We start from the raw sequence: 136,797 nt of genomic DNA, 5'->3' as shown, positions 1-136,797 counted from the left end.
GGGAGAAATTGCTCACTTTTGTATATTCTCTTGACACGGTACTCTTCACAAAGTTGATTTTCTCCAACTTGATTGGGCTTTCTTGTTTATCATTTCTTTGTCTTGACATCTTCTGATATAGTCATCCATGCTTTCCACCTCTCTAACATCAAAAAGTTCCTAATTAGAGAATGTTGGATACAATGGAAGAAAAATCTCATTACCCTTGATGATTTTTTCACTCTTCTTCTTGTTCTTGACTGATCTTCTTTTTGAGGACATATCACTTGTGGACCTTTCACTGATCTTCTTGCCTTTAGATCCTCCACAAAGACCAAATGATATATGTTCTCTTCTCATTTACTCATGGTGTTTATTCATCTTGGAGTAATCTTAGGTAACAAAGGGATCTTGTCCTTTGAACTTTGTTTACTCCTTTTCATTTCTTTTAAACTCCCACAGCTTGAACATTTATCACTTGAATCACTCAAATCATCTTTATTTAAAACATCATTATTTTGATCTTCCAATGAAACTTGTATACCAACAGATCTTTCACCAAATTTCTTTTCTTTCAACAGCCTTCATCACAAACTCACCTTCTTCATCAACCTCAACCATTTTATAATTTTCTACAAACTCCTTTTTATCTTCAAACACATTTTTGAATTGATCAAGATAAGGACTTCTTTTTTCTTTGTCCACATTTAATGAATAATTATCATTAAAGGGTGGATGAACAACTTTGTAATTATCTTCCTCTTTGATTTTCTTCAACTTTCCACAGATGTTACCAGTGGACACTAGATTCTTTAGAAAATCAACTTCAACTTGAAGTTGAGTGTTCTTCAATTTCTCATAAAGATACATTTTCTTTAATCCTTCAATCTCAGTAGTGTATCTTAACTGAATGTTATAATTGTCCATACGGTCTTGTTACAAACTCTTGATTTGGTTTTCATATGTTAGCTCACTCATCTCATAGACATTTCTCATGCTTTGTTTCTTAAAACACTCAGTTTGCAATTTACCAACTTCTTTTCTTAAGATATTATTCATTTCAAGTAATTCAAAAGTTGTGGGATTTGAATTTACCTCAGATGAAGAAGATTTAGCTTCATTTTCAATATTTTTCATGAATGCTACATTAGCTTTCTCAATGTCTTCAGCATGGTTACTCCAGTCAAACACATCATCTTGTGGTTGTTGTGCCAAAGCAACATTCCCTTGGTTTCTTGGCTGACTGGCATTGTTCCTGTTTTGATTGGTAGAAGCTTGTGGAGGGATTTGTTGGTTTCCTTGAAATGGTTGTTGTTGTGGGACTATTTGTTGATGGTTTTGTAGCTAAAAGATATTGTTGTTGAACAGTCTTTGTTGGCCTTGATTTTGATTTGGGTATTGGAATTGGTTTGGCTGCTAACAATGAAGAACATGGCTGCTGACATCACTAACCAATGGAACAGTGCTCAGCTGACTTCATCATTCTTCTTCTTCTTCAAAATCAGTAAATATTCAGTAATACTTCACAATTAGCAACAACAAATCTTCACAAGTGCAGAGACAAGGCTCTGATACCACTTGTCAGGACAGATCTATCAACCACAACAATCAGTCTCGTAACCAACAACAACGTGTTGATAAGACGGTCACGGGGTCTGCTCCTGTGAAAATCCAATGAACATCAAAGGCGAAATCAAAGATATTCAAAGTGTTTCTAGACGAACAATAATGAAACAAACACAAAAAGTCACTCAAAAGATTTCGATTAATATTATCAAGAATACATTGAAGATCTATTAGGATTTTTAGGTGGAATGTTTCTTTGAGGCAACCGTCCGTACAAAATATTTCTTTCACGAGAAGGTGCCAGCCGTCAAATCATAATATTCGCTATCTGTGTTCATTTTCATAAATGTGCCCTAAAGTTTTCTTAAATAGGCACACATGAAACCTTCTAGAAACCCTAATGATTGAAACATAAAATATTCAAACGTATTCAAAAATATTACAAGTGTAAACAGGTCTTCGAGTAAGCTTGTAAGTTTTTATCCTGGTCGAGCAACCTTTGTAACCATAAGTATGCTTGGAAAAATTCTCCGAGTAAGCTTTACTTAGAATATTTTCCTAAGAAAATATTCTTCAAGCATACTTCAATCTTCATGATAATATCAAACTTTGCTTGATAAAATCCTACGAGCAAACTTGTTCTTCATTGATCCCTTCAACCTTTTGTCTTTAACTTATTTGAACAAGTTAAGTGTATTTGTGACACTGTAGCTTTATTGAGGTTGAACCTTTCTCGTTGGAAGTCCTTAGAGTAATTTCTTCAATAACTTCCTTCAAGTGTGCCTGGATCATTGTTTATTATCAAACCTTCCTCGATCCACCAAAATACTTGGTTTCAGCTTGGTTAAGTCAAGGGTTTGCTCTGAAACAAACCTTGCTTGATGAAGTGTAGTTTGCTCAAACTAACACTAAGAAGAATTCTTGAAGATAACTTTGCTTGAAAGTAAAATACCTTGCTTCAATAAGTTCTAGGCTTGCTCGAAGGGCCAAGTTTTCTCGTATTCCGTACTTAGCCATTTCTTTGAGGAGGTTGAGAAGATTCCAGTCTTTCCTTGTTGAATCTTGATCCCACAGGTCCGGTCCAAACTTTTCTCGCAAACTGGTTTCTTGTATCAAATGATAAAAGCTATTTCAGTATAGGAACCAGTTTGGATCCTAAATCAATTTCGATGTGCACCAGATAAATGTGGTCACTCTTCTGTACAAACTAAATTTTAGTGTTCTGTCAACTTTGAGCATGCCTAGCTTTATTCATAGCTATTGAATATTCAAGATTGGATAAATAATACAAACTTTAAAGCAGTAGTAATTGTCAAATAGTTTAACATTTAAACAATATTATTTTACATACCATAGAATATTCATTTAGAAAAAATCCATAACAACAAAGCAAGCAAACCTTAAAAAATGAGTTTAAGGTTGATGAAACAATACAATCATATTTTCCACAAAATATAGATTAGAGGAAAAAACACAAGTGAGAGACAAAAAGCCAGAGAATACATCAGCAACGAAGGCATTAAGACGCACTCCTATCTCCTTGTTGATCTGTTTCTGGTACAGCCTCAAGGACACCTAAGTATCTGTTCAATATTAATTAATGCATCACAAAATATTAATGTCGATTCATTTCAAAAGCGATTGATTGTACTTGTTTAGAATCACCAGTATAGTATTTTATACCCAAATCGACCCGTATAGGATCACTAGTTATGGCCTAAATCCGATTCAACTTATTACCCAGCAATTTACTTGTACTAGTAGCCCAAAAGAACAAGCTGACTTGGAATCACTTCTAAGTCAACTGCAAGTTCCGCAGCCATGGCTCACCAATAAGGGGTGTTTGGGGCCCACATATTATAATCATAACCATATTGGACAATTGGACCAGATGTTACACTCCTACCTAAAGTTCCCAACTCAACCCGTATAGGATCACCATACGCTATGCTAGTATACTACTATATAGAGCCTAGAGGTTGAGATTTTCGTAATTACATTTCTTATGAATGTGTCGATTTGGGCTATGTTTTAACAGGAATGGGTCAAATCAACTATATTAGATAGATTGAGAAAGGGTTAAACGGGCCAAGTGTGATGAAATTCACCCAAAGTTTATTTTCAATACATACGCCCCGCGTCATTTGATAAAAGTTTATGTAATCATATTTAGTGTTTATAAGATAAAAGGGACAAAAACTGTTTGTTGGTTAACCCAACCTATTTCTACCCAAATTAAAAATTTGCGCGGTTTGACCCCTATTACCCAAGAAATCCATTCATTGATAACTGAATAGGAAAACATATATGAACTCCTACTAGTTTCTTTTGTGTGTGTGTGTATAAATGAGATAGATAACGCAAATCTATTCAACTAAAATTTTATATATTGAGCAAAATACAGGTAGTACCACAATGACTGTAAAATTGGTTCTGTGTGGCTGTTCTTTACAGATCCTAACTCACATTTATGCATCAAACAGATTTCATGTTATTATCGAAAAATTTAAGGATCTTGCAAATCCCTAAACATCAATCACATTATGAAGTCGACCCCCCCCCCCCCCCACCACCACCACAATAATTTATTTGAACTCCACAGGATCCGTGTAGGTTCCCGGACGGATCGTACACGGGATGTCGCTAACAACGCAGGTGCGGAATCCCTGCGTTGGTAGATACGAGTGCAGAATATGTATAAACCAAAACACACGAGCAATGAACGAACACGTTATATTGATAACCGAACACGTGACTCGAGGTCACTATTACAGACACTGACACGTAACACACGAAGTGAACAGCTGAAACGAAACCCTAAAAACCAACTACCGAAACTGTTTCAGCGAACAGTTTATAAACACGACAACTTCGCCATAGGCGAAGTTGTCAATAACTTCGCTGGTTCAACAAGTTCGCCTGAGCGAACTTGTTGACAACTTCGCACGTACAAAAACATAAAGATAATCATAAACATAATTACATTACAGACTCGATTACAAATGCTAGACTATGAACTACTGACACACATGTACCAACAGACTCCCCCTTGGCAGTAGCTTCATATCTTGATCTTCAAATCTTGAGTCTTGTAATCTTGCATCTCTACGCGTGCGCTCCTTCTCTAACACATACCGACACCACCCGTTGATATTTCCTAGCTTGATCCTTCCAAGCAGGAATGTAGAAGATCTTCTTCTCGTTGAGCACTTTCAGATCAGCCTGCGATAGATTAACAAGATGCATCGGGTCGTAAACCCTAAGCACTTCTTGTTCATCCTCATCTTCCATTACCGCCTCCGCTGTCTCACAATCCACGAACCACCATTTTAGGTCTTTGAGCACGTCCTTGGGCATGAGCTTCATCGGTACTTCTTTAAGGCACCGGATCGGTTTGTATTTCATAACCATCCAAGGTTTACCATCAACTCTCAGACCTCTATCCTTGTCTTCGACAAGTTTCCCTTTTTGTGGTTTTAGTAGCTCAAACTTTTTCTCTCTAACGCACTCCTTCCACACGATCTTCCCAATGATTCTAGCCATGTTGTCTTCACTTCGGTTTATTAATCCCAATCTGGCTAAATCTTTTACCTCACATTCAGGCAGTGTGTTTAAAGATCTCAACGTTCTCCTGAAGTACTGAATTCCATCATATCTCTTGATCACGAAGAGCCGCAGCTGCTCGTCATATAACCAGCAGATAATACCTTTCTTGGCTTCAGCGTATCCCTTAATATTGTAACTTTTTCTGAACATCTTAGGGATCGCCGGCTTCTTCGTCTTTATGAACCAGTGAGCACAACCCTCTTTCCAATTCGGTTGTTCCTCCCATTCAGCATCTTCCTCAACAGTCTTATCACCCATCTCTGGCATCTCAACCTCCGGAATCTCGTGTTCCACGGAGTCATCTACAATCTCCCCTTCCTCTAACACGTTTTTAACAGTAATCTGCTCTCCGATCCTCTCGATCTCATCAACTGGCAGCACATCATCTTCATTCATAAACTCATCATCATCCTCATCCAACTCTTTCAACGCATCTATAACATCTTCAACATCAGCATCATCATCAACATTTACAACGTCGTCACCGGCTGCGCTTGTAGACTCCCCCTCAGCTGTGGAAGCCCCAAGAGCCTGAGAGGTTCTTGGCAGCTCACAACCTGCACCTTCCGGTGCATTGGGATCATCGTCATGATCTTCTCTCCGTTTCGTCCTCAACTCATCTCCCCTACAAGTCTTCTCCCCCTGAGATGCCAAGAATACCTTGAGGGCATCTATAACTCTTCCGTGTTCAACCAGGAGGGCTGCTTGTAGTCGATTGGATTCCACTAACCTTTGAATGGTCTTTGACTGTTCAGCAACAATCCGCTCTAGCGATGCAATCCTTTCGGAGTCAGAAGTAGGCGTTGGAGTTGGCGGGACATCAGCAGCAGAAGTGACCGCAGGTGGTACACTTGGTAACTCTGCAGTAGTAGTGACGGTCGACTCAACAAATCGTGCAACTACCACCGGTGAAGTAAGCGATTGGGGTGGTAGAGACACAACTGCTGGGGCCGACGTCTCGACAGCAGTAACCTGTGCTGTAGAAGGAATAAGAGACATACCAGACAAGGCAGGTGGAGCAAAGCGTACCAGCCTCGAAGATTCTCCAGCTCCCGAACCCATACCTGTCCGTTCTCTTCGTGAACGTCTGAGCACAATCTGAACTGCTTCGTCTTCATCAACTTCCTCCTCATCCTCGTCAACAGTTCTCGGCCTCTTTCCCGTAGTTCTCTCCCGAGACACCATCAGTCGTCTCGCTTCAGCAAACGTTTCGTCAAGATCGGAGTCAGCTACCGAAGTAACTGCTCTAGTAACATTCATGACCTGAGAAACTGAGACATCCATATCAAACAATCCATGTCCACCAAAGACAGCATCAAGATCGACATCTTCAGCAGTAGACACAGCAGGAGATGCAGCAGCTGGCACAGCAGCAGAGGCAACAGTAGATACAACAGGCGCAGCTGGTACAGCATGGGGTGCTGCCGCCTGATGTGGCTGTGGGTCTCTGAACTCGTCCCCTCCTGCAGGAACATACTCCGGGTTGATGAGATACCCGAATAATGGAGTATGCCTGGGACGCAGCTCAGGCTTGCTACGAGTGCTCGAAGTGCGGCACTGAGCAAAGATACGTTTCGTCACGCATTCGACGTACCTAATAGGGCGTCTCTGCGGTAGCGACGGAGCGACATGATTCAGAATCTTTTGTAAGAACCGAGGATACATGATAAATCGCTCGCGCGCTACAGCCCTCCTCTGACGATCGATCTCGTAAAAGATCAGTTGACTGAATGAATATCGTCGGTTGTAAGTCAGCGCAGCCATGGCAGACTGCATCGTCGCGCCCATCCCATCCGTTCCTGCCTTCCTCCCAGACATGCATACAACTAATACATGCATCAGGAAGCGCCACTGATCCAGCAAAAACCCTTTCCTCCTCTGCGAGTCCCCCAGCGGACCCGAATAACCCATCCTCAAATACGCTCCATCACGAAAAGGAGCTACGAACTCCGTTGGGTCATCTCTTGTTTCTTCACCAAACTGCAGAGCCAACCGTATATCTTCCGAGGAAAACTGCACATCATGACCATTGACGGTTGCTCGCATTACCGGGGGCTCAGGCCTGCAATCATAGTATACTGTTTCCCAAAAGTCTTCTATGTTAGGCAGTGAAATGGGCAGTGTATTTGTGATCGCATGAAAGATTCTTGATCTCTGGAGAAACGTGATAATCTCCCTGTAGTCTTCTACGCCTCTTGCGTCTGGATCTAAAATGATATACTGGTTATGGGCCGGAAAGAATTGTCGTTGATCATCACTGTCGTCACCACCAGCACCGCCAACAGCAGCCTTATCTACGCAAAACGAAACAAGTTAGACAACGTTTAAGCAACTCACAAGTTCGCTTTGTACCACGAGCGAAGTTGTGATTAAACCTGTACAGGCGAACTTAAAGGTGAGGCGAAGTTGGGAACAACTTCGCTTTGTCTGTAAGTTCGTCTAAAAACTGTGAAGTAAAATGGTATAGGCGAAGTTGATGATAACTTCGTCTTATCACAACATCGCCTCAGGTGAAATTGAGTTCAAGGCGAAGTTAAAAATAACTTCGCCTCAGGCGAAATTAAGCTTCAGGCGAAGTTGTGGATAACTTCGCCTTAGGCGAAATTAAGCCACAGGCGAAGTTGCGGATAACTTCGCCTTAACCATAACTTCGCCTGAATCTGAAACGGCGACTGTTCAGATTCAAAGGCCTAGATCCGATGTTTTCGCAACGATTTGACAATCAAGGAGAGACAAACAACACATAATAATGGTGTTAAGACGTAAAGGTCGTCCATGAACACGTAACATAAGGTTGAAAATCTAGGTTTTGAAGGTTCGACGACCCGAGGTCTCGAACCGGGTAAGAACAATAAAGAACGAGTAAGTTTGGGAATGATATTGACAACACATACCGTCAATGAACACTAGAAACTGGAAACAAAGATCGAAATCGAAAAGCAAACACGATCGCTGGATAAACTGTTTTTTTTTTTTTGATTATAAGTTCGCCGGAAATTTGAAAATAATGGAACTGTTCCAGTTTTAAAAGTCCTTATATAGGGCAGAGTTTGTTCAGGCGAAGTTACGCTTAACTTCGCCTAGGCGAAGTTAAGCACAACTTCGCCGAATTCAACAACTTCGCCCGTAATTTCAAAATCAACCCTTTAAGTTTGAAGAATCTTGCACTTAACATTAGAAGCTTCCAAAAAGAGTTAAACAAAAATGATCATGTCCAAGTAACCAGTTATACAATAATACAACTACAAAAATAGAAAAACTTATAAAAATTTAACGAAATAAGGGATCAAATTTCAGTCTAGTCAGGGACCACTACGTTTTTAGAAAAGATCCTAACAGGAATCATACTAACTACGTGACTGTCACTTGGATCCGTGTTTAGCTGTATTATGACTTAGAGAAAACAGGTTGTAGGCATGTAAATAACTTAAATGGTTTTCATCGTTTCTGTGATACGGATTAAGGTTCAGTTAAGCTCAAAATTTTAAGTAGGCAACAACTCAGAGATAATGATGCCTTCTATCTATTCTCAAAGCGTATTTGGCTATACCCAAGTCATCCCGAATTGACTTCGACCCATAGTGTCTGATTAACTTGTAGATACTCGTTGTCTGCTTCCCGTTCTTTTCTTACTCCAGAATTGAGAAGTCTTGATTGTTACAATGACTCATAAGTACTGAAAAATATACATATATTTTTTTTTTTTTTGAACGATACATACTTATAGACTTTGGAGTACTAAACCACTGCAAGTCCCGAATCTGGATCACTGCAGTGTCTTGAAATGCTTTCATTACGGGAATCAGAACACTCACGGGCTCGTGTATGACTGGGTAGTCGCTTTTCTGCCTATAATTCGGAAAGATATGTATGAAGACATTCAAAACTCTTAAGGAGTTTCCACGTAAAATCGAGTAATTTAAGTTAATATCACATACACTTTTACGCACCATAAAAATTACCATGACATACAATGACTGTTCTAAAGCCTTTTAAGCTTAATAACTTCACTAGTTAAGCACACACAATCAGTATATATATCATTTTCCAAGGTTGGATCAATTTTCTGTTAAACAAGCAAAGAACTTCTTACGAAGTATTAGACTTGAAGAGTAATTTCATTTCCCAATAAAATTTTTGATTTCAATCGCCCCGATCACGTCAAAGTCTTCAGGTAAACGGCAATCCTGAAGATCCAATGGATCAACTGGACCGACCACATACAAGTATGTGTCCTTCTTACTAAGAATGACCGACTAATTTTCAACAACTGAAAGAACACACGTCATAACTGCCCCGGTCACTTTCAGTCTTCCGGTTAATGGCGATCCTCATTCTCTAAGTCGAAACGAGGACCAAAACATATCCGAGGATATGTCCATCAAACTGAGGTAACCGACTAATTTTAAGCAATAATGACACATTTTTTTTTTATTATTATTTTTTTTATTTTAAATAAACAGAAAGACATGGTTACTCGGGATTGATCATCCCGTTCAGCTCAATTAGGTTTTGAAATCTGGCTTTATCAAACGCTTTTGTAAACAAATCAGCAAAGTTTTCCAGTGTATCAACTTTTTCGATCTTGATCAGTTTCTTCTCAGCATAATCCCGTATGAAGTGATGACGAATGTCAATATGCTTAGTTTTACTATGCTTCACGGGATTGTTAATTACTGAGATGGCGGCAGTGTTATCAATTAAAATAGGAGTGAGTAACAAATTCAGACCATAGTCGCGTAATTGTTGCTGAATCCACAAAACCTGAGAGCAGCAGTTGGATGCTGCCATGTATTCAGCTTCGCATGTTGAAATTGCAACTGATGTCTGTTTCTTGCACTGCCAGGAAACTAATCTTCCTCCAAGAAACTGACAGCCTCCTGTTGTTGACTTCCGACTCTGATTGCATCCCCCATAATCAGAATCTGTATATGCCACCAGTTCAACGTCTCCTCCCTTTGGGTACCACAACCCTAGCTTCGGCTTGCCCTTGAGATACCGTAGTATCCTCTTTGCACCTTTCAAATGAGATTCTTTCGGATTTGCCTGAAAACGTGCACAAAGACAAACAGCAAACATTCTATCAGGCCTAGAAGCAGTTAAATACATTAATGAACCTATTATCGCCCGATACAGAGTTGGGTCCACATCTGCGTCACCATCTGATTCAGCACCCAATTTGTGATTGACGCAGATTGGAGTGTCATATGGAGAGCTGTCCTCCATCTTGAATCTCTTTAGCACATCATGAACGTACTTCGTTTGATGAATGAACATCCCGTCCTTCTTCTGATCAACCTGCAATCCTAGAAAGAAAGTTAGTTCACCCATAGCACTCATCTCGAATCGTTTCTTCATGACAGCCTCAAAATCCTGACACATGGATACTCTTGATGCAGCAAAAATGATATCATCCACGTAGACTTGAACCAGCAGGAAGTCACATCCTTCTCTCTTCACAAACAACGTACTGTCGATCAATCCCCTTTCAAAACCGTTTTCCAGCAAGTAGTCTGATAACGTTGAATACCAGGCACGAGGTGCCTGATGTAACCCATACAACGCCTTGCTCAACCTGTATACGTGATCAGGAAAGTCTGGGTCAGGAAAACCCGGAGGTTGCTCAACATACACAACCTCATCAACTTTCCCGTTTAGAAACGCGCTCTTCACATCCAACTGAAATACCTTCATCTTTTTAAATGCAGCAAACGCCAAAAACAATCGAATCGCTTCTAACCGGGGACAGAGCGAACACCTCATTGTAATCAATACCCTCTTGCTGATTAAAACCTTTAACAACCAGCCTCGCCTTATTTCTTACGATAATTCCCTTATCATCTCTCTTACACTTGAATACCCATTTTGTGCCTATAGCATGCACATTCCTTGGTTTTTCAACCAAAGTCCAAACTTCCATTTTCTCGAACTGAGCCAACTCTTCTTGCATGGCTTCGACCCACGAGCTGTCCTTTAAAGCCATTTGATAATTCTTTGGTTCAATTTGGCTTATAAAGCAGGAGTACAAACATTCGTTCAGTATACCCGTTTCCTTAATGCTTGTATAAACACAGGTGTGCTCATTCAAGCTACCTCTGGTTTGTACACTGGAGGACACATCACCTATAATATTCTCCAATGGGTGATCTTTGTGAATTCTCGTGGTCGGAACAGCACCGACATGCAAATTATCTTCCAAATTTGAAGAGATCTCATATATGGTTGTTTCTGGCTGAGAGTGAAAAGGATTAATAAATTCATCTTCAGATGAGGCAGTAGGGGTACCAATAGTGTTTGATGTGGAAGGTTGAGATTTCTCAATCAACTGTCGTTGCAATAAATTCTCTTCCTCATCAAATATCATCTTCGTCACAGCTCTTTCGTCTTCTTCAGAAATTTCCAAATCAGGTACGTTAAACGACTTAAAAAGCTTAACATAGTCGAAAAGCTCAGCAGGTCCATTGCTTGGTTTTGGCGATTAGTAACTAGTAATGTCAGTGTTACAAACCACCTCCACCTTGCAAGTCGACGTGTTGAAGACCCGTCTGTTGGGAGTCCCAACAACATAACCGACTAGGATTCCCTCATCGGCTACTTCACCAAATTTCGAATTAGTCTTCAAAATCGAACAAGGAGACCCAAATGGTTCAAGACCGCACAAGTTGGGCTTCCTTCCATGCATAAGCTCGTAACAAGTTTTTCCAAGTCTCTTAACGGTTAACACCCTATTCAGAACATAGCAGGCTGTAGCAACTGCTTCAGCCCAGAACATCACAGGAAGCTTCGAGTCTGCCAGCATAGTTCTGGCTCCTTCAATTAACGTTCGGTTCTTCCTTTCAGCCACTCCATTCTGTTGCGGAGTATACGGAGCGCTGTATTGATGTTCAATTCCTTTCTGAAGACAGAAGATTTCCATTTCAAAGTTCTTGAACTCTGTCCCATTGTCACTTCTGATGTATTTAACTGATTTACTCATGACGTTCTCAATTTTTGTAATTAGATTCTTCACCAACTGAGCCGTCTCATCTTTCGTTTTCAGAAAATAAACCCACGAATATCGCGAGTAGTCATCAGTTATCACCAAGCAGTAAGAAGTACCACCTAGACTTTTTACATTCACGGGACCGAAGAGATCCATATGAAGTAGTTCTAGAGTACCGGTAATTGAATTGATCTTCTTGGTGAGATGGGATTTCTTGTGTTGTTTTCCCTTCTTGCAGGCTATGCATTTGTCTTCAAAGTTAAAACTTTTTAAGGGAACGCCCATCACAAGCCCATTCTTGACAATGAAGTTCATCTTCCGAATATGAATATGTCCCATTCTCCTGTGCCACAATTCTGATTCTGATTCGCTTGCTTTTGTCAGTAAACAAGATTCTCCGGTGGCCATTTCAGTAGACCTCATGTCCATCACATATGTATTCGTTTCACGTGGAGCTTTCATAACTATCCATTCGTCTGGTATCTGAAAACCAGGCTTCAATACTATCGCTTCATTCTTCGTGAAATGGACAGTGTAATCTTTATCACAAATCTGCGACACACTCAGCAGATTGTGCTTTAACTCCTCCACAAAGTTTACATTCTCAAGTGTCATTCTCCCATTCGACACTGTTCCTCTACCAGTAATCCTTCCACCGCTTTCACCAGCAAAACTAACTCTTGCTCCCTGAACAGGTTTTAAATCTTGCAACAAGTGTTTGTTGCCCGTCATGTGCCGGGAACAGCCGCTATCTACAATCCAGAGATTGTTGGCAGCCCTGTTCAACTGTTCCTGCACAATAAAACAAAAAGTTAGAATCTTGGGACCCAAGAATAATTGGTCTTGGATCTATACGTCCCGTACCCTGGCTTTCTCAAGTTAGCATCAGGATAATTTCTGTAAGTCCTGTTAGGAAATCTCCTTGCAGATTGAGTGTAATGCCTCCCAAACCTATGTGAATTGAAAGTGTTATATCTTGTGGTTTGGTTGAAAAACTGAGGTTTGTTTTTATGAAAACTTGAATTAGTTACATTTTGGCATTTTGTAGAGTTTTCATTTTTAGCAGTAACAAAATGACGCTTATCCTCAGTATTATTTGACTTCACACCTCTGAATCTCGGCTCCAGAGGGCAATCTGCAACTAGATGTCCTAATTTGTTACATCTAAAGCAACATCGACTCTCCTTTTTCTTGTCAAATGTTGGTTTGGATGTAGAGGCAGTGTTACCAGCCGTTCGTCTCACATAAGGTGGGACGTACGGATTGAGTGGAGAACTCTTTTTAGAAATTTTATTTTTATCTCCACCGGTGGGTAACCCTACCTTCTCTTTTGTCTGACCAGATTCGGACAACTTATCCGAATCCGATGAGACTGGACTCGAAACAGAAATATTCACACTAGAAACAGGCGAACTCGTTTCGCCACAGCTAACTCTTGGTTCTACACTTGTAATCTTGATTGGAGTTGTCTGAGGAACTTCGAAATCAACAGATTTCTGAACACTCGGATTATAAGTATAGTTGTGGTTAAAGGGTGGTGGAACCTCGTGATAACCGATTCCTCCCCTCTTTGCAGAGGTACCTTGATCACTCACGAGATGATCAAGGATTGTCGAGGAATTCCTGAACTGCTCAAGTTTGCGGTTCAATTCCACCACCTTCACCTGGTGGTCAGCAATCTGTTTATCCCGATCAGCAATCAATTTAGTTTTTTCTTCTAAAACTTCATAACTAAGATCAATTATTTCAATTTTCTCAGCAAGTTTAGTTTTTAAGCTTTGAATGTCTTTTTCACATGCTTTTATTTTAATTTTATAACTGTTTTCCCTTGCTTTAGTAAAATGGTGATCTTCTTTAATAGTTTTAAAATCAGCATCTAAACGGACGTACTGATCAGTTATCGTTGTAAGTTGCTCAGACAAATTCTCACAACTAGTACAAATATTCTTAGTACTTACCTTGGAGCGATTATTCTTGTCACCTGCCATGAAAGCGGTCTCTTCTTCAGTAGCTTTCTCATTTCCAACAACCTTCTCACATTCTTCAACTTCAGCCTCAGCCATGTTCGCTTGCTCACCAGATTCATTTGAATGCAGGTTCCAGTTGTACTCACCTGCTTCTCTGGTCAACATGGCATTAATCTCTCTGTTAACTCCAGTGTGTTGTGTAGGCCGACCTTGTCCTCGTTCAACCCTCTCATTTCTACATTCTTTGGCAAAGTGCCCGTATTGCTGACAATTATAGCACCTTACCTTAGATTTGTCGAATCCAGGCCTACCACCAACAAACTTTCTCCCAGTTTTCTTCATGAACCGTTTAACTCGCCTCACAATCATTGCCATTTGCCATTGCAAATCCATCTCCTCCATATCATCAGCATCGATCTGGTCGTAATCCTCATCCAGAACAGCAGGGTCCACAATCTTCCCCTGGATGTAGTTTTCATAGGAAGCAATAAATGATGCATAGACTGCAAACTGCTCTTCAGCATATTTTACACTCATAGGCATCTTGGAATAATTATTGCTTGAGGCATTTGCAGAGAAACCACTTGTGGATGCTTGAGGCTTTGAAGTACTTTATCCTCCAGCAACGAAACAGACATCACCGTTCGAGTTTACAGAAACGTTTCCTTCATGAGAAGAGTCAGAACCTGACTCCCCTTTTGAGTAATAAGCAGCAGATTCAGGCCTCGAACTTGAGCCTGAGTTAACCTTTGCACCATACATACCAGGGTCTTGTATCTGATCTGTTGGTGTTTCTTTTCGAACCATATTAAGCTCATAAGTTCTGAGCTTGTTTACTGCCGTTTCCAAATCATAATTAGGAAAGTCTCTGTCTTCCCTCATAAGAACGGTGTACATTTCCCACTTCGGTGGGAGAGCATCGAGAAGCTTTTCAACGATCTCTTCTTCTCGGTAAGCAATCGAATAATTGCTAAGCTCTGTCATTAGGTGATAGTATCTGGTGATAATATCATCCAGTGATTCGTTCTTCAAAAATTTGAAGACGGAGAACTGAGTCTTCAAAAGTTTAATCTTTGATGCACGGATACCCACGTTCCCCTCGAATCTATTTTCAAGAGCATCCCAAAGCTCTCTCGCAGAAGTGTACTTTCGGAACGTATGGAGAACCTCTTGAGTAAGTGCCATTGTTATAGCAGCGTGGGCCTTGCTCTCGGCCTCATACATTTTCTTTTCTTCGTCCTCCATTTTGCTATACTTCTTAACCACATCACGACCTTCATATTGCATAGTTGGGGGAATATATCCATCCTGGATGCACACCCACATTTTTGCATCCTGGTATTTAATGTATTGGATGAATCTGTCCTTCCATGCCACGAAGTCAGTTCCTTTCATCAACCTCGGGGCCTTAGTGGCAGACCCCGCTTCTACTTCCATCTTGACTAAATCGGAGATGTTAATTGACGACATCTTTGCGAAAACCTGAAAACCTGAAAAGAAAAAAAAAATTTTAAAACAGCACAGTAGGCGAAGTTAATAATAACTTCGCTTGAAAGTTAACTTCGCTGGAAAGTGAACTTCGCTGGGTCTTAAATTCGCTTGACTGGGCGAAGTTAAAAATAACTTCGCTTAGAATGAGCGAACTTAGGAGGTAAGCGAACTTGGGAGGTAAGCGAAGTTGAGGATAACTTCGCTTAAGCGAACTTATGAGGTAGGCGAAGTTGTGATTAACTTCGCTTAATCCTTATATCTTCGCCGAAACCCTACTTCCAGTGACGGCAACTTCGCCTGAAGAACTGTAACTTCGCCCGATGAACAAGGAAACTGTTCAGATCTGATTTCGTCAATCTAGCAGTTTTCGATCGATGTAATGGCTTGAAAATGACTGTCAAACACGAGTAAAACACAATCCCAACAAAAACACGTCCCGCGAATAGGTCAAACGAGACGTTTTCTACACCCGCGTGAAATCCCGAACCTCACAATCGAGCCGATGGCTCTGATACCAATTGTAGGTTCCCGGACGGATCGTACACGGGATGTCACTAACAACGCAGGTGCGGAATCCCTGCGTTGGTAGATACGAGTGCAGAATATGTATAAACCAAAACACACGAGCAATGAACGAACACGTTATATTGATAACCGAACACGTGACTCGAGGTCACTATTACAGACACTGACACGTAACACACGAAGTGAACAGCTGAAACGAAACCCTAAAAACCAACCACCGAAACTGTTTCAGCGAACAGTTTATAAACACGACAACTTCGCCATAGGCGAAGTTGTCAATAACTTCGCTGGTTCAACAAGTTCGCCTGAGCGAACTTGTTGACAACTTTGCACGTACAAAAACATAAACATAATCATAAACATAATTACATTACAGACTCGATTACAAATGCTAGACTATGAACTACTGACACACATGTACCAACAATCTGGGCCGATAGAACATATTTTGAGACAATATAAATCATAAAGTAGACCTCACATGTTTTTTTCCTATTGTCAACCATATTATACATCAGTCTCATGTCTATTGTCAGTTATTTATATGTGTGTGTATATAATGTGAACTTACATCTCATCCTGGTTTGTCATTGCAGTTATGACAAGACAAGAATGCAGCATCCAAATTATGATCTTCTTTTGCAGATGTCTCAAACTAAGGTATATTCCCTTTTGCAGCACACCATTCTTTTGCCTTCTTCTCAGAAACCTAAATTCAGATTACTTTAGTAAATTGCAAAAAATTAAAAGTTTAAACGTGATTAATATAGTGAGACTTACAACTCGGCTATTTCCCCTGTTGATATCGGTCTTGTTACCAAGTAATATGAAAGGAACTTTATCGGGGTCTGCTGGGTTTACCTGAAAATAATCAGTATCGAGTGAATGTTAAAAGTACATGCTAAGTATTTCAAATCTCTTTTATTAAGTTTAATTAGTTAAAGAAATAGAATAAATTCTTCCACAAAGTATATACGGTTTGTTTATCTTGAGCATAACACCATAACACGAGAGGTTTCGAAAAAAACAGAATGTTAAGAACAAAGTTTGATTAGCTTTAATGAACCAAACTGCAAAGTACATATGCATATGGCATATATGCTTTTTCCTGCATTTAAAGTGCTTATGAAAATACGTATAAACCAACATTATGGTTTCATGATACAAGCATTATTCACCGTAAAGAGCAATCTAGCATTCTACCAAAAACGAAAAACACCATACCATCTAAAGAACTTACTTCTATGTACATGTTAAGAGTGTATATCTATAAATATGAAAGAACAAAACATGTAAACAAAATAAGCACAGTAATACATGGAAGCATTAGCAATAAGAAAATCTCAAGTCCCGTATCGATAATCAATCATGAACTAAACCGAATAACTCTCGTTTATATTAATAAGAAAATCAAACTCTAAAAACTGATTGCAATCTCTCAAACCCTAACTCAATTTGAATCTTGATGAACCCTAACTCGGTTGCATCTAGATAACCCTAACTCGGTTACATCTCTCGTGTGTCTCTAGATGAACCCTAACTCGGTTACACATCACACATCACAATCTCTAATGTCTAACATAACTTGGTTTATATAGACCAACCTAACTTGTTATCCAAGACATTACCTATTCTATTTACAATACAATTAGGAAACATAACGTAATTAGGAAACACAACCAACTATGACCTACTTGTCAATATTGGTCCCTTAAGTTCACCGACTTGTGACTAGTAGTTTGAAATTACTTCTAACAAAATCAAGTTTACAGGTGTACAATCAGCATGGAAACTATGAATGTGTATCTTAATTGTGGCACTCGTCAATTTCAGGTTAACTCCGTTAATCCTAACTCCGTTAATTCAAACGCAAGATCACACAAACTATGCCTTTCTAGTTAACGCATATCTCATTACATTTAATTAGGGTTTAAATGAAGCATGAAAATCATTACACTAGTCTTTCGGAGTTTCACCGAAACACACACGAGTCGACTCATACCGTTGGTGAACAAATAATAAATATAATAAACAAGTATTTGATAATTATGTGTTACGTTTATGTGTTACTTGGTGCTTACATGTATAACCTCATATCATGAAGAAAATAAACAAGTTATGCTAAAATTTCACAAGATAAAAGTTGAGGGTGCTAGTTGTAACTTGTAATTATTTAATCATTATATAAACAAATTAAAATAATAAACCCTAACCCTTCCCTCCTTCCCTCTCTTAGTCGACGGCAGCCCACCCCATATCCCCTCTCTTGATCGATCGAACCCACACACACATACATACAAGGTGTTTACAAGTTGTTTTGAAGATCCAAGAGGCTAACTAGGTAAATTAAACACTATATCTAATCTATTCTACCAATTAATTGCAAGATTGAACATGATGATAATAAACCCTAATTGTTAAACATGTTTATTATTGATATGCTAGGGTTGTATGCATGATTGTTAGTTCATAGGTTAATAGTTTGTTGAGTTTTTGATGAAAACTGATGCTGGACAGATTCATAATTGCATGTTAAACGACTGTAAGTTGATGTTAATGATGTGTTTTGAAGTGATTATTGATTCTATGATTTAGTAGGTCGAGTCTAGTTTTTAAAGAGTCTTATTTTGTAATTTTTGGACGTAAAAGTTAGTTTTTATTAATTTACAAATCTGATGTGCAAGTCTGTTTCGGGAAGCCTGCTTGGAGGCTGTTTTGTAATTAGTATATCTCACAAACGACAAGACCGATTGAGTTGATTCCACTTCTAGAAGTTAATAATTTGAGTGAGGAATCTAACCCAATTGTCCTTTTATTAATTGAATTAAGAATGTAACAGGAATAGTAAATAAGGTTTGGTTGCGCATGATAATGGCTGCTGTGTATTTACTGTATTGTTTTGATCATTGTGAGAAAACCGTATGTAGTAAAAATATAATAAAAATACTTTTAGAAACATAACTCACGTGTGCTTCTGTGATGATTTTTGGTGATTTTATTTACAAGTTATGATTTATGAAATAGAGGAATCTTGACGTGTTAAAATCTGTCTCGGTAACTTAGCTGTTGTATTCCTTGAGTTAACATGAAAAGTGATTAATTGATCGATGTTTGCTATGTGTTTGACATATTTTCCCTTGTGGGAGATAATTTATTGGTAATGTACCATGGTAACATTTAATACTATACTTTTTCACACATGTAATTAATTTACCAACGTGTTTGTCGAGCCGCACTTATTCCACAAAGTAACACGAACACATCTCATGCATAACTTATGTGTGTCGAGTCTAGAGACTCACTCGTAGTTTAAACACTTAGAAATATCATTTTTTTAGAGAACTAGTGAGGATTTCTGAGACGCACGCTTTTCTCGGATCTTTTTGTTAACTTCTTAAACAGTGAGTTTCACGGCCCCTTTTACTCTTTTATCGCTTTTATTAGGGGGAGATAACATACTCCAACGATTTAGATTTTGTTACTCATTGTATATCACTTGTAAGGCTAAGTGGCAATAAACCAACTAAGTCCTTCTGAACATCGAACCGGTTAATATTTGATAATAGCGAGTCACCTTTGATTAGTACTACTGGGTTTGACAAACCCCACCCAACTCTAAACTTGATTGTAGGTTGAGTGGGTGTAATTTTGGCTAACACATTTACCATGGTCGTGGTTGACATGGTGGTAAGGCAATAGTATAAACAGTCAGCTTCGGTGTCGAACACTTAGTAATACATTCTTGATAGGTTAGCTACCAATTGATATATAATTGACTTAACACTATCTGGTAATGCTAAAACGCAACGCTCAAATTGACTTAAACCTGTGAACTCACCAACCCTGTGTTGACACTTTTAGTATGTTTATCTCAGGTAGCCGAGGCGGGAGAGCGGTATAGGACATGCATACTCTGAACTCTGTTGCTTTAACTTTTCATTTAATTTTATCATGATAACTGTGTTTCTCTAAGTATTCATGTGTGGTGCAACTATTTGCTTTACAATTTACGCTTCCGCATTTTTACTTAAGACTTGTATATCTTGGTTGTTTTTGAAAACTTTAATTTTCTTGTTTGATATAACTAATGATTCAGATCTTGTTAGTTCACACCCTCTGACGGTAAAACTCCATTAGTGGATTTTGAGGTTGTGACAGATTGGTATTAGAGCCATTGGTTATAGCGAACTAGAATTGCATTCATACTAGACTATAACCGCAACGACCCATTAGTTATGATCTTACGCACTGCATATAAGTATATATATATATATATATATATATATATATATATATATATATTTGACTGCTCACTTTCTTTACTTCTTTTTCCTCATTCACTCATATGCGCGTAACCTATGCACGACTTATCCTGTAGGGATGTCAACGCCATCATCATCATCCGACCCGGTGTCCCATGCCCCAGGAAAGGAACCACAGCTTCCTAACCCATCACCACCTCGAGTAGTCCCAACACTAGCAGCCCATGCATGGAAGAGGCACGGCCCATCTGGAGACGTTTACGAGTGCAACGGTAACTGGGATTGGTACTCAAGTTTGATCGAACGGATTGTTTACCGTGAGCAATTTCCCCCACTACCTCTCCCGGGATGTCCTACGTCCTTCAACACGCTACCACCTCTAACCCAACCAATGGAGCGCGCCTTCGCAGCTCTCGCCTCCTGTTTGGAGTGTGAAGTTGACATTAGGCACTTGACGAGAGCGAAGGTTACTGAATTGAAAGGGGATGGAGCTGATACTTGGAGGAGAATTTCCTACCTGACCAAAGCAATGAAGGAAGTTCAGGATGCTCATGTTCAGGAAATGAAGATAGTGACCAAAATGCAATCAGAGATGATAGACTTGCATGAAGAAGTTTGGAATGTAAGAGGCCTTGCAGAGGCAGCTCTAGCTCGTTGCGACACACTAGAGGCGCATATCGCTCCGAACGCAGCAGAACCGGAGGAGGATTCTGAAGAAGATCCTGAGGAGGAACCTGAAGAAGAACCGGAGGAAGAGCCGGATGAGGAGGAGGCACACTCTGACGAGTCCTTAGATGACGACATCTAAGAATGATAACACCTAGATGGAGGGGTTGTCTCCATTCAAACTTATATTTTTCTATAATTTTATGGATTGATTTCAAACACTTTGTAGCGGATAAAATGGTTTTAATCATGAATTATTATATGCTTGTGATGCGATGTTTCTATTTCTTTTTCTTTCCTTTCTTTTCTACCTTTTATTACATGTATGGTGTGTTGCATATGAAACCGAGAGTTCATGTCTAACATTTTATGCTGTGATTCTAGGAGATGTCTGAAAGAAATGCTGGACGTGGTCGCAGTAACATCAACATGACCGCAGCAGAACACCAAGCCCTTCTGAACGACCATGCGGCGGCAACTCTGGCTGCACATGTTCAGAATCAAGTCGGAGCTTGTACCTTCAAGAATTACCTGGACTATAAACCCAATTCGTTTAAGGTCACTGAGGGAGCCATAGGTTTCCTGCATTGGGCCAAGAAGGCAGAGTCAGCCTTTGAGATGTGCGACTATCCACCAGCCAGCAGGGTCAAGTTTGCTGCTGGAACACTGCAAGATGCAGCCCTCACTTGGTGGAATTCAAATGTGCAAATACTCGAATTAGAGTTGGTGAATTCTATGAATTGGGAAGAATTCAAGAATATGATGCGAGAGGAGTATTGTCCTAGAGAGGAGATCTCCAAACTGGAGTCAGGATTTTGGGCTTTGAAGATGGTGGGCTCTGAAATTGAAGCCTACACCACTCGTTCTCACGAACTGGCAGTGATGTGCCCGCGGATGGTAGACCTGCCAAGTAAGAGGATTGAGATGTATATTGATGGTTTGGTACCCCAGATTCAGGGTATGGTGACGTCTTCCAAACCGAGCACTATTCAGCAAGCGATCTGAATAGCCCACAAGCTGAAGGATCAAGAAGTGGCCCAAGGTGCGTTACCACCTAAAGGTTCCACCTCTAAAACCCTTGACAACTCGATCAAATACAACAACAACTCCGGGAATGGAAAGAGGAAATTTGACAACACAAGGTCCTCATCATCGAACCCCCCGTAGCAACAACACCATCGTAAACCCAAACTCGCTCGGAACTTCAATAATCAGAGTTCCAACAACAACAACGGTGGCGGACAGGGTTCGAGCAAATATGCTGGAAAGTACCCAAAGTGTAACAAGTGCAACTATCACCATGTTGGCCTATGCGACCGTATCAAGTGTATGCGATGCGGTAAATTGGGTCATCAGGCTAAGGACTCTAGAGGAGAACTCGCGGGAAAGGGTGATCCTAAACAGCCTGCAACAATGAAAGGGTGCTTTGAGTGTGGTCAGGAGGGTCATTTCAGGAAAGACTATCCTAAGCTGAAACAAAATGAGGGTAACGGAGGCAAAAACAACAACGGAGGCGGTACTAAGGGTAGAGCCTTTGTCATTGGATCGGGCCAGGCCCGCAGAGATCCGAACGTGGTTACCGGTAATTTTCCTGTAAACGACAGTTTTGCTTCTATATTGTTTGACACTGGAGCTGATAGGACTTTTATGTCGAAAGCCTTTAGTGAACTCTTAGACTTAACTCCAACCCCGTTAGATGCTAAGTTTCCTGTTGAATTAGCTGACGGTAAGTCTATCGAAACAACTCATGTACTAGCGGGATGTAAGTTGAAACTGTCGGGTCATACCTTCGATATCGACCTCATACCCTTCACACTTGGTAGTTTCGACGTTGTTGTCGGCATGGACTGGCTATCCGAGAATAGAGCTGAGATTATATGCCATGATAAGATAGTTCATATCACTACTCCTTCTGGCGAAATCATCTCGGTACAGGGCGAGAAGAGCGGCATGACCACTAGCATCATCACCCTCATGAAGGCGCAGAAATATTTACGAAAGAGTCATCTGGCGATTTTAGCTCATGTTATCGAGAAAACCGAGGAGGAGAAGCAGATCGAAGGCATACTGATTGTGCGAGAGTTTCCCGAAGTCTTCCCGGAAGACTTGCCAGGACTCCCACCCATTCGTCAAGTCGAGTTCCAAATCGACTTAGCCCCTTGTGCGGAACCCATAGCACGAGCCCCGTATCGGCTCGCACCGGCGGAGCTTCAGGAATTGTCCACTCAGTTGCAGGACTTGTTGGATAAGGGTTTCATCCGACCAAACTCATCACCATGGGGATCCCCTGTCCTATTTGTCCGAAAGAAAGACGGGACTTTCCGCATGTGCATCGACTACCGTGAGTTGTATAAGGTGACGATCAAGGACCGTTATTCCCTACCCCAAATTGATGATATTTTCGACCAGCTTCAAGGATCGAGTTACTACTCGAAGATCGATCTGGGATCTGGTTACCATCAATTAAGAGTGCGCGAAGAAGACATTTCAAAGACGGCGTTCAGAACTCGGTACGGTCACTATGAGTTTTCGGTTATGCCTTTTGGCTTAACAAATGCACCAGCCGTATTTATGGACCACATGAACAGAGTATGCAAGGCGTACCTTGACAAGTTTGTTATTGTTTTCATGGACGATATCCTCGTCTTCTCCAAGGACAAGACCGATCATGAAGAACATTTGGTTAATCCTGGAATTGCTAAATAAGGAACAACTGTACGCTAAGCTCTCGAAATGCGAATGAGAGTGGTATCCATGTCGATCCAGGCAAGGTAGAGACCATCAAAAACTGGGAAGCACCTAAGACTCCGACTGAGGTGCGACAATTCCTAGGACTGGCTGGCTACTACCGACGTTTCATTGACGGATTTTCAAAGATTGCTCAACCCCTCACCGCACTGACTCACAAGGGTACTAAGTACAATTGGGGTGACGTGCAGGAGTCTTCCTTCCAACTATTGAAAACAAAACTCTGTAGCGCGCCTATCCTAGCCCACCCCGAGGGAACAGAAAATTTTGAAGTACATTGCGATGCATCGATACAGGGTGTCGGTTGCGTGTTAATGCAACTTGAGAAGATTATAGCCTATGCCTCTCGACAAATACAGGTACACGAGAAGAACTATACGACCCATGACTTAGAACTCGGAGCTGTGGTGTTTTCCCTTAAGATATGGAGAGATTACTTGTACGGTACCAAATTCATCGTTTACACCGACCACAAGAGTCTTCAACATATCTACAATCAAAAGGAGTTGAACATGCGACAGCGTCGTTGGGTCTAGCTACTTAAGGATTATGATTGTGCCATCAAGTACCACCCTGGCAAGGTCAATGTAGTGGCAGATGCTCTTTGTAGAAAGGAAACCGTTAAGCCTAGACGGGTGCAAGCATTACAACTTACAATTCATGCCAACTTGCCTGATCAGATTCGTGATGATCAACTCAAAGCTTTGAAAGACGATAACCTCCCATCAGAAATCATGCGAGGTATGGATAAGCAACTTGAAACCAAATCGGACGGGTTCCGATATTTTGAAAACTGGATTTGGGTCCCTCGATACGGAGACTTGAGAAATCTGGTGATAGAAGAGGCACACAAGTCCCAATATTCCATTCACCCTGGCTCAGAAAAAATGTACCATGACCTGAAGGTACTTTACTGGTGGCCAAACATGAAAGCCGACATTGCCACCTACATGAGCAAATGTTTAACTTGTGCAAGGGTCAAGGTGGAATATCCGAAACAATCTGGTCTGTTACAGCAACCGGAAATTCCAACGTGGAAATGGGAACACATTTCCATGGACTTCATCACAGGCTTACCCAAAACACCGACGGGATGCGATATCATCTGGGCGATCGTTGATCGGTTGACTAAGTCTGCGCATTTCCTAACGATCAAGGAATCAGACAGAATGGAAAGACTGACTCGCGTCTACATGAAAGAAGTAGTGTCTAGACATGGAGTGCCTGTCTCAATCATATCTGATCGAGATTCCCATTTCACTTCAAACTTTTGGAAGTCACAACAGAACGCCCTAGGCACCCGCCTGGACATGAGCACAGAATACCATTCTCAAACGGATGGGCAAAGTGAACGCACCATTCAAACTTTGGAAGACATGTTGTGTGCATGCGTATTGGATTTTGTAAAGGGTTGGGAACCCCACTTGCCCCTGGTAGAGTTTTCGTATAATAACAGCTACCACGCAAGTATTAAAGCAGCGCCGTTTGAAGCGTTGTACGAACGAAAGTGTTGATCGCCTCTTTGTTGGGCAGAAGTGGGTGACAGCCAAATCACTGGTCCGGAATTAGTACTTGAAACCTCAGAAAAGATTGTCCAAATCCGGAATCGCATGGCGGCAGCACGGGATCGCCAAAAGAGTTACGCCGACAAGCGCCGAAAACCTCTGGAATTCCAAGTGGATGACAAGGTTTTAGTGAAAGTCTCACCTTGGAAAGGTGTAGTTCATTTTGGGAAACAAAACAAACTAAATCCACGATACGTTGGCCGATTTCGGATAACTGAACGTATCGGCCCAGTAGCATACCGATTGGATTTACCAGCAGAACTCAGTGGTGTACACAATGTTTTACATGTATCCAACTTGAAGAAATGCCTTTCTGACGAAACACTAGCAGTCCCTTTGGACGAGTAGCAAGTTGATGAACAGTTACGCTTCATCGAGGAACCAGTCGAAGTTTTGGATTAGGAAACCAAAAAACTCAAACACAGCAAGATTCCTACTGTTAAAGTTCGTTGGAACTCAAGACGTAGACAGGAGTTCACATGGGAACGCGAGGATCAAATGATGAAAAAGTATTCTCACCTTTTCGAAGGGTTGACCAAGCACCGAAAACCGCGAAAGCCAACTAACCGTCAGACAACACCATAGGTATGAATTAAATTTCGGGAAGAAATTTCTTTCTACAAGGGGATGATGTGAAAAACTGAAAATTTTTGCCTTTTCAGACAGCCATCGCGACGTGACACACATTTTCGGGACAAAAAGTCTTTCAACATAGTAATGATGTGACACTCGTCAATTTCAGGTTAACTCCATTAATCCGAACTCCGTTAATTCAAACGCGAGATCACACGAACTATGTCATTCTAGTTAACGCATATCTCATTACATTTAGTTAGGGTTTAAATGATGCATGAAAATCATTACACAAGTAGTCTTTCGGAGTTTCACCGAAACACACACGAGTCGACTCAAAGCGTTGGTGAACAAAAAATAAATATAATAAACAAGTATTTGATAATTATGTGTTACATTTATGTGTTACTTGGTGCTTACATGTATAACCTCATATTATGAAGAAAATAAACAAGTTATGCTAAAATTTCACAACATAAGAGTTGAGGGTGCTAGTTGTAACTTGTAATTATTTAATCATTATATAAACAACTAAAAATAATAAACCCTAACCTTTCCCTCCCTCCCTCTCTTGGTCGATGGCAGCTCCCCCCCCCCCCCCCACCACACACACACATCCCCTCTCTTGATTGATCGAACCCACACACACATACATACAAGGTGTATACAAGTTGTTTTGTAGATCCAAGAGGCTAACTAGGTAAATTAAACACTATATCTAATCTATTCTACCAATTAATTGCATGATTGAACATGATGATCATAAACCCTAATTGTTAAACATGTTGATTATTGATATGCTAGGGTTGTATGCATGATTGTTAGTTCATAGGTTAATAGTTTGTTGAGTCTTTGATGAAAACTGATGCTGGACAGATTCATAATTGCATGTTAAAACGACTGTAACTTGATGTTAACGACGTGTTTTTAAGAGATTATTGATTCTATGATATAGTAGGTCGAGTCTAGTTTCTAAAGAGTTTGAGTTAGTAATTTTTGGACATATAAAAGTTAGTTTTTATTAATTTACAAATCTGATGTGCAAGTCTGTTTCGGGAAGCCTGCTTGTAGGCTGTTTCGTAATTAGTATAGCTCACAAACGACAAGACCGATTGAGTTGATTCCACTTCAGGAAGTTAATAATTTGAGTGAGAAATCTAACCCAATTAGCCTTGAATTAATTGGATTAGCCATATAACGGGAATAGAAAATAAAGTTTGGTTGCGTATGATAATGACTGCTGTGTGTTTACTGTATTGTTTTGATCATTGTGAGAAAACCGTATGTAGTAAAAATATAATAAAAATATTTTTAGAAACATAACTCACGTGTTCTTCTGTGATGATTTTTGGTGATTTTATTTACATGTTATGATTTATGAAATAGAGGAATCTTGACGTGTTAAAATCTGTATCGGTAACTTAGCTGCTGTATTCCTTCAGTTAACATGAAAAATGATTAATTGATCGACGTTTGCTATGTGTTTGACATATTTGCCCTTGTGGGAGATAATTTATTGGTAATGTACCATGGTAACATTTAATACTATACTTGTTCACACATGTAACTAATTCACCAACGTGTTTGTCAAGTCGCACTTATTCCACAAAGTAACACGAACACATCTCATGCATAACTTATGTGTGTCGAGTCTAGAGGCTCATTCGTAGTTTAAACACTTAGAAATCTCATTTTTGTTTTTAGAGCACTAGTGTGGATTTTTGAGACGCACACTTTTCTCGGATCTTTTTGTTAACTTCGCAAACAGTGAGTTTCAGGCCCTTTTTACTCTTTTATTGCTTTTATTAGGGGGAGATAACATACTCCAACGATTTAGATTCTGTTACTCATTGTATGTCACTTGTAAGGCTAAGTGGCAAAAAACCAACTAAGTCCTTCTGAACATCGAACAGGTTAATATTGGATAATAGCGAGTCACCTTCGAGTAGTACTACTGGGTTTGACAAACCCCACCCAACTCTAAGCTCGACTGTAGGTCGAGTGGGTGTAATTTTGGCTAACACATTTACCATGGTCGTGGTTGACATGGTGGCAAGGCAATAGTATAAATAGTCAGCTTCGGTGTCGAACTCTTAGTAATACATGCTTGATAGGTTAGCTACCTATTGATATATAATTGACTTAACACTATCTGGTAACGCTAAAACGCAACGCTTAAATTGACTTAAACCTGTGAACTCACCAACCCTGTGTTGACACTTTTAGTATGTTTATCTCAGGTAGCCGGGGCGGGAGAGCAGTATAGGACATGCATACCCTGAACTCTGTTGCTTTAACTTTTTATTAAATTTTATCATGATAACTGTGTTTCTCTAAGTCGTCCTGTGTGGCACAACTATTTACAATTTATGCTTCCGCATTTTTACTTAAGACTTGTATGTCTTGGTTGTTTTTGAAAACTTTAATTTTCGTGTTTAATATAACTAATGATTCCGATCCTGTTAGTTCACACCATCTGACGGTAAAACTCCTTTAATGGATTTTGTGGGTGTGACATTAATAATATACTCTAACCGAGACAAAACTAAACAAAGATGTAGTTTCAATGACTACATATATCTTAGAAAAGTAAAAGTAAATTAAGCATTCCAATTTGTCATGTGTTCTCTAGTAATTACAAACTTAATATTTCACAAATCAAAATTTCCAAACACAATGTCTTGACATACAGAGCTAAAACACGAAGGATGTTGAATACGATATACAAACTTATACAACAAAAATCGTACCATGTAAATCCTACAAATAAAAAAAGCAATTGGTAGGGTCTGTGGAAGGGGGATGTAGGCAAATTATACCTTTATATATTCATGAGGATAGAAAGACTGCTCCAGAGAGACCCCTAATCCAAAAGAAATAACATACAAACGTACATGTACCAATACCAAAGCAAGTGATGGCAGAGTGACATAGTAAACTACAAACACACATATATAATTTCCTAGAACACATATAGACATAAATATACGAAGGCAATCACATGAAAAATCCACCTAAGATGAACTATAAGACTATAATCTAAGCCCCTAAGACGTACAAAGCTAAGACCCAAGAATTTCATCCCCTAAAAATCTTTAACCTTAATCCTACGTCTCCACGAACTCTTATCATGGGCCATGTCGGTGCACCTCTAGCAAATCATGCCTAATTTGCGTAAATAGTTCCACACAAATAGTTATAACCGTAGAAAAGTTCGTGAAGAAATAAAAATGAGACCGGTATATATTAAATATGTACCTCTCTGAGAAATTCCTCATGCCAATTGTTAAGTGCGTGAAAAGATCGCATGACATGCACATTATACACAAGAACACAACAATCTGCTCTTGGATAAAATGCAGCACCAACACTCTGAAACCTCTCCTGCCCCGCAATATCCCATATCTTGCAATTACAATTTTACAACCAGTCAACAAAATATAATAATTCTAAAAACGATCAACAAACATCACAAAACAAGTAGAAAAACTCACTTGTAAAGTGACAAGCCTGTAACATCTAAGAATTTTTTTTTAATAAACGCTAGTTTTTTTTACTCAATTAATGAAGTTCTCGTATTCATTTAATTGTCTAAATTTATTAGTGTTGAATTATATGTTAGTTATTGAATAACATTAAATTTGTATACATAACTATATGATCCTATGTTCATTTTATCATAATCATGCTTAATCGTTAATATGACACGTTGAACCGGAATGCCTAGATTAATATTTTATAACATGTAACAAAATATTTTGTTATAATTAATTTTATCCTAAGTATTTAAATTTATCATGTGGTTAAAATATGGTACATTCTAAAACCTTCTACCTGTTTCACAAGTAAGTTTATCTAGTTAATTTAATTTGAAAAAAAAATAAAAATAAAAAAAGGTTTGAAAAAAATTGTTGTACACTTAACCAAAACCATGGTATTATATTTGTTTTATGATTATCATAATAATAATAATAATAATTGTATTTATTTTATAATTATTATCATTATCATCATCTCTAAGGTGGTCTTTTGATATTTAAACAACATTTATCTCTATCTCAATTGTATGCAAACCTCCTTGCCTTCACTATCAATATAGAGGCTCTCATTCTCATTATTTTCCAAACAAAATCTCATTCTCTCTTTCTCTCTAAGCATAAACAAGTAAGTCTTTATAATTATTTTTCTTTTCATTGATGTTTTTATACATTTTGCTTTCTATTATGAATTTCTTCTTGTTTGTTTTTATGTTCTTGAGTTTCCCTTTGAATCTTCATAGTTGTTCATATACTCTCACCATAATCATCATAAATTGTTAATAAAACCCTTACTTTTTGCTTTAAAGATTATGATGATCATGTTATTCCAAGAAATTACAATTATTTTCTAAAGATCTTGGATCAAAAGTATAATTTTTCCATGAACAACTATGAATATTTTTATGATCTTCAAAAACTCAAAAAATTATCATAAATATCATAAATTATAATATTTACACTTTAAACCCTATACTTTCATAAATGTCAATAAATATCATAAATTATAGTATTTACACTTTAAACCATATGCTTTCATAAATGTCAATAAACATCCTAAACTATAATATTTACACTTTGAACCCTATACTTTCCTAAATGGCAATAAATACACAAAACTATATGATATTACACTTTTAACCACGTACTTTCTTATTTATCACAACCATTCTAAAACATTTTGAGCTAGTATACAAATAGAGTATAAATCGGGTATGCATGTATCTGACGAGCAAACGGTTCTGCCTAAGGCAAGAGTGGCGTAAATAATCCCGTTGGACCCGTGACTCTTACCTGGGAATCAACTTACTGGAGGTCATGCTCTTGGTTTAGAACGTTCTAGTATGAGACTCTAACTAATTTAAAATTTAAACTTAATCCAGGGCATCCCGTGACCGGTTCAACTAACTCTTGCTTGTGTTCATCTATCAAGCAATGTGAATTCATAGCCCCTTTTACATGTTTTTAAGATTTTTATACTTTGGGGTGGAAACATGCAACTTATTTATTCTACGTTTTATAAATGCTATTTGATTTAAGCTTTATTCATAATATTCATTGTGTGTGATCATTACGGGTATATACTTAATCGCATGTACAACCATTAACTTGTTAAGCCCGTGGTAGTATGATGATAGATCTATTGGCCCGACCTGCCCACTCAGGCCTCGGGTAGAGGCCTGTGTGTTCAGAATTCGACGATCGTTAAACATTAAATATAATAGTCTAATCGTGGATTAGACGACTCGCTAATCGTGTCAGAGGTTTGATTGTAATCACTAAATATATAAAGTAACTTAACACATATGGTATATTTTCAACATAAAACATATTACTCCATAATTTTAAATTTAAAACCAATGTTCTTACCAACTATTTTTAGTTAACACTCCTTTTCAGGTATTGAAAATTAAGGAAGATTCTTGAAGTATCACTTAGGGGATGTGTCAGAGTTAGAAGTTTAATTGCTATGTCATGTTTTCTATTTTGGATTATGTTTGGTTTGAACAACGTGTTGGTTTATTTTAATAAGAGTTTTTACATTTAAAACCATGTGCATGATTTCAATCTACGCACGCCCCGGCGTTTCCGCCTTCGGCCGGGGGGTGTGACAAATTGGTATCAGAGCCGTGGTCATAGAGAGTTAGTAACCGACCTACGTCTAAGATGTCCCTTATGTTGAAATTATATTCTATTAGATGTACTAACTTCCTTTTTGTAGCATGTCTTTTGAATCCGAAAACTCCCACATCCCCTTACCACCGTTGGACGAAGACTACATTGCGCTAGAAGACTTGGACGTGTCTTTGAACCCTCCATCACCAAGTATCTCCACCCACAGCCCAATTAGTTGGGCCCGTTTAATGAGAACTCCTTCCCCCACCCATAAAGAACTAATAGGCCCAATCGAATAATTCTAAGACCCGTTAGTCAATTACTCCGTAGGAAGTAATATACTTCTTGACGATGAGATCGAAGATGATGCCACTAGCAAATGGGGCTGGCCCATTACAACTATCTTGAAGTCTAGCGGACTTATTAGACTTGGAGTATTGATCTGCCTTTTTATTTCCCTAATCTATCTATGTGTAATCTTGATCCGCCTTTAAATATTTTGATTTGGAATCCCTCGTTAATTTGAAACCGGCTAATCTAGACGTCCCTTGCACCGTCAGCCTAGCCAATGGTAAATCTGTCCATGCCAATACTATTATACGCTATTGCACCTTGACTTTTGATGATCATTCTCTTAATATCGATCTAATTCCATTTAAGCTTGGTAGCTTTAACCTAGTTATGGGAATGGATTGGTTATCTCGTAATCAAGCCGAAGTTGTATGTGCCGAGAAGCTCATTCGGTATCCCATTACCATCCGGTGAAACGCTAATCATTCAAGGAGAAAAAACCCGATCGTAACCTATAAATCATCTCTTGTATGAAGGCCCATAAACTTTTGAGGAAAAAATGTTATGCCTATTTAGCCCATGTGATTGACAAGAAATCCGAAGGGAAAAAGATTCAAGACATTCCCGTTGTCAAAGGCTATCCCGAAGTTTTTCCCGACGACTTGCCAGGAATTCCTCCGTCTCGACAAGTCGAATTTTGAATCGACCTTATACCCGGTTCAACTCCCATAGCCAAATCTCCATACCGCTTATCCCTGTCCGAAATGCAAGAACTCTCTAGCCAACTTCAAGAAATTCTCGACAAAGGATTTATTCGATCCAGTTTCTCACCTTGGGGAGCTCCTGTCCTTTTCGTCAAAAAGAAGGACGGATCTTTCCGAATGTGCATCGACTACCGAGAACTAAATAAACTTACCATCAAGAATCGGTACCCACTACCGAGGATTGATGATCTCTTCAATTAGCTTCAAGGAGCCACTTGTTTTTAAAAATTGATCTCCGCTCGGGTTATCACCAACTGCGAATTCTCGTGCCCAAAATCGCCTTTCGTACCCGCTATGGACACTACGAGTTCATGGTCATGCCCTTTAGCTTGACTGATGCACCCGAAGTGCTTATGGACCTCATGAACCGCATCTGCAAACCGTAACTTGACAAATTCATCATTGTTTTTATTGATGATATTTTAATATTTTCAAGAACCAAGACCTAGCATGAGCAAGACCTTCGTCTCACTTCGGATGTATAATTTGGGATCTATACATCCCAAACTTCGTCTCACATTAGAACTGTTCAGAGAGGGATTGAACACCAATACAGCGCTCCGTATACACCGCAACAGAATGGAGTGGCTGAAAGGAAGAACAGAACGTTAATTGAAGGAGCCATAACTATGCTCGCTGATTCGAAGCTTCCTGTGGTGTTTTGGGCTGAAGCTGTTGCTACAGCTTGTTATGTTCTGAATAGGGTCTTAACTGTTAAAAGACTTGGTAAAACGTGTTATGAGCTTATGCATGGGAGAAAGCCCAACTTGAGTGGTCTTGAACCATTCGGGTCCCCTTGTTCGATTTTGAAGACAAATTCTAAATTTGGTGAAGTAGCCGATGAAGGAATCTTAGTCGGTTATGTTGTTGGGACTCCCAACAGACGTGTCTTCAATACATCGACCAGCAAGGTTGAGGTGGTGTGTAACACCGATATCACAAGTTACCAACCGCCAAAACCAAGCAACGGACCTGCGGAGTTTTTCGACTATGTTAAACTTTTTAAGTCTTTTAACATACCGTATTTGGATATTTCTGAAGAAGAAGAGAGAATTGCTACGAAGATGATCCTTGATGAGGAAGAGAATCTATTGCAAAGACAGCTGATCGATAAATGTCAACCTTCCTCATCAAATGCTGTCAATACCCCTGCTGCCTCGACTGAAGAAGAATTTTTCAATCCATTTCACTCTCAGCATGAAACAACCATTGACGAGCTCTCTTCTAACTTGGAAGACAATTTGCATGTCGGTTCTGTTCCGACCACGAGAATTCATAAAGATCACCCTTTGGAGAATGTAATTGGTGATGTGTCCTCAGGTGTACAAACAAGACATAGCTTGCATGAGCACACCTGTGTTTACACAAGCATTGAGGAGACAGGAATAATCAACGAATGCTTGTACACTTGCTTTATCAGCCAGGTTGAGCCGAAGAATTATCAAATGGCTCTAAAGGACAGCTCGTGGGTCGAAGCCATGCAAGAAGAGTTGGCTCAGTTCAAGAAAATGGAAGTTTGGGATTTGGTTGAAAAACCAAAGCATGTGCATGCGATAGGCACAAAATGGGTGTTTAAGTGCAAGAGAGACGAGAAAGGGATTATCATAAGAAACAAGGCGAGACTAGTTGTGAAAGGATTTAATCAACAAGAGGGTATTGATTATAATGAAGTGTTCGCTCATGTGGCAAGGTTGGAAGCCATTAGATTGTTTTTGGCGTTTGCTGCATATAAAAAGATGAAGGTATTTCAGTTGGATGTGAAGAGTGCGTTTCTGAATGGGAAAGTTGATGAGGTTGTGTATGTTGAGCAGCCTCCGGGTTTTCCTGACCCAGACTTTCCTGATCACGTGTACAAGTTGAGCAAGGCATTGTATGGACTACATCAGGCACCTCATGCCTGGTATTCAACTTTATCAGACTACTTGCTTGAAAATGGGTTTGAAAGAGGGAAAATTGATAGCACGTTGTTCGTTAAGAGAGAAGGAAGCGACTTCCTGCTGGTGCAAGTCTACGTGGATGACATTATCTTTGCTGCATCTAAAGTCTCCATGTGTCAGGAGTTTGAGGACGTCATGAAGAAAAGGTTTGAAATGAGTGCTATGGGTGAACTAACTTTCTTTTTAGGATTGCAGGTTGATCAGAAGAAGGATGGGATGTTCATTCATCAGACCAAGTATGTCCATGATGTGCTCAAACGCTTCAAGATGGAGGACAGCACTCCATTCGAAACTCCAATCTGCGTCAATCACAAATTGGGTGCTGAGTCAGACGGTGATGCAGATGTGGACCCAACTCAGTATCGGGCTATTATAGGTTCTTTAATGTACTTAACTGCTTCTAGGCCTGATATAATGTTTGCTGTTTGTCTTTGTGCTCGTTTTCAGGCAAACCCAAAGGAATCTCACATGAAAGGTGTGAAGAGGATCTTGCGGTATCTCAAGGGCAAACCGAAGCTGGGGTTGTGGTACCCGAGAGGAGGAGACTTGGAGCTAGTCGCCAACACAGACTCTGATTATGGTGGGTGCAATCAGAGTCGGAAGTCAACAACAGGAGGATGTCAGTTTCTTGGTGGCAGATTGGTGTCGTGGCAATGCAAGAAACAGACTTCGGTCGCAATTTCAACCTGTGAAGCAGAATACATGGCAGCATCCAACTGCTGCTCCCAGGTTCTTTGGATTCAACAACAGTTGCGCGACTATGGTTTGAATTTCTTACTTACTCCTATTTGCATTGATAACACAGCTGCTATCTCAGTAACTAACAATCCCGTGAAACATAGTAAAACTAAACATATTGACATACGTCATCATTTCATACGGCATTGTGCTGAGAAGAAACTGATAGTGCTTGAAAAGGTGGATACGCTTGATAATTTCGCTGATCTTTATACTAAAGCGTTTGATAAAACAAGATTTCAAAACCTTATCGAGCTAAATGGGATGATCAATCCCGAGTAACCATGCTTTTCTTGTAATATTTAAAAAAAAAAAAAAAAAGGTCACTATCGCTTAAAAATATGTCGGTTACATCAGTTTGAAGGACTTGTCTTCGGATATGTTTTGGTCCTCATTTTCTACTTGTAGATTTTGAGGATAGCCATTAACCAGATTACTGATTGTGACCGGGGCGGTTTATGATGAGTTTTCATTCTTTCGCTTAAAATTAGTCGATCATACTTAGTTATAAGGACACATACTAGTATGTGGTCGGTCCAGCTGATCCATTGGATCTTCGGGATAGCCGTTTACCTGATGACTTTGTTTTGGTCGGGGCAATTAATGTTAAAATTTTTTTAAAAAAAAAGGGGAAATGAAATTATTTTTCAAGTCTACTACTTCGTAAGAAGTACGTTTGCTATGTTAAACGGAAAATTGATCCAACCTTGGAAAATGATAGATATATTAACTTTGTGTGCTTAACTGGTGAGGTTATAGGCTTAAAAGGCTTTAGGACAGTCATTGTATGTCAAGGTAACTTTTTATGGTGCGTAAAAGTAGACGTGATACAAACTAAATTTACTTGATTTTACGTGGAAACTCCTTAAGAGTTTTGCTTGTCTTCATTTTTATCTTTCCAAGTGATAGGCAGAAAAGCAATTACCCAGTCATACACGAGCCCATGGGTGGTCTGATTCCCGTGAAGATAGCGTTTCAAGAAACTGCAGTGATCCAGATTCGGGACTTGCAGTTATTTACTACTCTGAAGTCTATGTAAATTTGTAAGTTAAAAAAAATAAAATAAAATAAAATAAAAAAAAATAAAATAAAATAAAAATTTGTGAGTATTGAAACATTCTAGAGATGAAAGTGTCAAGACTTCTCAATCTTAGAGTAAGAAGAAGAACGGGAACCAGATGAAGAGTACTTACAACTTAATCAGACACTATGGGTCGAGGTCAATTCGGGGTGACTTGGGGAAAGCCAAATACGCTTTGAGGAGAGATAGGAGGCATCAATATTTCTGAGTTGTTGCCCACTTAAATTTTGAGGCATAACTTAACCTAACTCGTATCACAGACACGATGAAAACCATCTTAAGTTATTTACATGCTTACAACCTGTCTCTTTATGTCATAATACAGCTAAACACGGATCTATGTGACAGTCACATACTTAGTATGATTCCTGTTCGGATCTTTTCTAAAATGTAGCAGTCCCTATCCAGACTGAAATTTGATCCCTTATACTTAAATTGTTTAAAGTTTTCTTTTTCTGTAATTGTATTTGTTTATAACAGGTTACTTGGACTTGAACGTGTCATTTAGTTCTTAAAGGAAAGTTTTATAACTTAATTGGAAAACTGTTAAACTTATAAGGTTAAATTTTGTAAATATATAGGCGATGTTGTTGAACAGGCGAAGTTGTGGATAACTTCGCCTAGGCGAAGTTATCCGTAACTTCGCCTGTATTACTTCGCCCCTATATAAGGATTTTCAAGAGTCATAAAGTTCATTATTTCTCTGATCAGCGAACTTACCCTCGAACTTATATTCTCCGTTTACACAGCGAACTTATATACTGATCCTACTTGTTTTCTTTCTTCGATCTCAAACCGATTTAAAGGTGTGTTTGGGTTATATATCTTTTACTCGATGTTCGATGTTGTTAATCCTAGGTTGTTTTGACACCCGGTTAACGACCTCGGATGTTCGAAAACTATACCCGATTTCAAAACTTGTTTTACGTGTTCATATACAACCTGGTTGTTTAGTTATCATTAATATCATGTGTTTGAGCCTCCTCAATCGTCAAAGTTAATCGAAACACCGGTTTTCCGGATTCCGATTAACCTTACTGTCGCCGTTTCAGATTCAGGCGAAGTTAAGGTTTAGGCGAAGTTATCCGTAACTTCGCCTGGAGCTTAAATTCGCCTGAGGCGAAGTTATCCGTAACTTCGCCTGATGCTCAACTTCGCCTGAAACTTAAATTCGCCTGAGGCGATGTTGTGGTGAGGCGAACTTAAAGATGAAGCGAAGTTGTTCCCAACTTCGCCCCAACTTTAACTTTGCCTGGAACCTTTTTAACTTAATAATTTTTAGTCGAACTTAAAGCTGAAGCGAAGTTGTTTCCAACTTCGCCCAAACTTTAACTTCGCCTATACAGTCTTTATCACAACTTCGCTCATGGTAATAAGCGAACTTGTGTTATGCTTTAATGTTTATCTTACTTGGTTCGTTTGTTACAGATATGGCTGCAGTAGCTGGTGATGGAGGTGCTGGAGGCGATGACGGAGATAACCAGAGACAATTTTTCCCGGGTCACAATATGTACATTACCTTAGACCCGGAAGCGAGCGGCGTAGAGGACTACCGTGAGATCATTTCTTTCCTCATTCGCTCGAGGATATTTCACGCAATCACGACGACTCTGCCGATATCCTTACCCAATATCGAGGATTTCTGGCAGACGGTGGAGTATGATTGTCGTGTTGAGCCCCCGGTCATGAGAGCAACAGCCAACAACCAAGAAGTTCAGTTCTCGTCTGAACAGATACGGGTGGCGTTACGCTTTGGAGAGGAGACTCGGGACGACCCGACTGACTTTGTGGCTCCGTTTCGTGATGGAGCGTTTCTACGAATGGGCTATTCTGGTCCATTGGGCGATACCCAGAGACGGAAGGGGTTCATGCTTGATCAGTGGCGCTTCCTCATGCACGTCATGATTATGTGTATGTCTGGGAGGAAGGCGGGCACTGATGGTATGGGTGCGACCATGCAGTCAGCAATGACTGCTCTGACTTATAACAAACGTTATAGTTTTAGTCAGATGGTCTTTTACGAGATCGACAGACAGAGGAGGGCGATAGCTCGGGAGCGGTTCATTATGTATCCAAGATTCATCCAGATGATCTTGAACCATGTGGCTCCGAATTTGCCTCAACGACGCCCGATAAGATACGTGGAGAGTGTGAGCAAGCGTATCTTTGCTCAATGTCGCACTTCCAGTGCGAGGAGCAAGCCTGAACTGCGTCCAAGGCATACTCCACTCTTTGGGTTCTTAATAAACCCGGGGTATGTTCCTGCTGCTGGGGACGAGTTCAGAGATCCTCAACCACGACAGGCGGGAGCACCTCGAGCTGTACCTGCTGCGCCTGTTGTACCGGCTGAAGAGGATGTAGACCTTGATGCTGCATTTGGCGGCCAAGGATTCTTCGACATGGATCGTTTTGATCCACAAGAATATGTGCAGGTCTCTGCTGCACAGGTTAGGGAAGTGAGTGTAACTAGAGCAGCTACGACTGTGGCTGACTCAGATCTTGACGATGTGATGGATGAAGCGAGGAGGATGTTAGTGACACGTGAGAGGACGTTGGGGAAGAGGAAGAGGACAGTTGATGATACTGAGTCTGAAGAAGAAGAAGAGGATATACACAAGTTGATCAGACGTTCGAGACGTGAAAGGACAGGTGTGGTATGGGAGCTGGAGAGACTTCACGTGTTATACGTTTCGCTCCATCCGCACTGTCAGGTATGTCAATCGTTTCTACTTCTGTACAGGTTACAAGCGCCGCAGATGTTCCTGGGGTGGCTACATCAGCTGTCGGCATCCCATCCACTACACTACAGACGACGACTCCGGAGATTGTGTCGTTACCACCTCCAACGCTTACTCCTTCAGAGGTGGTGGCACAATTTGTAGAGTCGACGGTCGTCGCAACTGCAGGGTTGTCGGTCACGATACCACCTGCGGTTACGTCCACAACTGCTTCTGAAGTCCCAGTTGCATTCGAAATCCCTGCTGAGTATACTCCAGATACATCTAATATGAGATTTGATTTCGATGCAACCATCTCAGACTCGGAGAGAATAGCTGCACTTGAGCGGGTCGTGGCAGAGCAATCAAGGATCAACTTTATCCAGACCCAGGCTATTCAACGCCTTGTAGCAGAAAATCAACTACAGTCGTCCCTCCTGGTTGAGCATGGGAGGATTATAGATGCTATGAAGGCGTTCTTGGCATCTCAGGGGGAGACAGGCTGTAGAGGCGACGAGTTAAGGACTAAGAAGAGAAACGACAGAGACGATGATCCCAATGCACCGAAAGGTGCAGGTGGTGAGTTGCCAAGAACTACTCAAGCTCTTGGGACTTCCACAGCTCAGGGGGAGTCTGCAGGTGCAGTTGGTGGTGATGAGGTGGTGATGGTTGATGATGAAGATGATGTGATTTATGCGTTGAGAGAGTTAGATGATGATATGCTAGATGATGATGTGTTTGATGATGATGTGCTGCCGTGTGAGGAGATTGAGAAGATTGGCGCACAGATTGTGATTGAAGATGGGATAGAAGAGGGGGAGATAGTAGAAGAAGACGTTGAACACGAGATCCCAGATGTTGAGAAAGCCGACATGGGTACTGAGATGGATGAGACTGAGTGGGAGGAGCAGCCTAGGTGGAAGGAAGGCTGTGCTCATTGGTTTATTAAGACCAAGAAGCCTGCTGTTCCAGCCATGTTCAAGAAGAGTTATAACATCAAAGGCTATGCTGAGTCGAAGAAGGGAATTATCTGTTGGATATATGATGAACAGATAAAGTTGTTTGTGGTGAAGCGTTATGATGGTATTCAATACTTCAAAAGAACCCTGAGATCTCTCAATACGTTGCCGGAATGTGAGGTGAAGGATTTGGCCAGGTTGGGACTGATAAATAGAAGTGACGACAACATGGCAAGAGTGATTGGGAAGATCGTGTGGAAAGAAAGCATAAAAGAGAAGAAGTTTGAATTATTAAAGCCACAGAAGGGAAAGCTCGTGGAGGATACAGAAAGGGGAATGAGAGCAGATGGCAAGCCATGGATGGTGATGAAGTACAAACCGATCCGATGCATTAAGGAGGTTCCAATGAAGACTATGCCTCAAGATGTGTTGAAGAATCTTAAATGGTGGTATGTTGATTGCCAGACTGCTGAAGCCGTGATGGAAGACGAAGACGAACAAGAAGTGCTGAGGGTGTATGATCCGATGCATCTTGTTAACTTATCGAAAGCTGATCTGCAAGTGTTGAATGAAAAGAAGATATTCTATATTCCTGCTTGGAAGGATGAAGCAAGGCAATATCAGCGAGTAGTCACGGTATGTGTTAGAGAAGGAGTGCATGCGTGAAGATACAGGACTACAAGACAAGAGCTTAAAGATCAAGATATGAAGCTACTGCCAAGGGGGAGTCTGTTGGTGCATGAGTGTCAGTAGTTCATAGTCTAGTGTCTGTAATCGAGTCTGTATTGTTATTTATTTTTTTGTTTAAAGCGAAGTTGTCAACAAGTTCGCCTAGGCGAACTTGTTGAACAACTTCGCTTTAAACAAAAACATAAATAACAATACAGACTCGATTACAGACACTAGACTATGAACTACTGACACTCATGCACCAACACCTTTCGTACCCGCTATGGACACTACGAGTTCATGGTCATGCCCTTTAGCTTGACTGATGCACCCGAAGTGCTTATGGACCTCATGAACCGCATCTGCAAACCGTAACTTGACAAATTCATCATTGTTTTTATTGATGATATTTTAATATTTTCAAGAACCAAGACCTAGCATGAGCAAGACCTTCGTCTCACATTAGAACTGTTGAAGAAAGAACAACTTTATGCTAAATTTTCGAAATGTGAATTCTGGCTGCGCGAAGTTCAGCTTTTGGGTCATGTTATTGACGATAAAGGCATACGCGTGGATCCCACAAAAATTACAGCCATCAAGAATTGGGAAGCTCCAAAAACCCCATTAGAAATCCGTTCCTTCCTTGGTTTAGTTGGTTATTATCATCAATTCATCTCGGATTTCTCAAAAATAGCATTACCTCTCACCACCTTAACTCAAAAAGGCAAGCCGTTCATTTGGGAACAAAAGCAAGAAAACGCATTCCAAACCCTAAAACAAAAACTTTGTAACACACCCATCTTAACCCTTCCCGATGGAAACGATGATTTAATTGTCTATTGTGATGCTTCAAATCAAGGTCTCGGTTGTGTACTCATGCAACGAGGCAAGTCATATCTATGCCTCTCGTCAACTCAAGATCCATGAAAAGAACTACACCACTCACGATCTTGAGTTAAATGCGGTGATGTGCGCTCTTAAAATTTGGATACACTACCTTTATGGAACTAAATGTGTCATCTATACCGATCATAAAAGCTTGCAACAAATCCTCAACCAAAAAGAACTCAACATGAGGCAACGGCGTTGGGTCGAGTTACTCAATGACTATGATTTTGAAATTTGCTACCACCCCGGGAAAGCGAATGTCGTGGCCAACTCCCTAAGCCTAAAGGATAGAGTTAAACCCTCTCGTATTCAGGCCATGGAAATTATTATTCACACTAGCCTTAAGGCCCGAATTCTTCAAGCTCAAGCCCAAGTGGTAGCCCAAAACAATCTCAAGGCCGAATTGGATTGTGGAGCCGAAAAACAATTTGAAACTAAGTCCGATGGAGTTATTTACTTCATGGGACGCATATGGATTCCAAATTCTGAAGACCTTCGAAATCTTATCCTTGATGAAGCACACAAAACTCGATACTCAAGCCATCCGGGAGCCGATAAAATGTACCACGATCTTAGGGAATTCTATTAGTGGCCTGGTATGAAGAAGGATATAGTATTGTATGTTGGGAAGTGTCTCACTTGCTCAAAATTCAAAGCCGAACATCGAAAGCCCTCGGGTTTGCTTCAACAACCCGAGATTCCTCTATGGAAGTGGGGATCAAATTTCCATGGATTTCATCACTAAACTACCAAAAACCACTCGTAAGCATGATCTGTTTGGGTGATAGTCGATCGTCTCCCCAAATCAGCTCATTTCATCACTGTTAATGAAGCGTACAAGATGGAGAGGTTGTCTCAAATTTACATCAACGAAATCGTGACACGTCATGGTGTTCCCTTATCCATAATCTCTAACCGTGACAGCCGATTTACCTCCAACTTTTGGCAATCCCTTCAAAAAGCTTTGGGGACTCGTGTGGATCTTAGCACAGCCTGTCATTCCCAAACAGATGGTCAAATTGAAAGAAGCATCCAAACCTTGGAATACATGCTTCATTTTTGCATAATCGAGTTTGGGGGGAATTGGGATGATCACCTAACTCTCATTGAATTTTCCTATAATAACAGCTACCATCCTAGTATCAAAGAAACCTCCATGTGTTGGACTGAGATTGGTGACTCACAAGTTATTGGTCCCGAAATCGTCCAAGAAACCTCCGACAGGATTGCTATCATTCGATAAAGACTTAAGGCCGCTCGTGATCGACAAAAGAGTTATGCTGACAATCGAAGGAAACCACTTGAGTTTCAAGTTGGCGACCAAGTCTTACTCAAATTTTCCCCTGGAAAGGCATTGTCCAATTTGGGAAAAAGGGAAAGCTCGCTCCTAGGTATGTTGGACGTTTTGAGATTCTTGATAGGATTGGCCCAGTTGTGTAACATCCTAAAATTTCAAATAATAATATTTAATATATTTATTAGTTATGACGGAAGAGTTTACTTGAGTTAGTAGATTAGTAATAAAATAATAAAGAGGGAAAGATAAATAGGCTAATTAGAGGGTTTAATAATGGACCAAAAACGAAAGATGGGTTTTAAGTCTATGGGCTTAAGGGAGTATAAATACCCCTTAAACCCTAATCCTTTCCATTTCCATCCATTTTACACTTTTTCCTACACCATAAAACACACACTTAATCTGGGCCGCCGGCCACCATCCGAACCCAAAACCAATCCGAATACCGATAGATATTGATTGCTCAAGCTAGATACAAGATAAAGGTTGATAAACAAGTCAAACCGTGGCCTAGAAACGTCAAAAGGTATGTTCTTTATCTTTAAAGGTTATGTGTTTATGAATGGTTTGTTATGAAACTTAAACCTAGAGTAGATCGGGTGTAGACGAGCCATAAAGTAGCAAACCTGAGGTTAAAGATGAACTCAATCAACTCATTAGTTATAAACCTAGCTAAAACGGGTTTTAAAAGTAATAAAGGTTCAAGCTTTATGCTAAAAACGGGTTAGGTCTTGATGATGGGTTGATAACAAACGTAAAGGTGGTTAAAATTCATTCTATGGACCGTTAACAGTTAAGTAGGTTGGGATTGAGATGAAAAGATAGAAAAAAAATGAACTGAAAACACCTGACCTGAGGGTTCTCGGTCACACCTGATGGTTTTCGGTCAACATAGGATTTCGGTCAACGCGAGAACCCGGTCAAATGAGTTCTCGGTCAACGAGAGTTTTCGGTGACCAAGAGTTCTCGGCCACCTTATGGGTTTTCGGCCAAAACAAGGTTCTCATTCAAAACAGAGTTTTCGGCCAACCTGAGTTCACTGTCCAAGAGTTCTCGGCTGGCCAGTTTATGTTTGGTTTGGGCCTAAACCCAGTTGGGCCCAGATGCCATACTGAACAGCGGATTGACCCAGCCAAGCTGCTAAGCCCATATCCTATTTTAAAACAAAATAGTTCATCTCAAGCTAAACAAACAAGCCCAACCTAGAAAAATACGTTGGTTGACTAAAACACCAACTTAATTAATTATACAGTTAACTGACATATATATTTAACAGTTAGTCGGGCTCAGTTAAAGAGGGGAATAACGATAAACGGCGAGCGTAACAGGATCCAGGTGAGTTTCTAGCCCCATTTTCTTGTTATGTTTTCTGGGATGTGTGCATACTCGATGTGATTAGTTAATACACTTACCTTAAGTAATAAGTGTATGCTATAAATGATATATGTGATAGATATGAATGATTGCTTGTCGATACGTGAATGATCTCCGGATATTGAACGTATCGTCAGGGAAGGTAAGTGTTAGAAGATTAATGTGAAAGATACCCAGTGTGTCTGTATGTTATAATGTAGGTTGCTACATTATAAATATTTATTGTACGTGTGGTATGTGAAAGCAGTTTGTATGTACGATATGCGGACTCTTCTTCCAACATAGTAAGTTAGATGATAGATGTAAACGTAGATAAGGACGGTGGGCCTTATACGTGTTATAGATGATAGACGTCAACGTAGATAAGGACTGCGGACCTTATACGTATTGTAGAGAGGCGTCAGCATAGGAAAGGAATGTGGACCTTATACGTGATGTAATAGTATTGTAGTAGCATAGGGGAGGACTGCAGACTTCGTACGTGCTATGAATTAGGTTGCAACATAGGGAAGAAGTGTGAACCTTGTACGTGTTGTTAATATAGGATGGTATAGGGAAGGACTGCGAACCTTGCACGTACCATAATTGGTGAACATAGGTAAGGACTGCGGACCTTTTACGTGTTCACGGCCTTGAGTATAGGTATAAACGATGGACTATGAACGTACTCTCGGTAGGCTGAGGTAGGTAATAATATGTATGCATAATTGTATGTTGGAAAGGTAACTGGTTAGGTATAGATATGTATCTTCGGATATGTATGTATGATATGTGTATGTATTGTATATCACCTGATTTACTAGAACTCACTCAGCGTAGCTGACTTTTAGTATGCACGCAGGTGAGTAGATCGGGACAGCTAACTTGAGCGAGCACATGGTGGGCGAATAAGATATTGGCATCTGAAGACTCAAGATGTTTTAATATTAAACAACGTTTATTTTGAAAGACAAGAATGTTTAATTAAGACAAATTATGAATTATTATGTAATGTTTTATGAAAGGTTTATATTCCGCGAAAGTTGTAATTAACTCTGATTTGTAAGAACTGTGTTTATGAGTAAATCTGACGTTAAAGTGAGGCATCGGGAACGGGGCCTTACAAGTTGCATACAAACTCAAACTACCTCAGGAATTGTGCAGTATTCATGACACTCTCCATGTTTCTAACCTCATGAAATGCTTAGCCAATGAAACTCAGCCTATTTCCCTTGAAGATATCCGCATTGATCATAAACTTCACTTTCCATGTTGAGAAATTTATCGAGATCGTGGATCGTGATATCAAAAAACTCAAGCGAAGTCGAATCCGTCTAGAGAAGTCAAGTGAAACTATAAGCAAGGACCCGAGTTTACTTGGGAACTTGAAGATCAAATGAAACAGAAGTACCCTCATCTTTTTCAATCTGAACCAGTCTCCACTGTTTAATTTCGGGACGAAAACATCTAAGGATTTTTCTTTTTAATAAACGCTAGTTTTTTGTACTCATATAATAAAGTTCTCGTATTCATTTCATCGTCTACATGTATTAGTGTTGAATTATATGTTATTTATTGAATAACATTAAATTTGTATGCATAATTATATGATCCTATGTTCATTTTATCATAATCATGCTTAATCGTTAATATGACACATTGAACCCGAATGCCTAGATTAATGTTTTATAACATGTAACTAAATATTTTGTTATAATTAATTTTATGCTAAGTATTTAAATTTATCATGTGGTTAAAAGATGGAACATTCTAAAACCTTCTACATTAACCTTGTTTCACAAGTATGTTTATCTAGTTAATTTAATTTGAAAAAAATAAAAAAAAGGGTTTGAAAAAAATTGCCATACACTTAACCAAAACCATGGTATTATATTTGTTTTATGATTATCATAATAATAATAATAATTGTATTTATTATTATAATTATTATCATTATCATCATTTTTAAGGTGATCTTTTTGTAAGTCCCCGGTGCGATGGTGATCGATATAGGTCTGCCACGTGTCGCCACGTGGCAGACGGTGTGCCCTGTGTTAACACGTGGCGGACGATGTGCCATGTGTTGCTACGTGTCGGGACACGTGGCGAGAGGTGTGCCACGTGTGGACGCGTGGCAGTCTTGTGCCAGAGGTGTCAGGCCACATCATCGTGATACGCGATGACGTAGGTTCAACCAGCGATCGCGTATCGCTGTTGACCCTTCCAGAAGGTTTGACCAAGCCCTATCGCGATACGCGATGGGCTTGTCCTTTGTCCCGTCGCGTATCGCGATAGGACAAGAAAACAGAATTTTTGTTTTAAACCCTAAAGTTTGGAAATTTGGCAACTTTGGTCCCTTAACTTTGGAAAATTTACATTTTGAACTCGAAATTTTCACGATGTTACATAGATTCGAAGCAAACTAGTTCGACAAATCACCATAAGCCAAGGACTCGTTGATGGTACTAATTAGATTCACTCGGTGAAATTTGATGGATGAATGCTCATGTGGAGGCCATACGAGCTATTTCTAAATATTATTGGACATTTTCCTATAAATTCCTAATTTGATATTTATTGACTAAGAACCTTCGAACTCCAATAGTGTATCCTCAGAGTCATTATCCCCTTGGTAACACGTAAACTCTCAATCCCGTCTAGTATGTGCATCTTTGGCCTCTTTTACTAACTTTGAGAATGTTTCTTCGGCATTTTACAATACATAACTTTCTCATCCTTTTACTTTTCGGACAAACTTTTGGAATACTTATAACTTTCATAACATACTTTTTTTCGTTTTTTTTTTCTCTTCTTTTTTTTCTTTTTTTTATTTTTTTGTTTTTTATATCACCCTAAATTATATAGCTATTTTCTAAGCTCGTAAAAAGATGGACAAGTAGTGGTGTGCTGGTTTGAGTGCATCTAAGTCTTACCATCTCTAAGTTTTTAAACTATGGTAATCCTCCCTAAGCATCGAAATTCGGTTTCACCGTTTTTTCAAATTATTATATATATAAAATCTGCTAAAGATGACTACCAAAGCTAGTTGGGCCTACCGACATATCTCAAATCAGATATGAAAACCATCTCTTCTTTTATTATTATATTATATTTTATAAAAGTTTCGAGAGTTCGTTGATATGGGCTAAAATATACATATTTTTATATAAATATTTCATACACTTTTAAGTGTTTTGAGCTTGGTTTTTATTGAATATTATTCTTAGTTAGCTCATATGTGAGTTTTTAAGGTCTTTAATGGAGACGAGCTAAAACAGATTATTTTTACTTAACTTGAGACCACGAGCTAAAATGAAGTATTTCTTTTAAGCTTGAAACGAATGATTGAATAGTCCACTCATTATTTATTATTATTAATATATTTATTGAATAAAGTATCTCACGAAACTAATGTGCAACATGAAAAAAAAAAGAATTGAGTTTGATTTGAAAGTATATATACTAATCCAACATTATATTTGTTTTGGATAGTTATATAACATGGAGTTTTGTGGGCCACAAGAATTGGAGTAAGACTCTAAGATTGGTAACTGGGTTCAACAACAAGCAGCGAAATCAACAAGTACAATAGGGAGTTTTATTTTGGTTTCGTATGTTTAAAATACATTTACTACAAAAGAATTGGAGGCCCATAATTTAAGTTAACAGCCCACGTGAGCTTGTGACATGTTTTAAATATAAAAAGAGTTTCAACCTATTGAAGAAAGGAGGGCTTCGGGCGTCAGACTAGTGCCACCACTTGGACGGCTAATTGGGGGGCAGCCCCTGTTGGGGTTTAACGAGAGTAGGGGCCATCTTTGTTGAGTTGGTGAAGCTAGTAGCCAAGCACCTCCAAAAAGTCCACGGCCAAAATTAAATCAAAGAAGCAGGCTAGCAAGCAGGAGAATTAATTTAAGCTACCCGGTCACAGCTCAATTAATTTAAGCTCACAGGCTAGTAGCTCAATTATATTTATTTCTTTTTCGATGAACCGTATTATTTGTTATATCTTTGTTTCGTCGATTATTATTATGATTGGCTAAACTTTTATACTGCCTGGGTTTGGATAAATACTTTTTAGACTTGTATTATTTTCAGTTTTGGATTATTATTGATTGGTTCATGCTTTGGTAAAGTTTTTATTTTATTTGGTTGTGATGCATATGCGTATTTGGTATTAATTTATTATCAGTTTTTGTTCCATATGCGTCTTTGTGAATGTCTTTCATGTATGGATTCATATTAGGTTACTTACTGTGTGTTTGTAACTAGTTTATGGTATATAGTTAACGTATTCCATAGGAACGGTAATTGAGAGTTTAGAGATACCTTTTATTCTGTCACTTGAGAGACCGGGAGGTAATTAAGTGTCGTATGTTTTGGTCTTTTGCGGGTTTAGGTAGTGATTGCACGGGAGTGAGTTACCCTAGATTCCTTTAGATTCTTACAGATCCGAGTTATAACCGAATTAAATAAGAATACTCCTTTACGCCCTAGGGTATTTTGTGATTAGAGAGACCGGGAGGTGATTTAATCTTTAGGTACCTTAGCATAGTTAGGTAAGGTGAGACCGGGAGGTGATCCGAACCATTAAACCGTTGAGCTTACATGATATTTAAGGTTCTTAGGTATTGTTAGTGAGATCGGGAGGAGATCTAGCATACTTTAGTTATTCCTTAGTGTCATATTTTTAGAATCTGGTTACTGATCATAAATCCAATTCCGAGAGTTTACGAGTTGACTAGTAGGATTCCTTACCTAGGTAGTTGTTTCACCCTATTTGAGTTTTACCTCTATTTGTTTGTGTCAGTTTTAGTTTAAGTATTATTTAATTTATAATTAATAATAAAAAAACAAAAATCAATTAAATTTATTTATTTAAGTTATTAATCAGAGTCTAGTTTAGGTGTCGCTAGTGTCATGTGGGTTCGATATCCGGACTTCATTAGGCTTTACTACAGTTGATAGGTACACTTGCATGTCTAGCGGTCTAGCATTAGAATAGTCTAGATTTATAAATTTAAAAATAGAGTGTCTAAGTTAGGTTAGTATTTTTATAGACCGCGTTTTGCACATCATTCGTTAACACAACGGTAATAATATCATTTCCTGCTTCACGTAGAAGAAAAACAATTTTCAAGAGACATTTTTCTCTAAAACTTTTTTTTTAATATTAACTCCCAAGATTTTCAATATTCTTTTATTTTTCTTAAAAATGAAAACGTCAGTTCCCATCCCCATACTTAAATTTCACATTGTCCTCAATGTGAGACAAGCAACAAACAAAACTAAACATAAAGAAAAATAAAGAGGAACAGACTCCCCTGGTATATGTGATCATGAAAGTGTGCGGTGAATCATGGTCCTCGCCCTCCTATTCGAACGCAAGCTTAAAACTTCAGTGCTCTCTATCAAGATATCATTCACGAACGAAAGCGGCAATCCTTAAGAAAATTGCATCCCCACACTTGATTAAACTCTAGCTCATCGGCCGTCATCAACCAACCAAGGAATAACCTGCAAGTAAGAGAAGAAACACCCGGCAAAACTCGAAAATATAAATAAAAATGAAAATAAAATAATAAGGAAAGATATTACCGGATTGCCTCCCGGGAAGCGCTACGTTTATTGAATAGTATTCAGCCGGACTCGCTCCTGAAACCTCAATCAGGAGGCTTCTCCTTTATTCGCTTCTCATCAGTACTCCTCAACACTCTCCTATTACAACTGGTCGGGAAGAAACCAACTGCACCGCTCTTATGGGACCAAACATACAACGTGAACTTGGCCCACCAACTCGTAGACTCCCCCCAATAAATGATTCCTTGAAGTGAAACGGGAGTGATGAACACTTCTGCACGCCATGATCTCTAAGCCTAGATATCCTCTTTATTATTTTAACCAACTTTTTAAACCTCGACACGTCCCAAATGGAGATTGAGTACGGTTCATGTTTTGGTTTTTCATAATCCAAGTGAAATGGTGGTAAGACTGAATCACCAACCACCTCATGGGTCTCCTCACAAGGCTCCTTCTTGACCCCCACACTTGGCTCGTTATACAATAGATCCTCAAGCAACTTTAAATCGCCAAGTGGGTCAAACTCTCCTTCATCCATCACTGTAAAATCCACCAACTCATCACCAAACTCACCCCTAAACTCGTCTTCCCACGAGGGAACATACTCCTCTGACCGCTTTTCCATCCTCACATCTTCAAATTCAATAATCGGCTCACTAAGTTGTGATTGACTCATTAAACCAAGCCGCATTCCATCTAAAGCTTGTTGGGTTGGAAATGGGGCAATTGGATTTGTATCATGGATAATGCGTAACCAATCAAACATTACCTCATCAGGATCTGGTATTTGTTCAATGAATTCACCGGATGAGTTTTCATAACCCAGAAGATTCCCCCTTAAATCAAACATCAAACGTAACCAGGGTTTCACTCGATTTTTCTCTTTGCAATCCAGAATCCTCTTTATCTCCATCTGCCAAATGGTGTAACGTTTTTGTTCTTTGACTCCATTCCCGTAAGTTTCCATAACTACACACTTAAACAGAAACGGATCACGGGCACCAGATAGTAGTAGAAGAAAATTAATTAAAACTAAAGTTAAACTATTTAAAAGAAAATTAAAATAAACTATATTAATCTAAATATATCTACAAAACTATAAAAAGCAAGTCCTCAACTCAGGTCGTTCTCCAATCGCCTCAAATCGTGTCCCCGGCAACGGCGCCAAAAACTTGATGTGCAAAAATATATCTATGAAAAGTACTACTCACAACTAAGCTTTAAATTAAAACGGATTATCATAACTTAAGTTCACACAACCGGCAAGTGTACCGATCGTATGTAGTAAAAACTAAGGAAGTCCGAGTATCGAACACAAAGACACGTGATGTAACATTTCGGGTTTTCGTTTAAGTATCCTTGTAATCATACCCGACCCGTTTAAAGGTTCGGGTCACTCATTTAATAAAACCGACGCATTTATTGAGTATATTTTCTTTTAAAAAGTTTTAGTTTTATTATTAAATGATTTAAATTTTCAAACTTACAAAAATTGACATTTTCCACCCAAACTCAAACTATAACTCATTCTCGTTCCATCTATAAACTCTGAGGACCCGATATGTAAATTCTGATTAAAATAATATATTATAACCCAAACCACCTCCTGGTCCGACCAATTGACCCAAAAAACCCGACCCGCGCACCCGAAATCCTTCAAACCTCCAATTCCCGCTCGTTTATGATCGATTAACTTCGGCAAGTGGCATATTCTGTCGAATAAACGCATAACCGACACTCAATTATAGTAAACGCGTGTTAATTAGTCCGTAATTTGATCAATTAACCTTTTTTAAACCTAAACAAACCCTAATTCGTGATCGTATATAATCCCTTCGTATCATATCAATTAAACCTGCAGAAACAATCCCTTCACCATCTCAACCCTTTCCCCTAAAACCAATTCAGTTATCAACAACATCTCGCCGCCTAATTGAAGCCCCTTCTGGCTGCAACTAGTTTAATCAGTTTCACAATCTTACCAGCTGTTTTAATTCGATTGAAAGGTATGGCTAGAATCGCGATATGTCATAGAACAATAACCCTAAACTCGTTTGATCAAACATGGACCAGATTATCCAATTGGATAATCTAGGGTTCATGTCCTTTTTTTTAAACTCGTTCAGATACTTCGGATCTGCAATATCTAACAACTGGCCATGTTGACCCAGTTGGTTGGTCCGCTAATTAACATAGGATGGGTCGCGGGTTCGAACCCGACCCAGCCCGATTTTAGGTTTTTTTTTAGCTCTTTCTTTTCTTGTTAACTTTATTTAAGTTTTTCGGTTCCTTTTAATATTAAATAAATCCCTACACAATTAATCATTTAAATATTATAAACTGACACTTTGAGTCGTTTTCCTGTCACCCTAAACCCGGTTTCCTTTTATTTATTGTTTATAAAATATATTAAGTAATAAATGTTATTTTCTTAAAACCGAACCTCTAAGTCTCACGAACCCCGATTTTTATAGCTTTATATTTTGAAAACCTTTTTAATCAAATCTTTACATTTACATATAATCCAATATTTTGATAAACCGAACTTAAATTGTTCATAATAAATCTCCTTTTAAAACTCCACGTTAATTTATATATATTACATAATATTTATCTTATTTATCAAAAATAATTAATAATGATGATGATTAAATACTAATAATAATAGTAGTAATAATTAAAACATTAATAAAATACAACAACAACCATACGATGATGATAATAAGACTAATTACACATTAATATTTCATCGAATCTCAAAACCCGTCATAAATCTTGATATTTCATTAAGACTATACTTAATTCATGTTGTCTTAAACAACTAGGAATATTTGTCGGTGAACCTCGAGGAGCTCGATCGTTTTCATCCTAGTTCTTTTATTATCTCGTCTCCACTTAATCCACTTGTTAAAATAAGTAAATTCACATCTCCCTATAAAAGTTCATAAATAAGTGAGACTATTACATAGACAATTACAGACTAACGGCAGATAGACGGGCAACAAGCTGCGCCGGTACCCCCTTCTGAATAGCAAACCCTACCCTACTAAACACAACGTTCCCTTAGCATAAGCGGAGTTACTGTTGAACACATGCGCCATACTTGATTCCCCCTTTTTACCGTTTTAAGTTTTGGGGGCATTATGCGTTCACAATCAAACGTGTTATAGATTTTCACTACGGTTCCAATATATGCGATTATTGAAATTGCTCGATTAGTTGATACGTGTAAATGTGACTATGTGTTTACTTTTGTTGTGGTGATTGGTATCTCATCCTCATCCTCATCCTCATCCTCGTCCTCATTAGTATGATCATACGCCGTCGAATTAGCTCGTTATCAATATGATTCGAGTGAAAAGACAACTTTTATTTATTGTTACACTAATTGTAGTGATTTACGATTATCGCATGAAATTGTCTTTTATTGTTATATATACTCAAAACTGTGGTTAACTTGCTCAACTTTATGTTGACAAAATATATATTCTCACGCATGGCGCAGGTAGCTTTATCGGATGAATCAAGTATTGGAAGTTAGATGAGACCTTAGGTTGCTTGATGATTGAAGAAAAATTTATTTTAAGTTATTCATGTTTTGAATATTAAATTGTAATGGTATTTCATTTGAAACGATGTTTGTGCTTCTGAACTTGACATATGAATGAATAATTTATATATTGACACGTGTTTTTCACTTAGTGTCTTCTGAGCTATAATACAATCAATGTCGCGCCCTGGCATGTTCCGCCATAGGTTGGGGTGTGACACGTGAGGCGGCTCAGATTACTAACCCTACTCAAGTCCTGCCTAAATAAAATATTTGTTTAATTTATATATCTAAACTAACTTAACTAACTTAACTTAACTAACGGTGAAACTTAACAAAATTAACTAGAAACTTAACGGGATTTAACGATAATAAGAAAACGAATCACCTAGGTAAGATGACTTAACGGGTATAGGATGGCTCAGATGCTAACAAGTGTTTGAAACCGGCTTCTAAAGATGAACTAAGATAGATGTAATCAAGGCAACTGGGTCCCTACGGTCAGTTTTACCAGAAAACCCTAACAACGTCTATTTAGCTTTTAATTTACGGTTGTTTATTTACGTACCCTAATGATTTATTACTTGGTCCATATCAAAAGCACAATACTCACTAAGGCTCGAGCTAACTACAAACCTAGGAAGAGAGGGGTAATTCAATAATAAGGATAAAATAACTCAAGTTACAAACTAACCTAGTCGATAGCTAGAAAACCGCAGTGATCTCACAACGGGTAACTAAATCAACTAAAGCAGAGTGATAAGCTAACCCCTAAGGTTTTGGTCCAACTCAAAGAGGATGATCCTACTGACCTAAATGATTCAAGAAACATAAATCCTAATGGCACGCGTCTACCACAATCAATCAACACACTCAGTATTAACCAAACTAGTAATTAAGGACTACACGAAACAAATTCATGCAATAATCAACTACTCGAGGCTCATGCAACCTAAAATACATCTAATGGCAGCAAGGTTCATGGAATAATATCACAAATTATGAACTTTACAATAACTAAACAATCAAACACGAAATTAGCACCGAAAAGTGATAAATTAACCGTTAAACATCAAACCTAGGTGATTCAAACAAGTTTAGCCAAGCATAATGAATGAACGGTAGATAAAATAGATAAATATGATAAACTTGTTCATTAGAATCTGATTACACCTTGCTTGAGTGTCTAAAACTCAAAAACGAACTCACAATCGTTAAAATACTCAAAACCAACAACCGGGTGATGAAATAACGAACCGGCTGCTCCTCCTCCTTGGTATTTCGTTTGGAACATATATTTTGAGGCTGGAATCGTGGTCAATTCGTTTTTAGGGTTTAGGGTTATTAAATATATCATTAAACTTGATAAACAAGCCAAACTAGGTCCAAACAAGCCCATATAAGCCCATATAAGACAAAATAGTCATGTTGATGCATTTGGGCAGCCATGGAACACCCCTAGGGACCCGAGCTACATAACCATGAAGGGTCAGGTGGCCGCGCGGCGTGGCCATGCCCTTTGGGTCTTCGTTTATCGATTGCTGACTCGTTTAAATTCGTTTGTGCGTACCAACTTCATACAAACTCCGTTTTAGCTGATTAAAGTTGTGCGTACCAACTTCATACCAACTTCATTTGACTCGTTTTCTTGCTCTCTTCAACATGGGATCTATCACATACATAAAAATGTAATTTCATGCAAGAATAAAAAATAATCGTTAACGTTTAAGCACAAAATAACATAAAAACTATTAGGAAAACATGTGTGTTTTACACAACATCAGCTTGGGCCTCTAGGCGAAGTTGTCCTAACTTCACCACTTCGACCCAGCTGGTCAGAATTGCATAGCGACGATCACAAAATGCACCAACACTTTTGATATTTAAATAACATTTATCTCTATCTCAATTGTATTCAAACCTCCTTACCTCCACTATAAATAGAGGCTCTCATTCTCATTATTTTTCAAACAAAATCTCATTCTCTCTTTCTCTCTAAGCATAAACAAGTAAGTCTTTATAATTATTTTGCTTTTCATTGATGTTTTTATACATTGTTGCTTTCTATTATGAATTTCTTCTTGTTTTTTCTTATATTCTTGAGTTTTCCTTTGAATCTTCATATTTGTTCATATACTCTCACCATAATCATCATAAATTGTTAATAAAACCCTTACTTTTTGCTTTAAAGATTATGATGATCATGTTATTCCAAGAAATCACAATTATTTTCTTAAGATCTTGGATCAAAAGTATAATTTTTTCATGAACTACTATGAATATTTTTATGATATTCAAAAACTCATAAATTATAATATTTACACTTTAAACCCTATACTTTCATAAATGTCATTAAATATCATAAATTATAATATTTACACTTTAAACCCTATGCTTTCATAAATTCAATAAACATCCTAAACTATAATATTTACACTTTGAACCCTATACTTTCCTAAATGACAATAAATACACAAAACTGTATGATATTACACTTTTAACCTCATACTTTCTTATTTATCAAAATCATTCTAAAACATTTTGAGCTAGTATACAAATAGAGTATAAATCGGGTATGTATGTATCTGACGAGCAAACGATTCTGCCTAAGGCAAGAGTGGCGTATATAATCCCATTGGACCCGTGACTCTTACCTGAGAATCAACTTGCTGGAAGTCATGCTCTTGGTTTAGAACGTTCTAGTATGCGACACTCTAACTAATTTAAAAATCAAAACTTAATCTAGGGCATCCCGTGACCGGTTCAACTAACTCTTGTTCGTGTTCGTGTTCATCTATCAAGCAAGGTGAGTTCAAAGCCCCTTTTACATGTTTTTAAGCGTTTTATACTTTGGGGTAGAAACATGCAACTTATTTATTCTACGTTTTGTAAATGCTATTTGATTTAAGCTTTATTCATAATATTCATTGTGTGTGATCATTACGAGTATATACTTAATCGCATGTACAACCATTAACTTGTTAAGCCCGTGGTAGTATGATGATAGATCTCTTGGCCCGACCCGCCCACTCAGGCCTCGGGTAGAGGCCTGTGTGTTCAGAATCCGACGATCGTTAAACATTAAACATAATAGTCTAATCGTGGATTAGACGACTCGCTACGTGTCAGAGGTTTGGTTGTAATCGCTAAATTATATAAAGTAACTTAACACAGATGGAATATTTTCAACATAAAACATATTTCTCCATAATTTTAAATTTAAAACCTATGTTCTCACCGACTATTTTTAGTTGACACTCTCGCATGTTTTTCAGGTAATGGAAATTAAGGAAGATTCTTGAAGTATCACTTAGGGGATGTGTCAGACTTAGAAGTTTAATTAATTGCTATGTCATATAATCTATTTTGGATTATGTTTGGTTTGAACGTGTTGGTTTATTTCAGTAAGAGTTTTTACATTTAACACCATGTGCATGATTTCAATCTACGCACGCCCCGGCGTTTCCGCCTTCAGCCGGGGGGGGTGACAAAGCCTGTCATTTATTTGCAATTCTTTGGTGACGAAATCAGCTCCAATTGTAGTTTTGTATTCCTCACTAAATTCCTTTGTACATATCTTAAAACCAGTTAAGTTAATCGAACCACATTAACCAAATCAAATCCATATTAACTTTGAATTTACATGAGCATATTCAGATTTCATAATAAATTCATAATATAAACAAAAAGCAATAAAACAACTTATTACTTTATCTTATCAACAACTTATTCAAAAACTAAGAGATCGAAATGAGAAAACGAGTAGGATACTGATTTATCAACGACGTCTTACCAACCCTGAAAAAAAAAGACATAATTAATATTAAAGTGATGGATCAAATCATGAAAACAAATAAAACTCTAAATATATAACATGCATGCATGCATACCACTGTCACCAGAGACGATGATCTTAACTTAAGCATAGACATGTCAAACCTAGAGAACTGAGATTGGATTGGATCAATCTGCATTTCTTTCTTGAGGTTTAATTTTATACAAATGGTAGGTCACATTTTTATTATTATTATTATTCAAGTTGGCGGCTACGTACCACCAACTTCTACAAATTGTGATTTTATTATTATTATTATTATTATTATTATTATTCAGGTCGATCGGCGGCTACCAGGAAATATACAAATTGTTTAAAGTGCTTATGAGATGAGAAGATGCATATATAAACCAACTAGCTTTATTATAATCTATATATCAGAAAAGAATATTTTTCAGGGTTGGTAAGACGCCATTGATGAATGATGAATCAGAATCAGTATTCTACTCATTTTATTCGTTTTGTGTTAAAATTGTCGATAAAGTTGAGTATCGGTCAACTTTTACCATATCTGTTGTTTAAGATTTAATAATAATAATAATAATAATAATAATAATAATAATATTTCAGTTTTCAGTTTTTCACAAACTTATTAATGTAACGAAACGTCTTTAATTATGTTTAGACAAAAATATAATTAAATACAATCTAATTGTAATAGGTGTTTATGATCTTATAGATAAACAGAAGTTTGCCAGTTCATTGTTATGAGTTTTCATTAGTTGTTAAAATAAATTTTAAGTAATGATATTTTGTTATTATGGGCTAACCCATTACGAAATTTCCAATTATATCCTAGAAAATAAAATAAAACTTCCTATTATATCCTATTCCTTGTTATTAATTATTAAGAACCAGTTTGAGTCCCCTTGTTACAGGTCGATGGTTTATTAGGTTTTTGTGTTTAATCGTTTCGCTATTTATATTTTGTAATAATTTATTTTATTTTTTAACGTAGTACACAAACACATACTGACATCTTGATATGTTTAAATGAACAAACACAAATATTTTTTTTATGAAAAAGGGTGGTTGATGTATGTGATGATGATGGTTGATGTAGGGTGCCTATTATTATAATATATAAAACTGACTTGATATATAATATTTGTATTTGTTGTAACCTCTGCAGCTGTTGTTGTAAGTCATTCTTATGGTTGCTTAGTTCTTATCTATCTTTAAAAATCATATTAACAATGGTTAATTGTTAATGTCCATAAATGATTTTGATTGTTTTAGGAGTTACGTGAGAAGAAGTAATTGCATTAGTAGTACTATTGTAAGGAATATGTAACTTGATTCTATGAATTTAATTTAAAGTTTGAACAAATTATGTTGACGAGGAGTAATAACAACGAAGAATAAAGTCAAATAACTCAAGTTAGATTATAAAAGACAGAGAGGAAACCAGAGGTTAATGATGAAAATAATATCTTGAATAATAATAATCTCTCTTTCTTCGTTTGTTATAAGTTATAACACCTCAAGCAACCCAAATGGGCCTTCAACAAACTCTCACCAGCTAAGCCCATATACAAGTAGCTCCAAGCCCAAAGAACTTAAACTTTTAAAAGCCCAAAGCCTCCAAAGCCCACCAGACACAACACATGCACATATCAGAAATAAACGAGTAAGCGCAAGTGCGCAACACAGTATACAAATATTGAATACCCTTTTTTACACGTTATGAATTATTTGCTACCTAAATAACCGTTGTAATTACATGAGCTCACTTCATAGTGTGTTACCCAAATTGCTTATAGAACTTGAAGCCCGGGTGTGATTCGTTTCATAATCATTGTTTACAACTCAATTTTATTTCTTGCAAATTGTTACTTTGTTTTCATTAAAACTCAAAAATAATTATTTTAAACCTAAATCATATTTGGTCTATACGACTACTCAAAAAGGTTTCATAATTATTAATCAATTGCACTTAGATCACTGACCACAAACTCTTCATGGTTCGACACCCTTTCTTACCCTAACTAGTTTTAGGTGATTAGGAACACATTTCTCTTTATCTTTGACTGGTCCGACGACGATCCGATCAGTATCGTCTTCTTCATGATGTTCACAATCATCTCTCGCTACTCCCATAACCTATATTGATTCTCACGTTGGAAGATGGTTACATAAAACACCCCTTCCTAATTCCTATAGCGAGGCTAACGACGCATCTGTTTTGCAGATCTAACTCATTGCATATAGAATTCAAGGCAATAGAAGGATTGATGCTTGTTGAACCCCCAGTATAAATCCACGTTTAGATCGGTATTTCTTAATCGGTCAACTACAATATCAATCATGGAAAAAATTGGTGAAAAGAAATCAGCTTCTCGATTATATGTGCTATCATATAATTTCATTATATGTATTTTGTTGAGAAAGTAATAGCTTCTCAATTGTATGTTCTTCTATTTCCTTTGTTTACAACATATTTAAAGAGTTCAAGTAGTAAACACATCGAACACAAACACAAAGAAAAAAAAATTAATAATAATAATTGAATTTCTATTTACGCATCCGCTTGCTTTGTATAGCACCCGGTTCTCAAATACTTCTCAAAACGATTACAAACTGCTGATTCGGTTCAGTTTAAAACTTATTATTTCAAACTGGTTTATGGATCAAATGATAAAATGAGTTTCAGTTTAGGAACCAGCTTCAGCTCCTAAACCGATTTCAGTGTGCACCCGAGAAATGTGATCATTGTTGTGCACAAACTAAATTCATCCACTGTAGTTGACATCGTTGTGTAATACTGTAATGTCACGTCATTTGACAAAGATTTATGAGACGTTTCTTTGTTTCCCGGTCGCTACAACTTGAATAACAAAGTTACAAATTTAGTATTCTATCAACTTTGAACATGCCTGGCTTTATTCATAGCTATTAAATATTCAAGATCAGATAAATAATTCAAACAGTGGTGGCAGGTGTCAAAAAGTCAACGAGTCAACATGTAAATTATAGTGTTTTACACATCATGAAATATTCATTTAGTATAGATTCATAATAAATTAACAACAAAGCAGGCAAACCTTAAAAAATGAGTTCAAGGTTGATGAAAACAATTCAATAAAATCTTCCACAAAATTTGGTTTAGAGGAAAAGACACAAGTGAGAGCCAGCCTCAAGTATAAAAATGCCAAGGATGACGTGAGCAACAAACGTATTAACACGCACACCCACCTCCTCGTTGCTCTGTTTCCGGTACAGCCTCAGGGACACCTTGGAAGTATCTGTTCAACATTAATGCAACACAAACATATTAATCAGTTCATTTCAAAACCGATCAAGTGTACTTGTTTAGAACCACTAGTACATGTAGTATCCCAAATAATATCCTCAATGGTCAAATATCATAGTATTTTATACCAGCTTGACCCGTACCTTATAGGATCACTAGTTATGCCCTAAATCTGATTCAACTTATTAACAAGCCACCTGACCCACCCATTTTTTCAGATGTACTAGCAGCCCAAAAAAACAGGCTGACTTGGAATCACTTCTAAGTCAACTGCAAGTTCTGCAGCCATGGACCATGGTTGAAGATAGGCGGCTCACCAATAAGGGCTATTTGGGGGGGCCACATATTATAATCACAGCCATATCGGATATTTGGACCCGCGGTTACACTCCTACCTAGAGTTCCAAACTAATTCTACATCTTTTCCACATTTGACACAGCTAAAATGCAGTAACATTACAGTAGCAAAATATATTGCTACCAATTATACTCGCAACTGATCCAGGACTAGATGCTATGCTACTATCTATGAATGGGTAGATTTGGGTTATATTAGAACTGAAATGGGTCAAACCAACTATATTAAATAGAATTAAAAAGATTAAACGGGCCAAGCGGGATGAAATACAGGCGCCCGGAGACATTTGAGTCAGACTATTATTTTGATAATACGGTTTTGTAATCATATTAAGTGCTTATAGGGGAAAAGGGACAAAAAAATGTGTGGGTCGACCAAACTATTTTGACCCATGTTAAAAGTTTACGCGGTTTGACCCCTCTTACCCAAGATATCCCTTCATTGATAGTAGAATAGAAAAACATGCATGAACTCCTACTAGTTTCTCATATGTGTATGCGTGTGTGTATATAAATGAGATAGCTAATGCCGGTCTATTCAACTATTATTTTATATATTGAGGCAAATACAGGTAGTAGTACGATGGCTGTAAATTTGGTTCTATGTCACTGTTCTTTACAGATCCTAACTCACATTTATGCATCAAAACAGATTTCATGTTATTGTCGAAAAGTTCAAGCATCTTGCAAATCCCTAAACATCAATCACATGATAATAACGGTTAAGATGTTATGACCTCGACCACTAACATTTTCTCTAAACTCCACAGGATCCGGGTCCATACAAAATATTTGAGACAATATAAATCACAAACTTTACCTAAAATGTTTTTTTTCCTATTGTCAGCCATATTATAGTCTCAAATTGTCAGCTATAGATGCATGTGTATATAATGTGAACTTACATATCCTGCTCATGCTCGTTCGTCATTGCAGTTCTGGCAATAGACAGGAATGCAGCGTCCACATTATGATCTTCTTTTGCAGATGTCTCAAAATAAGGTATATTCCCTTTTGCAGCACACCATTCTTTTGCCTTCTTCTCGGAAACCTAAATTCATATTACTTTTAGTAAATTGCAAAAACTTAAAAGTTGAAAACATACCTAATAATGAAACTTACAACTCGACTATTTCCCCCATCGATATCGATCTTGTTACCAAGTAATATGAAAGGAAAATTATCGGGGTCTGCTGGGTTTGCCTGAAAATAATAGAAAGCATCAGTATCGAATGAGTGTTAAAAGTAAATGTTGCGTATTTCAAATCTCTAAAAATTTTATTACTACGTTTAATTCACTAAAAAATCGACCACTACCACTACCACTACCATTATTATTATTTAAGTTTATCTATTATTTAGTTTCCTTATTATAGTCAATTATGCTTCCTTATTGTTAAGTTTATCTATATAATGTAATCTTGTTTATGAAAAAGAATAAGAAAGAATTATTATTTGGGTCTATTTTCTCTTCTTCTCTTGTGTTCTTGGGAGATTGACGGTTATCTCGAATAAACCATAACAATTGGTGCTTTCATTGAGTGATAGCCTAGATGGCTTTGGAAGAACTCTTGTGGGAGCATCCACAATTACCTCGTTTCACTAGATCTAATCCCGCCTTATGGATCTCTCAAGCTGAACGGTATTTTTCCTTTTACGCGATCTATGATGATGAGCGATTTCCCTATGTCATTGAATCCTTCGATGATGAACCATTTTGGTGGTTCAATGGTTGGCATCGGAGTCCAGACTTCATCACATGGGATACTTTTACTACCGCTATGCTTAATCAATTTTGTGTTAGTGCCGTAAATAACCCTTATTTCACAAACGACACCACCATCGATTCCGAGCCACCACCCTACCCTACCAAAACTGTTGTGACACCAACCACAGCTGAGACATGGTGCACAAATTCAAAAGCCATGCAAGTTAACTCTTATAAACTTGAAACTATTGTCACTGAACTTCCTGCCCAATTGGAGCATACTAACGTCATGCTCACCAACTTCCTTCAAACATATGCTCCATACTTAATTAATATATTAATTAAGTTTATCTTTTATTTAGTTTTCTTATTGTATTATAATTAGGTTTCCTTATTGTTTATCTTTTCCTATTTTATATGTTTTTTTTTCCTATAAATTGTAATCGTTTCAATAAGAAAAATAATAAGAAAATTGTCTCAAGTTTGGTCTCTCTTCTTCTATCTTGTTCTTGGAGCCTAACCCACTCTACGGGTGTATCGGGAGATTGACCATCTCGAATCGGCCTCTATCAATTTGGTGCTTTCATCAATCGTCCTCATGCCTCCTTTGTCGCGTGAAGACATGATCATGGCCTTGGTCCACAAAATCGATCGGCTATTGATCCAACAAGAATCAAGTGCCGCCCTTGCCAAGTTGCAGTTTGACTCCCTCACTACCACCATGAACCAAATCACCGCTAACCTTACCGCCGCCCTCACCAAAATTTCTGACACCTCCTCGCCGATAACCAACACAAAACTAGATCTTCCACCTATAATCCCAACACCGAAACCAGAAAAACCGCAGTCACCATCATCACCTCTAACAGCTTATGATGCCTCTCCAATCCCTAAACCCACATCACTAGCCAAACCCATTGTTTTCATTCCATACAATGGACCCAAGACCACCAGTATGCCGTTACCAATGGCTATGACTTCTTTTGCTATAAAAAAGAAAAGCACATGGTTATCACTACCTCCAATTTGTGTCCCATACGCATATTGCTCCCTGCCCTACATAAGTTTTCAACAAACTTACTTTAAGATGATAAAAGAAGGCATCTCTACCAAAGATTTGTCCAGGTTTTTGACAACAATTCCTACAACATCTAGTTTCTTCGCAAAGCCAATTCATTCTAGTAAAATTAGGATCACATATCTTGCGGAGAGACGAGAGTAGCGACCGCCATGGCGAGCGGTCGAGACCGCCCCGCTTGAGGTAGTCAGACTTGAATGGCGGCCACCATGGACAACGCTTTCCATTCTTAAGGACAAGAACGTTTTGAAGAGGCGAGGAATTGATATGATCATAAATATTATTTAAGTTTAATATATTAATTAAGTTTATCTTTTATTTAGTTTCCTTATTGTATTATAATTAGGTTTTCTTATTGTTTATCTTTTCCTATTTTATATGTTTTTCTTTTCCTATAAATTGTAATCGTTTCAATAAGAAAAATAATAAGAAAATTGTCTCTAGTTTGGTCTCTCTTCTTCTATCTTGTTCTTGGAGCCTAACCCACTCTACGGGTGTATCGGGAGATTGACCATCTCGAATCGGTCACTATCATTCTTCCACAAAGCATATACGGTTTGTTTATCTTGAGCATAACACCCAAACACGAGAGTTCACGAAAAAACAGAAGGTTAAGAACAAAGTTTGATTAGCTTTGATGAAACAAATTGCACTGTACATACGCATATGGCATATATACTTTTTTACTATAATTAAAGTGATTATAAAAACATGCATAAACCAACATTATGGTTTCATAATACACACAATATCCACTATAAAGAACAATCTAGCATTCTACCAAAAACAAAAATCACCATCTAAAGATCTTACTTCTATGTAAAAGTTAAGAAAGAACAAAACATTTAAACAACAAAGGGCATGGACCAAAAGAAGCACAGTAATGCATGGAAGCATTAGCAGTAAGAAAGTCAAGTTTACAGGTGTACAATCAGCATGGAAACTACCCAATAAATTACGACTTATCTAGAATATGTAGCTTAATAATATCTACTAACCGAGACAAAACTAAACAAAGATATATGTTCAATAAGTACATATATCTTAGAAAGGTAAAAGTAAAGCATTCCAATTAGTCATGTGTTCTCTAGTAATTTCAAACTTAATATTTCACAAATCAAAAGTTCCAAACACAATGCCTTGACATGTAGAGCTAAAACACGAAGGATGTTAAATGCAATATACAAACTTAAACAACAACCACCGTTTCCAAGCACAATGCCTAAACATGTAGAGCTAAAACACGAAGGATGCTGAATACAATATACAAACTTAAACAACAACAACCGTACCCTGTAAATCCCACAAATAACAAAAACTATTGGTAGGGTCTGGGAAGGGTTAGATGTAGGCAAAATCGTACCTCTATCCATGAGGAATAACATACATGTACTAACGTACCAATATCAAAACAAGTGATGAGGAAGTGACATAGTAAACTACAAACGCACATAACATCCTAGGAGGCTAGGACACATATAGACATAAATACAAGAAGGCAATCATAGGCCAAGTCCACCTAAGATGTCGTATAATCTAAAGCCCCGGAGACAAAGCTAAGACCCAAGACTAGAGTGTCATCCCCTAAAAGTCGTTAACCTTAATTCTACTTCTCCTATCATAGACAATGTCCTCAGAGAGGTGCAACTCTAGCAAATCATGCCTAATTGATGTAAATAGTTATAACCTAAGAAAGGTTCGTGAAGAAACAAAAACGAGACCAGTATTAAACATGTACCTGTTTGAGAAACTCCTCATGCCAATTGTCAAGTGTGTCGAAAGACCGCATGACATTCACATCATACACAAGAACACAACAATCTGCTCCACGATAAAATGCAACACCGAGACTCTGAAACCTCTCCTGCCCCGCAGTGTCCCATATCTTGCAATTAAAATTTTACAACCGGTAAACAAAATATACTTGTAAAACGATCAACAAAACAAGTAGAATAAGAATATCTCACTTGTAAAGTGACAAGCCTGTCGTCTATTTGAAATTCCTTGGTGACGAAATCAGCTCCAATTGTAGCTTTGTATTGCTGACTAAATTTCTTATGCACGTATCTTAAAACCAGTTAAGTTAATCGAACCACATTAACCAAATTAAATCCTAAATTACACAAACTTTGAATTTACATGAGTAGCATATTCAGATTCAGATTCAGATTTCATAATAAAGTGATAAAAGTTGACCTACATCGGCAGATTCCGATACTCAATCAAAAACTAGTAGGATACAGATTCATCAATGACGTTTTACCAACACTGAAAAAGTCATCAATAAGTCAAAATAACGAAAACCCTAAAACAATATTTATTTATATACACATACATACCCACTGTCGCCAAGGACGATAACCTTAAGCAAGGTTCTTCGTCGCATAGACATATTATCACGCACTAAATCTAAATCTAAATCTAAATCTAAATCTAGAGAGTGATTGGATCAACAGTGAATAGAGGAGAAAAGGGGCGCCAATTTCGATCTGTGGTTCTTCTGTAAAAGATTTATTAAAACTGTGTTGTGACTGATATGTTTGTTATTGTTATTAATAATAATAATAATAATAATAATAATAATAATATATTATTCAGGTCGGCTACCAGGAAATGTACAAGTTGTGTGCGGGATGTATAACTTGTTATAGCGTAAGTGGGCTGTTTTGTTATGAATTTTAACCTGGAAAGTGTTGTTGGACGTTTTGGGTGACCGACGGAAACCGTCGTCTGTTTTTGTTAATGTTGTTATGTTAGGTTACTTGTTTATGTTTTTGCTTTACACAACATCATTTTTATTATTATTATTATTATTATTATTATTATTATTATAGGAAAATTGATAAATGGTTGATTTTCTTTTGGTGAATTATTTAAGGTAAGAAATAAATAAATAGTTTTCAGTTTTCACAAAGATACGAAAGTTACGAAACGTCTCTATGTCATGTCATATTGTGGATTTTAGTTTTAGAAAAAACAAAATTTAATTATCATTTTAATGATAGACCATGCTTAGTCAAAACTAAGCTTCTTCGGGCATTTTGCATTATGTGATGTTCGCTCAGCATTTCAATATTTTGCGAAAAAAATAAAAAAATGTGTAGTCAAAACTCTCCAACAATCATTAAACAATTATTACTTTATAATTTTTTTAAAAAATAAATTAAAAGGGAAAAAATATGATTAATTGGAAGATAACGATGAGGCGCTTTGTACATAACCTTCACCCTCAAATGTCACCCAAATGCCAAGAGGGGCGGTGGTCCCTGGTATTATGGCATAACGCCACCCATAATTAGACACTGGATGATCTTATAAAAGTTTTCATAAATTATTATTAAAAAGCATATATAAAACTGTAATGAATTTTGTTATTATTAAGTGAGTATTAATCTCTTTTTAAAAGTAAGTAAATATAAAGACGTTCATAAATGGTACCAAACTTCATCATGGTTCTTAATTTCTTATAGTCATTCACTTTGGGGTAGCAAATCAAAATGAAAAACTCACGTTGGGTTTAGGGATAATCAGGCTCGAACTGATGAAAGGATCCCATGATCCTGGACCGATCTTACCTGGGATCGCAAATCCCAAATTCGTCTAGGCGATGACCGCTCGGCTAGGACGCGACAGAGGAGCTTCGAGTGACTTTTTTCTTTGCTCTTCGACAGCCCGTCACTCGAAGCTCTGCCCTTTGCTAAAAGATACTCCGAAGGCTTCGGGATCGAGGTCTCATTAGCCGAAGAAGACCCTGGCCAATCCACGTGGCCTGCTTGACGAACGTCAGCGACGGAGACATCGTAAATTGGTCCGCGGGCATCGCGATCAAAATGAGGATAATAACTATAAGTATAAAAAAAAAACCCTTTAACCATTTATAAAAAGGTTTACATTATTGCTAAAGGGAAAAAGATTTACATTAATGAACTTGAATAGTATTGTAATAAAACTTGGTAGTTGTCTATGTTTTTTTTACTTATATGTGATATGTGATATGTGATATGTGATATGTGATATGTTTTTCATTTTATTTGAGATATTGTTTCAAATGCTTTTCATGATTAGCTCGGCCATCATTACTAATCATGTTTCTCGATACGGTACACTTAGTCAAACACACCTTGATTAGGAATTACGAAAGAGATGAGTTAATTGGATGAAAGTCAATATAATGTTAGTTGACATTGTTAAGTAGAGAACTAGATATTTTTATAAAAATGCAATTCAAATAAAATTAACAACACATAGTTTTCCCCCGTACCCCTGTTCATAATACGTCTTCACAAATCAATGATCCAAATATGATGTTAGAATTGATGGGTGATTGATGATATACTAATGATTTCAAAAGGATATGGAACATATTTCAATGACCAATTTCAAGTTTTAGTCATTTAATTTTCAGATCTGATAATTTGAGTTCGTTGTTGGTCAAAATTGGACTCAAAATGTCAAACTTAGAGTTATACACTTATGCTTATGAAATTGAAGGTTAATTGGGAGTTGGTTAATGATTCCGAGTATATTTGTATAAGTTGCGTTTATCAATGTGAAGTTTTGATGAATCAATTTTGAGGATTATGAATCATTTGTGTTTAGTGTTTAGGGTTCCTACAAACCTAATATTTCACATATGTAGTGCATCAATGTTGCACATACGTAATGCATATATACAGCACATCAGTATGAGCGTATGTAACATAATGTTAATAGGTGTAACACCCCGGCTTTAAGCGGAATACGCCCGAGCGTAACGTACAGATCACTCATAGCTCGTAACACTATTTAAAGCGGCAATAGTTATATAATTTCATTTCGTAACGTAACAAGTACACAATTATTCATAATTAAAAAAAACACTTCATCAAAACAATAAATAAGTTCTTTATTCAAATATCCTAAGGTATACTAATGATCTTCATCCTTAGCATGCCATTGATTCAACCTGTAGCACGTTGAAAATAATATATTTTGTCAACAATTAAGTTGGTAAGTTTTCATAAGTTTTTGAGTATACATATATATAAAAACCAAGATTCAACATTCGTAATGTAATAAATATTCAAGCGTAAAGTAAATGAAATCAACTAATGCCGTCATCTCGTTCCTTTAGCCGAGGCCATAGTAATAGGGGAAATGAGAACCACCTTACGAACCGGCCTGTTGCACATGTGTATGTGTATGCGTTTGCGTAACTTCTACCATAAGAATAGTAAACACGTTGCAAGCAAGTTCACGTATAATCATAAACAATATGCAAGAATAATATTAACATGTACGCTAATTGTGAATCGGTTTATAAATAAGCACATAACTAACGAATAAAACTTGTGACATGCTACACCCCAAAAATGTTAAAAGCGTTAAAACGGGGTTATGAAGAACTCACTTGGAATAGGGAATACGGTAACGAGGAGATGGTAACAATTTAAAGCAACTAGGTGGTTTCACGATAAGTCCAGATAATTCGTCCTAGTTATAAGGTATAAACAACATAAATATCTAAAGTGGAAAGAATGAACTAAACATGAATACAAAACAAAATAGGTTTATAATAGATTTGTGGATCGTTAGTTTGTTATGTATATTTAAAACGGGTTTTCAAAAGTGTAATTAAAACTTTTATTAGTTTATTTATTCTTATAAATCGTGTTGGAATATTAAACGAAACTATAAGTTTAACCATTTAAAATATATGTTCCGAATTATATATTTATATATATAAGAACGTTAAATAAACTCTATTTTAAAGGTTCAATGGGGTTCAGTTTAGTTAAACGAGTGTAAACAATATTTATTCTAATATAGTGAAGTGTTTAATAATTAAAAAAGGTTTAAAAATAATTAATATAAAAAAAATCAACAAAAAACGGGCCTAGGGGAATCGAACTCGCGCCCCAGGCCGGTTCAAGGCTTAATGAAATGCCACTGACCATCCAAACCAGTGTATAACATGCTTAGAACACTGAAAGAAATATATTTATGTATCAGATTCGTTATCCCCAAATCCACCATGAACCCTAATTTGTTTAATCTGTTTAATTCGTTTGAGTTAATAAAAATTGACTTAGGGTTCCTGTTAAACACAAAATTCCGATTCAAATGCATGTAACAATTACCTGATTTGAACAAGAATTGATGGAGGACGAGAGATTAGGGTTTCGGCCAGATGACGAGTTCAAACGAGATCAGAAACGGCTTCTTAGATGCAATTGTCTTAGGGTTTTGCTTCGTGATAGTGAGGTGATGGTATGGAGCAATTTAATTGAGTTTTGGACTCGTATTTATAGGCTAACGAGATCGATTTCAGTTCGCGTTCTTAGTTAATGAAAACGATCCGTAATTGATTCATTCTAGCTGTTAATTACGCGTTAAGCTATAATAGGAAGGAGAGTGTATGATAAGGATCAAGCTATTTAATCAAATTCCGGATTTTATGGGTTAATTGAATCAAAAAATATGGAAGGGGGGGGGGGGGGCTGATGGTGGTGACGGGAAAGGAAAAGGGAAGAAGAAGATTTGAATAATATTTGTAAACTAGTCCCTTGGGTATTGCTTGGTGATCACAAGTTGCTAAAATACACATATTTTACATTAAACGAATAGGTTACGAGCCACGTGTAATTATGATGATGATAAAACCGAAAACATAGTTAATAATTCAACTCTTTTTATTAAATAGAAAGATCCGATTACAAACGGGTCATAAAACGAGTACAAATACTAGTTTGAATTTGACGAATGTCACAATAGGGGTGAACATTTAAAGGGTCACACCCACCAAACCTGTGTATTCGACCCGCCAAATCCGTGGAACAAACCATCATCCAAAATAAGGTACGGGTCGTACCCAGCGGAACAAGGAAACATCTCTATGTTATGTCATACTGAAACATGCATAAAAAAAATTGTTGATTTTTTTTTATTTTGTGAATTATTTAAGATAAACAAAACATAATTTTCAGTTTTCACAAAAGTATGAACGTAACTTAATGTCTCCATGTTATGTCATATTGTAATGATTTTAGTTTTAGAAGAAACAAAAAATTATCAAATGTTATAATAGTTTTCATAAATTATTATTAAAATAAATAAATAAAACTGTAATAAGTTTTGTTATTATTAAGTGAGTATTAATCTTTTTTTAAGTAAGTAAATGTAAAGATGTTTATAAATGGTATCAACTTCATTATGGTTCTTACTAAGTCATTCTGATTCACTTTAACTATTTATAAAAAGGTTCATCTCATTGTCAAAAGGAAAAAAGATTTACATTAATTTGAGACTTGAATGGTATTGTAATAAAATTTAGTTGTTGTCTTTGTTTTTTTACTCATGTGTGTATTATTTTACTTTTCATTTTATTCGAGATATGTTTCAAATGCTTTTCAATGATTAGCTCGGGCATCATTACTAATCATGTTTGTCGATATGGTAAACACTTAGTCAGACACACACACACCTTGATTAAGAATTACGAAAGGAATGGGTTAGAGCATTCACAACCCGTCCTCCATCCTTATCCCTATAATTACACTATAAAACACTACATTTCTCTTTCCTGTTTAATTAAATAATACTTTTTATACTTTTATCATTACAGTTTTCTCTCTCCTCTACTCACAACCAATTCAACAAATATTAAAATATAAATAGGGACAAACTTTGTTTCCCCAAATTTACAAAAAATAAAAAAAATCACTACATTTCTCTCTTCACCATATTATTTACATCAACAACCATTCAAAACTTCACCATATAATTTACCAATTCTCCTCACATAATTATGAGGAATGGATTGAGAATGCTCTTAATTGGATGAAAGTCAATATAACGTTAGTTGACGTTGCTACCAGGACATTAAAAGAAGTTATAGGAGTGAATGGCATTAATCAAAGTGAGGGTTATGTGAGTGAAAGTGTGAGACTATTACATATAACAATAAGCTGATAAGATTATTACATATAAACAAGGTAATTCCTTATTCCTTAATGGTTGTCCGATCATTTGTCATAAGAAAAAAAACTCTTACCATCCATAGTAAGAGGATAAATAAGTTTTTAGCTGGAGGTACCTTCCTTAATTTCAAATCGACAGAATTACAATAATTGTCCTTTATGTTTATCCTAAATTTCACTGGTGGTCCTTTATCTTTCAAATTGATTTTTATTATCCTTTACGTTTAAAAAAGTAACACCTTTTGTCCTTTAGGCCTAACCCCGTTAAAATATCTCGTTAAGTTGTGTCACGTGCTTCTCACGTGGGGGTATTTCCGTCATTTCAGGTCCGGTTACGTTTCCCCCCCCCCCCCCCCCATTATATACCCAATTCCACCCCAATCGTTCCCAATTCCACTCTCACTATCCTTCACCTTCTAGAATTTAGGGTTTAACCACCAAACTATTGATCGTCGACCAAGCATACGGTAATGGGTGATTCAGGCTGGTACATACGTGAAACAATTGAAGATGTGGACCTCGACCAAGTATACGGTAATGTTTCATATCCAATTTTGATTTCTAAACCTAGTTTCTGTGAACCCCGTCTATGAACTTGTTGATTAACTTCTCAAAATTGTGTTTTTTCAGCTTTATATCCAAGTATTTTTAGCATATGCATGCATTCTGGTGGTAGATTAACATTACCTCCAAACTGTACCTATGTTGGAGATAAGACAACATTTATGGACTTAATCGACATAGACAAGTTTTCAATTCATGAGCTTGATATAATGCTGGATATGTTAGGCTATAGTGGGACAATTCCAATGTATTACCAGTTCTTGCATCCTGAAAAGAACTTAGACAATGGTCTTGAACACCTAAGTTGTGACCAGGATTGTCTGAACTTGGCTAAACATGTGGAAGAGCATAAGCTCATCCATGTTTATACCAGTCATGGAATAAATAACATAAAAGCTCTTTTTACCTCACCAACTAAGACTGTTACTATTGAAGAGATTGATGAACCTGGACCATATGCTCGTGTGCCCTTAAAATTAAACTTAGATGAGAATGTAGGTCAATATATTGGGGCTGGGCAAGGGTAATCTAGTGGGGCTGGGGAATATAGTGGGGATGTGCATGATGATATAGGTGTTGAAGTTGGAGTTGAAAATGAGAATTTAGGTGATTTGGCAGAGGGGGGTGGTGTCAGTGAGGACTGTTGAAGCTGGAGTTGAAAATAAGAATGCAGGTAATTTGGAAGATAGGGGTGGTGGCAGTAAGGATATAGGTGATAGTGATCATGCTGCTGATTTAGATGAGGGGGTGGTGGCAGTAAGGATATAGGTGATGGTGATCATGCTACTGATTTAGATGAGGGTGGTGGTGGCAATGAGGATGAGGGGGGTGGTGGCAGTGAGGATGAGGATGAGTGTGATGATATTATATTGTGGATCCTGAAAATAATATGACAGACCCTGAAGTTGACATGAGTGATTATCGGATGAATGTTGATTCAGATGTAGAGGATGTGTTTGACTTTAGAAATGAACAGAAAATGGATTTGGGGGAGGATGTAATAGACAATGACAAGTTTCTAAGTGGGTAAGACTCATATGGGAATGAAACAAGCTCAAGGAAACACATTTTACATGATATAAGAAGATCAAATGAAAACATGGCTAACTTTTACCTAGGTCAGATTTTTGGAACAAAGGATGAGGCCAAGAAGCTTATTAAAAACATGCTGTTGAAACTAGAAGGTTAATTAAAATCACAAAAGATGATCACATTAGGGTTAGGGCAGTTCTGGTTCTAAGCCAGATTTTGAAGTTGATGATAGTGCCATAGTTGGGTGCATGTTTCTAAAGGGAAGAAAACCAAAGACAAAGGTGCAAGTGGTAAAAATTGTAAAAGCAAGGGAGCTGTTATGAAAAAAGGAAAACCTAAAGGTGGAGGGGAGACAAGAGCAGAAATTAATGTTGCTGGGAGAGAGAAAAGGACAAATCCTAATGAATATCAATGTCTATGGGTGATGTTACTTTCCAAAGAAAAAGATTCTCAATCTTGGGTGGTTAGAACATTAAATACCAACCACACATGCATTCAATCAAGACACATATATGCTTGTACATCAAACTTTTTATCTGAACAAATGTTAGAACAAATTGAGGAGAACCGTAACATCTCACTAAAAGCATTTTAGGGTCAATTTAGAAGGAAGTATGGTGTTAGTGTTCATAAGATGAAAGCAAAGAAAAAGGTTGAAGGGGACTACATAGAACAATATTCTTTGCTTAGGGAGTATGCTGCTGAGTTAGTTAATAAGAATCCAGGTAGCACTGTGAAGATTGAGGTTGAGCCACCAACAGATCCTGAATCTACAACCAGATAGTTCAAAAGGATATATGTATGTTTGGCTGCACTAAAAAATGGGTTTAAAGCATTAAACAAGGATTTGCTTGGTCTAGATAGTGCATTTATGAAAGGCACATTTCCATGTCAGATGCTTGCTGCGGTTGGTCTTGACAGCAACAATGGTATATATCCTATCTGTTATGCAACTGTGGAGTCAGAAAGTAACAACTCATGGACTTAGTTCTTAGAGCTTTTGTCAGAAGATCTAGAAAATGGAAGCAATTCAACGTTAACTTTCATGAGTGACATGCAAAAGGTAAGGAATTCAATATATTCAATCTTTACTTTCATTATTTTATCTTTAACCTTCTGTTTTATGTTGAACAGGGGCTTCTTCAAGCCATTCAAACTTTATTTCCTTGTGCTGAGCACATATACTGTCTTAGGCATATCCATGAAAATATGAAGACAAAATGGCAAAACACGTCCTTTATGTATGCACGTTTTTTCAATGGACATCCTTTAGCAAACTTAATAACAGAAAACATCCTTTATATTTAAAAACTCTATCACGTTTTGTCCTTTGATGCTAACACGGTTAAATTTTCTTGTTAAATCTGGTCATGTGCCTTGCACATAAGGGTAGTTTTGTAAATTTATACATTTATTTATTTAATAATTAAAATAAAAACATAAATATATTTAAAATAAAAACTCTCTCTCTCTCTCTTTCTTCCTTCTTCAACCCATCAACTTCATCCTCATCACCATCAAATCCGTACCCCAAACCCCCCCCCCCCCCCCATCTCCAACTACCATTAAATCTGGCCACCCTGACCACCACCATCACCGTTGACTGACATGCCACCACCACTGCAATGTCGGCTACAAGTTGTAGTAAGTAGAAGACAGAATTACAAATTTTGTCATTTAAAAAAAGCCAAATTACGGTTCGTGTCATTTTTTTAGTTTCTTTGCAGGCGGTGTCCTTTAAACATTTTTTCCTACACGCTATGTCCTTTACACTAACTAGGTTAGAAAAACTCAGTTAAATACCCTCACGTGAGGCGCATGAGAGGGTATTTTGGTATTTTCAACGAAGTGGATTAATATTTATAAAATAAACTCTCTCTCTCCAACCCATCTCCATCTCATCTCCAATTCATCTTCATCTCCATTCCACCTCCAAACTCTTTCCTCTTCCACCACTCTCCCCGCCACCATCACCACCGTCACCACCTGCAACATGTGTCAACATCACCATCTCCAAACTCTTATTCATCTCCATTCCACCTCCAACATGTGTCACCATCTCTGTGACCACCATTAGATCCGACCACCGCTTATCCCGACCACCTGCAACACCAAACGGCTTAGAACCCACAAACCCAGATCCGACGAACGGCTATGAACCCACAAACCCAGATCCAAACTCCGACGGAGGAATCCAGTTTTCCGGTCAAACTCGCTGGAGAAGACCAGACGAAATCCGACGGCAGGATGTTACAAGACTTTGCTAGATTGGCTAACCGTTGACCGACAATGTTGACTTTCCCTCCTCGAGCATACGTTCGTCGGATCTGGGTTTGTGGGTTCGTAGCCGTTTGGATATGGGTTTGTCGGTTCTTCTCCGACGTTATCTTCTCCGGCGATTGGTGGTCGATTATTATTATTATTATTATTATTATTATTATTGTTGTTGTTGTTGTTCTTCTGGTCATCTTGTTGTTCTTGTTGTTGATTATTATTATTATTATTATTATTATTGTTGTTGTTGTTGTCTGGTAGATTGGATGTGAAGAAGAGAAGGGTGAAGAGAGTGGTGTGTGTGTGTGTGTGTGTTTGTGAATTTATTGTTATTATTATTAATATGAGTATATAAATTTGTTTTGATGAGACCAATATGCCCTCACATGCGTCTCACGTGAGGGTATTTAACTGAGTTTTTCTAACCCAGTTAGCGTAAAGGACATAACGTGTAGGAAAAAAATGTTTAAAGGACACCGCCTGCAAAGAAACTAAAAAAAGGACACGAACCGTAATTTGGCTTTTTTAAAGGAAAAAATTTGTAATTCTGTCTAAGTAGAATCCGCCCAAGGTTTCAATTCAAAATTAGGGTTAACACATATTAAAACCTTCAATCTCGGATTCAAGTTCTGGGGTTTCGTTCTAATCAATTAAACGGTAGAAATAAAGACTTGGTGGCGGAAATCGATGAAAAAATACTTACCCTCATTTTGATTCTTTGGTTGGGTTCATATGAGGTTGTGATGTAACAGGTGACGTTGTGATTCAAAGCTGGTGGTGTTAGTTGGTGGCTGATGATGGAGGTTGTGATGCAGTGGCTAAGTTTACAGTTTAGGGTTTGGCGACGGTGGTGGCCGGCGACATTACCAGTGGTGGTGTTGGGGTGGGTGGTGCAGGTGGGGGTGGTTGCCGGAGATGACTTCGTTGTGACTATAAACCGTAACCTATTTGGATGGGTTGAAAAAGGAAGAAGGAGAGAGAGAAAGAGTTTTTATTTTAAATATCTTTATGTTTTTATTTTAATTATTAAATAAATAAATGTATAAATTTACAAAACTACCCTCATGTGCAAGGCACATGACCAGATTTAACAAGAAAATTTAACCGTGTTAGCATCAAAGGACAAAACGTGATAGAGTTTTTAAATATAAATGATGTTTTCTGTTATTAAGTTTGCTAAATGACGTCCATTGAAAAAACGTGCAAACATAAAGGACGTGTTTTGCCATTTTGTCAAATATGAAGCTTGCATGATATAGATGTGTACTTTACAAAAACATGATCTACAACTGTGCTACCAAAACAACAAAACCTGAGTTTTTAACTACAATGAATGAGTTAAAAGAATTCAACAAGGAAGCACACTTGTGGTTGTCAAAAATAGCACCTGAATCCTGGACCAGGTCACACTATTCTGGTTAGTATTCATATACTTTAACATTATTTATGAGTAAATTAGGTTTGGTATGCATGTTCAATTTTGATTAACATTATTCATATACTTTAACATTATTTGATTTGTTTGGTATGCATGTTATTTTGATTTATTTGGTATGCATTTTCAACTTTGATCTTAGGAAGGGCAGTTTGATGTAATGATTAACAATATGTGTGAGGTTTACAATGACAAGATAGTGGAAGGCAGGGACATACCTATAATATCTGCACTTGAGTATGTAAGGGAGTATCTAATGAGGAGGATTGTTACTGTGCTTGGTATTATTGATAAATGGGATGGCTTGTTGACACCTAGGGCCACTGAGTTGTTTGCAACAATCCAGAATTAGGCAAATCTACTACCATGTGCAGTGGAATGGAGGGGATCTATATGAGGTGAGTGGTAAACCCACTGATCCACGAGTTGTGAATTTGGAAATGAGGACTTGTAGTTGCAGGGGCTGGGAAATTACATGTATGTCTAGTATATTTGCTTATATACTCTTAATTCTATGGGCAAAATGCTTAATATACTCTGTACATGTTTGCCATGCAGACATGTTGTGGCTGCACTTTGGGTCATGGCTGCTAATGGAGAAAGGGTGGGGGCATTAGAAAGTTGGGTTCACCGGTGCACACAATGGATAGGTGGAAGCTAGTTTACTCTTTCAAAATTAATCCAATAAAGGGGATGTCTATGTGGACAAAATGTGAGGCTCCTACAACCAGTGTAGCACCCAAGCATCACACAATGGCAGGTAGACCTAAGAAGGCAAGAAATTGGTCAGCAGTTGAAAAAGATGATGTACCAACAACAGGAAAGTTGACAAGAAAGAACACCTTAGGAGCATGTAGCAGGTGTGGGAGCACTGGCCATAATGTGAGGACCTGCACAGGCCCACTTAAGAAGAAAGGTAAAAAGGCAGCTTAATATGGTTCTTGTGCTTGTTTAGATAAGTTGATTAAGTGTTTTGAACTTGTTTAATATGGTTATTGTTTATGGTTATGTATTTTGGAACTTGTGGGATCACTTGACTTGATTTGGTAATGGTTGTCGAGTCTTTTGAACTAATGATCTTAATGTTAAATAAATTATGAAGTAAGTGTTGAGTTTTGAGTTTTGGTTTGTGGGATCACTTGACTTGAGTTTTTGAGTAAATTAGGTTGCAGTGTAAGTGTATTTTAGAGTAAATTAGGTTGTAGTGTATTGTGTATTTATGAGTAAATTAGGTTGCAGTGTATTGTGTATTTTGAATTTGATTAGGTGTGCAGTCAACTATGGTCATATTGTGTTGAAGTATGTTTGACTATGTGCAGTCAACTATGGTCATATTGTGTTGAAGTTTGATTTTGTATGGTCATATTGGATAAACATCTTGTATGGTCATATTGGATAAACATCTTGTGCAGATTCAAACAGATGTGCATAATTTGGCACTAGCATTAGGATACAAAAGTTGATACATTACATCATTTTGGCAGATACAAAATATGTGCATATTTTCACTTACAATAAAACAAACTTAATTCATACTCATCCCAACTGGCCTACCTAACAAACTAAAACAACAACATTGCACTTGCATCAAAAGAACATTACATAAAAACTAAACCCTAGCCAGCTAACAACCAACATCTTCTTTAGTTTCTTTGCATTGGATTCACTTGCAGTCAGTTTGCCTTCACAATTTTTAAGAACATCTTCAAGTTTGTCCTTTGCCCTAATCAAACCATGAATGATGTCTGTACATCTTTCACACCTTTGATCAAACCAACCAATGAATCCACATCTTGAATCCTGGGTTTCGACATAAAAAACCTGATTTCAGACCACTATCATTCACACCTTTTATCGAACAAACAAATCATTACCTGGTCCGAACAGGAGTAGAAACGACGACCTGGGTTCTTGGGTGTCCATGACGTGAGGATGATTGCCTCTTTACCACATTTGCAGAAAACCATAAACTGAGGATGGATTTGGGGAAGAATCGAATTTAGGATTTCGGGATTCTGGGGAACCCTAAGTTTTAACTAATGAACGATCGGGGGTGGAATTGGGTATATAATGGGGAGAAAACGAAACCGGACCTGAAATGACAGAAATACCCTCACGTGAGAAGCATGTGACACAACTTAACGAGATATTTTAACGGGGTTAAGCCTAAAGAACAAAAGGTGTTACTTTTTGAAACGTAAAGGACAATAAACATCAATTTGAAAGATAAAGGACCACCAGTGAAATTTGGGGTAAACATAAAGGACAATTTCTGTAATTCTGTCTTTCAAATCTAAGCATTATAATATATTACAAAAAAAATGAGGCATAACATTGTGTTCTAGATACATGTATTCAACAAATTTAATCCATCGTATTGAACATTTTTTTGCATGTAATTAAGTTTTCTCATTGTGTTCTTAGTAAGGTTTTTAATGAGTCATCTTAATTGATTAGTAGCATTATGCACACTTCACTATGTTTTTTTGACAAGATTTTTAACAAGGCAACATGCATGACCAAGTGTATGGAAATATCGATACATGAGATTGTTCCACAAGAAGTCAAGAAAAAATACAAAGATCCAACTAGTTGGTTATGCTGATACAGGATACTTATATCAAACCCACACCAAACTCAATCCGAACATGCATACATGGCCGGAGGTATAATTTCATGGAAATAGGAAAGTGGGCACTGTTAGTGAGGACATTAAATCACACAGAGTTTGTTAATGTTATTATGTGAAACGAGAATGTGTATGACTAAGGTTTATGATTCAATGTATTTAAATTTTAAACTCATTGTTTACGAATTTTTAGGCTTTTGTGGTGTTTATATACATTTGATGGTATGAGAATTGCCGTTCATTAAGGTGGTGTTTTGTTTTTTTAAAAAGATCTAAAGGGGCTCTTTTGTATGCGTTGCAGACCACGCGCAGATATTGCCCTTTGCAGATTGTTTGTTTTTCCAAAGATGTTTCACTAAAAAACGTATGCGCGCCCACTTCTTGGGGCAGACATGGTCCTTCCACTTCTTACCTCTTCTCGTATGTTTTCTTTTATCTTCAAACCATAATCTCCAACCTCCACTCTTCCCTCTCCACCACAACACTTCAGCCACCACCTCTCCACAGCCATCAGCCAGCCGACTGTCCTCCTCACAACAACCGCGCCGCCGGCAGCCACTCCGCCCCAGCCTATGCTACGATCTGGCCGCCACCTCTGCTTCAACCATGACTCTAGCCGCCACCACCACTTCCAACCCCACCTTCGGCAGCCTCTTATCCACCACCCTCTGTTCCCCTTACTTCTTCTTCGCTAACGCCGCTTAGTCCATCTCCGGCTAACTCTCCACCAGCGTCGGAAACTCCATATTCGTCAATCTTTCCATTCCCGAAATCACTAAATCGTCCATCAGAAGGCTTTCCAGGAGAGGCGAAGTCAAGAGAATCAACTATTAATGTAATTACGGTTTGATGGTTATAGTTGTGGTCGTCTTTGAGATTTTTCATATTGTAGGTTCTTGATTAGTGATTTTTCAAGGAATTTGATTTTAAAGTTTGTTTACTGGAGTATGATAATGTGATAAAAAAAAGATATACGCCCTCTTTGAATTATTTAATATGTTTAATAAGATTAAAAAATTCGGTTTATTTAAAAATCTGTTTATTTTAGTAGTCTGCAGACTTTAAAAAAACAAGCAATCTTCTTATTGCAGACTGCAGAGGTTTGGTCCACATTTTCTGTTGCAGCTGCCTACAAATATTGTCTATAGACTGTAGACATTTTACCTCTTAAAAAGCAAACAATGCCTAAATGAATGCTCTCTCCCTCCCTCACTCCCTTTCTCACTCTCCTTTTATTTGTAAATTAATTAAGATAAGATATAGGTTTAATATTTTTCATACCGTACTTTGTTGTGTTGTTTGTTTTTCAGAGATAAAATGTCTGTAGTTTGCGGACCACATCTATAGGCATCCGTAGAAGAAGATGTGGACCAAACCTATGTAGTCTGCAAGAAGAAGACTGCTTGTTTTTTAACGTCGGTAGATTGCTAAAATAATTGGTGTTGGTGTACGAACTGTGGAAGTGGGTGGTGGTGGTGGTGGTGGTGGATGGTGATAGTGGTAGTGGACGGTGGTGATGGACAGTGGTGGTGGCCGACGGTGAGTGGAGGTGATGGACGATGGTGGTGGGTGGTGGATGGTGGTAGCGGCCGATGGTGAGTGGTGGTGATGGGAGGTGGTGGCGGGTGGTGGTGGCGCACGGTGGGTGATGGTGGTGCTGGACAATGGGTGTTGGTAGGATGTGAAGAAATGTGAAAATGTTGGATATTAGCTTATTTTTTAATACCATAAAAGCACATTTCATGTTTTCTTTAAGGAAAACAAACTGTTTTCAGAGACTTGTGTCTGCGCGCCCGCAGACATAAGCCTATTGCATATCTTTTAAGCAAAAACAAATAGAACATGAGATTTTACTAGTTATTTTTTTGAGTTAAGCGTCATTTTAGTACTTGTGGTTTCGCCAACTACGCAACTTTAGTATCTATTCTTTATTTTGTGCAAATGGCTACCTCAGTTTTAAAAAACTTGCATTTTTAGTACTTTTTTTCTAACTCCGTCTATTTTTCCCGTTAAGTTAGAGATAATTTGATAACTTCGTTATTTTCTTTGTTTTTTTCTTTTCTTTTTAACGCTTATATCTTGTAAACCATAAATCCCCAAATCATAACATCAAAATCCAAATCCTAAATCTCCAAATATCGTAAAAATTCAAACCCTATGATGATATGGAGAAAGGGTTTGGGGATTTAGGATTTGGATTTTGATGTTATGATTTGGATTTAGGGATGAGGAATTACAAGTACAAGGCTAAGTATAAATAGATACATGATTAGGGTTTACAACTTAATCTCCAAGAAACTAATAATGGGCCATAATTAAATAATACGGGTCAGGCCTGCCACTAGTCTTCAGTTAATTAATCTGTCACAAAGATGTCTTCTACCAGACCCAATTAAGCCTCCATAAACCCAACAATCTCCCCCTTGGAGGCTTGATAATCTTCAAACTGCCTACTGATGATCGCTTGTACCTCTTGTAATCTTCCTCGTCTTTCTGGTTGCATCTGCCTTCTCATCACTTAACCTGAACGCCCGTTGAAGCTCCCCCGAGCTCCAACACAGCAACCATGGCTACAACTGCCACTGACTCATTCTCTATCCCTACCGGCTCCTACTTACACAAACTGCCGAATCCTGGAATACCTTGAGAACAAACAACACTCTCCATATTAAGCAGGTAATCTTCTGGAGAGACTTTAACCGCTGAAATACTGGTTCTCTTAACCCACTGTTTGGTAACTCTAGAAAAAGCTTTGACTGACTGACTGCCAGTGCTCCCACTGCCACGAAAACCTCTAACTGGTTTTTCTGAACCTTTTCTAGCACGTTCAACCTGAATCTAACCTGTGGCTCTGGATTTATCTCCTGCAAAACAAACCTTCTTCTACCCATTAACTCTGTGAACCGGACTTTGGTCTTCTTCTGAACTGGGTTGGTCACTCCCTCAGATGATAAACTAACCATATACAATGAACCCCTATTTCTTCCTCGAGCAATGACAAGATTTCCCTTTACAACTTTCCACTGCCCGTTCCCATATTTAACCTCATGTCCTTGTTCATCCAACTGCCCGACAGAAATCAACTTTTTCTTTAAGCTTGGAATCACTCTGACATCCTTCAAGGTCCAAGAACCAGCTAAAGTAACTAAATTCATGTCATCCATGCCCGTAACATCAAGAACATCATTGTTCGCCAGTTTAACCTTACCAAAATCACCTTCCTTCATATTCTGCTATGCTTCACTGCTGTGGGTAGCATGAAATGAAGCACCAGAATCCATGACCCAGGAATCAACATTATCCTCAACACTAAGTTGACTTCTTTCTTTTCATTCTTATCATTTGGACACTGATTCCTGAAGTGTCCCTTCTCTTTACAACCCCAACATTCAATATCTTTACGAGTCCTAGACTGACTCCTCTTCCTGCTCCCACTGCCTCGTTGTTTTCCCCTGCCTCTGTCTTCTGTTACTAATATATTACCTGTTGATTCACCTGAACTTATGCGTCTTGAATCTTTTCCAGGAATAAAATCCCGAATCCCATCAAAAGTAATTTTTGTAGACGAACTACAAACCGCAGTCACTGTTTGCGACCATCTGTCGGGCAAAGAGGATAATAACAAAAGACCTTGAACTTCATCATCAAACTTAATGTCGACTAACACTAAGCGGGAGAGGATCGAATTAAGATTATTAATATGCATTGTTATAGACCCACACTCTTTCATTCTTGTAGTCACCAGCTCTCGGATAAGATAGACCTTATTTGTTGCAGAGGGCTTCTCATACATGTTGGATAGTGCATCCATCATACCACGCGCTGTGGTTTCCTTCATGATGTTAAATGTCACATCTTCCGACAACGACAAAGTAATACATGCCCGGGCCTTCTTGTCTAACTTCTTCCAATTTGCTTCTGACATCTTTTCTGGTTTTTCATCTTCTAGCACTACATCCAAGTCTTTCTGACAAAGTAGTGCTTCAACCTGCATCTTCTACCAACCAAACTTCTGCCCATCAAACTTATGTATCATAACCTTTCCGTCTTCTGCCATGATAATGACTAAGCGAAACTTGAATAAAAAATAACCCCCAAAAACCACAACAAACCCACCCGGCTAAACTGCCCGATAAACACCAAGACCCAATAATCAAAACTTGAAGCTAAAACCGAAACTAAAACCCTATGCAAAATCAATAACCAAACCTTAATCAATAAACTGAAAATGACAAACAGAGAAAGAATGGACCTGATCGATTTCTTCTTGATCAAAAAATAGAATTGCAACCGCGGTATTATTTGTTGACTTCACGTTCACGTATGAGACAACAATTTGTGATTCAACACAAATCACAATGGTGGCAGTAGTGTTTATTCCACAAAAGACAAAAAAGGAAAAGAACACAATAATTTATATGGTGGCTGTGGCTTACAAAAGAAAAGGCACGACAATCTCCAAACTTTTCTTTTCTTTTCTTTTTGTTGTGATTTAAGCTTAATGAGACCAGAATCTTACAATCAAACACTGAGTTGATGGCCGGCTACCAAAACACTAAACCCTAGTTCGACCAAACAATTTCTCTAGCGATCGTGTTTTCCGTGTGTAACCGTAACCTCGGCTCTTGATACCACTTGTTAGGGATTCGGGTATTTCAACACACACACAAACACAATAATCTGCAAGAGAAATAAAACGAAGATGAACACGCGAGATTTACGTGGTTCAGTCTAAACTGATCTACGTCCACAGGCTGCAACAGGGTATTTTATTATTGCTACTGCCTCCCTCGTGATGAGGAATTACAAGTACAAGGCTAACATGATTAGGGTTTACAACTTAATCTCCAAGAAACTAATAATGGGTCATAATTAAATAATACGGGTCAGGCCTGTCACTAGTGTTCATTTAATTAATCTGTCACAAAGATGTCTTCTACCGGACCCAATTAAGGCTCCATAAACCCAACATGTTTTAATTCCGGTAAGGCAACGAACGTGACAGAAATTGATCGAATTCGCTGACCGATTGTCAATTTTGTGTTTTTTTTGTTTGTTTTACTTCTGGTACGGTAACAAACGTGAAGGAAATCAACCAAATTCGCGTAGACTCACAACCTCAATGCCCGAGACCGACAGCACTCGGGTTTTACTAACCCCCGAGTTTACCGACCGACGCCAACCCATTGGTCCACCTCAATTTCTATATTTTTTCCCGTTAATTACCGTAACCGAAACCGACCGAATTCATGTCTAGTTACCGCTCAATGCCCGAAATCGACAATGCTCAGGTTTTACCCGAGTTTATTGACCAAATAAACGTTGAATATTTTGGTTTTGGTTCCGCTACAATAACATACGTAATTGTAACTGATCGAATCGTGTTGACTTACCGACTCAACACTTGGATTTTACTACAGGTCGGGTTTTAACAACCTGCAGCTGCCTCGCGCAACACGATTGATAAAACACTAATTTGTTTTAAAAGATTTGTACGATTTTTGTTGAATGTAACTTCTTCATATCGTAACATGAACCGTCTTTATGTTGTGATTTTAGTTTCGGACCCAATTGTATAAGAAAATGCCATCTACTATTAACAAAGCTTCCATAATACTTTACAAAATGCATTCGAGTTTCAATATTGTTGTAAAAAAGTTTATAAATGATTTTGACTAAGTGAGTCGAGTAAAGCTCAAATTTGGTTCCTATTTAGTAACTTTTAATTTTTAAGTTTAGTTTGAGTAAGTAAATATAAAGAGAAAAGAATCTGATAAAGTGTAACCGAGTTTTATAATTATTATATATTAAGCCATTCATATTAATTAGTTTTCATTTTAATGTAAAAATGATGGAATTTGAAGGAAGACTAAGATTTCGGTTATCTCTAGTCTAATCATAAGGGCGTTCGGGTTTTACTACATGTGGATCTTCAGACGGAAGAATTTTTTCTAAAACTGGAGATAAATTGAAAGCCTTTTGTCATTGAGTCACCCATTTGAATTACCTAAACAATTTTCTGTTTGTTAGCCGTTAAAAAAAACTGAAAAGGATAGATGAATGGATTAATTTAATGAAAGTCAACATTGTGACAATGTCATAGAATAACAATGCTGTTTTGACCAACAACGTTACTAGGACATTGAAGATTACGGGAGTGAATATGCCATTTAATCAAAGTGTGAGTCGTGTGAATGAAACTTTAATTCATGGGTGCAAAATTTCTAGGATGTTTCATTTGAAAGTAACATCCATTCTAAAAAAAAAAAAAACGGGCCAAATGTTTTACTCTAAATAATGATAGGATGGAGAAAATAGGTCAAACAATGGAATTTTCCAATGGTATGTTCATGCACCTTCTTTGATTTATTGTATTTTTTTTAAATAAAAACTAAAACTTTTATCTGAAGTAGGATAAGGGTGTGAAAGAGTAAAACATATACTTGACAAACAATTTCATATAATCTATCTAAAAGAAATCTCCATATAAAGTTCTAGGTTGACTCCAGTATTGTTACTTATTTTTTTTTCTAAATTATAATCATAAAGAACATATAAACTTTTTGAAATAATTATATTGATTATTATAATATTTATTAGATAACTGTATTTTATAATATGTATTATTTTGATTATGATTTGACGAACATTGATAGGAAGTATAAGTCCGACCTCGTTTATTGAATAAGATTTGATTTAGTTACTTGTTTAATCTTGACGTCTCGAACCAATTCAAGATTTAATGATTTGATTTGAGTATTTTATGAACGACCCAACTCGTTACACCTTAATTCTATGCGATGTATTGAACCGAATCAATATTGTATAGCGATCGAATTGCATTGATTTTCAACATAATAACTTTTATTTCTTGACATGATTCGACCCATTTCATTTTTTACACAAAATTGTACCATTAGAATTTAAAAGTTCAGTCAAATGTTGAGTTAAAAAAACGTACATACTTTCGATCTTTCAAACTTTACATTGTACGAAAGAAAGAATTGTCATTCCCATCCCCGTGGTTTGTTGTTTTTACTATTTCCGTTCAAAAAATTGTTTTAGTCATTTTCGTCATCGTGGTTTCATTTCTTGTCATTTCAGTCCAAATCACTAACCCCGTTAATTCTAGTCTGTTAAGTAAGTATGATACAGAAATGACAAAGATAACCTTTTAATTAAATAGAGTAAACTATCATTTTCATCCATGTGGTTTGCTCACTTTTGTCATATCCATCCTAAATAAACTTATTTTTAGCTATTTCCGTTCTCATTGTTTCTAAAAATTGTAATTTCCATCCATTTGCTAACACTATTAGCCCTTGTCAGTTAAGACACAATAATTCAACAAGAGTGTTCTTACTAACACCACTTTAATAAAGTATACATATTATCATGATTCGTACAACAAAATTAATTATAGAGAAATAAATAAACGTACAAACTGATCCAAATTTGTAACTTTGTTAGAATTCGTATGCAAGTTTTAACAAAATCAAAAGTAACATAAGTTTGGGGGGTTTGTTGTCTACTTTATAAAAGTTTAAGGTACGTAAGTGAAACAAAAGACGGCTTCGAGGATATTTCGTGATCTACATTAATATTATTATTATTATTCACTCACCAAATATAATATAGACCAGTAAACGCTTCATCCAACCCCATAAACAAATAATCAAAAACCCCCAAAGTCTTCTTCCCCTTTGGGGTCAGAATTCTTCTTCATCACGCCTCCTATAAACAATCCGTTCAAAACCCATCTCCGATTCACTCTTCCGATCAAAACCCATCAAAATCTCACTCTCAATCCATCCAAAACAAGTTTTTACAACCCCAATCTGATGGGTTCGGACTCTGTCAACAAATCTGCCGGAAAGCTGTTTCCGCCTGGCTTCAGGTTTCATCCCACTGATGAAGAACTCGTTCTTTATTATCTTAAACGGAAGATCTGCAAACGGCCGCTTAAACCAGACATTATCGCTGAAGTTGATGTTTATAAGTGGGACCCACAAGAATTACCTGGTATGTTTATGTTTACATTATTATTGTTTTGATCTTGATTATGTTTTTTGTTGTGATTATGGTTTTGGTTTTTTTAGGTTGTTTTTGATTGTTTGACTTTTAGGGTTTCATGTTTCTTGAAGTAATTATATGATTGTCATCTTAGTATTCGACTGTCTTAGATTTTTAGGGTTTAGATTATATGATTGTGATCTTGTTTTATCAAGTATTTGTTTGTGTAATTACTTGATCTAATTTTAATTGTTTTTTTTTATTTATATGATAATTTGGATCATGTTTTTGGAAGTAGTATGATTGTTTTGCTAATACATGATTTGGGTGTTTTTATAAATCTTGTTAATATTGCAACTTTAGATACTAACATTATTTCTGTATGATATGCAGGTCAATCCAAGCTGAAAACCGGGGATCGACAATGGTACTTTTTCAGCCCACGTGACAGAAAGTATCCAAATGGCGGAAGATCGAGTCGGGCTACACTGAACGGGTACTGGAAAACAACGGGAAAGGACAGAATCATCAAAAGGAAATCAATGTCAGCCGGGGTTAAGAAAACTCTTGTTTACTACCAGGGCCGTGCACCCTCGGGCCTCAGAACCGATTGGGTTATGCACGAATACACCATGAGTGAAGAAGAGCTTAGTAGATGCCCGGTTGCTAAACAGTATTATGCTTTATACAAAATATTTAAAAAAAGTGGGGCTGGGCCCAAGAATGGGGAGCAGTACGGTGCGCCGTTTGTTGAGGAAGAATGGAACGATGATGAACAGTGTTTGGATATTGATTCTTTTATGATAGAAAAGCCTAATCCGGGCGCGGACCCATTGGAACACACAAATACCCGAGAAGAAGAGGAAACAGGCCTTTCGAGTGATATTTTGGAGTTCTTGAATCAAGTTATGGATGAGCCCGAACTTCTTCCACCGCTTCCTGAATTCTCAGAACCAAATGTGACTATGCCTATCGAGAGTTTATCGGGTCAAGTTGAGAAAGATTTTATTGAATTGGATGATTTGGTCGGTCCAGAACCGGGTCCTTGTGACCCCGTTACTGATTTTGGTTTGCTTTCTGGGCTTGATTTATACGACAGGCCGGGTTCGTTTGGAGGTCAGCATATCGGGCTTCAGGGTCCATACATGGAGAATTTGGATTATGGGCCTGAAAACTCGGGCCTTATGAGTCACGGTGAAGATGGGCCAGGTTCATTTGGGGGTCAGCATTTCGGGCTTCAGGGCCTGTATATGCAAAATCTGGATTACGGGCCTGAAAACTCAGGCTTTGTGAGTGAAGTTGTGAGTCATGGTGAAGAGGTACATGATGAACTTCCAGTAAGCTATGTTTGGAATCATCATGATCAAGGAGATTGCAATCTGTTGACTAGTCAAATGGTTCACGAGCCTGTGAACGTTTCTAATTCGTCATCAGGTACTGAATGGTTTTGTCACCTGTGATCTTTAAATAGTTGTTAAGAACGTGTATAAACTACTAGAATATTGTTTTGTTTTTTCTTGTGTTTTTTTGTTTCTAATGTTTTGGGCTCGTGATCGATCAGATGGACAAATGGGCCAATGGCAAGAGCTCTCGAGCCAGACTCGTGGAGTTCAAGACCAAGCTTTATAAGCCCGTTTCGCGAGCAGCATCGTGTCATTAGCTGATTATATAACATTTTCTATTTTTCGTTTTTTAGGTGTAATTGTTGAAGAAAACCCGGAAAAACCTGAATATTATATAACTCAACGTCCTGAACCCAACACCGAAAACAATAATACCGAGTCTTGGTTTTCTTCCGCTTTATGGGCTTTTGTTGACTCAATACCAACAACACCGGCATCGGCTTCAGAAAGCAGTGCACTTATGAACAGGGCTTTTGAGCGGGTGTCGAGTTTTGGTAGGGGTAGGAACGTAAAATTAGCGGCCACCGCCAAAAGGTTAGAGAAACCGAAACCATCAAGATCGAATAGGGGTATTTTATATTTTTCTGTTCTTGGAGTATTGTGTGCTATTTTGTGGGTATTTGTAGGGTGGGTTATGGAATTATCAAGTAGATTTAAATCATGATCGCGGTTATGAGTTTGAATGGTTTAGTTGTAGTGTCGTTCGTTCGTTTGTTGGTAGCCATGAGCTAACGAGGGTGTAATCGATTGGAATTTGTTCTAATGTGGCAATAAAAGTCGATTTATGTATATAAATTTAGTTCATTTGTTTTGTATTTTGATGAATTTTGATATACTCTTCTCGAGTGATGGGATGGTAGGGCGGTAAATGAATCCGAATTCTTCTGTAAACTTGAAATTTGGAACACTCGAAACAAGTATTCGGTAATGTATGTGCATGAAATTAGGTGATACCATGTTTGGTTACCCAAAACATACGTACCCGTTTACTAGCACAATGCTGTGGCATGTTTTTTTTTTGTATATTGTATCTTTTTTTATCATTAATTTGGCAATCCATTAGTTTCTTAGTTTTAAAATTTTCGTTTTTCCGGTTGTTAAAATTTTATAATAATTAAAACAGTAAGAAGTGTAATTAGAAATCCAAATAGGTACTATTTTTTTACAAAGTATATAAAGATACTCATGGTTATACTTGGATGCTTAAAGAATAATATCACGTATAGTCAATGGGTAAGACCATGTGTAGTGAAGTGGTGCCTGACTACCTCACACACATCTCATCCATCAACCCATTTTATAACCATTTGACTCGCGCCAAAATGAAAGGAGCCACTTTGGGTGGTTAACCGTTTTTTTTCAATCAATCAAGTTCTCTTACATTTTTGTATAAAAAAATAAATAATAATTGGATTGTTAGTCAAACCAATGCACGTTATTTTATGAAAAAGTTAGTGAGTCTATGCATACGTGGAAATGTGGAAGTTTTGTTTTTACTAGTTAGTCAAACCACTATACATTGTTATGATTTTACAATTAGATTTATGACAATAAAACCGTGTATGATTTTACAATTAGATTTGTGACATTATTAACACGTGTCCTATCGTTACTTGTGATGGTCAAATGCAGCAGTTGGGGCCGGTGGGGAAATGGGATCAAAGAAAATTTTTGTAATTTTTTGAATTATTCAACTTCCATCAAATTACACTTTCTTTGAAAGTATCATTTCCTTGCATGTTAATCTCGAACATACTTTAGTTAGATGTTAGTTATTTTGTTATAATGACTTAGTTCAATAAAAGAATTGATTAATGATTCGATGTGTATGTATTATGATAAATACTAATTGTTGAGAATAATTAGAGTCGATTAGTCAATATCTTGTAGATTGTAGAAAATAGCATTTCACCTGATTATGTATCGTTTTTATTTACTAAATCTGATAAAAAAAAACATGTTAAATAGATGAATAAATAATATTAAATTAAAAGAAATTTAAAAATCACTCTTGATTATATTTTTATATGAAAAAAATAATAAATAGAAGGTTAAGTTAAAACAAATGTTTTTCATTCAATATTTTGGTAACAAAATATAGCTGCTGTTCACATAGATATTTGATATACTTAACACATAAATCTTATTGTAGGTATTAGGATTGCATTTAGAAGCAACACTATGAAGAAGGTTTCGATGGTGATTATGATGGAATAAAGAAGATTTGCATCCGATGACAACTAGTTATTCTAGTTTGAGATTGTGTGTTATCATCCATATGTAACTTTTTTACATGATAACATAATATAACATATAAATGATGCGCATATTTCACGCCTAAAGGCCAATTATTCCGCTACACTGGTTATATGTTCTTCACTTCCAACAATACTCTTGTCATTTTTGTTAAAAAAAAAACGAAACTAATATTATCTTATGTATTGAATAATATAGAGAAACTAGAAAGTTTCTAGTGTGTGAATTTTATTATATTGTACAATAATCTATTAACGGACATGTATATGAATATTGTATAAACAACAAAACTAAAAAAATATATTCAGATCAAACCATTTGCTTGGCTTTCGTGTAGACCAGTCACGGTCTGGGATGGGATTTACAACAATGCTCTTCGTACTGTCCTCGCAGCAACACGTGAAACAAACTTTCCAACTAGATCAACTGGGAGACGGATCAACTGTTGTTGCACATCTGGAGGAAGCTGTTTAAAGTTTTCTTTTTAGATTACTTTACTTTACAAGAGTCCCAAATAATAATATTAATATAAAAAAAAACGAGTTTATATTTTAGAAAGACAGTTCTTACCTCAGGAATAACATTAAGCAGTGGTACAATGTCTTGAACAGATGTAAACTCGTTAAGGATTAAAGACACCTCCTCTGAATTTGTTCTCTTTTTAGTATTTTGACCGAATGCTTCTACTCCCTACAACATAATATATGTCATGATTCATAAACATACATACAAATGTTATATGTATACACGCACACACATATAAAGCCTTTAGCATCTTACATTATCGGTATCTTCAAAACTCATAGACCCTGATAAGAACTGTAGTAGGCGATGCAAGTTTCTCAAATTGATCATATCTTCGTCTGTTAATGAAGATGGAGGTGAAGGGCTAAATGGTAAATTTGCAGTTGCTGCAGATGCCAAAGAATCCAAGGTTGCAAGACCAAGTGCATCCAAACCCTATTTATTATTTACATTTAACAAAATTCACATGCTATAAATTCAAAAAGACCATAAAATGACAAGAAGCTAGATACATGATACTTTTATAAATACCTTGGCAAATTCTTGAAGAAGTATTTCCCTCACAAACTCACCCTGCGCAAATCAATATTAATTAATTAAAATCAGGACTTTATTTTAACTTTAATTTATAGTTTTTACCTTTTCGGTCAATGTGAATGACATAATCTGCTTAATAGTCTCATTAGAATTGCTGTCTTCTATTTTAACCAAAGCTTTTTCTGTTCTTGCTCGAAGGGACTAAAAAAAAAGTATTACACTAAATATATGATTGCTTTAAAAATAATAAAGAGAAATGGGAATATCTCATAGATTAGTAACCAACTTTCAAAAGTGTTCCAATTAGGTCACTCTTGCATATTTTTCTCAAATCGGGTCACTAAATCTTCAAATCGAGTCTCACGGATTTTTTTGTTTGTTAAGAAAGAAATGGAGGATAAGATGTGTGGGTCGGAATTTGCAATATATGTAGTTATATTTTTAAAAAATTAAAAAACATTAATTATATTAAAATTCAAAAATAAAAAATAAAATTCACGTCGCCACTCAACGTCAACATAAAAAAAAGATAAAAAGATTTCCTATGTGAAACAAAAAATAAAAACATTAAAAAAAATATGTTAAAACCTTTAATTTAATAAAATATGAAAGTTGAGTGACCTAATTGGAACACTTTTGAAACTTAGTTACTATTCTATGAAAACTAACAATATATCATATACCTCAGATAGCAAAGACTCCAAACGGTCAATCCTGAACACTCCATCCTGATAAAATCAACAATTAAAATCAAAAGATTTAACAAATAATATATATTTTTGAAGGAACTGTAAAATGACAGGTGGCGAATGGAATACCTCATATAGAAGAGACTGCAACGAAGACCTGAGTTGAGGTGAGCTGTCGGTTAGGACTTTCCTAGCAATCCATGGGTATGTACCACCTAAAACTTTATAATTTGGGTCATTGTTGATTGCAATACCTTCTAGAACAGCAAGGCTGCCACATCAGCAAAACATAAATGCATGTGAAAATCATTGGTTCAAACATGGGTAGTTATTCTAGTTCAAGAGCATGAATAACCCCATTTGCGATATACCTCCTAATAACAAGAGAAAAATATGAGGGGATTTGAAATTTAAACTTGTACCTGCAACATACAAAACAATCTATCATATATACATACAAAGGATATTACATATTGTCAATGTGTGTGCGAGGTGTGTGTGTATAATCTTACATGGTGGTTCCTAGATTTCCTAAAAGATCCCCAAAGCTGATATTACGGACTCCTTTTGTAACAGCATTCTGAAAAACACCTAACAGAAGATTTCTAAATTTGATAAGACAAACAAACATGCAAAAGGTAAAATGAATGTTTGATTATATAAAGATAATTTTATAATCATGAAGAGAGGTGAAATAACTAAACCTGTTAATGCCTTTGTAACCGCATCCTTGTCAGCTGTTGCAGGAAGCAACCTGAATAATTCATATATATATGCACAATTACCTAAACTTTAGCCTTGAACTTTCTTATTGTTAAATATTAAAGAAAAAAGAAATTAATAATACCCAAGGGTAACAAAGTCTTTAGCCAATGAATCATAATCACGGTTAATAAGATGGATACATGCTTCAATGAAACCATCACGAAGCTCTTGCTTGAATTCACCCATCATTCCAAAATCTGAAATAATAAAAAAAAATTTAGAGTAAATTACACGGATGGTCCTTGTGGTAGTTCAGATTTCAATTTTAGTCCTTCAGTACACCACATGTCCAAATTTATGCATAAACGTAACACATATATGGTCCCTGACATGGATGGAGGTTTACTTTTTCTGTTAAATTTTATAAAATGACTAAAATATATAAAATACCCTTTAATTTTCATACCATAAAACTGAGAAACTTAACTGTCCATCCATGCCAGGGACCATTTGTGTTATGCATGTATAAGTTTGGACTTGTGGTGTACTTTCCCATACTTAGGGACCAAAAGTGAAATAGCCCTTTGTGTAAATTACTCAAAACTATTATGTAAAATAATAATCATGAAGTACCTAAATAGGCTAGTTTTCCATCATATGTACGAAGTAGGTTTCCAGGATGCGGACCAGCATGATAAAATCCATATTCTAGAAGTTGATTAAATGAGCAATACACCCCTGTCTGCACCAACCAAATGGTATTTATATAACTAACTAGTTCAATAGCAAATTAACCAAAAACATTACTTTAAATTTTCGATACTTAACCTCAACCAGATAAAGATCCTTCACTTCAGATAGCTTCTGACCCTAAATGTCATGAAACATATCATTAAGGTAGCTTTCAATATTGAATTAAATAATAATAACCATAACAATAATACTTACACTGTATAAATATACGAAATAAAAGAAAAAAGTACCTCTATCCACTGCATAGTGATGACCTTACGAGTTGTCTGTGCAAAATAAAAATCTGGAACCAAAACATCCTTTAAATTTCCATATAGCTCTCTGCTTAAATACATAATTTAATGAGGTCACAAATAGCATATATACCATGAACTATATTATGCATAAAATAAGCATAATAACTCTTTCATAAGCTTATAATAAAAAAGGCTAAACTTGATATCTTACCTGAACCTAACTCCATTTTTTGCTTCATTAACATAATCCATCTCCTGCATTTAATGTGATTACCTGTATTCAATATTAGAGCACTAAGAATTTATATATATACTGTAATTTAAGAACGTTTAATTGTATTTGTTGAACATTACAATGTTTTCATCTTGGTTTGGAACAGAAACAATTTGAGATGTTTAGAATTTACATACCCGAAAGAGGCTCAATGCCCATTCATCAACAACAGCCTGTAGATCAAGATTATGTTGAGTATGTTGGTTTTTTATGATATTAACTCTTTAATCAATTGATTAGAGTTTTTTCAATTTCTTTTTGAGAAAACTAACCTGAAGATCAGTATTAAATTTCCCTGCTTTCCGAATCAGTCCCGCAAGTGCACGCAGGATTAATATGTCCAATGAAATGGCAGCCTGAACTCCGGGCCGTTGCACTTTGACCGCAACGAGTTGACCAGTATCTTGGAGTCTGGCCTGATAAACCTGCGTAAAAAAAATAAAATATTATTCCAAGGAAATAATTTGATAACATAAAGCTTTAATAAGCATATATTAATAAAATGACCTGGCCGAGAGATGCTGCAGCCACGGGCTCGGGTGTGATCTCAGAGAAAATTTGATTTAAAGGTAAACCGAGTTCTTTCTCAATCGTGTTAAATGCAATTTCAGTGGAAAATGGTGAAATTCGGTCTTGTAATAATGTAAGTTCGTTGAGATATGATGGTGGTACCAAATCCTACAAAAGAATATAATTATATAAGTAAATAAGATGTTATATTCACTTATTTGTCAATACAAACTGAAATTATTGAAATAAACTAGCATGTTCTTGAATATTGGTATTGTAAATAAAGCTAGAGTTGAGTGAACTTACAGGCCGAGATGAGATAGCCTGAGCAATTTTTATGTATGCCTGATAAAGAGAGAGATGATTAGCTGATATTTTTATGTTTATAGACTTATATCTGACAAATCTATCTACTCTAATAAACGAGTATCTTAGAAGCCACGTGCCACCTTTCTAGCACACCAACGAAATTGTTTTCCCGCTCTTTTCACTACTCTTTTCGCAGTTAAATGGGAAACATATTTCTATCATTTTTCAATTAGAAGTCAGTGGAAGATCGAATGTTGTATACAAAGAAGTACATAGAGATATATAAATTATGAATAGGAGTGCAAACGAGCCGAGCCAGCTCATGAGCTACTCGAGATCGGCTCGCTGAAAGCTCGAAACGAGCTGAGCTTACACGAGCTCGAGCCTTAACATAAGCATTTTTAATAAACGAGCCAGAGCGCAAGCTTCACTTATAGGGCTCAAGCTGGCTCGCAAGCCTAAACGAGTCCATTATTTATATAGTTTCATATTTAATGTATTAATTATAAAATTATATTATAATATTCATTATAATAAATAAAATGATGATAAAATTACTAAATTATATATAAAAAAAATTACAATTAAAAATACACAAAAGTATTTAAAAAAAGCATATAAATTATCTAATAAATAATAAACGAGCCGGGCTTGAGATTAAAAAAACGACTAGCGAGCCGAGCTTGAGCTTTAGAAAGAGCTCGAAAGGAAGTAAATAAGTTAAAAGTCATACCTAAATGTATGTTTAGTTTAGTTGAAAGAATAATCAACTAGGAAGACAAGATAATGAATTAAATAAGTTAAAACTTAAAAGTCAAACCTAAATGCTTGTTTAGTCTAGTTACAACTTAAAAAAATTAATCAACACAAAAGAATGAAGTTAAAGTCAGTATTGTAACAAACATACATACCGGTCCAAGCTTTACCAGTATCTGGCGCAATTGTGAAGCCCTAACCTAAATTCAATCAATCAATAATTATCAAAATCATTTTCATTATATCATATTATTATTATTATTATTATTATTATAAATGCACTGACCTCAAACATGACGTCAGATCGGTCCGATACGTTATCAATATATCTAAGCGCCAGCCATTTGCCGAGCGTGTTACCGATTTGAAGCAGTCGCCGGAAAACTATCAACGGCTTTTTCCGGTAAATCGAACCGATTTTCGAGATGTCGTATTCCGTCAACGATTCGGCCTCTGACGTGCTGAGTTCGAATAGATAGCCTGATGACTCGGTGAATGTGTCCACGTCACGCGCTAGCGCGTGTACGGAGGTTTTACGAAGGAGAAGGTTTGGTGAGTGGATGAAGTTTAGTGTTTTCCGGCGGAAGTGGTGGCGCGTGGTGGAGTGAAGCGGTGGTGGCGCCGGAGATAATATCATGGTGTGTACGGATGGCTATTTTGTGTTCTGTGAACGTTATCCTCTCTTTCATTTATTTAATTTTTATTGTTATTATTATTATTATTATTATTATTATTATTATTATTATTTATTTATTTTTTGAACGGCCAACTAACAAACGCCGGGTACCCCGTACGCGGCCCCCATTGACTAAAGGTAGCCCGAGCCGGCCACTACTCCGGACGGACGGAGCCCCTAGCGGTCCACATGTTGAGGAATTCACCGGAAAAAACCGACCCCCACCCCCACGTCCGCCAAATGGCACGACAGCGAGGAGCCGGTAAAACCGGGTGAGATCAGGACTCGAACCTCATCCCTCATATCTCCAATATAAGTTGGTGGTAGTGAGGTGTGATCCTCCTACCTCTCACTTGTAAAGTGAGTGCTCTACCATTGAGGCACAAACAAATTATTATTATTATTATTATTATTATGATTATAATTATTATTATTATTATTATTATTATTATTATTTATCCTATTTTTTTAATTTTAATTTATTCTTTGCCTCATAAAATGCTCTATATATTTTTCTATTTAACCAGCGGAGCTTGCCCCAATGGCCAAGAACACGATGGATGACCCGGATGTTCCGGGTTCGAGTCTTGATTTCGACGGAATTTTCCCAGAGCAAAAAAACCCGTCGTGCCTTCAGGCGGGGTGAGCCAACTGGGTTTGACCGGGAACGGTCAAGCCAAACTCGGATGCCAGCGTGGATCCCGATTATGTCAACATAGTCTGGCCCGAGTGGAGTGGCGGAGCTCCTCCTCCTGTTGAACCAAAGAGTGTGATATATCTTAACTGCGAAAGTCACCGTTCAAAAAAAAATATGTTTTTCTATTTAGGTCCTCAAAGTGTTTCAACTTTCAAAAGGAATGAGTGATCCCTTGGGTGAGTGTAACTAACCAAAAGTACAAGTTAATAGGCTAAAATGATGTTATCTAAAAAAGTTGGTTAGACGGACTGTCTAACAAACAAAGCCTTCTTCTAAAGGTCTGTATAAGGGCTTAGAATGGGGTGGTGATTTTTATCATTTGACAAATCATCTAATCCTTCCTATAATATTCTGATGGCCCTTTTAAAGAGTGAATCAGTAACGTTAGCCCGTTGTTAACGTGTCATGCGACCATTACTCCATATCCCGTCGGTTTTGGCCTATAAATAAGAAGCATGAACATTCATATAATCATATTCATGCACAATCAATCGTAACTTATATCCATGTCTTTTCACATATATAATCAAGAGAAAGTTGGTGTTCTTGTATTCTTTACTAATACACTTTCAGTCTTTCAAGCAATTCATAAAGTTTTCAAAACATAAAAGTTATATAATATCTATTATATCCTTTTTCCACATTTTAACATAATCTCTTATAAGAGTATAATGACTTACGTGAGTATAACGTGGTTGAAGAGTTTTTTGAATAAGCCGGGCCAAAACTAGTTTGTTGGAAGTCGAAACCGGTTTGTAAAATGTAAACCAGTTTTTTTAAACGACGGACTATAATTGGTTCAAAATATGGGCCAGGTCATAATTGGTTTCAAGCTTTGAGGGTATGAATTGATTTGAGAAGCTACGGGTTGGGTCAGTTTTGAACCGGTTTGGGTCAAACAGAGCGGAAAGTGGTTTCGGGTCGGGTCATAAACCACTTTTAGCGGGCCCAAACCGATTTTTTCCCGTCTTAGTTAAGCGTGAGTGTGAACTGCTAAAGCAATAACAATAGGCCCAGCCGTTTTATAATTTTAACTAGTTTGGGCTAAACTATACATTTGTATTTTCATCATGGGCTTTGGTCTTTCTTTCGCATGACATGTAACATGGTAACTTTTTTTATGTTTAATTTACGACATATAAAAATTGTACCGGCCAATGTTTTCCATTTGAATACAATTTAGTTTTTTTACTTTATTGCAATTAATGAATAAAAATGTATTATAATTTATTTTATAATGTTTTAGTCTTTGGTTTTCTTTGGTGATCTTCAGTAGCGACTTGCATCTTTACCGATACGCTTGGGGGGTTTAAGCCTTCTTTCGGCTCATGATGTTGGGGTTTACGCTTTTGTAGCGTCGAGGGCTCAATCTTGGAAGCTACAGAATCACATCTTAAGGAATAGCGGAGTTGTCGACCTGGACTCAGACTACGTGCAGGCCCTGGAACGCCTAAATGGCGCTCTCCCAGACTTTGACATTGGCGGTTTCTCTAATAAGGACACCGCCCCACCAAAGCCTCAAAAAACTTGGCGAATGCCCTTTTTGGCAAAATCGCTCAGAGCCTGGGAGAAGTTTTTGAATTGTCCCCCCGACAGAAGGCGGTTATTGAATGCTTACAAGGTCCTCATGCCCAAGATTTTCTGACCGTTATCTCGATCGATGGCTTGGGCCAAATCATGTCTGCGGTCGAGTATAGGGTCATTCTTAAGTATCGTTTGATGGTCCCAATGTACCCAGAAGACGAAACATGTCTGATCTGCCGTAAGACTTGCCTGGATAAATTCGGAGAGCATGCGGTTCATTGCAAGGAGATGCCTGGGTTCAAATACCGACATGATTGGGTGCAGGACGTTCTTTGGGACATCTTAAGGCGAGCTGGGATATCGGCTAAAAAGGAAGCCCCCGTAAACTTTTTTACAGTCCCCACGGAAGGGAGATCCACTCTACGACCGGCAGATTTGCTCGTCTTTTGTTGGGCCGGGGGAAAACACGCTTGTGTTGACCTCACAGGGGTATCTCCTTTAGCTGGTTTGAGGGATAATGGGTTTGTAGCTGGGCAAGCAATGAAAAGGGCTGAAACGAAGAAGGTGGAGAAACATGCTAAAGCCTGCGAAGAGAACCAACATGTTTTTGTCCCTCTGGCTTTTGATACCTTTGGCTCCTTGGCACCGGAAGCTATCCGTTTCCTAACCAGGGTCCAACGGGTTGTGCATAGCAATGTGTCGACTTCCAAAGGGGCAGGGGTATGTCTTTAGCAGGTTAGAGTTTGCAATTCAGAAAGGGGTGTCGGCGCAGCTTGTTGCCCGTCTACGTACTATGTTGATGTAATATCTATGCTTATTTTAATGCAATGGAAACGATTACCAACAAAAAAAAATGTTTTATACTAATTATATTGATATCGCTTCTCCATAATTAAGATATAATATAGAGCATGAAACAAGGTTAGAACATGATAAGGAAGTTGAGGTGGAAATATGCACACAAAGTCACAAACTGTCAAACTAGAGATTTATTTGAACTGTGACAATAAAGTCAAATTAAAAGTCAATTAGCTTGAAAAAACTTAATTTTGACTCTTTTGTACCGAAAAATAATATCATAATATGTTAGAATAGTGAGCAAGAATGTGGTTGGTGTTTTCATTACCATTTGGGTTCATAGAAGCTTGAGAAAAAGTATAAAGAATGTAAATGACTGTTGGTGTCGGTACAATGGGCTACATAGGTAACAAAGCTCTGTCTTTATGAAATTATAGTATAAAGTATAAACTATCTAAATAAAAGTTTTCGCCAGTGACTCACTTTGTCTTTGATAATCAGCATAAAATAAATGTCTTGACGTACTTTTGATGTTTGAAGTAGTAGGTAGTGACTATAATAAATATCAATAATTTGAGTTTTTTTGGTAAATTCCGATATTTAAGGATTCAATAGGTAACAATGACCAAAAAGTACATCTTTATATAACGAGAAGTAAAAGTAGGTCAAACTTAATAAAAGGTCTTCGGGGTTACGTGTGGGCATTATAGTAATTTTGGTTTTGCATATATAAGAATATGTTATGTTTCAGACTTTCAGTTACTTATCAAAAAATTGATTATTTGAACTCGAAGTAATCCGAATCAGTTCCACCTTGCCCAAAAATTATTAACTGATATGATCCTTAAAAGCATATTTAATACTTATTCTTAGTTATTCATACCTTAATTTATTTTTTTGTTAATCTAATGCTTTATTCAAGTTTGATCTCATACTTTCATAGGGGAAGCAGATGACACAACTGGGCTACAAACCGGCTGAGATTCATTCGACTATCGGATCACAGGCCCGTATCCGCATCATATATTATGGGAAATGATGAGAATAATAATAATAATAATAATAATAATAATAACTGTTGAATGGGTAAGTTTTTTCTATCTCTAATGGAAATTTACTGTCATAACCTTCCAAGTAGGACTTGAACTTGAACAGAATATTGTACAAACTAATGCATAAATAACACTGTCATCTATGGAACACTTATAAATTAAAATGTTTGGTAAACGTAATAAAACTCTCATTTATACACTAGGGGTAAAAATATTATTTCAATTGTATTCGGATTAAAAACCAAAGTATCTTAACCGAAAATGAATTTTTGTATGTGCATCAAACCAGGAACTAAACCAAATTAGAAGATCAAACTATCATAAAGTGACAACGTTGGATACTCTATTAATATAGAATTTGCCCGGGTGGAGGGCGGAAGTGCGGAACACACCCCCTTTAGTTATGCCGATGATAACTAGCTAATACATACACACTGAAATATGCTATTAATTAGGCGATCATGTAGTTTGTGCTTGATATTTTGGACTTGGTAACGTTATATTACTTGGTTTAGTGTTTTACTAATACTCCTTACATTATACATCATTTTTGTGCTATTTGTTTGCTAATCATGTGATATTTTTTATTCTTCTTTCAAAAAACTTATCTTTATGTGTGTGTAACTGTGGGTTTTGTAATTAGACAAAAAAAAGAAAAGAAAATTATATAAATAATCATTTGTACGTGAGTACTTTTATCGAAAACCAAGATAAAAGGAAAAAATTAAGTGCACCAGCCGGGGATTTAACCCAGGTCCGTACCGTGGCAGGGTACTATTCTACCACTAGACCACTGGTGCTTTTGTTCAATTAATTATATTTGATTCTACCTGCAAATACATTTGCAGTTTGATTTACTTTTATTAACAATCATGTAAAGTGGTTATAGTAAAGTGTAAACATTGAGTTTTGCAATTCAAAGAGGCTTGCGGCACAACTTGTTGCCCGTTTGTCTTGATGTAAATATTATATTTTATTTTAAAAAAATTAATAAAATGGTTTAAATTGTAGGAAAAATACAATCACAACGGCTAAAGAAATGGCTTGTGATGAAACATGTTTTTGAAACCTTTTACCAAGCACGGTTTCGTGACTCTCGTCCCATTGAGTATCCAGTTACTACATAATTGTCGAATTCGTGGATTTTTTCATTGTGATCAATGATCCTCGTTTATGATCTTCGATATCATAGATTGGGTTGAACTAAGGCGCTACCTTAGTTGAACACACCCTAATACACCACAACTCACAACAAACACAAATAAAGCATTTCCACCAATCAAAATTTTTTCTCGTTGCTTGTTTTAGGTACAACTTCAGGTGCTCGAGTCTTCCCCGACTGTACTTATAGATTCGACTGTTGTGTTATGAGAAACATATGTGTCCTCCAAGAGAAGACACAAGTTGTTTTAAATGACCATTGTTGAGCATACCACGTCTTTCTTCCTCATTCTTGTAGTTTCATTGTAGTTAAACTGTAACGTGTATAATTTAGGAAACATATAAAGAACATACATGTGCAACCGTTGGTGTTGGTGTAATGGGCTACATTAGTAACAAGGTTTGGTCTTTTTTGAAATTCTAGTATAAATGCTCTATATAAAAGTTTTCGATGGTGTGTAACATTGTGTTTGAAAGTGGTTACGTTATAGGCAGCATCAGATAATGTCTTAACATACTTTTGTTGTTTGAAGTAGTAATGTTTATAAGATATCAGTCATTCAAGTTTTTGGCAGATTTTGATATACAGGCAAGCCCAAGCAATCAAGCATAGGGCGAGCCGGACAATTGGCCGGGGCACATAATATTCGGGGGCCAACATCTTTTTGTATATTTTTTTTAAAACTTTTTTTTAATAAAATTGGTATGAATCTTAATCATCTTATTAGATATGAGCCCAATACTTTTTTTAATCCATAAATCATTTAAGCTCTTTGGCCCAAACTAAATTTTATAAAAAAATAAATAAATAAAAACATATGGCATTGCTTTGCAGCCGATTGAATTACCATATTTTGCTATGTTTATTGTTACATCGTTAGTTTCGTTTAGAAAATTAACTTACATATTTTGTTACTCATTATGGCCTACGAACCTTTTTATTTCAGCTCGGATGAGGTGTTCAAATTCTCAGAGACGGCTCTGCTGATTTATAAGGATTTAATAGGCAAAAATGACCGAAAGTACATCTTTGAAAATAGCTGTTCAAACAAAATAAAAATATGTTAAAATGTCTTAAAAGGGTTACATGTAGGCAGTATAGTAATTTTGGTGTTGCATAAAACAATAAGTTATGTTTCAGTTACTTATCAAAAGCTGATTATTTTACCTCAACATTAATATTATGTGAAATGGATGAACTACAAACAGGCTGTAAAAGATTTGTTGAATGGGTAAGTTTTTTTCTGTATAGAATGGAAAATTACTATCTTAACCTTCCAAGTTGGACTTTAACTTGAACTAAATATTTTACAAATTAATGCATAAATAACAACTACTGATATAAGCCATCAAGCCATCTACCATCTATGGAACACTTATAATGTTTGTTACAAATTGTAAATTCACATTTATACACTAGCTAGGGGTAAAAGTGACGTCTTAAATGTATTCAGATTAATAAACAAATTATCTTAACCAAAACATGATATTTTGTATGTGCATCAAACTAGTGGTGAACAGAACCAAAACATACTAATGGTGTGTCCTAACAGAACTTTTTTACATTTGTTTAAACCACAAAATGAGTGAAAATTTTGAAGGTCAAACAATAGGAAAGTGACAACGTTAGATACTCTATTAATTAATAGGGAGGGCGGAACGAACCCCCTCTAGTTCTGCTGGTGGTAACTAGCTGGATACTATTAGTATTTGGTAGCTGTGATAAATGGTTTTGTACCTAGGCATCAAAGACACTATTTTCTCAATAAATAGTCAAAATAAAAACAATGCGTGCACCAGCCGGGAATCGAACCCGGGTCTGTACTGTGGCAGGGTACTATTCTACCACTAGACCACTGGTGCTTTTGTCCAATGGCTTATGTTATATTATACTTGTAACTTTCGATTTAATTTATTTTTAATGACGATCAAGTAAGCTAGCTAATTATGATTGAAAAATTTTGCTAAACTAAAATTGAAGTTTCATAACATTATAATTTCCAAAGGTTGAGACATAAATATCTTTGACTTGACAAAAATAATCCATTTTAAAAGAAAATAAAATAGACGGAGAAATATACACGGATATCGTTTTATGCTTTACATGTGTAGAAGTATATAATTTTGTCATGTTTACAACATAAACACAAGAATATATTTATATAATCTTAATTATTTATGATAATCATCAGTTATCATCACTTTTTGGTCAAATAATTAAAATTGATTGTCACAATATCACGTCAAATAATTATTAAAGTTGATTATTACAATATCACGTCACAATAATATTTTTAGTGGAAATTGAAATAGTCCTAACCTTTAAAACAGACAACAATATAATTACTAATGTTGATAATATTATAGTAATTTGAAATCTTATGCAAGACATGATTCTTTCTTTTCATCCGCCCATGTTTATTCTTTTGGACTCCCATTTTGAATAAAGTTCAATGATATAAGAGTGACGATTAAAGCTTTTGAACTTATAGTTTCAAGTTTAAAATTGGATTCCTATAGTGTTAAAGTCAGTATGACAAGGTGACATACTGTCTCAAGAAGACTTATTAGGATATAGGGGTAATTCCAAACATTGTTCCAACTTCCACAGTGACGGATCTATAAGAGAATTTCAGGGGTAACCTAATTTTTTTTTACCGTACATTCACTTAATGCACAAACATAAATACAGTTAAACAAATACCTAAAAGATTTTTCCTTTTCGGCTCTGTAAATATTGAAGTCAAGTCATTACATCGTCATCTATTACTTTATCAAATGTTTTTCTTTCAACTACGCTAACTAGACCATTGTTCGTATAATCATCAATCATTTAATTGCGTAAATCTGTCTGGAGTCTTGACAAATTTCAATTGAGAAAAACATCTTCCAACATCGTATCAAACCTTTTTTGTCTTAATTTATTCAATGCTCATTTTGCTATGTTTAATAACTTAGTCGTATCTAATAATTCTTGACTCTTTTTAAGATGTTTTGAGAAAGCATTTATGTAACCTAAAATATTTTTTGTCTAAGTGTATATAAAAAACAAATTCGAAGTTATTAAAAACTAGAAAGAATAACTCACATAAACCTTAATTTCTTAACATTAAAGAATTGATTAGAGCTTTGCATTATATTTTTAAATATCTAAAAGTCCCACAACTATAAATGATTATTATTTTTTTTAAGCCTAAAATATTTATATATAACACAAACCGAGCTACATCTGGATAATGGGTAAGCGAGCAACAAGTTGCGCCGCTATCCCCTTTTGAATCGCAAAGCCTATTCTACTAAATATAAATGCTTGGTTCCTCGGGCTCTGCGAGTCACTGTGGACCACCTTCTGCACCCGCTCCAAGAAGCGAACCGCCTCGGGAGCTAGGGATCCAAAAGTGTCGAAGGCAAATGGAATGAACACGTGCTGATTCTCCAAATACGCTGCCTCATGCTTAGCAACCTTTCTAGATTCCGCTCTCAAAATCGTCTGTCTCGGTACGAAGTCACTGTCTCTCAGCCCCACCAACGGGGACACCCCAGTGAGGTCAATACACGCATGCTTACCCCCTGCCCAGCCAAACACAAGAACATCCGCAGGACGCAGGGTAGATATTCTCTCTCGCAGATCAGTCAAAAAGTTAACAGGTACCGTTTTCCTGGCTGAGATCCCGGTACGCCTAAGCACATCCCATAAGACATCTCTAACCCAGTCATGACGATATTTGAATTCCGGAAATTCCTTACAATGGAGGGCATGCTCACTAAATCTATCCGAACAAGTTTTTTTACTAATGGGGCATGATTCATCTGGAGAGAAAAGGGGAATCATATGCCGGTATTTAAGGATGACTCTATTTTCAACTGTCGACATCCGTTGCCCAAGACCTTCAGTGGGCACAACAGTCAAAAAATCCTGGGCATGAGCCCCCTTGAGACAAGCTAAAACCGCCTTTTGTCTCGGGGTCATATCGAATCGCTCCTCCAAATCATGTACGTGTTTACCATAAAGAACACTCGCCAAGGTTTATTGATGTTTCTTGGGGGCGGTCTCCTTATCAGTAAAACCGCCTAGATCAAGGTCCGGGAGAGTTGTTCCAACATTACCAAGTGCAAAAGAGTAGTCAGGATCTACCCCTAAAACACCAGCGTTTCGAAGGATGTGGTACTGCAATTTCCACGACTGGGACCTGGAAGCCACAAAGGCATATGCGAAGACATCCTCAGCCGAGAAAATTCCTAAGCCTCCGCAACGCATAGAAAAGGAAGCCAACCTCCACTGGAGGTCCCCAAAATGCGGTACTCCACACACAACAATATTTTCAATTGCCCCCGTAGGCCCGCATCAAAGATGGACACAGCCTCTTTGACATGTTCAGGTTGACAGGTCCGAAGCCCAAACACTAACTTAGCAACCCCATGCACGAGCGCAACAAAAGGAGCTCACTTTGGGGGTCCCTAAGGTCCCTCTAAAAGTTAAATTAGTTAATTATATTTGTTAGCATATGAATAAACATTCAGGAATTCATACATAATTAAATTAACATATTTCAATAATAAAAAGTACTTAACAATAAGAGCATTTTCAACCGATACTCCAAATTACGTGAGAGGGTTCTTTATTTTTTAGAGATGGTTAAAAGTGGTTGTGAGAGGGGGAGAGCGAATATGTTACTGTTCATGGTTAAATTTGGAGAAACACACTGTTCACCTCTATAATTTTTTAATATTTTTGTAAATGGTTGTGAGTGAATGATAGAGAAAATGTAATGATAAAAGTATAAAAAAGTACATATTATTTAATTAAAAATGAGAGAGAAAATATGATTTTTTAGTGTAATTATTGAGACAGAGAATGAAAAATGAATTGAGAATGCTCTAAAAAACCAAAACCAAAACCAAAACCAAAACATATAAAGAGATTGGTAATCTTGGAAGAATATCAAAAGGACTTTGGGAATTGTATAGTGAATTTGAGATACGATGTTTTTATGATATATAATATAATAAAATAAAATAATAAAAAATAGGTTTTCTTTATATAGGTAGGTTATAGGTGGGTCAACCATTTATGTTTTAAAACCCCACTTTAACCATTTTCATATTACAGCGTACGTCTTCTTCAATGTTATTTTATAACAGTTCACCGGGCACCGTTTTATGGCCGGAAAATTTTTAAACATTTTTTTCCTCTTTTAACTTCAAGACTAAGGGTTTTGAGGGGTAGCCTAATGTTTGTTCAAGGGTAATCTATCCCTAAATTGGAGGGAATAACAAAAAATTAACACATCAGTAAGAAAGTTGAGGGGTAACCCGAGTTACCCCTGGCTTCCATATAGATCCGTCCCTGAACTTCCATCCATTCAATCAAGTTTATCTAGATTTCAATTATGACTTTTTATATAAAGATTTTTGTGATATTGTAAGAGGCTTAGTTAAGACAGAGGTAGACATGTATTCTATAACTATAAGAAAGATTACAATGTGAGTTTTTATGAGACTCCTACCAACTAGTATATATAAACAAATGTTGTGTAAAATGAATGTTACAAGTAAAGTATCATGTCTTTTGGTTTGAATCCTGTTCACTTTACTTGTTGGTTGTTATTTGATCATAACTTGTTTAGATTGGAATATATATATAGTGTAGAGGTACCCCATGAATGTAAAGTAAATTGCCAGAAGATATATGCAAAGTACATAGACAAATTCGCAAAGTCACAAGAATAGGCAAAAGATTGATATGGACAGATACCCACAATATATCTATAACATTAGGTTCACATATTTGAAATAATAATTATAGTGAAAGAGGTTGTTCATGTTAACTCTGATTGTGTTTTTAACATTAATCATAAATGAGTGTTTGGAAATTTGTTTAGCTTGGAAAGTATTTATGCATACACAATATTGTTTCTAGTCACTTGACGCTTCAAGTGTGTAAAATGTAAAGTGATTAGAATCAGCAATCATGCTTCTAAATGCCAAGGTGTAAAAATAACCAAACTTTTTATTGTAAAAATAATCAAACCTTTTTATTAACGGTGATGACAATTCGGACTCTCGAAAAGACATGTCAAAGTCCATGTGCATCCATAATCTATATACATATGAAACCCAATGCAATACGCAACATCCAAATTGGAACCATTCATTCTCCATCACTAAATTATAAGAACCAACACTAACCAATATTCCATCTTATAAACGTTAATATTTATAGTAGTTATTCTTAAATCACATATTAGATATGATTCTTCCTTTACTTGCCCCCTATTTCTTTTTTGACCTCCTTATTCTTTAATGTATTAAATTAATATAAATAACATCCTTTAGAATAACAAGCTATCTCAATAAATAAATAAAAAAACATTATAAAGGAGATATAAATTATAAAGAGATGGATCATTCTTACCTTTTTACTAAAAAGTTAAAAAGAACATTGTACATAGCTTCTAGGAACAAGAAATATAAAATTGTTTTATGGGTCTCTTAACTAATACCCTACTTATTTTTACTGTAATGCATCATGCATGCATTTTTGTAACTGTGAAACAAGATCAGTCAGTGACTCAGTTAAGCTTTGTTTAGGTTCGGGATTGGCTCAAGAGCTAATATAAACAAGTTAAGACTTTAGGCATCCGCGTTACAAACAAAAATACAATGCTAGTTAGTATAGTGGCAAGACAAATTTTGCTCTTGGAGCCGCAAGTTCGTATCTAATAGTTCCCAACTTTGTTATTCTATGTTTTTTACATCTCATGAAAATGGATATCGAAAGTATGAACTAATATTAAGAAAAATAAAATTTGGGAATTTATTTTCACTTTAACCCTCTGAAATAGTTGACCCGACCCTGTTTAATTAATAGATTCACGACCATGTAAGTGTCTAACATAGAATTTGCGATACTTGTAAGACGCCTTGCTAAGATGAATGTAGACATTGAATCATTTTAGTCCATGGAAAAAGATTACCAGGTAAGTTTTTATGAGATTTCCGGAACTGGATTTAGGAAATTATTTAGACCACTCCTAAATAACTTTGTTTAGTTTGAACACAAATCAATGTTTCTATTAATTTGACACTTCTATTGTGTAAATTGTTTTGTTTCGTTTATGTTTTACCTAAACAAAGTATGCTTGAAGAGGTAGGTCCCAGCAGAGCCCAGTTGGACCCGCAAGACTCACCTTGAAGAGAGACGTCTGCGCAGAAACCAACTGGATCCGCAGGACCCACCATGCTCAGAGACGTGACGTCCTTACGCGCAGTACGCAAGCTGTTCCCGCAGGAAATGCCTCCCAATGGTGAAGGACTCTGCCTGTTCCCGCAGTTGCGGATACAAGCCATCAGGGAAGGCCACCCGCGCAGCAAGGCTACACGCACAAGGCACTTAGCTCTCAATCATTCAGTGTCACCTGAAGGAATGAGCAAAGCCGGGAACAATCCCGCACAAAGGCGGGAGGGGGAATACTCCCGCCCAACTAAGCCAGTCCGTACGATACGGGAAGATCTTCTGTACTGTACCTGACGAGGTATGGGCAAAAGATCTGACCAAAGATACGACAGCTTATTGACAACAGTATGGCGAGCAGCATGCTCTTGTACTGTATGTCACTATTAGCCGCTGCCTACTCACCAACTCCTGTCATATCACGTGCATAGCCGGCAGTTGGTGGAAAAGGAATAGTACACAGCAGGCCTGGTCACTGTCATCCGCTGCCTACCCACCAACTACCAGCAGGGCACGTGCGTAGGCCACAGTTGGTGGAACAGGAACACTATTCAGCCGGCCACACCTCCTTGGAAACCTACCTTCGGCTATAAATACCCCAAATGGTATGATCATCATATCTGATCATATTATCATCATATTATACCTGATATCTGCTCTAGCAATCTCTTAATATACATTTATATTTAAAGAGCAATCTAGTCTGATTCTCACGCCGGAGGGTGGTCACAAGGAGGAACCCCCCCTTCTCAGTGACAAGCTCACGGTGTCTGTTTTGCAGGTTATCAGAAGAACCATCTTTACCGGGTCTAACCCCTCGTGGGAAACATCTATCTAACCCCCAGGTTACTCGTAATCTGCCCGGGGTCCGGTTAGTGTTTCTTCATTGGCGCCATCCGTGCATAAAAGCTAGAACTTCATTTCCTTTCAGTTTTTTCAAACTTCTGGAAAGATGGTTAAAGAAACTCCGGTAACCACAACCCCAGCTACTGGGGGGAATACCGGCTACACAGTCTTTACAAACACTACCCCGGTTACCCAAGCCGGGGCAAGTGAAGTAAATTTTACGAACACTACCCCAGTTACCCAAGCTGGGGCAAGTGCAGTAAATAATCGCTCACTGGGATTCACCGATACCCAGCTAGAGAAACGAACAAGACTCCCCGGCCAAACACTCGATGAAGTTAAGGCATGGGCGGAGGCACGTCAGAGGGAATTCCAAGCTGAGTTGGACGAACGCTTGCGTTCCGTCCAACAGGCTGACGAATTCGAAGAATACTTGGACGATGACTCGGAGGAATCCGACACCGACGCGAACCCTCGCCATAGGGCAAAAGGGAAGCGTAAGGAAACGGACTCCCAACCAAGAAGGCGTTTTGGAGAAGCCTTCAAACCAAAAAACACAGGTGGAAGCCCACGTGACTTCTCCAAAATATTTAGACCAACTGTTGCAAATGCGGGAACGTCCAAATTTGCAAGGGACATTGCGGAAGCAATTGCCCCAAAAAGTGCCAAACAAATGTCCAACATAAGCACATATGATGGTATATCTGACCCAGATGATCATTTGAACAGATTCATAGCGGGGGCAACCGTCAGCAATTGGACGGAACCTACGTGGTGTTACATGTTCCAAATGACGCTTGTTGGGCCAGCTAGAGCGTGGTTCGATCGTCTACCGGTCAACCACATCTACGACTGGGCAGACTTCCAACAGAAGTTTAGCCAACACTTCAGCCAACAACGAAAGTATACCGAGGAGCAATGGACAATCCTCAAATGCATTCGAGAGGAAGATGAATCTTTGCCAGACTTCATCACTCGCTTCAACTCAAAGAAGCTAAGTCTGGGTAACATTAGCGAAGATCTTGTTCGCGCTGCTTTTATTTAGGGCGCGAACGACCCAGAGCTCATCCGCACCTTAACGGGTAAAGATGGCATGCCATCCACATGGGATGCCATCATGACAGCAGCAAAACGCTTTGCGGAAACGGAGAAGCAACTGGGTAGAGATCTCCCACAGAGCACAAACCTCTACACCCAGAAAACAAGAGAAGACAACGTCCTTACCGCCCGATTAAACAAAAAGCGGAAGCTAGGCATTTGGCAGTCAAGGGTAAACTTTGACACCTCATCCGACTTGCAATATCGGTTAGGCGGAAGGGATAACGTACGGTCGAACCAGAACTCCAGATGGACGCCACTCACCAAAAGCGTCACCGAGATATTCGCCACTGAGGAGCTCCCATGGCCAAAGGCTCCAATAATCCGACATCGTCCCAATGCTGATCGGAGCAAATACTGTGACTTTCACAGGACAAAAGGCCACAACACTGAGGAATGCACAGACGTAAAAGACATGGTCGAAGCATTTGTCAGAGATGGGACGCTCGCGCACCTCGTGGCGCAATGAACGCTGAGCAGGCTGATCCGTGTAGAACCCCAGCTGGGGAAAACACGAATAAAATTTCCAGCTTCAATGTGGAGACTACATGCTGCGTAAAGAACGAGATCCCGAACCAGGTGCATATCGGCTCGATGGCACTCCCATCCCAACAACATGGAAGGGAGCTCAATTACACAGTTTGCATGTAGATCAATTCCAAATTTGTAAAGAAAAGGCCCAGAGCCACTTCTAATGGAAATGATTCTCCTTAGAACATCGACGCTGATGATTTCACATTTATACTTTATGAACTATCAACACTGATGCCGGTTTTCACCGCATACATAAGTGTGAAAGTCGTTGCATGGGGAAGGCGGCAAAACCCGCATAAACCCAAAAAACGGCAAACCTTCACGCAGGACATTTGAAGGGGAAAAGTTCAGTCATCCCACTAAATGAAAGTGCCGGTCTATCCGCATGAATCATGATAGAGGAAATTGAACACTAACCTATTAACAAACGCGCGTCGAACGGTTAATTTATTCAACACGGATATGCCGGTTTTCACCGCATAATTACGTGGAAAGTCGTTGCGTGGGGAAGGCGGCAAAACCCGCATAAACCCAAAAAACGGCAAACCTTCACGCAGGACAGTTGAAGGGGAAAAGTTTAGTCATCCCACTAAATGAAAGTGCCGGTCTATCCGCATGAATCATGATAAACTGAACACTAACCTATAAACAACCGCGCGTCGAACGGTTAACACGGATATGCCGGTTTTCACCGCATAATTACGTGGAAAGTCGTTGCGTGGGGAAGGCGGCAAAACCCGCATAAACCCAAAAAACGGCAAACCTTCACGCAGGTCAGTCATAGGTAAACTTTGGTGAATTAAATGAAAGTGCCGGTCCTAACCACACAAATCATGAGAGGAAACCAAACCTATTGACAACCGCGCGTCGAACGGTTAACTTATTCAAGAGAATTTCTAACAAAAGGATGAGGAAAACCTACACGCAGGTCAGATATAGGTAAAGTTTAGCCATCCTACTAAGTGCAACTGACGGTCCTACCCGCACAATCACGAAAGAGGAAGCAAAACTTCAACCTATTATCTACCACGTTCAAAGGTTAACTTATCCTAAATACTTAGAAATTTCAAAAAGATGAGGAAAACCTCCACGCAGGTCAGACGTAGGTAAAGTTTAGCCATCCTACTAAGTGCAAGTGACGGTCCTACCCGCACAATCACGAAAGAGGAAGCAAAACTTCAACCTATTATCTACCACGTTCAAAGGTTAACTTATTCTACACTTGGAAAATTGCTAATTTAAACTAAAGTATGCAAGTCATAACGTTTATAAAGCAAGGAATCCAGAGAAAGTAGCGGTCTTACCCGCACAAAGATTTATATTTCACAATGATTCATTACAAGAATGGCCGGGTAACTACCCGCCTACAAGAAAATAAATCTATACAAGCTAAATCTATCCTAGCAGTGGGAAGGGATCTTCAGGATCAGGCTTCAGGGCCACTTCCACTTGGACCCGCACCATCAGTAGAACGTGGCGGTTCAAGGAAAGCTTTAAGGATAGCTAGCCCATCATCAGCAGCAGCAACTTGGTTCACCTTCTCCACCACCGGATGCGGGAAGGCGGCATACTGATTCACTGCTTGGTCGTAAACAGCTTCATTATCAACATTATACAAAGGGAAGTTGGAAGGCGGGATGCCTTTCTCAACGAACCCTAGACCAAGCAGGAAGCCGGCCTTTTCCCCATCCTCATGAGAAGCGTTGAGGGCTGCGCTCATAGCATCGTCATAAGACGTCTCCGTGAAGACCCGATGCACAACCTACAAGAAAATATACAAGTATCAGAACCTTTTCTATTTACAAAGAAAAGCGTAAAGACATGAAAGCATACCTGAGACAACGCTTCTCGAAGAAGCCATTCCTTGGCAACCAGAGCTTCTTGGAAGGCAGCTTGAGCTTCGTTACGGGCGCGTTCGGCTTCACTTTTATTGAGGTTGGCAAGCAACACTTCTTTAGCCACAGCCTCTTCGACGCCCTTTAGCTTCCGCTCAGTATGGTCAAGCACCCCCCTCTGGTCCAAGATCTCCTGGAGCTTTTTGGCGTCTTCCATCGCCAAGGCATCATGAGCCTGCTGGAGAGCCTCTAATTTGGCTTTAAGCTCCTCATTCTCCACGCGTAGAGGCTCAGCAACAGCTTCAGCCTTGGTGGCCCTCTCGGTTGCGTTCCTTGTAGTTTCCTTAGCCAGCCGAAGCTGTTCATTAACAGCTTGGGCAGCCTTGGAACGGGCCTCGAGCCGGGCCTGAACTTCAACCTCGAGGGCCTTGAAGGCCTTCTCCTTTTCCGCAGCAGCTGCGGTAAGCTTTACGTTCTCCTCCCGGACAGCCCGCGCCCGAGCTACTTCTTGAAGACGAGCTGCTTTTAACTTGTCGTTTTCATGACAAAGCAGCTCGACGCGCGGCTGCATCCGGGCCAGGAGGACCCGAAGCTCATTGGTTAGCCTACCCTCCTGGTAGCTAGCCATGGTTTCCCCCAACGCACCACTGGGAGCAGCGTGACGAGCCCACTCCACGCACTCCACAGGTGTGCGAAGGGTTGTTCCTCGGCGGATGTTCCATCGTGGAATATACACTTCATTGGAATCCGACACTGCAAAAAACATAAAGCAGTTAGGAAAAGATGATAAAAATATATAAAATAGGCCAAAAGAACCCTACGCACCTGTAGGGTCAATAACAGGCCGATAGCCGCCAAACCCATCACCTGAACCCAAGGGAAATCCATCCAAGAGGTCAGGCAGATGGGAAGGAGGCAGAGGTTGGCAAGAAGCCCCATGCATACCTGAAGGATCGGCCGTCGTTGCCGATGACGGAGGCATGGTAGAAGCCGCCGCGGTCGCCGCCGCGGAATCCGCAGCAGAAGTAACCGCCGGCTCAGTGAAAGATGCGGTAAAAATGGCACTCACAGCCGGCGGTGACGTCATAGCAGCTGGAACAGTCGGCTCAACGGAGTGAGCAACTGAACCAGTGGAAGCAGGCGCAGGCGCAGCCGCCTGGGTCATCGCCTCAGGTAGGCTGAACAAGCCTACCGTCATGGGCGGAGGGGTACTCCTCTGCGCTTCACCCTGGAATGCGTCAACATCCACGCCTGCACAAAGAAGATAAGTGTTAATGATATTAAGCTATGAAGTTAAAGATAAAGGAAGTTTGTACTTACGGGTTTTCTTGAGCCTAAATGTACGGACAGGCGGGGATGAACCCGATGGAGCCGGCCTCTTCATGCCGCTCACCATTGTCATCCGGGGCTCCCCGGAGGTGACAGTCGCAGCCTCCGGAGCGGTGGTCTTATCACCACCGGGGTTCCCCGCCACCTCCTCGCTCTCGGCCTCTGAGTCAGACCGAGGCACTGGATCGGCAGTGGAGGCCACCTTCTCCTTCCCCTTCCCGCCGGCAGCCTTCTTCTTCCGCACCAACGGAGGACCATCTGCGGATTCCTCATCAGAACATACGATTAGAGGAATTCCAGCAGAGGTTTCAACATTGAGGGGTCGAGGGTTGAATAGCGCCTTACCTGGCCGCCTGGCGCTAAGGATCTCGTGGCCTAGTGGGTAGACCTCCACGAACCGATCCGCCGTTTGTTCTAGGATGGGCAACTCGTTCTCGTCTAGAGCGCGAGTACCCATCCGAGCGGAACCGTCAGCCTCTCGCGGGTACATGAGCGACTGCAAGTCGTTCCCCTCTGAAATAAACAGGAAAGAAGTTAGAAGAAATTCTAAATCAACAAAAAGAAACAGAGCATACCGTAAGGAACAGAGTTCGAACCGTATTCAAGGACGATTGGGATCTTTTGCGCATCCGCATCCTTCCACACCCGGCTCATCCCCAGCATCACCATCCCGGACTCCGCAAACCGGTAAACCGGAGATTGGACTCGGGATATCTTCGAAAACCATTCCGCCTCCTGGTAGTTGGAGGCGTGAAGGCTGGGAAGTGCTTGCCCATTCTTGAATTTCATGGCAAGGGGGATGGCGCGAGCGGAAATGTAGAAGAACTCCCGCTTCCACGAGCGAAGACTGCGCTCGGTTGCGCAAATCTTCAAACCCTTAATCCGGGTTATCAGAGTATACCACCCCTGGATGCACCTCCAGGAGTAGAAGGTCATCAGGCGGTCGACATAGGGCTCAATGCCCAGAATCCGGCACACCCACTCGAAGTGGTGAATCTTCGCGATCGCCATCGGGTGCACCTCGGTCAGGTGCACACCGTGCCTCTCCAGGACACGGTACACAAACTTTGTCAATAGGAACCTAAGATTCCCATAGACAAAGAATGCAGCATATACCCCGATCTTGCCTCTGGGGGCATCATACACCGTCTGATGGGGTTCAGGAAACTCAGGCTCGAGAGACTCGAGCATGAACTTCCTGACGATGTACTGATACAGATCGACAGGCAGAGCACACTGGCACTCGCCAGCAGTACTCTTGTCATCGGCTGTAGATTCGAGATCACGAGAAGACATCTTGCAGATGAAAAAAGAAAACGATTTCAAGAGAATGCTCGACTGAAAGGTGAGTATTCGCCGGAAATCGTTTTGAAGATGAAGAGAAGAATGAATGTGTGAATTACAAAGAACCCTCTCCCCCTTTATATACTAATCGCAATTAATGCGATGAATTTAATGCGGAAGAGAGAGAAATCGAAGGTGCAATGAAACTATGACACGTGGCAAAAAGCAAGCTGGCAACAGCTGTTGAAAGGACGCGTACCATTAATTTCGCGGCCACGCGCCCGAAAAATCGCGCCCACGCGCCTGAAAAAGCGTCTGGAATGACCATGTACTGTCACGTCACCATAACTTCCTGCACGTCCTGACACAGTCAGAAGAAACCGTCGCACGACGTTTCAGAGGTTTGGACTGTTCTTATCCTTTCACCAACTCTTCGAATTTCAAAAAAAATTCAAAAAGATTCAAAAGTAAGCGGGAAAATACCCCTTACCTTGGCAACCAAGTAACCATAAGACGGGTGCGGGTACAGTGTTAAGGCAAAACCCTTCACATACTTAGCACCTGCAGGGAATTGAAGCCAAGAATACCTTGGCAACCAAGTAACTATAAGACGGGTGCGGGTACAGTGTTAAGGCAAAACCCTTCACATACCTAACACCCGCAGGGAATTGAAGCCAGGAATACCTTGGCAACCAAGTAACCATAAGACGGGTGCGGGTACAGTGTTAAGGCAAAACCCTTCACATACCTAGCACCCGCAGGGAATTGACGCCAGGAATACCTTGGAAGTAAAGTAACCGTAAGACGAGCGCGGGTACAGTGTTAAGGCAAAACCCTTCACATACCTAGCGCTCCGCAGGGAATTGAAACCAAGAAGGATCTTCTGGGCAATGCTTGCGGAAACGGAAATAACATCCCCGCATAGCGGGAACGTCGAGAACTACATTGTTTGAAGCTCCAGGATGGAATTGGTGGTTTTAACATAATTGATCACTATGTTCAAAACTACCAAAACCTCATGGAGAATCCACACAAGTGGGACTCAACGCTCCTGACTTGCGATGAGGTTACAGACCTACCCGCATCATACCCAAAGATCAAGCAGGAAAGTCGGGAATTTCTGCAAGTGACAAGGACTTCCGCGGGAAGAATCCCCATGGAAAACCTTAAAAAACCCTTTTCAAAACCCTTTGCTTAAGTCCAAAAGTTCACCTCACTTTATTAAACATTCATGAGAAGAACATTGGACTGGGGGGACTTGAAGAGGTAGGTCCCAGCAGAGCCCAGTTGGACCCGCAAGACTCACCTTGAAGAGAGACGTCTGCGCAGAAACCAATTGGATCCGCAGGACCCACCATGCTCAGAGACGTGACGTCCTTACGCGCAGTACGCAAGCTGTTCCCGCAGGAAATGCCTCCCAATGGTGAAGGACTCTGCCTGTTCCCGCAGTTGCGGATACAAGCCATCAGGGAAGGCCACCCGCGCAGCAAGGCTACACGCACAAGGCACTTAGCTCTCAATCATTCAGTGTCACCTGAAGGAATGAGCAAAGCCGGGAACAATCCCGCACAAAGGCGGGAGGGGGAATACTCCCGCCCAACTAAGCCAGTCCGTACGATACGGGAAGATCTTCTGTACTGTACCTGACGAGGTATGGGCAAAAGATCTGACCAAAGATACGACAGCTTATTGACAACAGTATGGCGAGCAGCATGCTCTTGTACTGTATGTCACTATTAGCCGCTGCCTACTCACCAACTCCTGTCATACCACGTGCATAGCCGGCAGTTGGTGGAAAAGGAATAGTACACAGCAGGCCTGGTCACTGTCAGCCGCTGCCTACCCACCAACTACCAGCAGGGCACGTGCGTAGGCCACAGTTGGTGGAACAGGAACACTATTCAGCCGGCCACACCTCTTTGGAAACCTACCTTCGGCTATAAATACCCCAAATGGTATGATCATCATATCTGATCATATTATCATCATATTATACCTGATATCTGCTCTAGCAATCTCTTAATATACATTTATATTTAAAGAGCAATCTAGTCTGATTCTCACGCCGGAGGGTGGTCACAAGGAGGAACCCCCCCTTCTCAGTGACAAGCTCACGGTGTCTGTTTTGCAGGTTATCAGAAGAACCATCTTTACCGGGTCTAACCCCTCGTGGGAAACATCTATCTAACCCCCAGGTTACTCGTAATCTGCCCGGGGTCCGGTTAGTGTTTCTTCAATGCTCAACCAACAAATTATCACACCTAACACCTTGGATTTTTCCGTTAAATGGATGTCTCGTCTAACTGAACGTTTGGCTCGTTTTCATAGCCACCAAACTTTCAATAAATATATCAAATGTACAAATTCTAAATACATATCAAATCATATGATAAACGCAACATATCATCGTTCACCACTGAATCGGAATAGCAGTGTGACAAAGCATCTTAACCGAGAAAAAGAAAAATTCTAAACTCATTTTCCCTTAACACCATTAAAAAACGGAACCTTAAAAAAAACATGCCTTCTTTGTTTAATTAAATGTATGTGTCGAAACACATGAAACTTTTTAAGTTTTAACTATTCTTACCTCTTTCTCTATCCGCATCTCTATAATTACATTAAAAAACATCATATTCTTTTTTATTTTTTAATTAAATAATATTTGTTTATATCATTATTATCACAGTTTTCCACTCCCTTACTTATAACCGATTTCAACAATTATTAAAAATAATTTTGGGTAAACACGTTTTCCAAAAATTTAAAAAAATCAATAAATTTTATTTCTTATTCACTCACAATCACTTTTAACATTCTCCTCTAATTTACAAAAAAACATCTCACAAGTATTTAGGGGATGAGTTGGGAATGCTCTAACATATATGGTAATTGGTCGGCACTAGGGGTGGGGTGTGCATAAAATAATTTAAAAAAAAACTATCCAAAAGCAAAAAACTAAATATACCAAACCGAATCAGAACAAAAACCGACGGCTTGATCTATGTTTTTGTAAGAACCGAATTTACACTTAAGTAATGTTTTGTATGTAATAAAAATGGAAAACCGAGCTGAATATATAATTTTTTTCCATTTTTATTTAAGTATTTTATAAGAACTTAATATATATATATATATATATATATGTGTGTGTGTGTGTGTGTGTATAGAAAAGAGTTCAAATAAAAACAATTGTTTTGTGAGAAGTGTGAGAAGACTTTAAAATAAAGTACACACTATACCATGTAAATAAGAAACTATACAACTTTTAGAAACTATCAATCTCAAACACTTGATCCTAGATTCAAGGGCGCACAGTTATTCTTATGTTTCTCACAAAACCATTGTTTTTTACGTTAACCCTACCCTATGTGTGTGTGTGTGTGTATATATAAGAGTTCAAATAAAAAACAATTGTTTTGTAAGAAGTATGAGAAAACTTTAAAATAAACTACACAATTTAAATAGGACACTATACCATGTAAATAGGAAACTGTACAAATTTTAGAAACTACTAATTTCAACCATTAGATTCAAAATCCAAGGGTCTACATCTATTCGTATGCTTCACAATAAACTATTGTTTTTTACGTTAACCCTACCCTATATATATAAAAATTTATGAAGCTTTCGTTTATATATATGTAAGATATATATACATATATATATATATGGTATGGTTAACGTAAAAAACAATAGTTTTATGAGAAACAAAAGAATAGATGTAGACGCTTGGATATATGATATAGTGATTGAGATTGGTAGTTTCTAAAAGTTGTATAATTTCCTATTTACATGATATAGTGTCCTATTTAGGTGGTGTATTTTATTTTAAAGTCTTCTCACACTTCTTATAAAACAATTGCTTTTTATTTGAACCATTATATATATATATATATATATATATATATATATATGTGTGTGTGTGTGTGTGTGTGTGTGTGTGTGTGTGTTTAAGTTCAAGAGAGAAATGATATTAGCGCGAGAAATGCGATGAATGAATATGAGCCACTAGTTTTATTTTAGGTTTTAAATATTTAAAATTAAATAAAAAAAATGTAAATGCAACAATAAATGCACTCTCTCTCCAATTAATACAATTAATATAACCATAATAAATCTCTCCTTAATTAAGATATCTAACTAATTTAACTATAATAATTAAAAAGATAAAAACACTACTATAGCAGTGTCATCGTAACTAAGAAATCCCGTCAATTTTAATTTGGAGGTTATACCATTAACAATGATAATAACCCAATTAACCTCTGCTACACCTTCATCATGATCTGTAGAGAATAATCCCATGCTTAATTGAATTGTAACAACCTGCAAGTCATCGTAATATGCTCGTGTTTTGGCCGGCGCTGGGTCGAGGCTGTTAGGCATCAATTCGTAACGTTCTGAGGTAATCCATATATGTTTTTGTTTCGTTTTGCACCCTTAATCCAAACCCTAACATTAAATAAGAGAACAATTAGCGGTTTGATCAATTTACAGATCTAGGGTTTATTCGTTTTGGGGGTTTTGGCTAGTGTCTGCATATAATGTATTGTTTTCGTTATTTAATCCATTGACTTACTAGAGCAGGTGGATTAATCGTTGGGTTAAGGCCTGGTGGTCACGGGTTCGAACCCGACCACCCGTTTATTAGGTTATATATAATTTTTAAACAGTTTTATTAAATATCATGAGTAACTCTAAACAGTTTTATTATATAACGTTATTTTATTATACCGGCATTCGTAAGCTCATGTTTCTCCTAACCAATCCCGTTACAAGTATTTATATATATATATATATATATATATATATGTATTTTAAGTATTTATTAATAATAAGTAAACATTATTTTATAAGAACCCGAAACCATTATTTATGGTTCTCGTCTTGAACGTCTTTACAAATCTCTTATATTTATTTTTGACAAAAACAATATAAATGTGTTGAGCGTGTTACCTATATTTATCCTTCTCGCACATCATTTTAATTTCGTTCCTCTTATCAGGTGAGTAATCACTCCCCTTTTTACTTATTTTGAACCTTTTGGGGCCTTATGCGTATTTACAGTATTTAACTATTATCTAGTATTCAAAATCGCAACTGTTTAATCCTTGTGTGTATATCAGTTTATGTCTTGCTTATTATGTGCTTTTATGCTTTATGTGAATCGCATTCGGAGAGGTCCAACATATTCTCAGTCTAGTATGATCATACGACCGTCGTAGTGGCCGGCGTCCGACGCATTGACAATGGTTTCAACGACATCTCATTTTTGGTAACCAATGCCCATTCGCATGGCAACGGTTTAGCCCTTTCTTTATGGTTTGGTTAATTGCTTATATGCTTTGGTTTAACTGTTTATTTTCACAGGAACAGTTTGCATCTTTCTTTATTTATGATATATTATTATTGTAGTGTCTCAAACTGGTGTTTTACTCACTCAACATGTGTTGTTGACAAAAATATATTTTATACGCATTTGCAAGTTATCAGCTTGGTTGTTTAGCAAGATGAAGATCATGTAGAGATGCCATTTTAGGATATAAATTTAAATTAATCATTGTTGAAATTTCTTTATACTTGATGTACTTAACTGTAATTGTTTTATTTGAATAAATTAAATATATATTGTCACTTATCAATTTACTTGATAGTACCTTGTGAGCCATGGGTAATCAGCTCACGCCCCGGCATTTCCGCCTTAGGTTGGGGTGTGACAATTTCTTTCTCATTTCGGATTCGAGTTCCCATGTATACTCAGGACCCCTTCGTGAGTCCCACTTGGCATTCACAATTTTCAACGTTCGTCTTTTTAATTTCTTTGTTTTCGAATCTTCTATTTGAATTGGTTTTTCACAAATTTTAAATTTTCATTAATTTTCAACATCTTTTAATGGAATAGATAGAGATTCGTCGGCCAAACATTTTCGCAGATTTGAGATATGGAACACGTCGTGTATACCTTGCATTTCCTCGGGTAGTCGCAAGTGGTATGCAACAGCACCAATTCTTTCGAGTACCTCGAAGGGTCCAACGAATCGAGGACTTAGCTTTCCTTTCTTTCGGAAGCGAACGACGCCTCTCCATGGCGAGACTTTTAATAACACTTTGTCACCAACATTAAATTCCAACGGCTTACGACGGACATCGGCGTAACTCTTTTGGCGATCATGTGCCGTCTTAAGTCGTTCTTGGATTTGGAGAATTTTGTAGGTGGTTTCTTGGACTATCTCGGGTCCAGACAATTGATTGTCTTCCGTTTCAGACCAGCACGCGGGCGTTCTACATTTATGACCATATAACGCCTCGAATGGTGCGGCTTAAATACTTGTGTGATAACTATTGTTATTCGAGAATTCCATTAGAGGTAAGTGGTCATCCCAACTTCCACCTAAGTCTATCATACAAGCCCAAAGCATGTCTTCCAACGTTTGGATTGTCCTTTCGCTTTACCCATCAGTTTGTGGATGATAGGCAGTGCTAAGGTTTAGCTTGGTGCTTAAGGCTTGTTGGAAGCTTTTCCAGAAGTGAGACGTGAAACGACTGTCTCGATCAGAAATTATAGACAACGGTACTCCATGCAAAGCAACGATGTTGTTTACATAAATACGCGCTAATCTATCCATTGAGTATGATTCATTGATGGGTATGAAGTGCGCAGATTTTGTTAGTCGATCCACAATAACCCAAATAGCATTATGTTGTTGAGTCATTTTCGAGAGTTTAGTGATGAAATCCATGGTAATTAACTCCCACTTCCATATGAGAAGTTCGGGTTGCTGAAGCAATCCCGAAGGCATAACTTTCTTTTCATGAACCTTTAATTGTCTTGAAGCATAAGCAATAACTTTCTTTTCTTGCATCATAACACATCTCATTCCCGTGTACGAAGCATCACAATATATGATAAAGTTATTCAATCTTTCTGGCAAAGCCAAGATAGGTGCATTGGTTAACTTTTGTTTAAGTGTTTCAAAAGCTTTTTCTTGTTTCGGTCCCCATTCAAACTTAATTGATTTTCTAGTGAGTGAAGTTAATGGGACAACTATTCTGGAGAAGTCTTGTATGAATCTTCGGTAATATCCGGCTAATCCTAGAAAACTTCTAACTTGTGTTGATGTTTTGGGTTTCTCCTATTTGGTAATGGCTTGTAACATCCTACTTTCGGTTATTATAATAAAAATAAATTTCGTTATTTCATAGTGGGTCGTTATCGGTTTAGATAAATAGAATACGAGTTGGGCTAGTGTTGGGTAAATGAATATGGGTTATGGACTTGGGTTAGGAAAGAAAGAAGGAAAGACCATGGGCTTAAGCCCATGATCTATAAATATATAAACCCTTAATATCCATTTAATCCTCATTCACACATATTCCATACACCACCCAAAACACACACTTAAGATTTCTCTCTAGTTCTTCCTTATCTCTAGCCGAAATCAAGAAGGAAACCGAGCACCGACCCGAGGTAATGATAGTTTAATATTGTACGAGCCTAAACCGTTAGTTATAGTTGCGTAACGACGAGCCGACACCGTTAAACCGTTTAAATCACAAGATCCGGGTGGAATTGGGTATAAACCGGACCTAAGATGAGTTTAGGGATCACCCTAGCTCAAATCTGGATCAAACGGGACGAAAAACGATGAAAACGGTGGAAGAACGAGTGAGATCTCGTTTTTCCAGCAAAAATGCGGTTTTCCGGCGATGACGGCGCCGGAAAGGCGGCGCCGGAAAAGATAAAGGTGTCAGGGAATGTTCCCTGACCTAACCCTAGTTCGCTAAGGAAACTTAGAGAACTAGAGGGTGATTCTTTAGCTAGTTCGCTAAGGAAACTTAGAGAACTAGAGGGTGATTCTTTAGCTAGTTCGCTAAGGAAACTTAGAGAACTAGAGGGTGATTCGTTAGCTAGTTCGCTAAGGAAACTAAGCGAATCAGAGGGCGATTCGTTAGCTAGTTCGTTATGGGAGCTTAGCGAATCAGAGGGTGATTCGTTAGCTAATTCATTATGGGATCTTAGCGAATCAGAGGGTGATTCGTTAGCTAGTTCGTTATGAGAGCTTAGCGAATCAGAGGGTGATTCGTTAGCTAGTTCGTTATGGGAGCTTAGCGAATCAGAGGGTGATTCTTTACCCAATTCGTTAAGGGAAAAGTAACGAACTAGGAGTTTAATATAAAGACAGAATGGTCCCTGGACTTAGAAAAGAATTATATAATTACATAACAACCCTTGGAGTTTCGCAATTTATGAAAGATACCTTTAAAGGTAAATGAGTAACGATTAACTAACCAGGTAATGATTTAATGAAGTAAAACAGCTTAGACGTGTAAGACTAATTAAGTAGCAATGAGATGAATAGAGCGGTACTTAAAACTGTAATTATTATACAGTTAGTCGTGCACAGCTCAAGAAGGGAATAACCGTAAACGGTGAACGCAACCGCATTGAGGTGAGTTTCTAGCCCCATTTATGTGTCATGTTTTCGGGGCTGTGTGCATACTCAATATGTTTGTTAATACGCTTATCCTAAGAGATAAGTCTATGCCTTATGTGAATAATGTGAAATGTATGAATGATTGCTTGATGGTACGTGAACGATCTTCGGATATTGCACGTACTGTCAGGTTGTAACGCTATGTATAAGGTAAGTATGATACATATGCTTATGTGTATGAACGTGATAAAGTTAATAAAAGAAGGAAAGGATGGTTGTATGGTTGTATGGCTACGAAAAGGGTACCGAGCCCTAATAATACTCGAGGTATGATGTATGGTTGTATGGTAACGAAGAGGGAATCGAACCCTACTAATATTCGAGAACTAGGGAACCGAACCCTACTAATATTCGAGGAAAGAGGGTACCGAGCCCTAATAATACTCGAGGAAGGAGGGTACCGAGCCCTAATAATACTCGAGGAAGGAGGGTACCGAGCCCTAATAATACTCGAGGAATGTAGGGCGTAATGCTCTTTATAACGTAAGATATGAAAGTAAGTTAGAACAAAAGAAAGTATGAAAGTATGAAAGTATGAATGAAAGAATATAAGTTTGTGTGTATTGTATAATGTATGATTAACTAGAACTCACTCAGCGTAGCTGACTTTTAGTATGCACGCAGGTGAGTAGGATGAGGCAGCTCGCTTGAGGAGACACGTGGCACTGAATAAGAGGCTGGCATCGGAAGACTCAAGACGTTTAAGTTTAATGTTTGTTTATTTTGAAAGACAAGATGACGTTTTAAGACAAGATGTGTTTTGTTATGAAATGTTTTATGAAAGCTTTTATATTCCGCGAATGTTTTAATTAACTCTGATATTTAGAACTGCGTTTATGAGTAAATCCAACACGAAAGTAGGGCTACCGGTAACGGGGCCTTACATGGCTTCAATCTTTGTTGGGTCTACTTGAATACCTTTCTTGTTTACAATATGGCCAAGAAATTGCACTTCCGGTAACCAAAATTCACACTTAGAGAATTTGGCGTACAACTTCTTTTTCCTTTAGGTTTTAAGTATGATTTTGAGATGTACTTGATGATCGGTTTTGGATTTGGAATAAATAAGAATATCATCAATGAATACGATAACAGACTTATCCAGATATTGTTTGTAAATACGATCCATCATGTCCATGAAAGCTTCTGGAGCATTAGTGAGTCCAAAAGGCATGACGGTGAACTCATAATGTTCGTACCTTGTTCTGAATGCCGTTTTAGGAATGTCTTCTTCTTGTAATTTCAATTGATGGTATCCTGATCTGTGGTCAATTTTGGAAAAATGGCTTACCCCTTGAAGTTGATCAAACAGATCATCGATCCTTGGTAATGGGTACTTGTTCTTGATTGTAACCTTATTTAGCTCCCTGTAATCTATACACATTCTTATCGATCCATCTTTCTTCTTTACAAACAAACAAAATTGGAGCTCCCCATGGTGACGAACTCGGTCGTATAAATCCTTTTTCCAAAAGCTCATCTAACTGTTTTTTCAACCTTTTCATTTCAGCAGTTGCTAGTCTATAGGGAGACTTAGCTATCGGTGAAGTTCCTGGTATAACGTCGATTCTAAACTCTACTTCTCTATCTGGTGGGGCTCTGGTAATTCATCGGGAAACACATCTTGGAATTCAGATACGATTGGTACATCTTTCATCTTTTTGGGTTCGGGTTCTTTGGTTACATAGGCCATGAATGCAAGGCATCCCTTATCTAAGCAACGACTTGCTTTTATCTTAGAAATTATTCCTACCTTTCCCCCTTCTTTGTCACCGGTTACTCGAATGGTTTTGTTATTAGATGTTCGGATATCAATGGCTTTATCATTACATAGGATATGGGTTTGATTAGATGATAACCAATCCATACCTAAAACTACATCAAAACATGCTAATGTCATAAGTAACAATCTTACATGTATGATGTGATCGGCTAAAGAAATTGTCGCATTATCTAAAGCCTCAGGTATTCTACTCATATTTCCATCAGCAGTTTCAACTTCATAATGCTTATCTAATTTAACTAGAGGTTCATTTAATAGACTACAGAACTTATAATCTATAAAAATTTGGTTTGCCCCTGAATCAAATAAAACCCTAGCATAAACATTATTAATAGTAAACCGGTGATCAGGTCCGGTATGTCTGCGGCCTTCTGAGTATCCAGCATGAAACGCGCATCCCCTTTCATGGTATCGGTCTTGGCACCGCTACCACTTGTACCAGCCGCTGTTGTTGTCGGATTGTTCTTCGAACATTCCGTACTAAAATGTCATTTTCCCCCACAATCAAAACATACTACTACTTTCCTCTTGCAGTCAGCTTCAACATGACATGGTTTCTTGCAAAAATTTCATGTAATGGTGTTGGTTGGTTGAAGACATCTACCGTAGTGTCTCCTAAAACAAGACTTGCAAAGAGGACGATTATACACAAACGTCCCTTTCCTCTTCTTCTCAACCTTTTTCACTTTTCCTCCAACAATTGATCTCCTGTCATCCTTCTTTCTGTCATCCTTATTTCTGATCATTCAGTCCATTAAATATCCAGCCAATTCCATGGCAGATTCCGTTGTTGACGGCATATGAGAACGAACCGAATCACGGATCTCGATTGGTAGTCCGTAAATATATCGAGTCACTTTATTAGTTTCGGGAGTGACTAGGTGAGGGGAAATCCTATCGTACTCAAGAAATTTGGTATTATATTCCATGAGATTCATTCCAACAACTTTATGGTTCCATAGCTTGGTTTGAATTTGATCCGTCTAGTTGATCAGACAAAATTTCTTCAGTATTATATCTTGGAATGTTTTCCACTCTAATACAAATTCTCTCTACCCTTGACCTTAATCAGGGTATTCCACCATTCCAACGCTTCTCCCTTGAACATTTGAGAGGTATACTGCACTTTTTCCGTCTTGTTACACTTACTGATTCTCTCTATTTGAGAGGTAAACTTGGGCTTCCAGAGGCCCCGGAACTGACCTCTTCCGGGTCCTCTTCCGTCGACACACTAGGTGTTCTTGCCATTTTTACCTGCACACAAGTTAACAAACATATAGTCCCTTTTCATAGTGTAATTCATAATTAAATTAATCATGCACTTACTTATACAATTTTACCACATAATAATATTATCATATATTTACACATATGTTGCCAATTTTACCTATTTAAATTCCCCGTGACTTCCCCTGAATTCCCTCGTGCAGACAAGTCTGTTATTATGTTCCGGACCATAATAATCCACTTGTCCATCCAAGTTCATCCCGATCTCGTCACAATATATTATTAGTTGATATTCAGATCCTATAATACTTGAGCTACTGGTTATATTTTAGGTATCTTTTAAGACATCCTAAATCTTTATAACCAATGGCTCTGATACCAAGTTCTGTAACACCCCGTAACCGCAGCGGAAACGTACACGGGATGCAACAGACACATCTGATATCAACAGCATTGCTTATAAAGAAAATACCACTACATTAATTTATAACATATTACATTGTTGCGAGTTGCGTTACTGTCTAGGTGTTACACACATATATTACCAATAAGACATTAATATATATTCATTACAAAATACAGAGCAGCAAGCTTCCAACAGGTAGCACAGATAGTTAAGCACATATCAATCATTCCAACCTGGGCATACCTAGAAAGCATGTAAAGAAAACGGGTCAACTACGAATAGTTGGTGAGTTTCACTAATTTAAATAAACCATAGATCAGTATAAAAATCATATGTTAATGATGAAATTATGCTAAGCCCGTTAATGAAAACTCTATTAACCCAAAAACACATTAAATGACCCCTGGGGACACTGTTAACCCAGAACATATCCAGTAACCCCTGGGGACACTGTTAACCCAGTACATATCAAATAACCCCTGGGGACACTGTTAACCCAGTTCATATCAATAACCCCTGGGGACACTGTTAACCCAGCGCATATCAAATACCCTCTGGGGACACTGTTAACCCAGAACCATATCCAATAACCTCTGGGGACACTGTTAACCCAGAAACATATCCAATACCCTCTGGGAACACTGTTAACCCAGAAATATATCCAATAACCCTCTGGGAACTAAGTTGCCCCAGAACAATTCCACCCGATAAACAAATTATCTATTCTATGCATCATACCAGATATATATATAAAAATATACAAGTGTTTCCATACGATCGGTATGTACTTAGATAATTTAACACAATCATGCTTTCCGCCCCGGGAAAATATTTAAAACAGTTCATTAAAAGGGGCTCGTGAAAACTCACCTTTTTGTGAGTCGGTGGGTAATATAATGAACAGCTACGTGCCTGGATCTGTAATATAATATCTAGTCGTTACTATATAATTCCCATAACTAAAATACGTACCAATCGGTACATCTGGGAACATTGTTAACCCAGTACTGTACTCGATTCAGGGACAATGTTAACCCCGTGACACTTCTAAGGACTCAGATTGTGACATTGCTTAGAGTCTGACAGTCAAAATTATCATTTTTATGATTTCCTTGATTTGCGTGCCTAGCACGGTTATCCGTTTTTAGTTTCAAAAATGAGTTTATTCACACTTAACCCAAAAATGGTGTTTGACTGTTATTTTAGTTAAAGTGATGAAATTAGAGCTCGGTTTGACACCCCGTTTGGCCGCGGGGCCCGTTTCCGTCATTTAGGTGCCGGAAACAGTAAAATCGGTAAAATTACCCAAATCATCCGAATTATTTTCGGATGATTTATTTTACTTATTTTACTTAGTTTTATGAAAATGGTCCATTTTTAGGTTTTTATATACCAGTCAGCTCGCTTATGCGAGATTTGCCGGTTTACACGTTTTAAGCTTTAAATATTTGTTTTTATGTTCATTTTAGCACAAATAATTACCCGTTTAGTCTCGGGTCTTGAAATTTTGTACAAAACTTATTTTGACAGAAAGAAAATTTTACAAAATTTTCCAGATTTATTTTCCTATATTTACATTTATTTATCTATTTTTAAACCTTTTTAATACACTAAATATGTCAAAAATACCAAAACACTTTAGAAAAATACCAAATTTTTCTGAGATGATCCTTGCCATCCTCATAACTCCCTGGAATTTTTCCAGAATTTAAAACTCATTTTTCAAGCCATTTTCACCCAAAACCGAGCTAGAAAGCCCTAGAACTCGTTTCACTGAAAAGCCTACTTAGCCTTTTCCAACTGAGCTCAAATTTTGTGGGTGACTTTTATATGTTATAGAAAGCTTATCTTAAATTTTCCAGAATTTTTCATCATGTTTAGCTATTTTTCACTATTTTTGGCCAAAACCGAGCATTAAATTCACCAAATATTCATCTTTTATCCAAAAATTACCAAAAATTCACAGATCTCATATTTTCATGTGTAGATCATCTCTGTGAAATTTCGTGACCCGAATCTAAGCACACGAAAATCTGTCCAAATCTCATATACACACGAAAACCGAACTATATTGTGTTTTCTAGCTTTAGATCGCAAGGATCTCGGTTTCTAGCCTTTGCTAGCCGCTAGATACAACACTTACAAGCACCATAACACTATACCAAGAAAACTATACCAACAATCAAACCATTTCTTTCAAAGTGTCGGTTTTAAGTAAAAACAAAGGTTTTAACCGTAAAAATCCGTTCTCGACTCTTTTTACTCATTTCTTGGACCAAGATCCCTTGTATAACATGTATACATCTCTTGATCATGCAAGAGTCGGTTTCATCTCGAGCTTTCACCCGTCTTTCACATGAAAAACTCATTTACAAATATTCTAACCATAAAATTTTATTCTAAACACTTTTAACTCATTACTTGGATCAAGATCCTTTGTATAACTTGTATACATCCCTTGATCATACGAGAACCGGTTCCATCTCGGGTTTTCACCCATATTTCACTTGGAACCCTTTTGTTCTTGCAAAAATAACTCAAAACTAAGTAATTAACACCAAAGATTATGTAATGTAACATGCTTATACCTTCAAAATCTTGGTTAAAATATGATGATCTTGGAAGAAAACTTGAAAGAGTTAGAGATTTGAGAGAGTTTGAGAGAGTTTTGTGTAGTAAAAAAAAGAAAAAATGGATTGTGTGTGTGTATAACTATGGCCGGCCAAGAGGTGGTGTGGGGGGGGGGGGCCCACAAGTTCAATATTAGCCACACATTTGGATTACACAATCCGGATAATGTTGTGGATAGTCTGGTTCAGTTCGTTTCTCGTTTAAACTCGTAATTCGGCTTGAAACGAGCCTAAAATGGTCGTTTTTTGGGTTAAAAAGAAATTTACATAAAACTAATTTAAAAACTTTAAAAACTTAACCCATGACATTAAAACATCATATTATTAATAATTACGCATTTTTTTTCGGCTTGATTGATCGTCTCTTGCTTGGTTTGGTGTTAAAGGTTTCGTTTAGCGTACCGACGTACCATTAAATCGAAATCCTTTTTCTGTGCTATAATTCACCTATCCCAAAGCATTAATACTTCGTAAATATCACTAAACATTATATACATCGTCTATAATGTAATTCCCGATTCATTCGGGTTTCAATAATCGTTCATTGGTTAATTGTAATTCCAATACGATTCACTATATAATCGAGTATGATTCGTACTATGAATCATATGTACTCGTATATACGTACTATAACTCATATAATCAATATTTAAATGACACGTAAATAGTATATACCGGCTAGGGTATACCTGGATTTGCCGGAATCGTTACATTCTCCCCCCGTTATAAAAATTTCGTCCTCGAAATTTTACGCGTCAACTACTTCCTTTTGAGGAAATAGGTGGGGGTATTTCTTCCGAAATTCATCCTTTCGTTCCCAAGTAAATTCTGGGCCTCGTTGCGAATTCCATCTAACCTTGACCAACGAGATCTTATTGTGTCTAAGTTGCTTGATCTTACCGTCCACTATTTCAATGGGCTCCTCTACGAAGTTAAGCTTATCATTTATTTGAACACCCTCTAAGGGTAACACCGATGTCTCATCCGCCAGACATCTTTTCAAATTTGACACATGAAACACGTTATGAACTGCACTTAGTTCCTCAGGCAGTTCTAATCGGTAAGCTACCGGACCGATCTTTGCAGTAATAATGAATGGTCCAATATATCTAGGGGCCAACTTCCCCGCCTTTCCAAATCTGACCACTCCTTTCCAGGGTGATACTTTCAAATATACTTTTTCACCCTTCTCAAATGACAACGGTTTTCGACGGGTATCGGCATAACTCTTCTGCCGGTCCCGCGCGGCTTTTAGGTTGTTCTTGATTTCAAGAATCTTGCTGGTCGTCTCCTGGACCAGATCCGATCTAATGACCTGCGAGTCTCCCACTTCAGACCAGCAAAGTGGTGATCGGCACTTCCGCCCATACAATGCTTCATAAGGTGCTGCCTTTATACTGCTATGGTAACTGTTATTATAGGAAAATTCAACGAGTGGGAGATGTTGATCCCAATTTCCCTTAAGGTCCAGTACGCAGGCACGAAGCAAATCCTCCAAAGTTTGAATGGTCCTCTCAGACTGTCCATCGGTCTGAGGGTGGTAAGCTGTGCTTAGGTCAATACGTGTTCCCAACGCTTCTTGGACAGCTTGCCAAAGTTTGGAGGTGAAATGGCTATCCCTATCGGAGATGATCGAGATGGGGATGCCATGACGAGACACTATTTCGTTTATATAAATTTGCGCAAGTCTCTCAGTGTTAAAATTATTCCTAATTGGAATGAAATGTGCTGATTTGGTTAATCGATCCACGATTACCCAAATTGCATCATGACCTCGGGGTGTCTTGGGGAGATGTGTCACAAAATCCATTGTGATCTGTTCCTACTTCCACTCCGGAATTTCCGGTTGTTGCAACATTCCCGAAGGTTTCTGGTGCTCCGCCTTAACCCTCGCATACGTCGTACACTTGCCGACGTATGTGGCTATATCCTTTTTCATACCTGGCCACCAGTAAAATTCTTTCACATCCTGGTACATTTTATCAGATCCCGGATGTATGGAATATTTCGACTTATGCGCTTCGTCCATGATTAATTCACGAAGGTCATGGAGGGTCGGGATCCAAGTCCGATTTTTGAAATAGAGAATTTCGTCCACACGCTGTTCGAATTTCTTCTCATTCCCGTAAAGTCCTTCTTTATCCAATTGGTCCTCTTTCAACGCCTCGCGTTGAGCGACTCGAATCAAATCCGAAAGGTTTGACTGGACTATCATTCCCAACGCCCGCACTCGCAATGGTTTAACCCGATCCTTCCTACTCAAGGCATCGGCTACGACGTTAGCCTTGCCGGGGTGATATCGAATGTCACAGTCATAGTCACTCAGCAACTCGACCCATCTTCGTTGTCTCATATTCAGTTCTTTCTGATCGAATATGTGCTGCAAACTTTTATGATCAGTGAAGATGGTGCACTTTGTACCGTAGAGATAGTGTCTCCAGATTTTAAGTGCAAAGATGACTGCTCCCAGTTCCAAGTCATGAGTAGTGTAGTTTTTCTCATGAACTTTTAACGGTCGAGACGCATAGGCTATGACCTTTTTATTTTGCATTAACACGCATCCTAACCCTTTACGGGATGCGTCACAATATACAACAAATCCATCGTCTCCGTCGGGGAGACTTAAGATTGGCGCTTGACACAACCTTTGCTTTAGCGTTTGAAACGCCGTTTCCTGCTCTTCACCCCATTCATATTTCCGATCCTTTTGAGTCAGGAGGGTTAAAGGTTGGGCGATGCTGGAAAAGTTCTCTATAAATCGACGATAGTATCCAGCTAAGCCTAAGAATTGGCGGATTTCCTTCGGAGATTTAGGTGCTTGCCAATCCTTAATTGCTTCAACTTTACTCGGATCAACGTGTATTCCTTGGTGGTTTATAACGTGACCGAGGAATTGCACCTCTTGTAACCAGAAGTTACACTTGGAGAATTTTGCATACAACTTCTCCTGATCCAAAAGCTCCAAAATTAACCTCAAATGTCGCTCATGTTCTTCTTTACTTTTTGAATATATCAAAATATCGTCAATAAATACAATGACGAATTTGTCGAGGTAGGGTTTACAGACTCGGTTCATGAGATCCATGAACACCGCTGGCGCATTTGTTAGCCCAAAAGGCATAACTAAAAATTCGTAGTGGCCGTAGCGAGTCCGAAACGCGGTTTTTGGGATATCCTCCTCTTGAATTCTAACTTGGTGGTATCCCGATCTAAGATCAATTTTTGATAAATAGCTCGCACCTTGTAGTTGGTCGAACAAATCATCGATTCGGGGAAGAGGATACCTATTTTTGATGGTTAATTTGTTCAATTCCCTGTAGTCAATGCACATTCGAAGGCTCCCGTCATTCTTTTTCACAAATAGTACAGGTGCACCCCACGGGGAATAACTGGGACGTATAAACCCCTTATCCAACAATTCCTGCAACTGGTTGGATAGTTCTTGCATCTCGGACGGTGCAAGTCTGTAAGGGGCCTTAGCAACAGGGCCGGCTTGAGGTAATAAGTCGATTCTGAATTCGACTTATCGGGTTGGCGGTAATCCAGGAAGTTCTTCTGGGAAAACTTGTGGGAATTCGCGTACCACGGGAATATTGTCCACTCGTTTTTCCTCATAATCAGTGGCCGTCAGGCTCTCTAGATACGCCACACATCCCTGACGCATGTATTTTAGCGCCTTGAGGTGAGATATAAATGGCATCATATTGCCCGATTTATCACCCTGCACTAACACTTCTTCGTCATCCGACACCCGGATTTTGACGAGTTTCTTTTCACAATTTATCTCTACCTTGTTGCGTGCTAACCAATCCATTCCCACTATCACATCAAAACTACCCAGTTCTACAGGTAACAAGTCAATCAGGAAGGATTGTTCGTTTAGAATAAAAGGACAATTCCGAACAATTTGATTGACTATCATGGTCTTACCGTTAGCAACTTCTACGGTATAGGGTTCTATGGATTCACTAACCGGCATGTTTGCTAATGACAGGAATTTAACGGAGACGAAACTTCTATCAGCACCCGTATCAAATAATACAGAAACGTAATGGTCAGAAACAAGGAATGTACCTGTCACTACGCTGGGGTCCTGACGTGCTTCGCTCGCCCCTATCACGAAAGCTCGGCTTCTCGCCGGGTTGGACGACGATGCCTGACCCGCGGGTTGCCGCCCATTTCTTCTTTGATTCAGCTTCGGACAGTTTTTCTTGAAGTGATCTGTGCTACCGCATTCGTAGCAAGCACGGCTGGTGGTCACCAATTGGTTTCCTTGTGGGTTTTGCTGTTGGGTTGGTTGGTTCCTAAATGATTGCGCACGGATAGGTTGCGGTTGACGGTTCAGGTTGTTCAAGTTTGTCCTACAACTGGGTGCGTAGTGCCCAATCCTGCCACACCGGTGGCACACCACCTCTTTGCACGCGCCACCATGGTGGTAACCACATTTCCCACATTTAGAAAACGTTCCCCTCTGCGGTTCTTGCCTTCCGCCCGAACTAGTCATGGCGTAGTTCTGGGCAGTGGGTCTAGCACGTTTACCTTGCTGTTTCTCCCGGATCCTATTGTCATACGTACCTCGCTTTCCTCCAGCCGACTCTCCTGTCGTCTTTAGCGATCCACTCCTTAAGAAATCATACGTGACAATACCAGCCTGTGTTACTGCACCCTCATATGTCTGGTGTCCTCCCGCGTTAACTATACTCCTCACTACTGGAGTAAGTCCCCAAATATAACGTTCCACCCTCTTTGACTCTGGGGTGACCAACCACGGCACTAATCGTGACAGTTCATTAAACCGGTTGGTATATCCCAAGTGGTCCGCCCCCTGCATCTCTAGGTTCCACAACTCATGTTCCAGTTTCTGCAATTCATTCTTTGGGCAGAAATGTTTCAAAACAAGATCCTTAAGCTCTGCCCAGGTCATGCGGTTTGTCGCCGCCTGACCTCGAGTCTGTACTATGGTGTTCCACCATGTCAAAGCATGGCCTGTGAACGTACAGGTGGCATACTTAACGACACAATCCTCGGGACAGTTGCTGATATTCACCACTGATTCTATTTTCTCTATCCATTTCACTAACCCATTCGGTCCTTCCGACCCGTTAAACTCTAAAGGTTTGCATAACATAAAGTCCTTGATTGAACAACCCCTGGATGGTCCAGTGCGGTTGGTCTCTACGGTAGGTATAGGGCCATTACTGTCGGTAGCGACCACTGCAGGCGGTGTGTCATTACTCGGAATCGTGTTATCGGTAGGTGGAGGATTAGCATTATGTTCCCCGCCATTATTTATGGGCGTTTGATTGCTCGGAGGGGTTGGATTGGTTGAGTTATTAATACTGGCGGCGATGCGCGATACTATATCCGGTATCGCCGCCTCCAACTGTTGAGCAATCAAACGGCTCACATCTACTTCCGATATTTTCGTTGATCGTTTCGGTGCCATTCTACACAATCATCAAAGAAATATATATAATCAATACCATCTCAAAACATAAAACACAATACATATTTCATTCATTAGTAAACATTGATTCATATTACACAAACATCAGTTTACATACTTTCAGTCAACATTACATAACTAGTTTTATTACAAGGGCCCTATGTCGGTATCATCTCGACATAACCCGCGAAGGGGTCAGTGCTTGAATGATACCCAAAAGTATCTATAGTGATATGCCCTACAAG

The 136,797-nt window shown here is 38.0% G+C and overlaps 3 protein-coding genes, 1 non-coding gene and 1 pseudogene across 4 annotated transcripts; 1 reads left to right on the top strand and 4 right to left on the bottom strand.

Moving 5' to 3' along the window:
* Nucleotides 1-16,690: 16,690 nt before the first annotated feature.
* LOC143566916 (ras-related protein Rab7-like) lies at nucleotides 16,691-66,146 on the bottom strand (annotated as a pseudogene).
* On the bottom strand, nucleotides 60,133-65,888 carry LOC143566913 (ras-related protein Rab7-like). Its single transcript, XM_077053472.1, has 6 exons — nucleotides 65,878-65,888; nucleotides 65,604-65,703; nucleotides 65,375-65,521; nucleotides 61,973-62,053; nucleotides 61,756-61,901; nucleotides 60,133-60,485 (listed from the first exon to the last, which is right to left on the bottom strand). Exons 1-6 carry the CDS (start codon nucleotides 65,883-65,885, stop codon nucleotides 60,419-60,421), a joined length of 549 nt encoding a protein of 182 aa, XP_076909587.1. The 5' UTR covers nucleotides 65,886-65,888; the 3' UTR covers nucleotides 60,133-60,418.
* A 21,003-nt stretch (nucleotides 66,147-87,149) lies between the features above and the next one.
* LOC143566912 (NAC domain-containing protein 17-like) lies at nucleotides 87,150-89,699 on the top strand. The gene is made up of 3 exons (XM_077053471.1): nucleotides 87,150-87,550; nucleotides 87,935-88,975; nucleotides 89,238-89,699. Exons 1-3 carry the CDS (start codon nucleotides 87,370-87,372, stop codon nucleotides 89,606-89,608), a joined length of 1,593 nt encoding a protein of 530 aa, XP_076909586.1. The 5' UTR covers nucleotides 87,150-87,369; the 3' UTR covers nucleotides 89,609-89,699.
* A 1,793-nt stretch (nucleotides 89,700-91,492) lies between these two features.
* Nucleotides 91,493-97,189, bottom strand: LOC143566911 (putative aarF domain-containing protein kinase At1g71810, chloroplastic). Its single transcript, XM_077053470.1, has 21 exons — nucleotides 96,781-97,189; nucleotides 96,650-96,694; nucleotides 95,736-95,774; nucleotides 95,427-95,597; nucleotides 95,192-95,344; nucleotides 95,057-95,092; nucleotides 94,857-94,900; nucleotides 94,640-94,730; nucleotides 94,485-94,526; nucleotides 94,290-94,398; nucleotides 93,799-93,913; nucleotides 93,656-93,705; nucleotides 93,464-93,542; nucleotides 93,323-93,373; nucleotides 93,081-93,222; nucleotides 92,946-92,990; nucleotides 92,365-92,463; nucleotides 92,257-92,298; nucleotides 91,981-92,160; nucleotides 91,771-91,890; nucleotides 91,493-91,666 (listed from the first exon to the last, which is right to left on the bottom strand). The coding sequence occupies exons 1-21, from the start codon at nucleotides 97,129-97,131 to the stop codon at nucleotides 91,562-91,564; spliced, it is 2,109 nt and encodes a 702-aa protein (XP_076909585.1). The 5' UTR covers nucleotides 97,132-97,189; the 3' UTR covers nucleotides 91,493-91,561.
* A 7,005-nt stretch (nucleotides 97,190-104,194) lies between these two features.
* On the bottom strand, nucleotides 104,195-104,265 carry TRNAG-GCC (transfer RNA glycine (anticodon GCC)). Its single transcript has one exon. It is a non-coding gene; the product is annotated as a tRNA-Gly (tRNA).
* Between the last annotated feature and the right edge of the window lie 32,532 nt (nucleotides 104,266-136,797).

Source organism: Bidens hawaiensis, unplaced genomic scaffold (assembly GCF_021521415.1).
Source record: "Bidens hawaiensis isolate Kalapana, Puna unplaced genomic scaffold, B.hawaiensis_p1.1 tig00023071_1, whole genome shotgun sequence".
In the NCBI taxonomy this organism is placed as follows: domain Eukaryota; kingdom Viridiplantae; phylum Streptophyta; class Magnoliopsida; order Asterales; family Asteraceae; genus Bidens; species Bidens hawaiensis.
This window is presented reverse-complemented; position numbering and strand designations above follow the sequence as displayed.

What these genes read in the sequence shown, in the direction of transcription:
- LOC143566912 (XM_077053471.1), top strand. Translation starts at nt 87,370, where the DNA reads ATGGGTTCGGACTCTGTCAACAAATCTGCCGGAAAGCTGTTTCCGCCT. An exon ending in GGACCCACAAGAATTACCTG is followed by an intron (nt 87,551 to 87,934) that starts GTATGTTTATGT and finishes TATGATATGCAG; the next exon opens with GTCAATCCAAGCTGAAAACC. An exon ending in CGTTTCTAATTCGTCATCAG is followed by an intron (nt 88,976 to 89,237) that starts GTACTGAATGGT and finishes TTCGTTTTTTAG; the next exon opens with GTGTAATTGTTGAAGAAAAC.
- LOC143566911 (XM_077053470.1), bottom strand. Translation starts at nt 97,131, where the DNA reads ATGATATTATCTCCGGCGCCACCACCGCTTCACTCCACCACGCGCCAC. An exon ending in TTCTTCAAGAATTTGCCAAG is followed by an intron (nt 92,161 to 92,256) that starts GTATTTATAAAA and finishes AATAATAAATAG; the next exon opens with GGTTTGGATGCACTTGGTCT. An exon ending in TGCTTAATGTTATTCCTGAG is followed by an intron (nt 91,667 to 91,770) that starts GTAAGAACTGTC and finishes AACTTTAAACAG; the next exon opens with CTTCCTCCAGATGTGCAACA.
- LOC143566913 (XM_077053472.1), bottom strand. An exon ending in ACAGGCTTGTCACTTTACAA is followed by an intron (nt 65,522 to 65,603) that starts GTGAGATATTCT and finishes TTTAATTGCAAG; the next exon opens with ATATGGGACACTGCGGGGCA. An exon ending in AACGAGCATGAGCAGGATAT is followed by an intron (nt 60,486 to 61,755) that starts GTAAGTTCACAT and finishes AATGTTGAACAG; the next exon opens with ATACTTCCAAGGTGTCCCTG.